This window comes from Amblyomma maculatum, chromosome 4 (genome assembly GCF_055883805.1).
Source record: "Amblyomma maculatum isolate TAMU_Amacu chromosome 4, ASM5588380v1, whole genome shotgun sequence".
Lineage (NCBI taxonomy): Eukaryota > Metazoa > Arthropoda > Arachnida > Ixodida > Ixodidae > Amblyomma > Amblyomma maculatum.
In genome coordinates, this window is record NC_139347.1 from 157,838,291 (window position 1) to 157,982,469 (window position 144,179).

The window sequence follows — 144,179 nt, forward strand, 5'->3', positions numbered from 1 at the left end:
ACATGGAGGTTCTGTATCGACTATCGTCGCCTCAACTCCATCACTAAAAAGGATGTGTATCCTCTCCCACGCATTGACGATGCCATAGATTGCCTTTTCTCCGCATCTAATTTCTCTTCAGTTGATTTGTGATCGGGGTATTGGCAGATTCCGATGGACCTTACTGACAAGGAAAAAACTGCATTTGTTACACCGGACGGCCTATTTGAATTTAACGTGATGCCCTTCGGCCTATGTAATGCGCCGGCTACGTTTGAAAGATTTATGGACACAAAACTTGGTGGCCTTAAATGGGAAATCGGCATGTGCTATTTATACGATGTTGTTAGTTTTGGCCGGACTTTTACTGAACGTAACACGCGACTCGCTATTGTTTTAGATTGCCCGCAGAAGGCTGGCCTTGTCCTGAATTCCAAAAAGTGCCGTTTTGGCGAATGTCAAGCGCTGGTACTCGGGCATCACGCTGACCGCGATGGAGTTCAGCCAGATCCACAGAAGACTGCAGCAGTTGCAGCATTCTAACGACCACAGACTCAAAAGGAACTCCGCAGTTTTCCTACTTTCCTACTTTCGACGAGTCATCATAAGGTTTGCCGACGTCGCCTACCCTCTGACATCCTTTCTACAAAGGACGTCCCTTTCGAATGGACCTCAGATTGTGAAGCGTCTTTCCGCCAACGAAAGTTTCGCTTACGTCACATACCATGCTACGGCACTTCAACCCCTCCGCTCCGACTGAAGTCCACACTGATGCAAGTGGGATTGGTGTTGCGTTGTGCTTGTGCAACGTTCGGCAACAGGCGAGCATGTAATTGCGTATGCAAGCCGTTCCCTCAGAAAACCTGACCGTAAATACACTGTTACGGAGCAGGACTGTCTCGCTGTAGTTTTCGCTGTTCAGCGGTTTCGGTGCTACCTATATGGACGTCATTTCACGGTTGTGACGGACCATCACGCCCTGTGTTGGCTCGTCAACCTTCGTGATCCATCTGGTCGTCTGGCACGCTGGGCCCTTCGTCTGAAGGAATACGATTTCACTGTTTCGTACAAAAGTGGCCGTAAACACGCCGATGCAGACTGTCTTTCACGTCTTCCTCTTCCTACGACCGAATGTGACTCTGCTGATTTCGATCATTACATCACCTCCGTCGTGCCCGAGTTTCCCGACGCCTCGGCTCTGCGGACTGCGCAAGCAACCGGCATAAGTCTCGAGCCACTGCTTGCGGAGGCGCGGGATTCCACTGCTTCCAGCCCATTTTGTCTCCTTGATGGCCTTTTGTACAAAAAGGCTTACTCAAGCACCGGCATGAATTTTCTGCTTGTGGTTCCCGAGAGCTACCGCTCGTGCATCTTATGTGCCATGCACGACGACCCCACTACCGGTCACCTGGGCTCTGCACGAACGCTCCATCGTGCCCGCGACCGGTTTTATTGGCCGAAGATGCGCCCGACTGAGCGATATGTGGCGAGCTGCACTGAGTGCCAACGACACTAACATCCTACGTCCACGCCACAGGGCCTGCTGCATCCTGTGACTCTGCCACGTGGCGCACTTGAGAAAATCGGAATCGACCTTATGGGTCCCTTCCCGAAGTCATCCGACGGAAATCGTTGTATTGTGGTCTCTGCCGACTATCTCACTCGCTACTGCGAAACGGCAGCTCTTCCTTCAGCCACCGCTCACCACGTGTCGCTGTTCTAGCTCCGTTCTGTGATCCTCCGACATGGACCTCCGCGAGTGAACATCAGTGATGGAGGTCGCGAGTTCATGGCAGATGTTGTGGAAGAGCTTCTCCGTTTGTGTTCGTCGCATTTTCGGCATTCCACATCATATCACCCTCAAACCAACGGCTTGACGGAGCGCACAAACCGCACACCCACAGATATGCTATCTATGTACATCGCATCAGACCAAAAGAATTGGGATATTATACGGCCGTTTATAACGTTTGCATTCAAAACCGCAACACATGAGACGACCGGCTACAGCCCGTTCTTCCTGCTATATGCCCGTCCTCCTCGGTACTGTCTAGACACCATTCTTCCTTTCTCCGTCCATGACGAACCGTGCATCGCGGAAACTCTTTGTCGAGCCGAAGAAGCTCACTGTCTCGCCTGTTTGCGAATTCTCGTTTCGCAAGAGCGTTCAATAGCTCGGTACGACAGCCGGCATAACCATGTGTCTTACACCCCTGGAGGCTTAGTGTGGCTTTGGCGACCTCTCCGAAAGCGTGTTTTAGCCCAGAAAATGTTGGCGCATTACGCTGGCCTTACGTTGTGCTTAAGCGCATCAGGGAAGTGAACTACCTAATAGTACTTATGACAGCCAGTAGTCGTCGCTCAGTCAGAACCGAAGTTGCCCATGTCACCCGGATGAAGCCGTGTCGCTCTCGTGGAAACGAATAACTACCTTGCCCGCGGGGCTTCGTCTGCCCAGGGAGAAAATATAACAGTACAGAAGAAGATGAAGCTCACAACACAAGTGAAGGAGAAAGACGTTGGAAAAAAGCGGACGCGCTGCCGTTGACCAGCTGAGCTCCCTGCCCTATCGTCTTGTTCAGCGCTCCGACGTCTTCCCCCCGTCGTAACAATATTAAGGCAGCATATGAATACCGGCTGTACGAAAAATTAGCGGACGACAGAAAGGAAGCTCGGCGGCTGCAGCGATGCTGTGAATTCGTTTTATTGACATTCGCCTCAAACGCCTTTGTCGCAAATGACATGAAATGGCTTCTAGATGCGTGTTAAAATAGAAAAATGTGGAACCCGGTTTTAAGTTGATTATTTATTGCATTATATTTATTCTGCAACCAATTATAGCCTTAAATAATGTAGAAATTTGGGCTTGTTGGTTCATACTTCCAAGCTGTAGCACACACAAGACTAGGGACTAAGTGTGCGTCCTCTCGTTCTCAGTCCCTCATCTTGTGTGGGCTATAGCTTGGATGCAGTTATAGCCAGGTGTTTGAAGTAGCACTTACAATATTGAGGGATAACTTGATCAATCGTTGGCAGTGTTTTTAAAACGGCATGACCAGTATAAAACGAACACGAGACGAAGTGTGCCAATGTAGCCCGTTTTCCAGAAATGGCATTTCCGATATCGGGCAGACACGATAAGCTGGTTCCACACAGCCCGTTCTCAGAAACGGCATGGCCGATATCGATACAACACGAGAGAAGTTGGTGCAAAGTCGTCAATTTCAAATGTCATCAACGGACAAATCTTATTAGTTTCTAAATAAGCTTTGTCTAATATGGGAGGACACCGGACACGCAGGTTCAATGTTGCCAGTTTCTAAACGTGGCTACTCCAATATGGGGAGAACACAGAGCAAACTTGTCCCATGTTGCAAGTATTAGACATTAGCGGTACCATCACAATCTCATGTATTTCCAATATTGGGGCATAGTCTTCTGCTGCCTGGGTTTCTACAGACTAGCCGTTCATAGAAAAAGAGACAGATACTGTGCTTCTCCATTCCTATAATAATATTGACAGTGGTTTAGCTCCAGTTAAACCTAGTTGAGTTGCGAAAGAAGCAGCATGGCTACGCTTACGATATAGCTTAGGCTACGCGCTGAGCAGCAGCCGGGCTCTCCTCCATATTTGGTCGATTCTGGCCGCGCGCCTAGCTAAATATACACCCCACACACCTGTTCTCCGCACAACCAACGGAGAGAGTGATGCGCAGCTGGCGCCGGCTGTGGTTATGATGTCGCTTCTCTAGACCAGCGGAGCGCGCAGAAAAGCGCGGCCGCAACGGAAGCTCCGACACTAGCTGCTGCCTCTGACGTCACGCGGCTTCTCGCGCAAGCGCAGCTTGGCCCACACTGTTCAAAGTGAAATGGCTCGACGACTAGCGTAGTGTTGCTTTCGCAACGAAACAGCGCATTGAAAGCTAGTATTATTGGGGATATCGCGCATACTTTCTCCGCTTTCGCTCGTATCACTAGGTGTTGGTGGTAGAAACGTTTATTGCGATATAGACAAATAGTGGGGGCGAAGCACCCTCACGGCACGTGGGTGCTCGCACACAACACAGGAGAGGCCCTTACATGGCAAATGAAATTATTTGGAGTGCAATTTGCCCTATGGTAATTGAGATGATCCTGCGCTGGTCTTGCTTTGAAGTGCTGTTCACAAAAGACGACCAGTGAGACTGCGACGTTCGGTGATGGGGGATGAGGAAAGGTGAGGTATGTAAGAAGGATGTGTAGGAAGTCTCCTGGTTTGGCGCAAAGTCTGCAGAGAATTGGTCTGGGTATTTGGAATGTACTGGTATAAGGTATGAGGAAGTCCTAGTTTTTCAACTGTCGCCAGTGTTCGGCGTGCGCTATGGTGACAGATGGTGCTGAGGGGTGTATGCTCCCTTTGTTTGTCCCGGTAGTAAGAGAGAACAGCGCGGAAGGAGTGCAGGCGCTTCTCGGCCTCTAGAGGGAGATTGCTTTTTCTAGCCAAGAATCTAAGACCTCTAGCTAGGGAATTAACCCTCTAGTTTCCAGGCAGGCCGGCATGCGCTGGAGTCGGGATCAGCCTTCTGGGATGCCGGGGTTGCCATACGTGTTATAAGAGACAGCAGTGAGGGATATATAGCCATTGGCGTAATTTAGAATTCCAGATTTGGAATCAGATATAATAATTTTTGTTCCAGATGTGGAGATTAGAGCAAGCGCGATAGCTCTCTCTTCTGCCTCTGTGGTAGAATTGGAGATTATTGAGCTAGAAGAGGCTTTACTTGATTGTCAGCTACAGCCAGGGTCGTACGGGAGCCTTATGCATATTCCGCTGCGTCCACGTAGACTACATATATGTCCTCGCTGTACTATTTGCGAAGGGCATGAGCCCTGGTGGTCTCCGTCTCGCTCTGGGTGCATGTGTTTAGGAATGGGAGGTATGTTGATGTTAAAGCGGAGGTTAGAAGAAAGGGGGCGCCGTCAATAGTGTGTGCAGGTGGGGTTTGACTTAACGGAGATAATTTAGTACGGCCCAGCCGCTGAGGAGGATTGACTGGGATGTGCCATAAATGTAGCTTCTCTAAGTTCCTCGAAATTGTTGTGTATACCGAGGTTGAGGAGTCGGGCGTTGGAGGGGCTGGAAGGAAATCGTGAAGCTGTTGCCGTGCAACTACGTAGGAGCGCGTTCACTCGGTCTACTTAATTTTGTTTGAGGAGAAGGTATGGGAGGGCATATGTGGTGCGGCTTATAATGTAAGAATGCGTGAAACGAAGTGTGTTTCGTTCGTGTAAGCCAGCCTGGCGGTTGGCTATGAGACAAATCAGTCGAGTACTCTGTTAACATTGTGTTTGGAGAGTCCATGACTTCTCGTAGCACACCATGGGAGTGAAGAACTAGACCCAGCACATGAATTTTCAGTATCAGTGGGATTGCATGGATATCTAGCTTGAGGAAAATCGGCGGACTGCCCGAGTCGTACTGCTTGGGGCGGTACAGAAAGAGTTCTGATTTTGAAGGGGAACAGGTTAAGACACGTTCCCGTAAAATATCACGATGGTGGTTAGTGCCAACTGTAGGAGTCCTTCTATTTCGGCATCTCTGCCGCGGTTAGCCAACACAGTGATGTCGTCAGCGTAGAGGCTGAAATGAATGTCGGGGATTTGAGCTAGGCTTTGGGGCCGGTGAAGAAGTGCTATTTTGAATAGTTAGGGGAGAAGGCGGCTCTCTTGGGCCTACCTTGTGCACCCAGCATAATCTCTGGAAGGCCGTGGTCGCGAAAGGTAAGTATGGCTGTGAGCTACCTGAGGAAGTCTCGGGTGTAGTTATACAACGGTGTGCTGACTCCAAGAGTTGTAAGGTTCTGAAAGATTGCTGAGTGCCTAACGTTATTGAACGCCTTCGTAAGACCCGCACCTAGGATAGCCTTGATGTCATATGTTTGACAATCGATAATGTGATGTTCTAGCTGTAGGAAGACGTCCTGTGCAGAAAGGCCAAAACTAAATCCAAACATGAAGGTGGGCATGAGATTTTTGCCTTCTAGGTAATGACAAAGCCTGGTCTGGAGTACATGCTCCCTTATTTTGCCTACCGAGGAGGTTAGAAAGATAGGCCTGAGTTTGAAATGAGCAGATGTTTCCCATGTTTCGGTATAATTATAACTTAGGCCTCTCTACATTGCGGCGGGAGGGCGCCCCTCTGACCGCGCTCCTTAAAGTATTCGGTAAGGACGGCGACAGATTCGGCATCGAGATTCCGGAGTGCCTATCATGTATACCCCATCTGGACCAAAAACGACCTAGGCTACGAGGGACGCACAACGAGAAGATACAGGAGACTGCACCTAGGCTAACGTTCTAGGGTACTGAACTTCCATTAAAAATATACAAGGAACTGCTGATTTTGTAAAAAGATTACCAAAGGCTACCTTGACTCTACCCCCAGAGAGCACGAGAATATCAAAGGTAATCTTACAAGTTTGTTGTGTAGTTTTACTTTAGTAAGAAGAGCGCAAATTTGTAATAGAAAAACTAGTGAATAGCTTAGCCTCAAAAATGAAACCCGACGGCGTTAATCGAAATTACCGCTTTTCCTGCTTATGGTTTGATACCCCTTGCTTATCACGCTATTAGCTCAGTCAACTACGTGGTTTGCTCTTTACAATCTTTTGTTTTATGTTTTTTTTATTCACAACCTCAATTGCGCTTGATGGTAATGCCAGAGGTAGAAAATTTTAGCTTGTCTCGGTTGCAACTGCCCCAGCGCACCTGATGTCTAGAAGGAAACATGTTTGAAAAGGAATCACTTCCTATGCACGCATGCTGCACGGTAAGTCGTGGCGGCGGCCTATCAGTCCAAGGCGCTGGTATCCGAAGTACTCCGTTTTCATTGGCACTGATTCGGATCGCGCTCAACGATGACGTTTTTAAGTGGAGCTTCACTACGCGACTTCGGATCAAGGTCAGCATGGTCTTTCATTTGACTTTCAATAGGGGGGGGGGGGGGGGCAACGTGAGCGGATGCCTGCAACGACAGCGCCTGTGAATGGTACCTGCTGTTGCTACCGTTTCTCTTCTACGGCCACTAATCGGCTCGAAAAGAGACATAATCACCCAATGAATGCAGGTAAGCCGTCCATTCTGGGCGACAATCGGCCCTTTAAGCGATTATTGGATTGAGAAGCTCAACCACCGAGCTAAGCCTAACCCGAACTCCGATCCCTGGCCGACACTGCCGGCGACACCCGCCGTTACCATAGCAGTAACGGTTGAAGGTCACACCGAAACCGCAGAAGAGCTCCAATCAGGCGACTGGACGCCAGTTATGTATAAGGTCTGTCATCGCCCCTTTAGGCATAGAGTTTCTTACTCTTACCTAGAGGGAAAGCTGTGCTGCCGTCTATGGGAGTTTACATGGAGTTTCCAGACGGCCAGTTCAGCCACCATGGGCGCTCAAAGCATCATGGGCCGGAGAGCTACCGAGTGCAGAACTACAACTTTTGGCCAAAATGAATGCAAAGATAAACGTTGCTCTACCGTAAATAATGCCCTAAGATTGAATATTGTGACTATAAATTGCAAAAAGAGAGAGAAACAGCATGTCAGTGTGATATTTATCCAATATAAGCGATGGCTCTTTCTCCCATTGGCTTAGTTTTGAGCAGCACAAATACCAATATTTCGCTCTTAATAGGCAAAATTTGAAATTAAAAAATGCTATGACAATATTTATGGTTGCGCAATCACTTAAGGAAGTTTTTAGTGGCATTTCGGGAAACAAAAACCATTTATTGGCGACGTCTGTTTTTGCGCCTTCGCTGCTATGGCTTTCGTGGTCTATGTACGCACCTTCAAATGATGATGATGATGATGACGAAAAAGAAACACCGCAGTAACGCCACTTCACGTACCCGAGAAAGACCGACTGCCCCGCAACAAGTAGCACACCGGCCCATGATTCTTAGCGCGCCCATGGTGGCTGAAGTGCAGCGCCCTCAGCTTTCCCTCTAGTTAGTGTAAGGAACTTTATGCCTTTAGGAAACGGGAAGCGCGCAAATGGCTCGAGTTAATGTCGTTTGAATCGAAATCGAGGAGAAGCAATAGGTATGAGTAGAACATGTAGTGCGAACAGAGGATAACCGATGGTCTCTGAAGGTTACCAACTAGGTTCCAAGTAAAGTAAAACAGAGCAGGGTGAGGCAGGAAGTCAGATTGGTGGATGAGGTTAATAAATTCCCAGGGGTAAAGTGGATTCAGCTACCACAGGACAAGGTTAATTGGAGGAATACGGGAGAGGCCGTCGCCTTGGCGAAGGCATCTGGTGATTATGAATATAGTCAAAATATTGTATTCTGCCGCTGTATCAACAACTGAGCTTTATCCAAGTGTCTTCTTGACTGATGTTCTCAACTGTAGGTTCAACCCTGTACCCCATCCTCTCGCCCCCCTTCCTGTCTCCCTGCCTCCTTCCTGCGATGCGAGAACAACCACGTGCATGCTGCAGTTCGGCCACGAAAAGTCTTCCTCACGCCCCCAAGCCGTGGTCGCAGTGAGAGAAGCGGCGAAGTTGCACTTGTCTTTTTTTTTTTTTCAAAAGGGCAAAGGGCTGGACTTGTCGCTGACGCTGTGGCTGCCTGGCAGTTCTGTTGCCACTCTGTAAAACGACCAGCACGGGCAGTCGAGCCACGCCGCAATTCTATTTTTGTGAAGGGCTCTTAGTTCTTGCTGATAGAAAGAGGCGAGGATAGAAAGCAAAGCCGCCGTCCCTCCCCCAGCCTTGATCGGTAGTCCTTACCACTCCACATATTTGAGAGAAAAATTCTAATCAGCTCACGCAGATTGATGCGTTCAGCAGATAAGCTTAGCTGTGCCAGCTTGTTTGTCTGCCTTTCAGGCAAGGTGACCTTGGTTTAGTCTGCAAGCATGAGACATTGAATTTGTGTTCTTCTGAGACTAGCGTTATTGGAGTCCATTTATTCTTTGTTTTGAAGATTGCAATTGCCTTATCCGATAATAATCATCATCCACGAGGTGCATTTTCCGTCTAGTTCTTTGCTGGTTCATATTTTTGATAAGTTCTTTGGACGGTGTGAGTAAAATGTGGTTCATACTTAATGCAAAAGCGTTACTTCGCTATGTTCACAGATTACTGTTCGCAGACTGCGTCCGCAGACCATGTCCGCAGAACATGTCCCCAAAATCGTGTCTATACAGCAAGTGTGGGCAATTGAGAAATGGTAGAGGTTAATGAGTAGCGTGAATCGATAGAGGTTAACGTAATGTTGTGTCCGAAAAAATAATTAGGCCAATAGGTTAATTAGGTGACTAATTAAAATAACTGGTTCACAGGAAATAAAAGACGCTGTATCTGCCACACTTGTTTTGTGGACACCTGAACCACACCATAAGGAAGGGAGGAAGAGGGGAGTGAAAGCAGAAAGAAAGAGGTACCTTAGTGGATAAGGCGTCATGCAACCGGAAGTAGAGCCGAGAAAAAAGGCATAGGAAGGGATTGGCGCACAATTTTAAAGTACCAAAGACTAAAATGGGCAAACAAGAAGTGTATTAAGCAACTAGAAGCAACCAACATTAGCTTCCGTGCTTTAGCTTTACTCGAATGCAGATTCTGCGGTGCTCTTTAATTTATTTTATTATGTGTAAGCATTAAGCGGGTATGCTTTAGAGGTTCTGTCACCAGTAGTTTGTAACCAGTATTACGTTTGAACGAAATGAGTGATAGGAAAACGAATAGTTGGGCTAGATAAAGGATGAAAAATTCTTCCCAGTGAGAACATTTGTCGCGTAGACAATAATTAGTAAATAATTAAAGCCAATTAGGTCAGCCAGGCATTGCGCATGTTTTCAAGGTCGTGTCATGACAGTTTTTGGGCAGGATTACGTTCTAAGAAAACCAGGTATAATAAAATTAATGGTTGCACTAGAGAGAGGATGAAAAAATCTCGCTGGGACGAGTTTGGCGCATGCAGAACGATCAATTAATTAATTAGAGGGAATTAAGTCGATATCGGAATAGCCAAAGAGGGTAAATGGAGGTCCACGGGGACTCACCTTGTACCCAACTTCCATGGGATGGTACAACATACTGTCACGTAGTGGTGACGAGGTCGACGACACAAATGAAGGATCGATGATTGCACTGAAGGAACTCTTTATTTGGGCTGACTTGCGCCCGCAAAAGAACTAAGCAACTCGGCGGCGGCGATAGCAACAAACGCGCTCGTCGGTCGTCGGACAAAGAATGCCCGCCACACTCGTCAACGCTCAATTTAAAGGGTGCACAGAACAATCTAGATAACGTCGCAAACAGCTACCAGCACGGGCTGGAACATTGTGGAAAGACACCCGAGTGGCCGGAACCTTCGAGACAGATCTCGTTGCATCTTGCGCTACAACGAAACTGATAAAGGTGTGACTCGCGACATCGAGCAATAAGAAACAAAGAATACAGAACTGATACGCGATCCGGAATCAGAGTGATAAGCCTGTATGCCGGCGGCTGTTAAAAAACAACAAATACTGTTTGAAGGTTTCGCGGCAATACTGTAACGTCGCAAATCCGAAGCCTTTCGCGTCTCTTCTTTCTTCCACAAAAAATGCTTAAGCATTCCCCAATGCTGCTGCCAAGGTGATCTCAAACGTTTTAAGGCGAAAGCCTTTTTAGGCACATGCAACCAAATTCTGTGCACTGGCGATGTGCGCGGAATTAGTGCGTCGGATCTGTGCGCTGATGTGTCACTTGTCAATCATCTCGATGACGTCATCAGAAAAATAAGAATCCGGTCTACACCAGGAATCGATCGAACCTCCATCTTTGGGATTCCCAGTCGAGCGCTTCAACCAACTGCGTCACGCTTTTTTTTTTCTTTATTATCGTCATGCTTTGGAACGTGAAACGCACATCAGAATTCTCATTTTCTACCGTGAGGATGTAACGACGCTGCAATTAGTAATAATGACAATGATCACGGCACCAATGAGAATGACGGTGCATTTAGTTGATAACGATAATGAAAGCAACCGTGATGCATCGTGTGCAGCAGCAACGCTCCCGCTTTCGCTTTTCTGCAGTGTAGATTCCACAGTGCCCTCGGAAGTATTTGCTGTGCTCTCCTCCTATGCACCGTCGAATTTGCTATACTTCGGTATGCTTGAAAATGCACTTTCAAGTTTCAAGAGAGCGCAAAATAGATTTCCTGCCATGTACAAAAACGTTTTTGCGTAAAGAAAATATGGGGGATTTGATTGTTGTGACATGTTTCCAGAAAAAGAGTATTTCTGTGTAGGCATTAAGTTGATATTCCCGTGGCATTGCTGATGGAGACCAACACTGTTCATCATTTGTAAAAACGACCTATTAAATTGTGGGGTGTACTACAGCTTCCGCTCAAAAGCAAATTAGTTTTCCCACCGTTAGTGTTCGCTGCCTTATTCCAATCCATTACGTTGATGAAAATCAAGATACGGTATTTCCTGTCAAATGGCACCGTTGTGAGGTATGGGCTAGCCTGTAGGAAAATCACATAATCGACGTGTGTTGTGAACCTTTTCTTCCTGGAATATAAAATTTGATCCAAATGATTGTTTCCCTCACAGCAATATCAGTTCAGTTCAGTCGTTCAGTCATGTCCGACTCTTCGTGACCCTATGGACCATGTCACGCCACGCTTTCCGGTCTCTCACTATCTTCTTAACATCACATAACTTCATCTGCAGCGCCTCGAGGATGCCTACTAACCTTCGCGTTCGCTGCCTACCCCTTCTCTGGTGACCCTCAACCTTTCCCAACTTCAAATCTTTCTCCAGCGACTCCTCTCTTCTCATCAGATGACCAAAGTAGATGAGCTTTAACTTTCGTCCCGCCCAACCACCTTGGACGATGGATAAACCTTTGGGGCACCTTCGTGTTCCCGGAATACTAAAGAAATCAGTGGTACCAATTAGTGGACTGAAACAACTTTCTCTGGCGCACATCTGGTCAGAATATCCTCATTATATTCACGTATACACCGATGGATCTGTGTCAGAACAGGCATCCGCTGCAGCTGTGTTCATACCAACTCAGAAAACGACTGCATTTCCTTTTGGGACATACCTCTACATCAACCGCTGCTGAACTTGTAGCCATTCGGGAAGCTATTTGCTACATATGTGGGGAACCACCTCAAAAATGGTGTATATTCACGGACTGAAAACAGCATTACAAATTTTGGAAAACTTGTTACGCCACATTGCCTATCAGTCCCTGGCACTTAACATTATGGAGCTCCTCACATCTGTCATGCTGCAAGGCCGCAGGATAATATGTTTCAATGGATCCCTGCCCACTTCGGGCTCCATGGGAATGAACAGGCCGATGTTGAAGCGAAAAGCGCACTCATCAACGACCTCCAAACAGCTGTGCCTTTTTCGAGAGGTGACACGACGTGCCCTATTACGAGTTGTATGAATAATGCTATAGCAGATTACTGGGCCCAGCCAGACGCCCGACACATTCGTCTAAGAAGGCTCGATCAAACATTAAAATTTTATGTTCCGCGTGATATTCTGCGTCATCAGGCATGCTTACTACATAGACTTCGTTTAAACGTGGATTTCACGCAAAAGTACTTACATTTAATTGGACAGATGGACTCGCCGGAATGTTCAACGTGTGGCATCCGAGATACTGTGGACCATATATTATTGCTGTGCCTAGCGTATTCGCGCGAAAGAAGTGTGCTAGCGGCTTCCTTGAAGCGTTTAGACAAGAGGCCTCTGTCGGAAGAACTGCTGCTGGGCGCTTGGCAGGACAAGGGGAAGGGTGTCCAGGCAGTGCGTGCTCTTTGCCGTTTTTTGTGCGCCAGCAGACTTGATTCGTGCTTGTAAAACAAGCTACTGTGTCTGTATATGTATTTCATATGCATCCTCCACATCGTCACCCATCATGACCCTCTTTCTTCTCTCCTTCCCCTTCCCCAGTGCAGAGTAGCAGGCCAGATTTGAATTATTCCGGCCAACCTCTCTGCCTTTTCCTTTCAATAAATACATCTATCTATCTTTAACTTTAGAATTTGACCCTCCAATGAGCAGTCAGGGTTTATGGTCAACAATATCAACTGATTTGATCTTGTGGTGTCCAAGGAACTCTCAAGAGTCTGCGCCAGCACCGCAATTCAAACGCGTCAATTCTTCGGCGGTCAGCCTTTTTCAAAGTCCAACTCTCGCATCCATACAACACAACTGGAAAGACCATAGCACGAGTTATACGGATTTTGGTTGGCAGACTAATGTCTCTCCTCTTTACTAGGCGGTCAAGGCTAACCATGGCTTTCTTTCCCAGAAGCAGGCGTCTCCTAATTTCATGGCTGCAGTCTCCTTCCGGTGTAATCTTGGAGCCCAAGAAGAGACAATCTGTCACAGCTTCCACTTCTTGTCCCTTGATGCTCCAGGACTTGATAGGGCAAGACGCAATATACTACTAGACAAACTTAATGTCGAGGTAACACTTGATCTTGGTGGTGTACGGTAAGCTGCAGCCTTCATTTCAATGTATTGTAAAAGATTGAATGTATTGTACTGAAATCTTGATGCTATGTTGAAATCATATGCATATAACTTAACGTTTCAATGAATTATGAACGGAAAAGAATGGCGATGGTAACCGAGTGGTACGATACGTACAGTAGCGAGGATACAAAGTATATGCACCGGCAGTGGCTCGAATTCTGTTCGGCTCAAGACATACTGCTCGAAGCCATTCAAGGTCTCAATTCGCCTTTGGACATTTTGTTGCTACTGGCTCAGCTTTCGATGTGATTTCTGACCGCCATTGACTAGAGTGGTCTGACAATCGGAACGTTAAGCGCACCACAGTCAGAACGCAGTAATATAGAGCCACGTGGAGAGGCACCTGCAACGATATGGCAAACCTCAGCATAGCTAGGTGTGTTGTCTGTCACCCAAAGATGTGTCTCTTGTCTTAGCTGCGAGGCTCAGGGGGCGAAATAATGGTCGATGTTCACAGCAGAGGAAAAATACTAATTTATTTCGTAGTATGTCACAGATTTAGATTGTTGAAATGCGAGAAGCAATTTGAGCGTCCACGCTCTAAGCATCCATGAATTGTCCGCAAGAATCCTTGTCGTATACAATCATTTGCATGTCACAGTTCTCTAAGTATTGGTCCGTGCATATCTGCGGGATATTATCGACGGCCTCTATCGACACCCACATCATACATTCTGAAAACAATAAAATGTATATTTTTGCAGCATGTTAATAACGAGAAAGGTATGCCGAGCGTGAATAATGCAGTGGAATGTGGAGCACGATTTTCAAATAATAATCTTAGTCTTAGATCAGTTTGCATCATCTCGAATGCGTAAACAACGTGCCCACCATCAGCGCGTTGTTATTCCTTCCGCTTTACATTTAATATTCCTGATCCCGGTGGTCCCCATAATACTAATTCTTGTCAAATACCAACAGCAAAACATAAAAAAAAATCGCAACGTTTGCTTTGGACTCGTAGACCATCGACTCCCTTAAACTATATAATAACGAGCCCCTCATTCTCCTTTTAATTGTCTACATATATATATATATATATATATATATATATATATATATATATATATATATATATATATATATATATATATATATATATATATATATATATATATATATAGATAGATAGATAGAATGCCACACATCTTTCTCGATTATCTATTTTATTCCAACAGTTTCGGACGGTGGCCCGCCCAAACCTCTTGGAATGAAATAGATAATCGGGAATTTTGTGTGACATCCTGTTTGAATTTAACTCTGGCCAATTAGTAACAAGCAAACCATGTCTATATGATATATATACAAAACCAAACGATCAAAATATGCGCTGATCGGGCAGGTTTGCTGGTGCCAACTTATTCATGATTGTTTGGTGTTACTAAATTTTCAAACACACACACACAGATATATATGTGCACAACTTTCCTGATTATCCTGTTTTATTTCACTGACGGTTGACCGTATTTCTTAAGTGTAACATTCTCCTACTTTTGCGCTGAAAAAGAATGGACAGTCTTGAACAGTCTGTAAAATACATTAGCAGAATCGAGAAAGCTGTTTGACATCCTTATTGAACTTCCCGGCCCATTACTCAAGAGCAAACTATGGCTATATGTGTGCGTGTGCGTGGTTGTGTGTGTGAAATGACAGCAACAGAAAAGAGTCATGAATATAATGGCACAGGTGTGCATACCTGATAGGGACATTCTTTGATTTTTTATACAGGAGCATATCTTTGAGACTTCGTTTTGCATTTACGAATCGTGCTCGATATCATGCTATAATTCCTCTGCATATATATTCTACATTGCTGCCTTACCTATTTTATCTTTGTGAGGAAAATCATGAATGACGCAGTTCTCGTAGTCAGAGAAGAAGAAATTGGCATTGTATTCATGTTCATAATCTGGAATAAATTCACAAAAATGGACACGAGGCAGTGCTCCGATATTAAACAACTCTGTCATTCTTCAGGATGTACGAATATGATTTATATTTCGAATATTTTTATTGAAATAATATTTTGTATTTATCCTGCGCCACGCATATATCTAACTTGGTGTAGCTTCCTGGTCTCAGAGCTCTTGTCCGGAATATTTTTGTTCCAGTTACAAGGAGTAGCCTCAAGAGCATTCATTTCCCGAGGTCCTTTGCAGCGATATATATAGCAGTAATAATTTATTTAATATACATGAAGTCAATGTTGCTCAAGCCTATTACCGTTATTACTAATGAGCGTTTCATCGAGTCGCAGCACGCTAATATGGCGCAGCTGACAATTGCGTGGAATGGGGGGATATAGCAATTCTTTTCCGAAATGAACTATTAGTCTGCGACACACAGTGTTCCTTCCTTCATGAAGTTACATATTTCCGCACTTGCCTAGAGTTTGAAATAATATATTTTTGTTTGTTCCGTTCTTTTCTATAGTATCTATATCACTCCTTGCTTTCTGGTTGAACTGGGTTCAGTGTGTTATACACTATACTTATCCCCGCGTCAAGTAATGCCTTCTGGCCCTCGAAACCTCGACAAACAAAATGCTAACTCTGCAAAATAAGCTTGTTATTACTAACTGGAATACAGTCATATTTACCTTCATCCATTGTGTATGAACTCGAATCAGGAGTAGGCCCAGGCTTAATGTGAAAAGTAATGTTCCTCCTGAAAGAAAAAGCGAAAATTGTTCAGTTAGTATGATGTGAATTGTGCCACTTAATTTATTATTAGCTGTAGAAGAACGGCTGATTGGTCGAGTTGGTGAACCATGATGGACAGTAATATACGTGGGCAACAAAGACGAGACAAAGAGGAGAAATGGACAACGACGGCGCAGAACTGACAACGGATTTAATGGAAGAACGGAAGAGCATATACCGGCCGACGCACTGTCGATTGTGCAGCATGGTCATCTCTTTTTTCTTTCAATGCGACGAACGTTTTACTGACTGCGTTTTGCTGTCACAAGTAAAACGTCCGTCGCATTGACATAAAAAGAGATGACCATGCTGCACAATCGATAGTGCGTCGGCCGGTTTCACCACGTGCGCGCGAGGGGGGGGGGGGGGGGGCGTTTTACATGTGCTGATACATTTTTATAAATTTTGACTATGCGCATGTGGGTACACCAAGTGTGTGTATATATATGCTCTTCCGTTCTTCCATTAAATCAGTTGTCAGTTCTTCGCCGTCGTTGTCCATTTCTCCTCTTTGTCTCGTCTTTGTTGCGCACTTATATTGCTGTCCATTATTATTAGCGGCCTGCGGAACTCTTGCCGATAGTTAATTTGTTATAGTTATCTCAGTGTTGATCTAAGCCGAGTGCACTCCATCAAATACGTCAGGGTGAAGGCTAGATGGCTTTGAAACCACGAGAGGTACGAGTAATCTACCTACCTGAAAAAGTGCGGAACCTGTCTCCAGTTAACCAATTTTGTCATGAAAGAGGTGTGAAAACTCATGTAAACGTTCTTGTCGCTTAACAAAGGACTCCTAATGAAAGGGGTGACTAGGTAATAAACTTTTAGGTGTAGTAAGGTTGTAATCATCAATACGCACATAATTTATATAGCGCCGATAGTTAACTCAATAGTGATAATATACTATATATGTTAAAAATACTGACTCCTGTATTATGAAATCAACGAAGCAACCGTATCTACTTCGTTTTAAGTTTTCTTACCTATAAAAGAAAGTACACCTGCACATTTTCTGACATTCCTCTTACTTACGTAAGTTACATCGTGAATTCCTGAAGCTGGACACGGGATCGATTTTGTTCCATTGACCGGAGTTCTGAAGACAGGTTGTGATTTTTAAATTCGTCACAAATATTTGTGCAAATCGATCATCGCACATTGACATCGAGTTCCCAACTACATTTACAGAAATATCTGGCCATTGTTTTTTCACTTCCGTACAAAATATGGCGTTTGTTTTTAAATAGCGCTGCAGAACACGCAGGATTGTTTACCATTTATTTCTCCATTGGACATATTTTGATTCTTTTACACTTAGGAAGCCTGGGTGGTTGAGTGAAAGAGCACGATGGCTAACGCCATTTTAATGGGGACAAGTTAGGCCAAGGATTTTATCATTATTCAATATATTTCGCCTTGCCAATGATCATAAACAACTCGGCAAAGCATGTCAATGTAGGCGTTGGAAAGACGACGGCATTGAAAATCCAAGATGGGGTCTCGGGCACTGAGGACGATGCTCATACATCTAGGCCACAGCTTTCTCTTTGAGTTCAGTAACACGGCATCTTAAAAGGCGTGTTCAGTGTACTTTCTCAAACATCATGTACACACGAGCAGCCCCCAGCGTAACCATTTGAGAAAGAGGAGTGCTCAGCTGAATAGAGCTGTCGGAGCTCGTGATGTGCACAATATTTCAAGAGAAAAGGGGTTATTGCGCACTGGGGTTGTTTTACGTGAACTTTTTTCACGGTGTCATCCTACGTGGCTTGAACGGTTATTCATGCAGATTCGCGACAAAACGGGTATTCACCAAAATGTTTGTTGAAATGCTGACTTAGGCGCTAGTCAGCACATTGGAATATGATCAAAATCACATGATTAATTCGTTTTTGATTGCGAAAAATTCGCATTCTTCTGGTGACTTCATGTCCCCCCCCCCCAAAAAAAAAAAAAATAGAACACTCATTTAATAGTGGTCATCGCGCACTAACTAAAAAATAAACTGTTTAAAAACCGTTTAAATATAGTTTTATATGCATTTTTTTTTCAAATACCTGCTCGGAACGGGATTATGCAGAAATATAAGCCAGAGTCGAACATAGTGCAACTATCTTGACCTCACCAGGCAACGTAATGCTACTGACACAAAAGGCCGGTGCTCAGGATCCAGGCAGCACCTCAACACCCACACGCTTCTTCTTCGTGCTTGCGCACTGCTTCCCTCATCATCATCCATCTGATCTGTAACATTCGGCCTACTTCGGAATCCAAGCATCCTGGGCGAGTCAAGTATTGTCACGAGGATGATGTTGCTTGAGGCGGGCGACATGCGTGACTAGCTCAGTTTTCGCCTAAAGCCGTTCACTGGCTGTAAGGCGCGCAAACCGTTAGTTTAGTTAGCCGAGTCGTTCGAGAGTCCCGCATGGACCGAAGTAATGAGCTAGCATTTTCTGGTGTAAGCCGCGCTTTCTCATGTTTCCAAAGCCAGACTTGCTGACCGGGGATGTATACTGCGTTTCACAAGCTATTTGCAGCACTACGACCTATGCCTACGACCTAGGTGACCTATACTCGGGGACAACTTTCTGTGGCAATGTGCAAGCTACGGAGCCGAAACGCACCAGCTCACTCCGCACAAAGCATATAGTGCCTCCAGAAAATTCGCAGTGGATGCTCTGGATTGTTAAACCATTCAGTTCAGTTCAGTCGTTCAGTCATGTCCGACTCTTCGTGACTCTATGGACGATGTCACGCCACGCTTTCCGGTCTCTCACTATCTTCCTAACATCACATAACTTCATCTGCAGTGACTCGGGGATGCCATCTAACCATCGCGTTCGGTGCCTACCCCTTCACCGGTGACCCTCAACCTTTCCCAACATCAAATCTTTCTCCAGCGACTCCTCTCTTCTCATCGGATGACCAAAGTAGCTGAGCTTTAACATTAGAATTTGACCTTCCAATGAGCAGTCAGGGTTTATTGTCGACAATATCGACTGATTTGATCTTCTGGCAGTCCAAGGAACTCTCAAGAGTCTTCGCCAGCACCACAATTCAAACGCGTCAATTCTTCGGCGGTCAGCCTTTTTCAAAGTCCAACTCTCGCATCCATACATCACAACTGGAAAGACCATAGCACAAGTTATACGGATCTTGGTCGGCAGACTAATGTCTCTGCTTTTTACTAGGCGATCAAGGCTAACCATTGCTCTCTTTCCCAGAAGCAGGCGTCTCCTAATTTCATGGCTGCAGTCTCCTTCTGAGGTAATCTTGGAGCCCAAAAAGAGAAATTCTGTCACCGCTTCCACTTCTTGTCCATTGATGCTCCAGGACTTGATACGGCAAGACGCCATGATCTTTGTCTTTTTAATGTTCAGTTTAAGCCCAAACTTCTCACTCTCTTCTTGTACGCGCATCAGAAGTCTCTTGAGTTCCACTTCACTTTCTGCCATTAAAGTGGTATCATCCGCATATCTAAGGTTGTTGAGACGTTTTCCAGCAATCTTTACTCCAGCTGAAGACTCGTCCAGACCGGCCTTCCTCATGATGCACTCTGCATGTAGGTTAAATAGGCAGGGCGACAGTATGCAGCCTTGCCTCACTCCTTTCTCAATCGGAAACCAATCAGTAAGACCATACCCAGTTCTGACTGTGCCCTCTTGTCCATCATACAGGTTCCTGAGGAGACAGATGAGGTGAATTGGAACTCCCATCTCTTGGAGAGCTTGGCACAGTCTGCTGTGATCTGCGCAGTCAAACGCTTTCGCATAATCAATAAAGCAGAAGTAGATGGGTTTCTGGAACTCTCTTGCTTTTTCCATGATCCAGCGAAGGTTGGCAACCTGGTCTCTAGTTCCTCTGCCCTTGCGAAACCCAGCTTGCACGTCCGGAAGCTCCCGATCCACATACTGCTGCAGCCTACCTTGTAGGATTTTCAACATCACCTTGCTAGCATACGAAATAGGCGCGATGGTGCGGTAGTTGGAACAATATTTGGCACTGCCTTTCTTTGGAATGGGGATGTAAACTGACCTCCTCCAATTCTGTGACCGCTGCAGGGTTGTCGAAATCTTCTGACATAAAGTATGCAGAATGTTAACAGCGTCATGGCTGAGGTTTTGAAGCAACTCAGCTGGAATGGCATCAAATCCGCTAGCTTTGTTCTTAGCAAGGCTGGCTAAGGCCCATTCAACTTCACTCTTCAGGATGCCCGGTTCGAGATCAGTAATCACAGCCGTCTTATGTTGAGTTCGCACATCCGGGTCCTTCTTGTACAGTTCTTCTGTGTATTCCTGCCACCTCTTCTTTATCTCTGAGGCTTCAGTGAGGTCCTTGCCTCGTTTTGTCCTTTATCACGCCCAGCTTAGCACAGAAGCTTCCTTTGATATATTTGATTGTCTTATACAGAGCTTTTGTGTTCCTTAATTGGCTGTTGTCCTCAACTGCTTGGCACTGTATGTTTAGGAAGGCATTCTTATCTCTCCTTGCTATTTTCTGAAAATCCGCATTGAGAACCTTGTATATTTCTCTTTCCGCCATAACTTTTGTCATCCTCTTTTCCTTAGCTATTTGCAAAGCCTCTTCAGATAACAAGTTTGCTTTCTTGCCTTTCTTTTGCTTTGGAACTACCTTAGTAGCAACTTGTATTATATCACGAACATCAGTCCACATCTCTTTGGGCTCTCTGTCTTCTAGATCTAATTCTTGAAATCGATTCCTCACTTCCACAGCATATTCTAATGGAATTTGATCCAGATCATACCTGAAAGGCCTTCTAGTTTTCTGCGTTTTCCTATATCGAAGCTTAATTTTATCAACAAGAAGCTGATGATCGGTGGCACAATCGGCCCCAGGCCTTGTTTTTACTGCTTGTATAGCGCTTCTCCATCTCTGCCGGCAAAGAATATAATCGATCTGATTCCTGTACAGACCGTCCGGTGAAGTCAATATGTGCAGGCGCCTCTTGTGCTGTTGAAAATGAGTATTCGCTATGGTCAGGTTGTTAAACTATTACGGAACTATTAAGCTTATTATTGTATCAGGCTTAAACTACAGTACTAGCCAGTACAGTGGGAGTTTAATAGACAGCGTTCCTGTCGATGGCTGCGCGGCCTGTCGACTATCTCGTAAAGCGCAAGAGCGTAGGCGGGGCCGGGTGGGATGCGTCGACCGCTTTTCTCCGACCATTTCTGCGCGCGTTCGTATCACTCGTCTGCTTTTGACAGCGTACGTCGTGCGCGTTGCCGAAACCGCAGCCGAATCCAGGTACTTGGAACTAACTGGCGTAGTAACACAGTTTGAAAGCCCCGCCCTTGTAGCTTTGGCTCCATTGCCACAGAAAGTTGTCCCCGAGTATAAGCCAATGAGGGTGGTGCGCACAGAATGGCTACACTCGTAATATTCTGTGCCGCCGTCAGTGATAGGCACGTAGGCACAGGGTCATGCAATGCGTGCTATCCTTATTGGCCCAGATACCTCTTACCTTTCGTAGTGCTGCGAAACAGCTTGTGAAAAGGAGTATAGGTGATTTCACGATGTTGGTCGTCGCAGCGAGCTTTCAATCAGTCTTGTGATGCCAAAGTCCTCAGTCGGGCAATTCGCCACGCTTCTTCAGCCAGGCAAAGAGTTTCTGTTAAGCTAGGGTCATAATCTGAAAAATGGGAGGATGGTGCCGTGGGTGCGTCGATGGTAGCGGGCGTACAGCCGGAAAAGCGGACTGTATCCTGTCGGTCCATGCCTGGCAGCGTTGAACGTACGCGATGAACAGAAGAACTGTACGAGTGTTAATAGTTTGAAGTGATGTAAATTACAAGCACATTGGTGAGAGTTACGCTAATGCGTTCTTCTAAATAATTTGTCTGAGTGCGGTACAGATTTGTCCAGATTTCGGGTGTCACAAACTGCATCGTCGTGCATGACGCGTGAAAGAGGACAGAAACTTTCAGGTACTACCAGCAGAAATCGAAAGCCGGTGTCTGAGTGCGCCTTCTTGTGTGGAAGGTCATCACGTAGACAAAACTAGCTGCTCGAGGTAAGGCCCCGAGTAGCATTCAAGAACGGCTCCCGGTGCTGGTCGTTGTGTTGTTCTGTTCGCAAGCCGCCAGTATCGGGAACCTCGGAGATAAAGAGCACAGTAACGAGCGAAGTTGTGCGCGTCATATTCCGTCTTGGCAGGCGGCAACTGTGAGAAGCAGCCAGAGTTCGTGTGCCGTCGGCCACTCTTGCACAAAACAGTATAGTCACATTCTTGCAAGCGAAGCATCCAGCGGGCAAGGTTTCTGGATGGAAACAGCAGGGTGAGTGAATAACACGATTAGGAAATGATATGTCTCCGCTAACAAAAGTTGTCCGTACGGGTAACAACAAAACCGCTGCACTGCGAAAGCAACTCCTGCTCGGTAATGATGTAGTTGTGCTCAGTCTTGCTTACAGACTGAGTAGCAGAAGCACTCACATGTTGGCGGTAATCGTAACGCCGAATGAGGACACTACCAATCCTTGTACCACATACATCAGTATGCTCCTCCGTTGGAACAGAATCGTTGACTTGCTGTAAAATATGATGAGGATTAGGAGGAATTTCAGTTCTTGGAAAGACGAGTCGCACTCAGATGTCTCCTGGAATGTCTTTGTTTAGAAGGGGCTTGAGCGGGTAGGCGATATTTTCAACACTAGGACCGAAGCGTCAGAAATATGAGCAAAGTCCCAAAACACAGCGGAGATCTTTCACCTTCAGAAGCTGCTGAAACGCGGAAACGGCTATGGTTTTCTTAGGATCATGCAGGCCAGACACCGTCACCATGAACGAGGAGACCAATACCAACATCTGACTGTTACCAAAAAGGTACTTCTCTGAATTCAGATGCCAGCTTGGCGCAAGCTTCAGCACAAGCATTTCAAGCGGTGGTCGTACTCTTTGAACGTCGGCTAGAAATCACATCATTGAAATAGCACGAACAGATCTCCCATTTCAATCCACGTAATATACAATCCATGAATATTTAAAATGTCGTAGGTGCACTACGCTAACCAAAGGGCATAACATGAAATTCGAACGGTTTATAGGGCACGATAAGGCTGGCTTCTGCTCATTGCTGGGCGCAATGGGCTCTACAGCACCGGAGGGGTACGGGGGGAGGGGGAGCGTTCCTTGCAAATAATCGCGTCTTGTTGCCTTTTGATGCCGGTCTTGTGTCCTTTGTTTCGCGAGCGGCGTGCCCACATGTGCAGTAGTAATGTAAAAACCAAATCATAGTGTCATTCATATGGAAGCTATTTTTCTCCATCGTCAAGATTCCAGCGATCTTCCCACCAGCATATGGTTTAAACATCTCATTCGGCTTTGAAGCCCGTTGTACGCTCTGAATTGACATACAATATCTCGTGCTGATGTGCTGCCCGCTTTTAGTAAATGAGAGGCAATTGGGACGCAAATGTTCTCTTGTCGTCCGCGTTGCATGGAAAACGCCTCTCTGAAGTATTCGAGTTCTTTATTGCTGACAATACGCATATCAGTGGTGTGGAGTGTATCACTTCGAAAAGAGGGCAGAATGGATCAGATTGGCTTACACAGAATTTGCAATGCATCTAGTCATTGATTGCACAATCTTAGCGAAATGTGTGTAAGATAGAGTAAGCAGAAGACAGCCTGCATAATGTAGAGACCACAGCAATGCCGCGTGAACGTTAATGACACCGGCTTCTGCCATATCAAAAATGTTAATGGTGGTTCAGTAAGCCTTCAACACTCCATCCACAGAAGTATTCATCTACGCATTTTGCACCTCACAGTTTCTGCACTACAGCAGGAATGAAAACCAAATAGTGCTAATTATAAGCAAGCTCTAAAGCATCAACACATTTTGCGGGTGTAAGGCTATAAATATTAACAGGTCACGGTGAGCTCATTGCCAATATTTTAGGCATCAAATGAATCTGTAAAGAGGGAAATGGGGTGTCACGTTTATAATATCATGCGTACAAAAGAGACAAGTGCAGTAGCTTCAGCGATAATTTACTGCAAATAAGGCTGGTAGGTTAAGTTTTGTTGCATTGTATCAGTATTTAAGTGTTTCCAATTTGGTTGCACCAGGCATGCACCTGCGGCAACTGGACCTTCACCTGCCAAAAGAAAACTAGATTCCAAAATTGTCACATAACCAATCATTCTGCCAGTGTAGTCTGGCACACTTTTATTACAAATTTACCTATTATACACCTCATCAAAAGTTCAATACCATCCCTAATATGGACAAACTAACTCGTCTTTCCTAGAGCGCCAAATGAAATTCCACTAAGAGTAGATGAGGAGGTTTCCAGAGTATCGGAAGTACCATGACAATGTGCCCTATCAATTCCACAACTGGCCACCACAAGTGTTAGAATGCAATATGGAACGACTCGACACGTGCCAGCTGTACAGGGAAACTGCTATATAACTATTCGAATGAAAATGACATGTTTAAAGATCAGTTAAAGAATAACTGTTCAGTATGAGGATAAGAACTTCAATGTACCAAGCTGCCCATGCGCAGATTTCGAAAAGTACAAAGTGACATGCAAACACAAGGCCCGGTTTTTCAATTCACTGAAGATTGATGTTTTGAGAGACTGCCTGAGAATACGCTAGCAGTATTAGCCACAGCCCCGAGACGAGCCTAGAGCAGTCGGATGAGACTCTACAGCCCGCTCCATCACAAACGTTAGGCAGAAAAATACTACTCGTTATTCCTATAAAACATCCAAAGCAAGGCCTCGGAGACTCTTGAGCAAGGCTACAAGTTGAGGGACATGGTTACGCGTGCCATGACCTTCCTGGGAAGCACTTGATGTTTCTTATGGCCAAATCTTAGGAGCCCTTGATGCATTGTCAGTAGGAGAAGTCCACTAGCAGCATGCTAGTCACAGGATCACCGACAAAAGGGCGCTCTGGCCAGGCAAGAAAAGCAAATTCAGATGCGAAACTCAAAACAGCAGTGGAATGCGACAGCGTTTAATGATCCGAAATTGTGCTATTTTATTTTTTTTTGTACCTTCAAGATCGCCACTGATGGTGTTACATGAAGGATGCGGTAATGTGAGGTGGAGGGTATAGATTCTAAGATTAGCAGCAGCTCGTTTAGAGAGTATAGAATGAAATGCGTTCACTGCGCTGCGACGGAAATTGTCGTTCCAGTTGGCCGCTGTCGTACTAAATAACATAGAAAATGCGGCCACATGCACGCATCAGCATGACCTGCAGAGCGTGCGTCCATGCGTGCACTTAAGAAGCCTGTAGATTAGGCTGGGTTTCGCGACTATGTAATAGGTACATTTGTGATGAGATTAGGCTGATCATGCAGTGGCCGAATGAGAAACAAATAATGTGGAAGTATGGGAACCTAGTGCTCTTTGCGAATAAAGTGACGTGTGCCAGATGCATGTGCCGAGCTTGGCCGAATTGAAAACTCCAAAGAATTGACATGATTCAACAAAACTTACAACTTATCGGCATTCTTTGCAAAACAATTTCGCTACGTTACTGCATTTGGATTCCTATAAGCGTCATTTTATACACGAACATTGTGCAGTTCCTTCCTCTAACTTCATGCCTAAAACATTTGGCAGTGCCATTTAAGCTTACCAGTTACTATGCCATGTTATTTTTACAGACTTACACCTGAAAAATATATGCTTAGATTCGAGCTCTCATTCAAGTGCAACTGTATTTGATTTTTACTCCTGCTGTAGTCCTCAAAAATGTGAAATGAAAAATGGGCAGATGAATACTTTTGCTAAACAAATGTGCAAAGGCTACTGAACCGCCAGCAAACGTTTGGCATGATCGAACGTGCTGCCAGTGACGTTCACACACATTGCTCTTGTTTATCATGTTTCTTATATATCTTTTGACAAGTACGTATAATACAATTAAGGGATGCGGTGTAAATGCTGTGTAAGCCAATATCTGGCCAACTCTGCCTTCTTTTCGAAGTGATACGCTTTTGACCTTTAATATGTGAGTCTTCAGCAATAAAGTACTGAAATATTTCAGAGATGCGAACAACATTCGGGTTACCGCTCATTTGTGATATGCGCGCGGCGAATCAGCACGCGATATCGCTTGTCGATTCACAACGTGAAACGAATTGCAAAGACGAATGAAGTGTTTAGTTCACGGCATACTGGCGAGAGGATCGCTGCCATCTTGATCACAAAGAAAATACAGCTGGGAAGCAGCTTCATTGCGGAGAAAGCTTCAACGACACTATGAATGACAGTCTAATTTGGCGCTGCAGTTGACAAGCTGCTGTGAAACAATGAAAGCAAGACCGCCATCAAATGGAAACAAAACGCGATTATTTTCACAATCGCCATTTCACTACGCTCCAAGGGATGAAAGAAAGCCAAGGAACTGGTGAGGAGAGAGAGACGAGACGGAAAGACTGTTTCAAATGCATGTGGCCACACTAGTGGCCATACCGTTATCGCCCTTATTACTGCGAACATGTTTCATTCAACGCCCAGTCCAGCTTTGGCCTTAGGCAATAATGCTGAAGATTGACAGAAAACCAAGCCCAATATCTGCGGTAAGCTGTCTCATGCTTAGAAAATAAAATCAAACAAAACATTTCAAGCAAACGTTTTAGCACGGCACAATGTGCTTCCAACCGCTAATAAAAAGAAACAAAAAATAATACATCAGCAACTAGGGCACGTAAAGGGCACGAATCGAACCTAAGAAAAAAAAAATCACGGTTGTAGAACGGCGACCGCGGACTGCAGCGCCGGCCATAACTGCGAAATTTGCCGCTCTCTCATTTGCTGCAGCTGTGCTGCAGCTCCACCTCCTCAGCTAAGCCACTTGACGCGCGCGTTGATACCCATTCTTTCGCTCTTCACGTTCACGGAGAGAGATAGGCCGCTAACAAGCATTGTCGAAATCAGTAATTGCGACTGTAGTAGGATACAAGCTAAAAAGCAACAGCTGGCAAATAAAGCCCACAGTAGGCGGCATCTTTCAATTCCGCTCAACAGTAAGAAATAAAATTCGGAAAGTTCATCCTGCAAATATGCCAAAGCTACTGATATTATTCAGGTTATATTTTCGTTCCATGCTTAGCTTTGTGGGCGACGGTTAGTGCAGGCTTGAGTTATATCCATTGTATAAGTGCTATGCCCTAATAAAAGGAAAACGCACAAGCCTGGCGACTCGCTCCAACCCACCCACTGTATACGTGTACTGCCAACAATAAAAATAGAAACAGAATGAGGGATCTCCCAAGCCCCGCGTAGAGATAAATAAGGACCAAACAGTATCAGCACTCCATCTGTGAATCTATTTAAGGAAGAGATATCGCCCTTACGTGGCATCCCCACTGCGCACGTATGATTGTCAGCATTTTAAGAAGATTTATACTGCATGTTTTTTTTTTCAGTAAACGGCATTTGAAGTCTAGCATCTTTCCTTGTCGTTTGTGTTCTTTCGGTCCTCTGTATCCTAATAAGATCAGGAAATATGATTTTGTCCTAACAGGGGAATGAAGAACTGTGAGAAATAAAAAGCACCCTCCCACGGAGACTTTTATTGAAAATGTTTGGGTGTGCCGTCAAAGATTACCGTCTCGTACCTTTATTATAAAACATTGCAAGAATTTAGTTCTCATTTATTTGTGTGTCGGTGAAACATATGCTGCCATTTTGTTGCTCATTCCTTCCACAATATGTGTTGCGAAAGCAAATGTCCTAAGCCAAAGCTCGCGATTGAATCATACTTATCACAAATTATTCTTCTACGACTTTGTTGTGATAAGCTAGAGAGTCATTGTTTATATTCCAGGATACAAGAACGCAGAGAAAGGGTTTTAGAACCTATGTTTTACACGGCGTAAACTTTAAACGCCAATCTAAATCCCTAATTATAAAGCTATATATTCGGATGGTCTCTTTTCATACAAATGAAAAAAATGGGATAACAAAACCGATTTAAATCATGTTGATACGGGGATGTACTTAATGTAACGGCACTGCGATGGGCTGAACTCGACGCTAAGACTTCAGTAGCCGTGCAGTATTCACACTGTCAGCGTCGTCCACTTTCTCAACGCTTCGTCGTGCCCGCGTTCCTCGGTTGTCGTCGTCTTTGTCAGTGAGCACATCACTTTGGTCCCGCGTTTCACGGTAACAATATGATCGAGAGCTGCCCACAGTACCTACCCGCGAGCCACTTCATACGCAATTCCGATCTTTGCTCAGCCCCCACCCGCAGACGCAGATCAAGCTCCTCTAGCTGGCTGAAACTTCCTCTGTATGTGCTGGTAATAAAGTTCCGCTACCACTGTCGCCACAACGTTCAACATATCGATAACAAATAGCATACCTGCAGATCTTAGCGTGGTAGGCTTATCGTTGTTTGCGATCAATCTTCAGAAACGGGCTAGACTGACTTATTTTTGAAGCGCAGGGAAAATTTCCAAAGTAAAATTTTGTTACTCATCGGAAAGTTAGACCATTTCTAACAGTATAATATTCAGCGAATCTTATAAAATTCCGCTGGTCCTCAAAAATATTTCAGAAACAAAGCGTATTGATGTTCTATGAAGTGCTCGCTGCAAACATCTTAAAAGGAAATTTGTGCCAGTCATCGGAAGCTTACAGCGTGTCTATTAACATGTCCGCAGGAATATCATAACATCCCACAGCTGGACGGCTGTGAAGTGTCCCACAATCATGGACCTGGGTGACGTGGCTACAACGCCCCAATTTGCACGTTTTTTTTCTCTCTCTGTTGAGAGCAACGGTCACCGTATCTATAGGTATTAAGGTCCTACCTTTCTCATGCTGTTGATATCTTAATGAAGTGCGTGTTACAATCTTGAGGTAACAGCGCGGAACGTGGACGGGAGCACAAGATTAGGAGACGACACAACAAGCGCTGACTTTCAACGTTGTTGAAAGTCAGCGCTCGTTGTGTCGTCTCCTAATCTTGTGCTCCCGTCCACGTTCCGCACTGTTTCCTCAAGATGCATAACCAACATGTCCAAGCTGCTATTCTAGTATTACTGTCATAGAAAGTACTTTTTGACTGGCTAACAATACATTCCAACCAAATGAGAAAATAATATTAATAATTAATCATGGGTTAAATAATAATAATAATAATAATAATAATAATAATAATAATAATAATAATAATAATAATAATAATAATAATAATAATAATAATAATAATCAATCAATCTTTATTTAATGTGCGCAGGAACAACCATGTGGTCTTTGTGCTGCAGCACAAATAAAAAAAAAAAGAAACAAAAATGAAAAAGCACAAACATGTTTACACACACAGAGAGAACACAAAAAAAGAAATAAATAATACATGAAATGACAGACGAAAAGTATCACGGAAAGTAAGCAAACAATGAGTAGCATCACTTATATACACAGTGAGAGAATATTTTAGCACACCAGGAAATAAAGAAAAAAAAAAAAAAAAGAACGGTAGATAGAAGAAAAAAACAACAACAAATAACTGACATTGATTATAGTAATATAGAAATATACATAAAATAAACAACAACCCTTCCAGGCGCAACAAGTGCATGGTACTTAAAACACAGGCTAGAAATACAGAATAATACAATAAAGAAGTAAAAGTGAACAAGGGGCAGTAAGATTCGAATATAATAATAATAATAATAATAATAATAATAATAATAATAATAATAATAATAATAATAATAATAATAATAATAATAATAATAATAATAATAATAATAATAATAATAATAATAATAATAATATTAATAATAATAATAATAATAATACCTATCATAATATTACGAGATAGAGGCAAAACGCTAGAGGTGTTGTGTGCTCTAAGATGTTAACAGTGGAGACACCCAGTTGTCGAAATTACCCTGGAATCCTTTACTAAGGTATCATTCATAGCCTTTGTCGCTTTCGCGCAGTGCAGTTACTATACCAAAACTATGCCATACATACCATACTACACCAAACTAGCGCCCCGCCGCGGTTGTTCAGTGGCTAGGGCGGTCCGCTGGCAAAGGATGCGAGATCGAATACCTGCCGTGCATGGCTGCTGCTTTCGATGGAAGCGAAAAGCTGGGCGCCCGTGTGATGTGCGATATCAGTGCACGTTAAAGAAAACCAGGTCGTCAAACATTCCAGAACTCTCAACTATGGCGTCTCATAGCCTGAGTCACTTTCAGACGTTACGACCTATCAACCAAACAAAAACAAAACACCATGTACACTGCCGTAGCATACCATGCTTTCTTTGCTATTTACCTCTGTAACATTATTATATTTACTAGTGGGTTCTACTGGAGTTGGGGACAGTGCAGAGAGCCGTGTAACGAAAAATAGTAGGCGTACAATTAAGAGATAAGAAGCATGCACAGTTGCTCAGAGAAATAAATCGAGCTACTCACATTCTAGTGGAAAACAAGAAGAAATGAAAATGGGCAGGGCATGTGCGGAGAGAGGGTAACCGATGGTCGAAGGGGTACCAAATTAGATACCATGGAAAGAAAATTGTAGCAGGAGAATTCAGGGAAAAAAAATTCAGATGAGGTTGAGAAGTTCGTAGGGGTCAACAGGATACAGCTAGCACAGGACCAGGCTAATGGGAGGAATATGGGAGAGGCCTTCGCCCTGCAGTAGGTACAGTCCAAGTCTGGCTTTTGATGACGATGAATGAGTATAAGTGCGTGACTACCTAGACTGACAAATTCTTCCTGCACTCGAGAAAAGTTTGATCATTGTCACGCGTACGGGAGAAAAGGCACATACGCAAGGTATCCAGGCTACAGAAATGCTCATTAGCCCGAAAGCCACCGTGTCCTGAAGGCGGATAGCTCGCACGCGAATGCCATCACGCAATGCAAATGATAATTATGATTATAGGTGCCATTATTGTGAAGAATGTTTGCTTACGGGCTGTCACCTTGAATAAGCCATATGTAGGTAGCGCTAGGAGCATCCTTGTCGAACTGCATACGCTTCGCTCTTACGCAGTCTAGATCTCCATCTTGGTCTTCATCAAATATAGCGATGGCGTAGGAAAACAACTCAAAAATCTGAAAAAAGAAAAAAGTAATAAGGCCGCGCCAAAAGAGCAATACATTTCAATCCTTCATGTCATTTTCAATGAGAAGCGGTTTTTTCCACATGGAAACTCCTCCATGTCCGCATTTAGGAGGTAACGGGAAAGGAGACAAAGACGGGGGGAAGCTGTCTCACCATGTGATTTTTCCTTCCAAGGAACGTCACCTGAAGCAACTAAGGCACCAAGGGGCCAAGGAAAGCCATACCGTCATTAGAAAATAAATGGGTACCCACAGGCACTGGCGGTCGCTATTACACTACAGCCAGGTAGTTGGCGGGTTCGATTCACAGGCGCCAAGGGCGACGAATCTCACTTGCGAAACGTAGTTTTGTATCTCCACATTTCTTAACGTGTTCTAAATTGACCGAAATCAAATCACAGGGTTCGTTAACAGTATGTTATTTATTTCTTTATTTAACAAATATCGCAGGCCTTCAGCGTGCCCTCGCAGGAGGGCGTAATGAATACCGTATTGCCACATGCACTGTGCAACTATTCTGGCCTCTCGTGGGACGACAAAGAAACCAAAGTGCGCTCGAGATCGCAAGCTGTCTAACGGGCTGTTAATGCTCCGCTATTTTCCCCGGGAAAATTGGTGGAGGATACATATATGCCCTTTGTCCCCGACTGAAGCTACCAGCGTTGTAAAGACATCACCGCGCCCCCCAGCCTTTGGTCAAGCCGCCGCACACAATGCCTTCCACCCAAATCGGGTGTCCACCTGAGCCCCCCGCTGACAGAATTCTTCTCACAACAGCCATTCAAACTACTGGCCTACCGTACGATGCATGCTTCCCATTGGTCGTCCATTCGTCAGGCAAGATGCTTTCATGGCGACCCATTTGAATATGTTCAAGATTGGCTCGACCACTATGATCGCGTCGCCGTCTACAATGACTGAAATGACCATCATAAGTTGCAGCATGTTTGCTTCGCTTCTGAGGACTCCACCAAGACGTCGTTTGAGAATGGTGAGTCAGCCCTTACTCTTTAGCCCGAGTTTTGTAGTCAGCTTACGCGTAAATCCGGAAGCCCCGTGCGGAAAGGGCTGACCAGGCTCTCCAGTGTCGAATACAGAGGCCGAATGAAATCGTCGCAATCTTCGTTAAAAACCTATCCCGACATTTCGGTGCGCTGAACAGAAGATGGGTGAATTCAGAAAGGTACGTTTTTAGAGTGCACCGTAAAGGAGCAGCTGTTTGCTTGTCTCACTCGTAGCCTCCCGGCTAACGTGGATCAATTTGCCCGTGAAGCTACCACCATTGAACGGTAGCTGTAGCAACCTGCCATCCAGTATGACCGCACGCTCCAACTCTAAGCCGTCCATTTTCCTAGCTTACCACGAGATACCAATGATCATGCACTCCTGGAGCTTGTGCGCTAGATTTTTCTGGAGGTGTTTCAGCACTTCCAGACTGAGCGCCTTCAGCCCCCTTCATTTACAACATAAGCGATAAGGTACAACAAGCAATGTAGTGACGCGTACAACGGCCTGCCAGTTCTTCATTCCTCTCTTATGCAGATATTCTACCCTTATTTCTGTCTACCGCGACCCAAATTTCTCCAGAGCCCGAACCACACCAGCAGCGATTCTGGTCTTCTACACACCATGACCAGGCCTGGCAGCCTACATGGAAGGCGGCCGTTTGGCGGACCTCCGACAGACGTCCCCCCCTTCGTTATTATTGCAGTGAGCCAGGCCATTTATATTGCAACAGCTCTTACCGTCAGATGGGCCTGCAAGGTTTCACACCTGACACACGTCGTCCTTGTTACGGCGAACAACTGCACGGAATGGAAGAGTACCTCACCGGCCCAGTTCATACCCCCCCTCCCTGGGTTCACCTAGCCGCCAATTCCGGTCGCCTTCTCCACGCAGATTTTCCCTGAGCCATCCTGTATCCTCCGAGTCTGCCAGACGCAGGTCTCCCAGTCCACATCGGGGAAACTGGAAACAGTGACCTCCTGGGGTGCGGCCGCTGTTAAGGAGGAGGACGAGGGGGAAAACTTTTATTCTTTATTTTATTATGTTCCTGAGTGGAGCCCTCAGTCCAGAACCCCATGTGCCGCCTCAATCCTGCAGGTCCGCCAGAACACCTTGATGCACTTCCGAACATCCTCCACCAACACTCAGTGCTATACCGCTGCCACCCTGCCCAGGTTAATCGCCGATACCGAAATCGTTTCCGTCGACCTGCCAGTATGTGTTGCCGGCCATGCGGGGTTCGCCCTCGTGAACAATGGCGCCGCTTACTCACTTATGAGTCGGGCACTGGCATTGAACTGAAAAAAACGTATGATGCCTTCGCAGGGGCCACATGGGCCACAAAAGGTGGTTATTCAGTCACGGAAGTTGGAAAATTCGCTGCTCGAGTTGGAATATACGAGGCAGTTTTTCCGGCATGATTCGTTGTTTTTAGTGGGAGCCTCTGGGAACCTATCCTAGGGTTCGACTTTCTTCGCGAGCATAGGGCAGTTTTAAACTCAGCGAGCTTAAATTTTCATTTTTTACTGCTCGAGCGCTCCAGGTGGAACATGATGAACGATGTGTTATGGCAATATATGTATCTGGAATAACAATGATTGCCTAATCCCTCGAGCCAGCAATGTATTCGCAGTTGGATGTGACGACAAACATACTGCTCAGGGAATCGCTTGAAGAAACGTGTGCTTACTCCTTGGGAGGCAAACCTGCATATATCATGGTATGGCAACGCTTCGTTCTGGGGCTACTCACCTTCGTGCTACAAACTTCAGTTCGGAGGATCATACACTGCCTATAGACACAGGGAAATTTCTGCCGACGACCAGCATCAGTCGTCTCCTCCTCTCATTGCCAAGCGCAATATCAACAACAAGTTGTCGACATCAGACAAGTCGAGCCGTCTGGCCCTTCTGCATTCGTTTTCAAACTGTTTGATGTCTCGTCTTTATATTACTTAAGACATCGAGAGACCAGTGAGACAGACGCCCTACCGAGTGTTTCAACGGAACGAGATGCGATTCGCTACCAGCTCCAGGAGATGCTTGACGATGATATTATATATGCAGACCTCAGAAGTCCTTGGACATCTCGAGGTCGAGAAAAATAATGGCATTTTACGCTTCTGCGTCGACTGCAGAAAGCTGGGCAACGTGAAGAACGTCCACGCCTTTCCCAGAATTGATGATTCTTTGGATCGCTTACGCCATGCATGTTATTTTTCGTCTATGCATTTGAGAAGCGGCTACTGACAAATTGAGGTACGCGAGCGGAATCGGCAAAAAAAACCGCCTTTATAACACCAGATGGCTTATATAAATTTACGGTGCACCTATTCGGCCTCTGTTCAGCACCGGCCACATTCCAAAGAATGATAGATACTCTAATCTCGGGCCTCAAGTGGCAAACTTGCCTCGTTTACTACATGGTGTAGTTGGCTTTAGGACATGTTTCCGGAGCCTATCAAACGCTTTCATGCCTTCCTCAATGCAATCCGTTCTGCGGGCTTGTCCCTTAAAAAGTGTCAATTTGCTTTCAACGAGCTCAAATTTTTAGGACACCTTGTCAGCTCCTATGGTATCCGCCCTGACCCTGAGAAGACGACCATGGTGATGGCGTTTCGGACACCAACCGTCCAGCTCTCTATGCACCAATCTTCAGTCCTCAAACGCTTTCATGCCTTCCTCTATGTAATCCGTTCTGCTGGCTTGTCCCTTCAAAAGTGTCAATTTGCTTTCGATGAGCTCAAATTTCTCTTCCACCTTGTCAGCTCCGATGGCATCTGCCCTGACCCTGAGAAGACGACCTTGGTAGCGACTTTTCGGACACCAACTGCCCAGCTCTCTATGGGCCAATTTTCGGCCCTCTGTGCATACAACCGTTGTTTTGTCGCCGATATTTCTAAAATCGCTGAGCCCTTAACTCCCCTCATCAAAGATGCCATTCCTTTTGTCTGGAGCCAAGAAGAAGTAGATTTATTCGCCGACTTTCAAAGGCGTCTCCTGTCATCACCGATATTCGGCCACATCGACGAGAACACCGCTAGGGAGGTGAACACGGACGTGAGAAATGCGGACTTGGCTCCGTACTAGTACAGTGGCCGGGCGAAAATGATCGCGTCAGCACCTACGCCCAGCCGTACCACTGTCTTTTCCGAAAAGAAAAACAATTGGACAACAGAAAAAGAATGTTTCACGGTGGTGTGGGTGCTTGCTAAATTCAAATTGTATATTTGTGCACAGGCACATTATTTTTTTTTACTTTTGGCCTGCCTCACCATAGTATATGCACAATTGTGGACGACCGTTCGAGGTAGCCAGTGGCCATCATTCTGGTTGGCGAACCTCAATGACCCTTCTGGACGCCTTGCCTGGTTGAGTTTGCGGCTCTAAGAATTCGACTAGTATGTAAGTCTGGCCAAAGCCCACCGATACACATTGTCTCTCGCGCGCATCATTACCACTCCACATGGCTGACACTGACCTGGATGATGATGTCTTCCTTGGAACAGTCACAAATTCAACCCTTGCTCAAGTATAGAGCGAAGACCCTGAGCTTTGTCCGCTTATTGATATCTTGAAGACCACACGCCACTACCTCGCCGACTCTCACATGCGCTGTCCTCGTTTTCCCGATGCAACGGCGTCTTGTACAAACGCAAATTTGCAGCCTCTCGGCCCATGTATCTGTTAGTAATTCCTGTTATACTTCGTGACAAATTTCTGCCGCCTGTCACGATTAACCATTCTCTGATAATGATGACTTCAGTCGCCCATTAACACGAATAGGTCAAAGGTATTACTCTTTCAAACGTGTGGACAGAGTGAGACAGTATGCGAAATCTTGTCGTGACTGCCAGCGCCGTAGGACACCCCTTTTGAAGCCTGTTGGTTTGCTCCAATCTGTTCCTCTGCCGAAGTCTCATTTTCACCAAGTCAGTATCGACTTATTGGGGCGGTTTCCTACGTCACCTCAGGGCATAGGGGGATTGTGGTTGCCATCAATTATTTATTATGTTATTAATGCGTAGACATTAAGTGGGTATGTCGTAGGCTCGTGTCATCAGAACGTTGTCCGAACAATTACGTTCGAACAAAACAATCGAGTTATAAAAAGAATAGTTGGATTTGAGGATGAAGAATTAGGTAATTAATTAGAGTCAATTATTCCAACCAGACGTCGAATTAGCTGAGAGGGGTAATGTCGATGTCCGAATGGAGTCACGTGGTACTCGACATCCGGTGACATAGGCCTAACCTTCAATGGCAGGAAATTTGAAAACTTTGAACGTGAACGAGCTGGAAAGGGCATGATTTGCGTGCACAAATAGGTTGAAGTGGTTAGAGAATGTGTAAAGAGAGGTAATCAATCAGCCGCGGTCTGAAAAATTCCTAAAGCACTGCAGAATCTGCTGTGAAGAAATCTGAAAGCCTGAGCGCCGTTGCTGCGCACTGTAAATCACGTCCCCCTTGTCGGACACAACCAACATTAATTTGACCGTATCAAGGTCTACCGGCATTCTATACTTGCGTTACAGGGAAGGAAAGGCGCAGTTTCTGTCACTCGCGAAATCCCGCTGACAGATTTCGCTGAGAACGCTCAGGCTTAAGCATTTCTCCTGTGCAGATTCTGCGGTGTTTTATTTATTTTACGATACTGCCAGCCTTGGTAGGTCCAGGCAGGATGGGCATACAATACGATAAAAAACAAGGTAACATTAAGCCCACAACTTAAACGACAAATAAACAAAAACGAGACCGTGCATCATTCGAACACACACCAAAAAATAAGCAAATTGAACAGAGTTTATTGCCAGAACTGAACGCAGAACATTGAAAAGTATTTACGAATAACTAATAATGCTCTCAGTGGTTAACAGAGCACTCAAAGGAAGCTGGTTGCACTCCGTTATTGTACGTGAAAAATCAGAATATTTAAACAAGTTGGTTTTGGCACGATAATGTGTTAAGGACTGGGCATGACGATGTCTTGTTAATCGCGTCACTAGTGGTTTTATGCAAGGGTCCGGGTTCATTGATAACTTTTTATTTAAAATAAATAAAAATTTTACTCGCAATAGCTTTCTTTGAGTTTTTAGTTTTTGTATACTACTAACATTCATTAAAGTTGTAGGGGAACCGGTAGTGCGGAATATAGGAAAAATAAAGCGAACTGTTTTCTGCTGAATCATTTATAAGGCACGTATATTTGTTTTAGTGAAATGATTCCACACTGCACGGGCATATTATGATTTCGGTCTAATGATTGATGCATAAGCTAGGGGTTTGATTGCGAAAGGGGCTCGTTTTAATTTATATCTTAGAAACTACAATTTACGGAAGGAATATGCTCAAATGTTTGAAATGGGAGCATTCCAACTTAAGGTATTAGTTATTGTTACACCGAGGTACTTGTACTGCGTTACTTCTGATAGTCACTGTGATGATAGGCGGTACTGGAGAGATATTGTTCTTTAGTAGTTATTCTAACAAACTTTTTCAGCTCCAAGTTTCATATCATGTCTGTACCATCAATACTTAATGCTGTTGAAGTTATAGTTAACCACTACTTGGTCCTCCGGAGTTTTAATTTCAGTGAATAAAACCCAGTCATCAGCGAAAAGCCTGATTTGAGCTTGATCTATTGTAACGTCAAAATATCGTTTATATAGATAACAATAACGGGCTAAGGACGCTTCCCTGAGGGACTCCAGATGTTACCGGGAGGGAGCATGAAAAGTGACCACCAACACAAACTTGTTTCTGTTACTGAGGTATGCGGTAATCCATTTGGTAAAGAAAGAAGAGAGAACGGCGAATTTGAGTTTACAAATTTGTTTGCTATGTGAACTGAGGTCAAACGCTTTAGTAAAATCTAAAACAATTACATCTATTTGGCCCGATGTATCGAAGATTTCTGCGAATCTGTGCACAACTGAAGTAATTTGAATTACAGTTGAGTAACCTAGTTTCTAAAGTCATGCTGAAGTGAAGTTAGAAAACCACTGTTATATGGAAATTCAGTAACGCAATTGGCGATGATGTGTTCTAACATTTTACAATATTGTCACCAACACACGTAGCAAGCAGCACAACAACCGAGCTGGCCCTTTTTAATCAAGCGAAAAACTCGAGAGCGACGAGGATGAAGCTTAGCCACGTGCCAAGCCATTCGGCCACTTGGTGGCGCCAGAAGATGGTCAGCGGTGTGGCATTGCCCCCCTTCCAAGGGGCATCGACCCGATGCCGCAAGCGTAGGGGAATAGTCGAAAAGCGGGGCAAGTAATACGGGAAAGTCTCTGGCTCTGGTTTGGATCCTGAATTGGTTTACCGATTGTAATAGGGCTTCATTCTGGCAACGTGAACTATTTCAGATTTCGGCTGCCGAGAGGAGCGTACAGTGCCTTGTGGTAGCACCTCGTAGTTCACCGCGCTGAGGCGGCGGTGCACCTCGTAAGGTCCAAAGTATCGCCGCAGAAGCTTTTCAGAGCGCCCTCGCAACCGTATTGGGCTCCATACCCAGACTTGGTCGCCGGGCGTGTAAGTCACCTCTCGGTGTCGCAGGTTGTAGCGCTGGGCGTCGTGTACTTGTTGGTGCCGAATTCGCTGTCGGGCAAGCTGGCGTGCAGCTTCTGCGTCACGAATAAATTGGTCAGCCCCCACGACAGTGGAGGGAGCAGAATCTGGAAGAAGCATGGCATCCAGCATAGTCAAGGGTTCGCGTCCATGGACCAAATGAAATGGAGTGAAGCGTGTTGTTTCCTGGAGTGCAGTGTTGTATGCGAACGTGATGTACGGCAGAATCCGGTCCCAGTTCCCATGATCATCGTCTACATACATAGAAATCATATCGGCAATTGTCTTGTTAAGCCGCTCAGTCAGTCCATTAGTTTGAGGATGATAGGCTGTTGTCTTGCGGTGGGTGGTGCCACTGAGTCGAAGTATCTCACTCGTGAGTGCCGACGTAAACGAGGTTCCTCTGTCAGTTAAGACGACTGTTGGCGCACCATGACGGAGTACAATGCTGTGAATGAAGAAATGCGCAACTTCATCTGCGGTACCACGTGGAATGGCCTTGGTCTCACAGTAGCGGCTAAGGTAGTCAGTGGCAACCGCTATATACCTGTTACCCATGGAGGACTTCGGAAATGGGCCCAGTAAGTCCATGCCGACCTGTTGAAATGGGAATTTCGGGGGATCGATAGGCTGTAAGAGCCCAGCTGGTTTAATGGGTGGTGTTTTCCGCCGCTGGCACTCACGGCAGGTACGGACGTAGCGGTGCACAATGGCAGCTAGCCTGGGCCAGTAGTACTTTCGGCGTATCCGTGCCAATGTGCGAGAAAACCCGAGATGGCCGGAAGAAAGGTCATCGTGGCACGCACGAAGAACTTCGTCATGTAGCGTTGCGGGTACTACAAGCAGATAAGCAGTTTCTGTTGGACCGTAGTTCTTCTTGTAGAGCACACCATCACGCAGGCAAAATGACGACAGTCCGCGCCTGAAGAGCTGAGGAGGAGATGACACGGTTCCTTCGAGGTATTCAATGAGGGGTAAAAGTTCAGAGTCAGCCCGCTGCTTTCGGGATAAGGTGGACGTCGCGATAACACCAAGGAAAACGGAATCGTCGTCAGAGCCGTCCGCGTGGCAGGGAGTAGGGGCGCGGGACAGACAGTCAGCATCACTGTGTTTTTTGCCGGACTTGTGCACGATTGTAACGTCAAATTCTTGCAACCGAAGGCTCCATCGAGCAAGCCGACCCGATGGATCTTTCAGGTTTGCCAGCCAACACAGAGAGTGATGGTCGCTCACGACACGAAACGGACGACCGTACAAATACGGACGAAATTTCATGACTGCCCACACAACAGCGAGGCACTCCTTTTCGGTAGTTGAATAATTAACTTCGGAACGGGACAAAGTGCGACTGGCGTAAGCGATGACACGTTCTGCACCGTCCTGCCACTGAACAAGGACCGCACCGAGGCCAACGTTACTGGCATCCGTGTGCAGTTCCGTGTCGGCCTCTTCGTCGAAGTGGCCAAGTATTGGCGTACATTGGAGACGGGACTTGAGTTCCGTGAAAGCGTTTTCCTGGTCGGGGCCCCAAAAGAACGGCTCGGCGTCTTTTGTCAGGCGGGTCAGAGGCTCAGCGATCTTGGAGAAATTGTTAACAAAGCGACGATAGTACGCGCAGAGGCCGAGAAATCGACGCAAGCTTCGTTTATCCGCTGGTCTGGGGAATGAAGAGACAGCGGCCGTCTTCTCTGGGTCTGGGCTAACACCTCGAGCACTGACAATGTGGCCGAGAAATTTCAGCTCGTTAAAAGCAAAGTGGCATTTTTCGGGTTTTAGAGAGAGACCGGCAGATCGGATGGCCTCGAAGACAGCGCGCAAACGTTTCAGGTGCTCGTCGAACGTGTCCGAGAAAATCACAACGTCGTCGAGATATACGAGGCATGACTGCCACTTCAGACCAGAGAGTACAGTGTCCATCATTCGCTGAAATGTGGCAGGGGCCGAACACAGGCCAAACGGGAGCACTTTAAATTCATACAAACCGTCTGGCGTAATAAAAGCGGTCTTCTCACGGTCTCGCTCGTCAACCTCTATTTGCCAATATCCACTGCGGAGGTCAAGGGACGAAAAGTAAGTGGCATGGCGAAGGCGATCGAGGGAATCGTCTATGCGTGGTAGGGGGTACACATCCTTTTTCGTGACGTTGTTGAGGCGTCTGTAATCCACGCAAAACCTCAAGGTTCCATCCTTCTTTGCCACGAGGACAACAGGCGAAGACCAGGGGCTCGTCGACGGTTGGATAACGTCATCCTGGAGCATTTCTGTTACTTGGCGGCGGATGGCATCACGTTCTTTTGAAGACACCCGGTAAGGACGCTGACATAGCGGACGTTGGTCATCGGCAACTATAATTCGGTGCTTCGTTAGTGGCGTCTGTCGGACCTTGGAGGTTGTTTAATCTGAAACGTAGCGGCGGCCCCACCCCCGGAGGTCGCCGTGTTTAGTTTTCCCGGTGAGGGGACGTGCCTCTGAATTGCCCAGAGGAAGAGTACCGACTGGGCGAAGCAAAACGCTTCGGAGATGTCGATCGCGACCGCCGTTGTGGTGACGTTGGCTGCATCTCGTTAGCAGCCAGGTACTCCTCAATCTCCTGTGGTCTTTCGCCATAGCGGGGTCGAGGCGCGTTTGGTGGAAATCCTCTCAAGCCTATTCTCCGGTATGGGCAATTGCGAAGAATATGACCAGGTTCGCCGCAGTGATAACAGAGTGGCCGTCTGTTGGGCGTGCGCCACAAGTGCGCCTTGCTGATAGCGGGACGCTGGTATTGCTGTGGCTCGACGGGGCGCAGATCTTGTTGCTGCTCGACAGGGCGCATGTAGCGAGGTGGTGGTCCGACAACGGGACGGAATGGATTTGGCTCGGGAGCAGGTCGACGTAAGACATCACTATAAGTCATGATGCATGGCTCCGGTTGTGGTGCTGGTGGTGGTGGTGGCTGCACCGCTCGCCGAATTTCATCACGGATGACGTCCACGGTAGGATAATTATTTGCAGAGGGAGCATTCAAGTGGAGGTTTTTTAACTCTTCGCGGACAATGCTCCTCACAAGCTCCCGCAATGCCTCGTCGCTGGCTGCTGGCACGGACGCACAGCAGGGTGTGGCCGCTACGCTTGCTTGGCGGCCGTATTGGGTACTCCGTTCCTGCAGGGAACGTTCCATGCTGGTAGCTTCTCTCGCGAAATCTGCGACAGTTCTTGGGGGGTCGCGAATGAGGCCAGCGAACAACTGCTCCTTCACCCCGCGCATGAGGTGCCGTACCTTCGTTGCCTCAGGCATGGTAGGGTCGGCCCGATTGAAAAGCCTCATCATGTCCTCGACAAACATGGCCACACTCTCATTTGACTGTTGGGACCTTGAACGAATTGCAATCTCTGCATTTTCTTTGCGTGCACTCGAGCTGAATGTTGTAAGTAACTCACGGCGAAAGGCTGCCCAGTTGACAAAGGATGCCTCGTGGTTCTCGAACCACGTCTTGGCCGAGTCTTGCAGCGCGAAGTACACATTCATTAGCTTCCGCTCGTCGTCCCATTGGTTAAATGCAGCCACACGGTCAAAACTGGCCAACCAGTCTTCCACATCCTCTAACCGGTCTCCATGAAATGATGGCGGTGATCGCGGTGCGAGAAGGACGAACGGTGGGGCGTTGCTGGAAGGCTGGCTTGTCTGGCTGCTCATCGTGGATGTCATGGTTCGTAGCGGGGTGGACAGCGGTTCAAACTCAGGTTGTAGGCCTCGCAGGCGACGGCTGGCTTTATGGACAGGAGTCGCGTCCACGCGTTGATGAGCAGCGTCAGTGACGTCTTCGGGGGCAACGTACATGGGATCTTATCCTGCACAATCCACCAAATGTCACCAACACACGTAGCAAGCAGCACAACAACCGAGCTGGCCCTTTTTAATCAAACGAAAAACTCGAGAGCGACGAGGATGAAGCTTAGCCACGTGCCAAGCCATTCGGCCACTTGGTGGCGCCAGAAGATGGTCAGCGGTGTGGCAATATCATACTAGCAAGAAAATGGGGTGATAATTCTGGAGTAGAATGGAGTTGCTTTTTTTGAGCTTTTTGAGCAGAAGGACTATACGAGTCGCTCGCCAGTCATCAGGCCGGTCCCGCGGCCGAAACGCTAATACATTCTATATTTTCACCACGTCTGACGTTTTTGCCACGTGTTCTGAACCAAGCCCAAAGAATATGCTTCTTTGTCCTCTCTCTTTCTCGCTCTCTCTCTCTCTCTCTCTCTCTCTCTATATATATATATATATATATTGTGAGCACTCTGTGGCGCTTCTTGTAAATACTCATCGTCATCGCGGAGTGTGGTTGGCTGCAGTGTGCGACCAAGGCTTCAGGTCTTCAATAAAACCTGATCCCCGAAGTCCGACCTTCGCGTTGGTGGAGGTGCGCCTTGAGTTCCCGGCTGCTTCGTCACCTGCATCCACCTGGAGCTCCATTCTGGCCGCCGTTTGATCCCGACCACCATCGTCATGACTCAAGAGGGCCACTCCGCTATTCCAGCTTCTACCGGCTCGACCCCAGCTCCCCTTGCCTCTTGGACTGTCAGTAGCCGTGAACGCGACCCGCAGATGTTCGCCGGTTTCCGCGGTGACGATGCTGATGACTGGCTCGACAGCTACGACCGGGTCAGTGCTTTCAACCGGTGGGACGATTCTCTTAAACTAATTAATGTGTCCTTTTTATTTGACGGATGTGGCCAAAACCCGGTTCCTAAATCATGAATCGACGACTCCGGACTGGGCTACCTTTAAACAAAAGTTACGCCAGATTTTCTGCGCTCCTACTGTTCGCACGGAGTCCGCCAAGAAGCTAGAAGCCCGACTTCAGCGGTCCAATGAGACGTATACCTCTTATATAGAAGATGTTCTTGCACATTGTCGGCGCATAAATGACACCATGCCAGAGGCCGAGCGGGTTTGGCACGTCCTTAAAGGTATTGGGCCACTCGCCTATAACGCTCTGGCCGTGCAGAACCCTACCACGATCGACGCCATCATATCGACTTGTCAACGCCTTGGCGAACTACAGTCAATACGCCTGCAGCCTGATCCCATTTCCTTCGCTTTCACTGCCGATGCTGACCTCCGTGCGCTTATTCGCGGGTTAATTCGTGAAGAGCTGTCGGCTCAAGGTAATTTGTGCCGCCCTCCATCTGATCCACATCCTTTAAGTGCCGGCCTGCGTAGCATTGTCATAGAAGAGCTGGCCTCAATAACCTGCGGGTACCGAGGCCATATTTCCCGCTTCTGTCGTCGCAGGATCCAGAATGAACGCCGCGGCTACGACTTATTTGAAGCAGGCTACCCTCCTCGCTTCTCCGGCTCTAACCAATGTTCATTTCCTGATTATCCCCGACGTTCATCACCCCTGCCAGAAAGCCCCGCCCCGCCTGGTGGTGACAGGCCTTCAAAACGCCGTTCTCCTTCGCCTTTTCGCTGCTCAACTTTGCCTCTCCGTCAAGCTTCTCTGACGACCCCCCGCCTATCGGAAAACTGATCACTGCAGTTTTAGGAGGGAAAACAGCACTCTTCGGCCATCGCAAAAATCCTCCGGAACGTCCTTGGAATATTATTTTAGTTGGGTTGAAGGTTTATCTGTTGAGGCTTTGGTTGACACGGGCGCCGCTGTTTCTGTGATACACACTGACTTGTGCTCCCACTTGCGAAAAGTGAAAACGCCTTACGATGGACCTGAACTCCGTGGAGCTAATGGTGTAATAATTCGGCCTTTTGTTAAGTGTACTGTGCGAGTTTTTGTTGACGGTGTCCGCTACCATGCACAATTTGCCGTGATGTCACCGAGCGCTCACCCAATTATTTTAGGCTGGGATTTTCTGTCTGCCGCATCAGCCAGCATTTCGTGTCGTGACAGGGTCATTTACATGAACGAGAGCAATCCGTCTTCTGAACCTCCCGAGCCCCGTCATCGCCTGCTTGCCGCTACTGAATCAGTGTTGCCCCCTGGATGCGAACAACTTGTCGCGCTTACTTCTACTGACGTTGATAACGGAGATGTGCTAATCGTGCCTTCTGATCGCCATCTAACCCGTGGAATCGCGCTACCACCAAGGCTTGATCAATTTGAGCATGGCACAGGGCTTGTCGCTGCTTCGAACAGTTCCCCAGAGCCCATTGTGCTGACTAAAGGGACATGTTTTCCTTGTGCCCTGGATATTCACCCGGTGTCCCTCACCACCCTTACCGCCCCTTCTTCCTCAACAGCAGTTTCTTCCGATGCTTCCCTCTGTGTTCTCTTTGGCACCATCAATCCTGACCTTCCTCGACTCACCGCCAAGCTTTGCAGAAATTACTTCGAAAACACCAACCCTCCTTTGATGTCACTTCTCCGACCTTGGGCCGAACTTATTCTGCACAGAACCGCATTATTACAGAAGGTACTTCTATTGTTAGCCGCCGCCCTTTCCGTGTTTCCTTATCAGAACGTAAAATCATAGAAGATAATGTGAATGATATGATCCGACGAGACATTATTCGGCCATCAGCTAGCCCCTGGTCATCTCCGGTAGTCTTGATCAAAAAAAGGATGGGTCCGTGCGTTTTTGCGTTGATTACCGTGCACTTAACAAAGCACTCGCAAAGATGTTTACCCTATGCCACGAATTGACGACTCCGTCGACTGTCTTGAGGGCACCGAATATTTCTCCAGTTTGGATTTGCGTTCCGGTTACTGGCAGATTCCGATGCACGAAGCCGACAAAGAAAAAAAAAACCGCATTCACTACTCCCGATGGGCTTTACGAATTCAAAGCCTTGCCTTTTGGACTTTATAATGCCCCCGCTACGTTTGAGCGCATGATTGACACTGTTCTTAGAGCACTTAAGGGGAAAACATGCTTGTGCTAGCTGGACGACATAGTTATTTTCTCTGCGACTTTTTCTGGTCATTTCTGCCGTCTTGATCAAGTATTAACGTTCCTTGCAACCGCCGGTCTCCAGCTGAACACCAAAAAGTGTAATTTCGCCGAGAAAGAAATCAATCTCCTGGGCCACTTCGTCAGCCGCGGTGGCATTCGACCCGACCCTGACAAGCTTGCTGCAGTTTTGAACTTTGCACGCCCTCAGCGGACTATGGATCCACGCAGTTTACTTGGTCTATCTTCATACTTTCGCCACTTCATTCGCAATTTCGCTACCATTGCTGCACCGCTCCATCACCTCCTTACCAACCGTACTACTTTCAATTGGTCCGAAGAATGCGAAAAAGCTTTCCAAACCCTAAAGAATGCCCTCACTTCGGACCCTGTTCTCGCTCACCTCGACGACACTGCTGCCACCATTCTCCACTATCGGCGCCGTACTTCTGCAACGTGATACCGCTTCTCGGGAAAAGGTAATTGCGTTTGCCAGTCCAACTCTAACACTAGTGGAACGCAACTACACCATCACTGAGCAAGAGTGCCTCGCCGTCGTTTGGGCAGTTCAGAAATTCCGCCCCTACCTCTACGGCCGCCATTTCACGATCGTTACCGATCACCACGCCCTGTGTTGGTTGTCAACCCTCAAACATTTGACTGGATTCCTGGGCCGTTGGATTCTGCGTTTACAGGAATACCACTTCGATGTCACATACAAATCAGGTCGCAAACATCGCGATGCCGATGCTCTTTCCCGTTGCCCCCTCCCAGAATCACCACCTATTGCTTCTTCGCGCCTTTCTGCGTGCCCCCTCGACGTCCCAATGTCGTCCAGAGCTCCAAACATAGCCTGTGCTACTTCTGAAGCTGCTCCAGATCGCTACGCCATTATTTCACACCAGCGAGCAGATCCCTGTCTTTCTCTAATCGACCTTACACCGGTGCTTCTCACCCTCCTACCACAAGGATGCGCAGGCAACTCCAAAAGTTCAAACTTAACAACGGCGTGCTCTCCCGTTATATTTATTGCTCTGAAGGCACCCGTTGGGTCCCCGTTATTCCGAAAGCGCTTCGCACCCGTATCCTGGCGGCCTTCCACGATGATGCTACAGCCGGTCACATAGGCTTTGATAAAACTTACCACCGCGTGAAAACCAGTTTCTTCTGGCCAGGCCTCGCCTCAAGCGTGGAAAAATACGTCGCCTCTTGACTGCCATGCCAGCGCCACAAACGGCCGACTTCTCCTCCTGCTGGCCTACTACAGCCGCTACATTGCCCTGCTACTCCTTTCGCCGTTGTTGGCATAGACTTATACGGGCCACTTCCATTGTCCGCACGAGGTAATTGCTGGATTGTCACAACCATCGACCACCGCTGAGACCGCTGCCCTGCCTAATAACTCAGCACATGAGGTCACGACCTTCCTTTTGGAATCGCTCGTACTGCGCCATGGGGCCCCTCAAGTGCTTATCAGCGATCGTGGTCGGGCATTTCTGTCGACGATTGTAGCCGAAGTTCTTGAGGCCTCAACCACGCATCACAAATTGGCCTTAGCTATCACCCGCAGACCAATGGGTTGACTGAGCGGTTCCACCACACGCTTTCTGACATGTTGTCTATGTACGTCGACCAGGACCACCGAAACTGGGATGCAATACTTCCTTTTGTTACGTTCGCCTACAATACGGCTGTGTAGTGGACCACAGGTTACACCCCGTTTACGGTTGTTCTCCCGCTACCTTTCTTGATGCCTCTTTCCTTTCTACACATGCCAGTTCCTCATCCTCTCTTCCTGACCAGTTCCTTTCCCGAGTGGCCAAATCTCGCTGGCTTGCTCGCGTCAACACGGAAGCTAGCCAGGAAGACCACAAGTGCCGCTATGATGCAACCCATCCCCAAGTTTTGTTAAGTCCCGGCGACGAGGGGTTACTTTGGAACCCATTACGCACTCCTGGCCTTTGTGACAAGTTCCAGCACCGTTACATTGGTCCTACACAGTTCTTGCAAAAACATCCCCGGTCAACTATCGCGTCTCCCCTGTTTACCTTCCTCCGAAAAGTCGTTACCGTGGCACTGAAGTTGTCCACGTTTCACGCATGAAGCCTTTTATTCGGCGCAATCCTGCAGACTAATTGCGGCCAGGCTGGCCGCTTCAACTGCGCTGACGAAATAGTGTGAGCACTGTGTGGCGCTTCATCTTCCACATGGCTGAACGTGCTTCTTCATCTTCACCCTGCTCCCTCTTGTAAATACCCATCGTCATCGCGGAGTGTGGTTGGCTGCAGTGTGCGACCAAGGCTTCAGGTCTTCAATAAAACCTGATCCCCCAAGTCCGGCCTTCGCGTTACCTTACAATATATATATATATATATATAATCTGAAGCACGCCCTCACATCAGACCCTGTTCTTGGCCACTTCAGTGACAGCGCTCCAACCATCCTGCACACTGATACTAGTGGTCTCAGTCTTGGAGCTGTACTCCTGCAGCGCGATGCAACTTCGCGTGAGAAAGTGATTGCCTTCGCCAGTCGGACTATGACTCCAGCTAAGAAAAACTACACCATTACCGAGCAGGAGTGCCTTGCCGTCGCCTAGGCTGTCCAAAAATTTCGCCCTTACCTATATGGTCGGCATTTCACAGTTGCGACCGATCACCATGCACTTTGCTGGTTGTCTTCACTCAAAAATTTGACAGGCCGACTTGACCGTTGGATTCTACGCCTGCAAGAATACAAATTCGACGTCACTTATAAATCGGGTCGCCAACACCAAGACGCCGACGCTCTTTCTCGCTGTCCACTTTCGGAATCGGCTTGCTGTTTTTCTTTCCAATGCATTTCCACCTATGACCACAGGCGACCATCTCTTTCCCCGACGTATATCACAACACTTTCATTTGATCACTCTGAAAAAAAAACACGCTCTCCACTCACAGCAATTAGCCGATGCCTACTGCCGACCTATCATCGACCGCCTTATTGGTGCTTCGGACCCACCCAATGCTCGGCTTCGCCGACAACTTCGCAATTTTAAACTCGAAGATGGCATGCTACTCCGCTTCGTGTATTGCCCTGATGGAACTCGCTGGATCCCAGTCGTGCCGCGTGTGCTTCGTCCACGTATACTGGCAGCTCTCCACGATGACGCTACTGCAGGTCACCTTGGTGTTGACAAAACCTACGACCGAGCGAAAAAACGATTCTTTTGGCCAGGCCTATCTTCCTGCGTTGCCAAATACGTCGCATCCTGCCCTCTGTGCCAACGTCGCAAACGGCCGACGTCTTCGCCCGCTGGCCTTCTACAACCTGTTCCCTGTCCCGTCACGCCATTCGACGTAGTCGGTATCGACTTATATGGTCCCCTACCTCTCTCCGATGGGGGTAATCATTGGATTATAACAGCTGTCGACCACCTTACACGCTACGCTGAGACAGCACCTGTACCGACCGGTTCCGCTCAAGAAGTAGCAAATTTCTTTTTGCGATCAATTGTATTGCGTCATGGCGCTCCTCGGGTGCTCCTAAGTGACCGCGGAACGGCCTTCTTATCGACAGTCGTTGCCAAAGTTCTTCACGCGTCATCCACCCTTCATAAGACAACCTCAAACTACCATCCCCAGACTAACGGGCTGACTGAGCGATTTCACCGCACCTTATCGGATATGATCTCCATGTACATCACACCGGATCATCGAAATTGGGACACTATTCTACCATTCGTCACTTTCGCCTATAACACAGCAGTACAACGGACTACCGGTTATTCTCCATTTTTCCTCGTTTATGGCCGTCCTCCCACTACAATTCTCGACGCTTCCTTCTTCTCTACGCCCGACTACTCCACATCGGTACCTACCCAGTTCTTATCTCGTGTGACCAGATGCCGTCATCTTTCCCGCCTCAACACAGGAGCGTGCCAGGAAGACCGCAAGAATCGCTACGATTCTACGCATCGCGTGGACTCTTATCGTCCCGGTGACGAAGTACTGCTGTATACACCACTGCGCACCCCTGGTCTTAGTGACAAATTCCACCACCGCTACCTTGGTCGCTACGAGATTATCAGCCAAACTTCTCCAGTTAACTACAAAGTCACGCCTGTTGATCCCCCAGCAGATCGACGCCACCGTGGAACTGAAATTGTTCATGTTTCTCGCTTGAAACCGTTTGTGCGCCGCGATACATCGGTTAATTAGGCGCGACCAGGCTGGCCGCTTCCGACCCCCCGGGCAGATTGTGTGAGCCTTCTGTGGACCTTCTTTCATTTGTACATGCCATGATCTTCCTCTTTCATTTGTACATACCATCATCATCGTCCCGCGGCGCCGGCTCCGGCGCGCGCCTGGGTTCGTGATCGGATTAAAACGCTAGACAAGGCTTCGCTGTCCTTGCCGTCACGACCTCGCCGTCTCGACCTAAACTTCTTTTACAAGATATATATATATATATATATATATATATATATATATATATATATATATATATATATATATATATAAACTTGAAGTAGGTGACACACGGTGGAAAAAATAACAGTTGTGTGTTGTTTTTTCCACCGTGTGTCACCTACTTCAAGTTTATGACCTACCGGACCCATTCGAGCTTCAACCCCTCCCTATATATATATATATATATATATATATATATATATATATATATATATATATATATATATATATGGCTTGCTTGTTACTAATGGGCCAGAGTTAAATCCAAACAGGAAGTCTCACAACTTTCCCGATTATCTATTTTATTCCAACAGTTTCGGATGGTGGACCGTCCTTCTTCAAGGTAGAATTGAGAATCAGTCCGCACATTACGCCACTGTTAGGAGAGGGAGAAGGAATTCTCGCTCTCCGTCTTTGGAGAAGCAAACATTCAGTGTCGTCTTCGTAGGAGCACATGGGATCGAATCCCGGCCTCAGCGGCAACTTTTCGACGGAGGCGAAAAGTAAGCGCTCGTGTGCTGTGCGATGTCAGTGCACGTTAAAGAACCCCAGGTGGTCGAATTTCCGGAGTCCTCCACACACTACGGCGTTTCTCATAGCCTGAGTTGCTTTGGGAAGTTAAACCCGACAAACCAATCCAATAGATATATATAGGACAAAGAAGGGGACGCTTTGGGCTTGGTTGAGAACACGTTCAAAAAAATGCATGCATGCAATACATGCGGTGCTTACCTGAAAGGCGTTTGCACTGCCGTGCCTCTCCTTAGACAATGTGAGCCGGACAGAAGAAGACAAAACGAAGAAGCCCACCAGTGCCAGCAGAAGCGGATGCATTTTTGCACGCATGCTGTTGTCCGAGGTGCGTACCTGCAAATACTGCGGTATTTCTAGAGCACGGCGCTATGAGCTGTCAATACTAAAATCAATCTGGAGGCCTGATGGGCCGCTCCATATTTCGAGGAACTGTCATTCAGCCTATAGTGCGTTAAGGGAATTGTCTTGCTTTGAAATGTTTTTTGTATATATATATATATATATATATAGAACGGTCATCGCATCAGCAATGACGCCCTCTGTTTCCAGTGCTTTGCTTTTTCACTCAGGTCAATATGACTGGAATCGATGGCGTTCTCGCTCGTCAAGCCAGCGCAGGCATAAACAATTCTACATTTGACAGTTTCATTGTAGCAACACAGAATCTCATACAGCAGGTGTGGAAATTGAAACGCCTTGTTTACCCGCTCATCAGACAAGTCAATTAGAGAAGAACATGTCTTAATGTCCCTCTAAAGGGACTTTGACGTACCGTGTTAATTAAATCGTTATTACTAGATGATTCAAAAATTCTCCAAAATTAGTGCCCTGTATCTCACTGATGTGCTTACATTCATGCGTTCGTCACGATTATTACCATCCGGAAAAAAGATTCAATACTCTTGCTAAACAAACGTCCCTTACAGTGTCAGTCCGCCGATTTATTCCAGATTCAGGGATTTTTATCGCTGCATTGAAAATAGGCATGGCAGATATTGTAACGATTTCGGACGGTCTGCATATTTAATCACCGGCACTGTCAAAACAACAAGAGAACATTAGTTAACCACTAAAATCAAGACTGGTTCCGCGGTCCAAGATTCTAGCAAAAAAGGACTCGAAAAAAAAAGCTATGTGCAAATTTGGATCAAAATTGAAGACAGAAGCGACTGCTTGCGTCGAAATTAAGGCTCTGTCATTTGTTACCGAGCTGCCTTCTTGATGCATATTGCAATCGCATTTCAAGAGCATCGTTTGAGACCATGAATGAACAGCGGATCTTCTATGGCACCTAAAAATTTAATTTGAGGCAGACACTAACAGCTAATTAATTGGAGCGAATGAGAAAAATTAGCAGACAGGCGGGTTTTGTTTTTTCAATTCGAGACGTTGCCATTGGGCATAATGAAAATGGGGGTGGGTGGGTGGGTGTTGATATGGGAAAGAGAGCAATGGTTAGCAATGGTTAGCCTTGACCGCCTAGTAAAGAGCAGAGACATTAGTCTGCCAACCAAGATCCGTATAACTCGTGCTATGGTCTTTCCAGTTGTGATGTATGGATGCGAGAGTTGGACTGTGAAAAAGGCTGACCACCGAAGAATTGACGCATTTGAAATGTGGTGCTGGCGAAGACTCTTGAGAGTTCCTTGGACTGCCAGAAGATCAAATCAGTCGATATTGTCGACCATAAACCCTGACTGCTCATTGGAGGGTCAAATTCTAAAGTTTAGGCTCAGCTACTTTGGTCATCTGATGAGAAGAGAGGAGTCGCTGGAGAAAGATTTGATGTTGGGAAAGGTTGAGGGTCGCCGGAGAAGGGGTAGGCAGCGAACGCGATGGTTAGATGGCATCCTCGAGGCACTGCAGATGAAGTTATGCGATGTTAGGAAGATGGTGAGAGACCGGAAAGCGTGGCGTTACATTGTCCATAGGGTCACGAAGAGTCGGACACGACTGAACGACTGAACTGAACTGGGTGTTGATATGGGATTAAAAAGGAGTGTAGGCATGGCCATGCTTAAAAGTTCTCAGAAGTTCCTGATACAGCGATTATCCAGTGTCTACTTGCGATAGTCGCATTCGAGGTCCAGCCGCAGGCCTACTTCCCTAGGGAAGCGTTAATAGTCTCCCAGAAGCTGTACCTGGGCAAGTCCACAAGTGTTTCAGATCACATAGTTCTGATGAAGAATCACAACGAGGACACGTTGCACTTGCAATCATTTGTCACGCCACCGATGACCCAGAGAAAGCCAAAATGTGGGTCGTAATTACGCACCGAAGCTGCAATTCGCAGTGAAACGAACTCTTACCCATTGATCGCGACGTTGGTTTCGACATGCCAAGAGTAAAAGCACATCATGATGAAAAAAGCTCATCGACAGCAACACCCCCCCCCCCCCGCGCATGCACAGCTAGCAAGTGACACTGCTCAATGCGTTCCAAGCAAATATGCATGAACAAACGTCAATATGACAGGTGACCCAAAGCAAGGGCAAGCTTGCTGTTGCACTAAGCACCTAGGGGTCTTGAATCAGGCAGCGTGATATCAAGCGAAAGCTATTTTGTACTATAAAAGACGTTTACTACAGACTTTGTACAAGGCTGGTAGCGAAGGCTGCTTTGACACCGGATTTTAATATTATTGGCTAACGTGACGTCGTTGTATTTCCCATGACTGACGTTGTTGCCCATTTTTCAGGCACGTACTAGCAATGCGGTGAAACATTCTGTATGCTCGATGACGATCATAAATGCACTATTAAATAATAACTGCAATACAGCAATCGAAGAACGGCAGAAGAACCATGTTATTCCCTCATTAGAAACTCCATTGGAGCCGCTCCATGGACGTTAAATTCCGCATATATTTTTTTAAAGAGTTTAACATGCATTTAGGGTGGAATGCCTTTTTTTCCTACTCATAATCCGAAACCTACGGCGGGGGAGACTACTGGGTCGTATTTGTGGCTCTTTACAAATAAAAGCAGAAAATAATTGAATTGAAAGAACGTAGAAAATAACGCAGTTCAACAGGAGCCTTCTCAAACTAAATGATTTCAATTGGTGAAAAATGTGACCGGTTGCATAAGGGTTGTGAGAAGTTGGGCTTCTCGGTATGTACTTATATTGAACAAGGAGAGAAATGATGAACATGGCAAATAAAACGACAACACGAACCAAGGTGTGGACACAATAAAGGTGTCGAATCGGAGCTCTGTCTTGTTCGGTTCAGGTTTGGTTTCACGTATTTAGGGAGTTTCCGGGTTTGGTCCGGAGCAACGTTTTCTCGAACTGGTTCGGCCATTTCGAACAGGCTCAAACGGGAACTGGATGAAAAAGGAATTGATATGTAGATGAATTTTTAGTCGCTTCTGTCGATGCTGCTTCTATGAATTCTTTACGATGAGTAAAGCTGAGAAACGATTACGATCCTCGGTTATGCAAAGTTTGAGCGTAGTTCTTCGAATACTTGGTTCCACGATATGCTGAGCTGAAGAATTTTAGAAACACATGCATACACCATTTCCACGCACAGACATCATTGAACTGGCATGTCTTTTCCAGTTCTTGATTGTTGATAACACAAGCGTTGTCTGAGCAGTGCCAACATATTCTTTCCAAGTACTTAACAAAACCTGGGCCCACTTGCACGAAACAATCTTAAGACTGCCTTAGCTAAATTCAGACTTCATTGAGTCTAAAGGATAGGCCGCTAGCATGGCCGTTTAAGGCAGGAGTCGAGACTGGGCTTCAGTCTTGATTTGAATAAGTTGTTTGCATGATTACACTCTGTCGTCTTAGGTAAGACACAAGGACGCCAAGTGCCTTCATAGAGAAATTAGGGATGTACAGGGATGCGCTAGCCCTGTCACCGCACACTCTGTCGTCTTAGGTAATACACAAGGACGCCAAGTGCCTACATAGTGAAATTAGAGAAATACAGTGATGCGCTGCCCCGTCCCCGCTGTAAGATGTAAACATTCCGTCAGCTTTGCGCTGCGTAAAATCTGTGCCATTGCTTTTTGCGGCTTAAGACTGTGTACGAGGTAAAATGCCCAAGTTGTTGCTGAGGGCGTTCAGGGAAGCCACTCTGGTGACCACGAGCCAAACCGAAGCGTTCGGAACTCGAGCAGTCTTAAAGACGTCTGGTCTTACTGAAGACATCGTTTAGATCTGGACTTAGCTCGGCTAGGAAAAGCCGGCTCTGGTTCCGGAAGACTATGGCTCATTTCATACATAGCGGTCAACGCAGCCAAAGGCACTGAAGTAGTCCGCGGCGAACAACAAACAAGATGTGTCACTCTGCCTCGCGTCGGGGCTCTTTTTTTTTCTTTACTGCCTGGCTTCGACACACAATATTCCACAAAAAGAAACCCCAGTCAAAACATGAAGAGCACATGGCAATGTACATATAGGGACATCATGATCAACCAGTGTTAGCCTGGCTTCGTGACATCAAAATATCCTGCAACGACAACAAATGCTATAACCTTGAGAGCCAGTCGGGAGGTTATGCAGCCGCTTTTTTGTATGACGACAAACCAGTGCATGCTGTCTCGAAAATAAATTCTTGCAGGTCTTGCATTGCTATCACAGTGATAGTCAGCCATTCTAGAGCGCCATATAGAGTTGAGGAACATGATTAGATCAAGAAGGATGGAGGATTGGGCGAGTTCGCAATAGTTCATTATGGGTTGTACAGCGCGAAGACACGAAGGACGAACAAGAGAAACACAACAGAGAAGACCTGTCCCAAGGGTTTCATTCTTTTTAACATCATGTAATAGTTTTGTACAAAAATCTATTTCTTCTTAATTAAAAAAATTGTTGCTAGTTAGCGCTCGCCTGTTGTGTTTCATTTCATTCTTCGTGCCTTCGCCCTGTATCACCCACAATGAATAATTACATAAAACAGAACCCCAAAGTGAATGTCTATGCTTAAATCCCGAATGACGTGCGAGTTTAGTGGAAATTCCTTCTTTATTATCCGTCGCAATACATCAGAAAATGAACCCCTTCCCAGCAATGTAAAAAAGAGCATGGTTCATTTTTTTTTTTGTTTCTTGCAGATTGGACAATTCAGGAAGAGATGGCACGGAGAAAAGTACTGTTGTGAAGCTTTTCGAAGTCAGGTTCGTGGAGAGAACCATGCTGCTAACATGCAAAGCCATTTTGACTGGGGAGCTAATCCAGGTGTTTAGTATGACTATGGGACAGAAGGAAGAAGGCGTGAGCATGACGGCACCAGTCCACAGCAGAAATGAGGTACAGATGCTCTTTCAAGACAGCAGGGAAAGATAGGACCACCTTTTTCCCCAGGCATACTTCACTTTTGCTTTTACCACAATTTTTAATTTTCATACTTTTTTATATTGTTACGGGCGAAGAAGAAGCGGGCAATGGCATTGGCAGGCGCGCTCGCGCTTAGTCCGCCATCATTCATTAAACGTAATCTACAATACCAGTTGTTGGGCGAGTTGGTGTGCACGGTGATCCATAACAACGACGCAACAGACGGGACGTGGAAGAAAGGACGACAACACGGAGCGCTGACTCACAACGGAAACTTTTATTAGCCACCAGCCAGTATAAATACTGCCCTGGTGCCAGAAAGGAAACAGGCACGCTTGACTTGCGTGAGATTAAAACGCCAGTACATTAGGCACGTGTCAATTACAGGCAGTTGTCATACCTGGGAAAAAAAACTGTCAGCATAATAGCAGGCACACTTAATATTCACAATCTAAATAACGATTTTCTTTGTGTGACAGCGATACAGAGGGAGCACTGATACATTGTTCCGATGTGTTAGCTATCAAGTGGGCTTCTATTATTTCCCTCGTTAGCGTGTCGCGGTTCTTTTCTATCACGGAGCATTCTTTATGCACGGGAAAACAAACATTAGTACCTTCGTCTTCTTCATCGTCATCTTTGCAGTGTCTGCAGTGTTCGGCTACGTGGCCTGTGATAGCTGCACGAGAAACATTGTACTCGTGCTCCTTTAACCTTTCGTTAACACATCGGCCAGTTTGTCCGATGTAGCACTTGCCGCATGACATTGGCAGAGAATAAATTACTTTCTCTTGGCAGGGCACAAATTGTTTCGCGTGCTTTATCGAGCACCTGAATCTTATTCCACTGAATTAACTTTTTTCACCAGGCCAGACAGTCGCTTGGGCGCCGAAAAGACGACTTCGACGACGCCAGCACGTCAACCAATTCTTTTTAAGTTGTGCGAACCTTGATGCAGATACGGTACCACGGCGATCTTCCTTTTGCTCTCCTCTTTCCTTGCCTCACCCGCGCCATCAAGCCCTAACTTTTTCTGCAGTTTTTCTGTAACGGAACCTAAAACATCTGGAGGGTAGCCAGCCATTGTCAGACGATTTACTTGGTTGCAGAGGCTGTGCTTCAACATGTGTACACAAGATTTCTTAAGAGCGTTAAAAAGTACAGAATGAACAATTGCTTTTTGCACCAGCTTTGAGTGGGCTGATGAAAAAGGCAAGATTGGCTTAGCACTACGGGGCTAGAAAGCCCAACAAACATGAGATCAGGTGAAATGAAGCAAGAGATCTAAAAACTTAATAAAATCATTCTCTGGTACGTCGTGTGTTAAAATAACAGGGCACTCTGAGAATACCGAAAACAGGTCATAAAATTGCTGCTCGAAATCAAGGTTGTCACAGTCTAAAAACACGAAGTAGTCGTCCACAAATCTGAAAATGCGACGTACACTGGATTTTTGAAAATGCTCTTTCAAAATTCTATCGCATGCAGCCAAGAACACATCACCAAGGAAAGGTGCTAAACACGAACCAATACAGCCTCAACCTTTTTGAATGAAAACCTCTCCTTTCCATTCGGCAAATGTCGAGGCAAGATAAAGTGACATCAATTCGAGGAATCCGCCTGTGGAAATACTGCATTGACAATGACAATGAAGCTACAATTAGTGATAATGACAATGATGGCATCACCAATGATAATGACGGTACATTTACCTAATAATGAGAGCAAACTTAATGCACAGTGTACACCAGCATCGCTTAGGCTTTCGGATTTCTGCAGTGTAAATTCCACAGTGCTCTTGGAATTTTTCGAGTACTCGTTGGTTGCGATTACTAAAATAGACAACAGGCAAATAGAAGAAGACAGACAAGAGGTTTTGCATTCGTGAACTGGGCTAAGGGTCACTTGTCACATACTTTGAATATTCGACAGGATATACGCGGCGGAGTTCAAAACTGAAATGCACGCATGGTTTTTTTTTTTTTACAACACAGGTAACTAAGTGCGCAGGAGCAAAGTATTTCGCCATGACAAGGTTTTTAATGTGAAAAATATCCTCAACCATCCTCAAAAAACAGGCAGGACAGGCGACTGGAAAACGTAGGTCGTGATTTTAGGCGCCAGACACATAAAGTTAGCCGTACACAGGCGGTGAGCAATGGGGTCGGAGATTTCAGGCAAAACAGGCAGATCTAGCTGGACATGTTAGGCGCAGTGGATAACGGCGAAGTGGTTGAAGAGGATCTAAATCTAAATAACAGTGCTCGAACAAGATGAAACACGAACGAAGGACCACAGACATGGGCGCGCGCTGTGTCTGTGGCTCTCCTTCGTTCGTGTTTCGCCTTGTTCCAGTGCTGCTAGATATGCCGTACCAACTTGCCCGACACCTCACTCTCGAGAATCTCAACCCTGAGGATTCTGTCTTCAGGGCTGGGCTAGGATTAAATAAAACTTAAATATATCGACCCCATATGGGCATACGCGCAGTGTACACTCCAACGACGGCGGATGTTACTTCATCGGTCAGGTGTTCCTTCATGGGGCAGCCATGAGCACATTGCGCGAGCGACGCCGAAGTATTAAGGCCGTCACCGACACCTGGCCTTCCCCACCGATTAGGTGGTGACAGGCACATTATACTCATATAACTGATTAGGTTCCTTTGGTGCAGACTGTCAAGGGGGCATTTTGGACGGGATCTTTTTTTGTTTGTTACACTCATCTACTTTCCTTTACTAAGAGCTTGCACTTCTATTTGGAGTGCGCCTTTTCAACGGATTGAATACCGGCCGCGGAGGCCTCTTTTCAGTGCAGACGAAAGCAAGACGCCTCTGCGCTGTATGACGTCTGTGCGCGTTAAAAAACCCCAGATAGTCGAAATTGCCTCTGCTTTAATGACGCTACATCCTCCACTGTACACATGAGGTAGCTCTGGGATACCTCAAACATGCGTACTTGACCTCTGCCATTTGTTATTTGAACAAATGACTTACCTATTAATTTATCTCAAGCATTTGTTTATTTACGAGTGAATGTGTGATTATTCCCTCTCCCGATTTGATCTAAATAACATACATTTTTGATGGCATATTTGGAAAATTCAACTAAACATAAAAAATGCAAGTGAGAACGAAGCATCTTACCGGTATCTTGGCGTCCACATTGTCTTGAATATTACTTGCTGAATATACAGTACACAAAGCAAACAAAACGCTGGTGAAGAAACTTATTTCTTGATCCAACATCTCTAAGATTATTATTATCCGCACCTATATATGACCACAAATGGAGTATGTTGCAGCTGTATGGCATTTTGAAGGGATCACACAGGCACACGTTTAAACCTGTGCAGGACTGGGCAGATAACTTAATATTGTCTAACTATCAGTTTAGTGTCACCCAAACAAAACTGTCTTTAAAGCTCATGCCACCAGGTACCCGCCGAAAGCACACCCGCACTTCTTTGTTCGTAAAATTGTCACGACTCACGTCACAGGGAGCCGTGAAGGTACACATAGCCGAAGACCCGAGAATAAGGTCGGCTTCTAGTTCCGATCACAGAGTCCAGCACCAGCGCGCCTCTCGAGCCAACAAAACACTTCGTCGTCGTCGGCACCAAGCACGGCAGTCGCGCGGCGCTAGGCACGTAGCATTATACCCCCCCCCCCCCCACGTGAAAGAAAAACATCGTCCCGATGACAAGGTGAGAGGAGAAAAAAATTAGGTGTGAGGTCAACTGTACAGTAGCTCAAGGTTTCCCTTGCAGGAAGCGCTCAGTCACGCGAAAAGTACGGCTTTAAGCGCACCACATGCACAATTTCAAGCCGCTGACGCCGAACACTAACGGTCACAGTTCCATCTGAAATAACTTCATAATTAAAGCTGTTTAAGCGGCGCAGGACTTTATAGGGTCCAAAATACCAGTGGAGCAGTTTTTCGCACAAGCCTTTGTGGCGCACGGGGGTCCATACCCACATTTGGTCCCTGGTTCGTAGTGGACTTCCCTGTGCCGAAGGTTATAGTGTCGACCGTCGGTGGCATGCTGCTCCTTGATGTGAAAGCGGGCTAGTTGACGGGCTTGCACGGCCTGTTCTGCGAAATGGATGGCATGGGGTTCGACCGCTTCATCCCGCACGGGAGCATCGCGTCCAACATCGTGCGGGCCTCTCTGCCATATACGAGAAGGAACGGCGTAAACTTCGTGGTTTCCTACGGCGCCGTATTGTAGGCGAACGTGACATACGGCAGGTTCTCGTCCCACATTTTAAGTTCGACGTCGATGTACATTGAGATCATGTTCGCCAAGGTTTTGTTGAGTCGTTCCGTTCGGCCATTTGTCTGAGGGTGATACGCTGTTGTTGTGCGATGCTCGGTATGGCTGAGAGTTAAGGTGTTCCGCAGTAGCCGTGCTGTAAACGCCTTTCCTCGGTCAGTAATGATGGTCGACGGTGCACCGTGTCTGAGCACAATGTCGTTCATAAAATTTCGCCGGCAGTACCTCGGGCAAGGGCCTTCGTTTCAGCGTAGCGTGTTAAGTAGTCTGTGGCGACTACGATCCACTTGTGTCCGTTATAGGAAAAAGGAAATGGGCCTAAAAGGTCCATGCCCACTTGCTCAAAGGGTATGAGGGATGGTTCGATAGATTGTAACATGCCGGATGGCTTGAGCGCGGGTTTTTTTTTTCGCCGCTGGCATTGTCGACAAGTCTGTACGTAACGTATCAGGCTCAGTGAAAGATGTGGTCGGTAATAGTCCTGCCGGACTCGGTTTAGGGTGCGCGTAAAGCCAAGTTGACCTGAAGTTGGTTCGTCGTGGCAGGCCAAGAGGATTTCATGCCTTAGATCAACCGGTATGACTAGCAGGTATTTTTTGCACTCGACGTAAAATTCTCATAAAGCACCCCATTGCGGAGGCAATACGACGACAACCCCCGGGCAAGATACCGGGGTATTGTGGGATGCCCACCTTCAAGATGGTCAATAATCAGTCGCAGCTCGGCGTCGGCACGCTGTTTGGAAACGAGGTCGGACGTAGCGACTGCTCCGAGGAAGCTATCGTCGTCGGTGGCATCTGATGAAGGAGGGCCAACGGGCGCGCTCGACAGGCTATCAGCATCGGTGTGCTTTCGGCCAGACTTACAAATAACATCGAAATCGAACTCCTGCAGGCGAAATGCACAACGTGCTAAGCGGCCACAAGGATCCTTCAAGTTCTTCAGCCAACACAACGAGTGATGGTCAGTGATGACGCGAAACGGTCGGCCATAAAGGTACGGGCGGAACTTGGCAGCAGCCCATACTACCACCAAGCATTCTTTTTCAGTGGTGGAATAGTTGCACTCAGCACGGGAAAGTGCACGCCTGACGTAGGCAATTACTTTCTCGACCCCGTCTTTGTGCTGAACTAGAACGGCACCAAGGCCGATGTTGCTCGCATCCGTGTGTAATTGTGTCGGCATCATCGTCCAAATGTGCCAGGATCGGGGGTGGCTGGAGCCGGTGTCGTAACTCGTCGAAAGCCATCTGCTGCTCGCCGCCCCAGGAAAATGATGCGTCATCTCGAGTCAGAAGAGTCAGAGGGCTGGCCATCTGTGCAAAGTTTTTGATAAAGTGACGATAATAGGAGCACAGCCCCAAAAACCGTCGGACTGCCTTTTTGTGGGCGGGGACGGGAAAGACAGCAACGGCAGCATGTTTCTCAGGGTGAGCTCGAATGCCATCAGTACTCACGATGTGCCCAAGAAACTTGTATTCGGTGAACCCGAAGTGGCACTTTTGAGGCTTGAGAGAAAGGTTGGCAGACCGGACGGCTTCGAGAACAGTTCTCAGGCGGCGCAGGTGTTCCGTGAACGTCGGTGAAAAAATTATCACGTCGTCGAGATGAACAAAGCATGTCTGCCACTTAAGACCTGTGATCACAGTGTCCATCATTCGCTGGAAGGTGGCAGGAGCACAGCAGAGCCCGAATGGGAGGACGCGGAATTCACAGAGCCCATCTGGTGTTACGAAGGCCGCTTTCTCACGGTCCGTCTCATCAACTTCAATTTGACAATAACTACTCCTGAGGTCAATGGAGGAGAAGTACTTGGCTCGACGAAGTCGGTCGATAGAGTCGTCAATCCGTGGCAGCGGATAGACGTCCTTCTTTGTCATACTGCTAAGTTTCCGATAGTCAGCACAGAAACGAAGTGTTCCGTCTTTCTTTTTAACAAGGACTACAGGCGACGACCATGGGCTGCTTGAAGGTTGAATGACGCCATCGGCGAGCATTTCCTTGACTTGCTGTTGGATAGCGTCTCTCTCCCGAGGAGACACACGATAGGGCTGCTGATGGATGGGTCGAGCGCCTTCATGCGTGATAATCTGGTGTTTAACGACCGACGTTTGCTGCACTTTAGATGAAGACTTGAAGCACACACAAAACTCCAGCAATAGATCCTGGAGTTGCCTCTTTTCAGCGGAGGAAAGGCTAGAATCGAGGTCGACAGCGTGTACGGCGTCATCCGGTTCAGTGCTAGGCATAGCTTCCTCGGAAGCAAAACATTCGACGACTTCCTAGGGATGGTCGACGTAAGCAATGACAGTGCCTCGGAACAGATGTCGATGCTCATTGGAGAAATTGGTTACAAGCACCTCCGTCTCTGCCACGAAGGAAACAAAGCCCTCTTGCCACAGAAACTTCCAAGTCGAGTGAGAGGGAGACATTAGGCTCAACAACCCGGAGGCCGTGATGTGGCTCGTCACAGCTAAATCTGGCTAGGATGCTGGAGCGTGGTGGCACTGTGAGGCTATCATCGGCGACTCGCAGCGTGGATTTGGACCCACGGTACACATGCTTTTCAGTGGCCAGTTTGGCGGAAAATGTCACCAAGCGGTTAGGTAGATTTATAGTAGGACCGTGCTCACGAAGGAAGTCGATGCCAAGAATAACATCGCGAGAGCAATCGCGTAAAACAAGAAAAGTCGCCACAAATTGCAGCCTCGCACCGGAACACGGGCTGTACACATACCCAGTGGTGCAACCACATGTCCCCCTGCCGTACGTATGTCTGGTCCGTTCCATGGCGCATCACTTTTTTCAGTGTCCTTGTAAGCCGCCCGCTAAGGATAGAATAATCGGCTCCCGTATCAACTAAAGTGATGACCTCCTTCGTGTCGGCGATAACAGGGATGTCCAGGGAGACCCGGCCAAGACCAAGGCCTGTTGACGTCGGTCCACAGTGAAGTGAGCGGTGTGACGGCGGAAGCTGGACGGCAGTTGGGTGGTCGGCGTCGGGACAATTCAATATTCGACGGCAGGTCGGAGTGAAGCGAGCGGTGCGATGGCGGAAGCTAGACGGCAGTTGTGTGGTCTGCGTCGGGGCGATTTAAGCGACACGGCGGTGATAACTGGTCGGCGATGCGGACGACGTCGGGGCGATCTGGTCTGTGCGGCGAAAACTGGACAGGAATTCGGCGTTGGACGTCGGGGCGAATCGAGCGGTGCAGCGGTGGAAGCTTTGCGGCGAATCGGTGTGCGGCGGCCTCGCCCCCAAAGGTCGCCGAAGCTAGTTTTCCCGATGAGGGCTCAAGGAACCATGGCGTCCAGCGGTGTACCGTGGCCCAGAGGGCGAAGAGCGACGAGGCGAAGGCGAGCGCGACTCGCGACGAGGAGAATGTAGTAGACTACGCTGGCGGGTGACGTACTCGATGTCCTGTGGCCGCTGACCAGGCCATGGACGAGGGCTGTCGGGGAAAATCCTCTAAGGCCCATCTAGCGATAAGGGCACTGCCGGTAGAGGTGACCTGCCTCACCACAGTGGTAGCAGAGAGGGCGGCTATCTGGAGCACGCCAGAGATCAGTCTTCCGGGGCTCCTGGCGCCTATCTGCCCAAAGGGCCGTGGTTCCGCAGCGTGCACAGCGACCTGAGGTGGCGTGTAAGGCGAAGGGGTTGGTAGCAGGGCTGGGCGGCGTGTGACATCAGCATAAGTCATCCGCTGGGCGAGGCCCGCCGGTGATGGGGGAGTGACTGTACTTATCGGTGGCGTGAGTGCGTTCTGGACCTACTCATGGATGACGCTGGCCAGGGAAGCCGCGCCAGGAGTAAGTGACCCATGAAGTTGCTGGAGCTCCTCGCGAACCACGGTGCGAATGGGGTCGCGCAGGGAGCTCAGACCTGCCCCGGTATTGTAGTCGGTGCGGTCAGACGGCGGTAGTGTGGAGATGGAATTCAGTGGCCGAGCGTACTGGCTGCATCGCTGCTGTAACAGTTTCTCCATGATCACAGCTTCTCAGCCAGAAACGCCGCGACGGTGGTGGGCGGATTCCGCACGAGGCCGGAAAAAAGCTGGTCTTTAACACCGTGCATTAGGTGCCGCACCTTCTTCTCGCTCATGGACGGGTCGGCGCAATGGCAAAGACGCATGACGTCTTCAACGTACATTGCGACCCCTTCGTTCGGACGCTGAACTCGAGAGGTCAGGGCACGCTCGCCGTTTTCTCGGCGGTCACTGTTGGCGTACGTACCGAGGAGCTGGCTTCGGAAAGCCGGCCACGTAGAGAATGTGTCCTCGTGGTTCACGAATTATCTCCGAGCAGCGTCTTCAAGACTGAAGTAGCCGTTCTGCATTTTCGCACCATCATCCCAGCCATTAAATGTCGCGACCCTTTCGTAGTGGGCTAGCAGTCATCGGCGTCTTCGAACTGCTCACCGTGAAATGGCTTAGCGGTACGTGGGGTCTGAAGAATGAGACAGGACGAAGGGGTGGAAGGGACAATTATGGTACGGGCGGGCGGTGTCGTTGCCACAGCTAGGGTCTCTTCGTCAAGAGGGAAGGCCTCGGGGGGCAAGCCTCGAAGCCGTCGGCTGGTATGATAAACAGGAGTGATCACGAGAGGCGGCCGCGTAGGGTCGTCCGCAGGAAAAGGGATCATCGATGGCACCAGTGTCACGACTCAAGTCACAGGGAGCCGTGAAGGTACACGTAGCCGAGGACCCGAGAATAAGGTCGGCTTCTAGTTCCGATCACAGAGTCCAGCACCAGCGCGCCTCTCGAGCCAACAAAACACTTCATCGTCGTCGACACCAAGCACGGCAGTCGCGCGGCGCTAGGCAAGATTTTCTATCATAAAGCTAAACTTCGCTCCCGGTACATTCAACCGGCACCCTTCATTTCTCATTGCCGGAATCACCAACAAATATGTCACAGTGCCCCATTGCAATACAGTGACATGGCGCAGTCATATTTTACAAGAACCTGTGAAGAATGGAATTCCGGCTGCATTATTAACTAGCATCAGTGATGCCGTTCAGTTTAAAAAAACCCTTAAAATGTTAATTAACTAATTAATGAGATCGGTCTTATAACTGCATTATTATGAGATTTATTTGCACCACTTCATATTATTGCTCATCGAATATTTTATGTTCTACGCAAATTTTTAACCATAATAACTTTGCCTCTACTGTTTTTTATTATTTTACAAATTGTGCTTCGGGTCCTTTTTTATGGTTGTGAATAGACATTCTCCTCTATAAAATACTATGTCCCTGAGGGTGCATTAAACAATTATATTACTTCCAGATGGCGGCAGTCATTAGTTTCCCGTCAGGATCATGCATTTGCGACAGAAAATGACGGCCTAATCTAAACTGTACTTTCTCCCTGTCGCTCCCCTCCTTGATTTCTCCTACCTGTCTCCTTGCTATCCCTTTAGTTCCACCGCCCCAGTTCAGGTGCTTCAGCTCATTTCGATAGCACATACCGGGGCAGGCAAGAAATCTTGTTTCTTCCTTTATTATTTTTTCTATTCTATAATAACAAAACCACTTACTGCCACTACCCTTAAGGTTTGCCATATCGACGAGCCGTACGTGAAAGGGCTGGAAGATATATAGTAGCTGCACAGCAACCATAATTCTGCATAAAGAAAGTAACAAAATTCTCATAAAGAAAGGTGTTAGGCAAAGAGACACAGTTTTCCGCAGTACTATTCACAACTTCCTTAGAGGAAGTATTCAGAGACTTGGAATGGGAGCAGTTAGGGATAAGAGTAGATGGAGAATACCTCAGTAATCTGTGATTTGCTGATGACATTGCCTTGCTAAGCAAAACAGGGGGATGAGCTGCAAATAATGATTGATGACCTAGACAGAGAAAGTAGAAAGGTAGGCTTGAAAATCAATATGCAGAAGACTAAGGTAATGTTCAACAGCCTCGGGAAGGAACAGCAGTTTACATTAGGTAGCGAAGTACTGGAAGTAGTAGGCGATTATGTCTACTTAGGACAGGTAGTAACCGCAGATCCGGACCATGAAAGGGAAATAACAAGAAGAATAAGATTGGGATGGAGCGCATTTGGCAAACACTCGCAGATTATGACTAGCAGCGTACCGGTATTGCTCAAGAGGAAAGTATACAACAGTTGCATCTTACCTGTACTCACCTATGAGGCCGAAACGTGGGGGCTAACCAAGAGAGTTCTACTTAAGTTGTGGACAACCCAGAGGGCTATGGAACGAAAAATGGTAGGGGTAACATTAGGAGATAGGAAGCGTGCAGAGTGGGTCAGAGAAATAACTCAAGTTACCGACATTTCAGTGGAAATTAAGAAGAAATGGGCATGGGTAGGACATCTAGTACGAAGAGAGAATACCCGATGGTCGCTTAGGGTAACAAACTGGATTCCAAGGGAAGGAAAGCGTAGCAGGGGGCGGCAGAAAGTTAGCGGGCGGCAGAAAGTTAGGGGGCGGATGAGGTTAAGAAGTTCGCGGGTTTCAAGTGGAAGCAGCTAGCACAAAACCGAGTTAACTGGAGAAATATGGGAGAGGCCTTCGGCCTGCAGTGGGTATAGTTAGGCTGATGATGATGATGATATCGACGGCGCTAGGCTGACGGCGAGCGGTTCGTGACAGCGTCTGAGCGTCGGTGCGAGAGAAATGCTGTTCAGCGGGAACATAAAAGCGGCGAGTTAAACCTCAATCCGGATGGCGGTGGTAGGCTGTGGTCGACAGCCTTCACAGCGTAAAGATGTGGCCAACTCGAAAGCAGTTCAAGCATATCGGCCTATCATCGGATCTTCTCCATTCTTTTGGGATGTGGTTTCGCCGAAGAAAGTATGAATTGTAATGATTGAAGAGCTGAGTAAGGGGTGCAACATGGCATCTAGGGGAGCGGGTGGCGCATCGTGACCGTGAAGATGTCCAATGGCGGTGCAACATCGCGTTCGAGTGGAGTGATGGAACAACTTAGAAGAACAAGTACGCTGAGAAGTTCCGTCTTGGTTGCTGAAATATTCACCGCTTCCAGAAATAATTCAAGGGGAATAAAAAAAATGTCAGGGATGCAGATAACCTCCTACGCACGGAGAATGCAAAAGTGTGCCAGAATTCCATCGGCAAAATACGACGCCCAACATCTATGCTCAGTATTTTCCTCACAAAACGCTGACACCTCCAACAGCGGCTACGTCGACACCGATATGCTTTCGTGATATTATGTCAGTTTCTTTTTCAGTTCAGGAGAAATATGTAGATCTCTTTCCGGCTGAGGTACCCAATCGACGCCCTATTCAAAATAGGAAGTGAAAGAAGACAGCAAGCTAGAGTGGATAACGAGATTTCAACAGTAAGCGGTCAACTCGAATACGTATGCTAAATAACATGGCTCATTTCAGTACACCAAGCATCTAAACATAGCAATTCTAGAGGTAACTTTGGATCACTAAACTGCGCTTAGACTGAAGCCTTTATTGCGTGGTGGTCCGAAGCCCTCCTCTACGGCGCTTCTTTCTCTCTGTTTTCGCTCCCATCTTCCTCCTTTATTTTAAGGTTTGGTTCAGGTGTTCGCGGAGATTTGTTAAGATATTGCTCCTTTTGTTTTTGCTGTAAATCAATTTGAAACGCCGCTTATTATTATTACCTTGCTGTACTATGTCTGCTTCTGTGTGCTGTAGCGTTCGAGGAAGCGCCGAATGAAAGGTACTGCACGGACGCCTGGATCGGTATGACGTGATAGCGTAAGATCCCAGCCAAGACATAAAGCCCCGCTTTTCCCAAGCCGTATGAACGTGCCTGCGTGGCTTGGGGATAACGTGAATTCAAGGGTCTTGGTAGGCTTGTTCTGATATCACCCTTCCATATGAAAGGGACCGACTTTACAGCTGCTGCCAAACGTAATATGAGGAGGCCCTATGTGCAGTTAGTGCTCGGTCATGTCGGCTGCCAGCTACCACCTCCCGCGTAACGAATGCTTTACGGACTGACAGACAGACACGATCGTGTCCGTGAGCATGAAAGTGCTGTCGCCTTAGTATGTAGCCTAGCTTGAACGTTAAAAATCTTTAAAATGGTAAAAAAATGCTTCCGCGTTTTCAGCCGTGAAATGAAACAAAATTGCCCAAGATTACATTCTGCATGGCGGCGACGGTGTTCTACGAAGTCACGTTGTCTTGACTCGCTAGCGGCGGCATCAGTCATCGCTGCTAGCGCTGCCTCCTGTGAGGAAAAAGAACTGCGCATTACGTGGAAACGATGGAGGGAGGAAAGCAGATTCTATTCTTAAACCTGCAATCCCCGACCTTCGACTGTGGGTATGTGCCATATGCACCGAGGAAGAAGAAGAAGAAGTGGAAGATGAAGTAGAGGAAGCAGAAGAATATGAAGAAGAAGAGAAAAAACAAGAGGAGGAAGAGGAAGAGACGGAAAAGGAAAAAGGAGAGACGTGATCGAATTGACTTTAGAAGGCAGTGGGCACTTTGCTAAGACGACGCGTAATGGATGCGACCGCAGATGCATATGACGGCTGGTTATTGGTGAAGGCGAAGATTTCGCGGTTGTTGGGAAGAAGCACTTCGAGCGGCTTGAAGTCCGACGTTGGTTCACGAACGCGCTCGATGAATATGCAATGGACCGACCGGGCGCTGTATACTACCTTAACCTAAGTGGACAATAGGAGCCTTGTCATAAGGTATTTGACTACGTTTCGGCAGTGGACTTTGAGCTAAGGGAACATTGCCCTAATTGATATTCGATGAGTTTCTAATATGCCGTCAACAAGTCTATATTTTTCTAGTATTTTCTACCGTACCTTGTTTATCTGTATAAAATGGCCTACGTGTGTTATCAGTGATTTTTCACTCGCCAGAGCAGGTGGAGACCTACTACTCTGCTTTACAACTGTAACATACTTGTTCTAACTTACATGCTTGAGCTGATACCATTGAGTTCGACTATAGTAATCCTACCTCCTTGCGATGACGGTGAGAATGAAAAATAGCTACAGAAAATGCAAGCGGCGAAGGCCAGTCCTTTTTCCCGACGCGCTGTCAGAGCTCAATTACTTGGAATGGTCCGATATCTATCGCCAGATATATATGCTACCTTACTTTTCTAAAGGCCTTAAGAAAGTCATTCTTAACCACTTAACATCTTTCAGCAGAAAACACCACCTCATCAAAGAAGTTCAATGCGCTTTTCAGCAAGGTTAATTGACACAACTAGCGCTTATAGAAATTAAAGAGTACGTAATAAGAACCTTTAAAGCAAGTCACTTGTAAGTGGTCTCCTGATAGATTTCACAAAAGCGTTCGACAGAATTAGTCATGACCACTTAATTATTAAGCTTGAAAGATATGGCATCAGTGGCCCTCCACGGCAGCTACTAACATCCTACCTTAAAATTAGACAGCATTATGTGTCCGTAAACGCATACATATCATCCACACAACAGGTAAAAGCAGATCTCCCTCTAGGATGTATTTTCATTCCTTTTCATTCTGAGTCATGCATTAATGACATTGTTCGCATCCAGCAATACGCGAAATTCATGAACTTTCCAGATGATACCAACGTTTTTCCATCGTAAAAGTCTTATACAGGCCTTATTAACACAGCGAATAATTTCCTAACCCATCTCTCAAAAGGGAGCCCGGATAAAGCTTTGAAGACAAACTCCAAAAAGACGGAAACTGTCACCTTCTGAACAAGAATTACGTGTATCCCATTGACACAAAATATATTATATAACTTAGAGGACATAGAAATGGTCAACTGAGTAAAAGGACTTGGCGTATACTTCAGAAACACATTACAATGGGACAGTCATGTGGATTGTAAACTTCAGAAACGAAGTCAGATAACAGGCATGCTAAACCGAAACCGCTACATCTTACCAACGTCAGATACACTTATCATTTACGATTCACTCAATTTGCATCACATGTATACTACTCCCATCTTCTTTGGGGAACAACATCAGCCTGCAATCTATTCCAAATACTATCGATGCACAAAAAAATAATACGCGCGATTGCAAACGTGCCTTACACCTCACACATCGAGTGGCTTTTCATCAAGTACAATATTGTGAATAGCCATCACATGTACAATCGAAACTCCTTACGTACTACCTACTATTTTTCTCTAAAGCGACATAAAAATAATGTATTAACAAATATAGCAAGCCATGAAAAATGGTTCTTATCTGTCTCGAGGACCAATGACGGTCATCAAATGATCGCAAACACCTTACCATGGCGACTAAATTCTTATCTAGAGACCGGAATTGGCGTTCATACATTAACACCATCGGAGCTCATCTTCCTTGTGAAATCTATTGCTCAATTTGTAATGTTGTCTAATGCGTTTCTCTGCGATCTGTCCGCCAATTTGTAAAGAAAGCCAAGGACCCCTCAAACTGTGAACAAGCAGCTTTTACCTTGACCAGTGTATTTACTTGCAAATGGGACCAAATAAACGAAATGAAAATAAAATAAATGATCCATCTGATTATTAGAGAATGTACCTCACTGACGTAAAGAATTTCTACAGGTGAACGAGTAGATTGCAGAAATGTCGGGCTGGAGCGATGCATACTGAATAGGGATGAAAGCAGTGAAGCGGGCGTTTGACCTCCAAATCAGAGGTACCACGAACCGATGTTTCTTCCGTGGTGCTTAAATCGTACCTTCCAGGAATTGTTGAAGGCCCTCACCAACATTAGAAAATATATGTGCTCGCAGCTGACGGTGATAGGACAACGTCTGTTGTTGCAACTCAAAATCACGCCACCCTCTGTCCCAGTGAACAAATCTATTCTTATCCTGATGGGCCCTGTGCCATGCAGTATGAGTCCGGATCTCTACGAGGTCGTCGCGCCGCTTGAGCGCGGGCGCTTCACTCAAACGGGAGTCTCTACTGCGCCTATATAGTTGGTCCGACCCGTTCGGGGCTATGACGCCCTGAAACGTGAACGTCGGTATTTTTCTAAGACAAGAGGGTGCTATTGGGCTGAGGAAATATCAATGACCTTCGCGGTTTCTGATCGCAAATCTCGAACTGCCATCAACAATTAAAGGCTCGTCCGTTAAAGCTAGATGCGCAGTGTGCTAGGCACTGTGGCCTGCCACGTGCTACACAGTGCGGTCGACAATGCATAACTGCAGCCTAAGAGCATTGTGTGAGCGCTAGACCAACAGAGACTCCTAGGAAACTCAGTGGCCAGCGCCGCTGCCAGCGCGGTTATTCTCCGGAGATCGAGCCACTGATGAAAGCCCCCTCCGGCAAAGCGGTTTTCGAATCCTGACGAGCGCGTTCTGTGGCCCCTCGAGATCAAACCTCCTGGTGTCCGACTTACGCTACTCGCTGCCACTCGACCGTGAAGCCCTAGTGAAGAGAGCCGTCTCTATCAAAAAATGGCTGTGGCTAAACTTGGTTAAGCCTGGAGAATTGCGAAAGCAATAATTGCCTGGCTACGCTTCCGTAGAGGTAGAACGCTTGCGTCGAGCTGCATCTCGTGCCCGTCGTTTTGAAAGCCATTCTTCCTTTTCTTGGACGGTTTCTGTGGCTCTTTATCTCTTCCGGACTTCACATTGGCGATCAGCTCTCTCCTTAGCCTTACTAGTCGACGACATAGTGAAATATCTTGGCTAGAGCAGTCAACGCCCGCATATCTAGCAGCTGGTGTGACGTCACAGCGACAGTAGCTCCGCAGGTGAGCGGCGCAGCACCCACGCGCCGTAACTGCGGCTGGGCAATTTGAAGGAGCGAGCTGATCCCCCATATCTAGCACATCTAGCACCTAGTGTGACGTCACCCCTCTTAAGGTAAAACGTAACTGCGGCCGGGTTGCGCGAAGGCTTGAAAGTGCAAATAGTATTGATTTCGCAATAATAATATGTTGGCATGCTAATTCACTCGCTACTTTTTCTCGCCTTTTTACTCCCACTAAAGAAGCTTGGGAGGCCTTCCTTCTTGAGTGCTTAATGGTCGGGACCCAAACGACCTTTGATCGCCGTGCTCGCTAAGCGGCTGGCACTTGCAGCCCAGCGGTCTGGACAAATGCTGCTGACGAATTGATGCTGGCATTGACTATATTCTATGGGCCGCCTTCTCTTTCACTCTGCGCAGCAACGTTGTCTCACTAGAAAAAAGCGTGTCATAAGGACTTTGACTACGTTTCACGAGTGGAGTTTAAAGTTTAATCTAGCTGGGCGAGAAGGAGGGGGGGGGGGGCGGATATGTGCTATGTGACATGAAATGAGTGTCTAACCGACTCTGTAGTGAATGTCAAATTTTGTGTTTTCAGTCATGTGTGGTTTGTGTCTATAAAATTCCCCATCCACGTTGTGATCCGTGATTTCGCTCTCACCACGGTCATTGGGTGCCAACCTAGGGATAATTTTAAGCACGGTAAGCTCACACTCTTAATGTCGCTTCGGTTGGCAAAAGGAGGGTCGGTGCATCCTAGCACAAGCGCTGCGTGGTCGATGGATACAAGAGGGTTATAATAACCACGACACAGCGACAACTACAAGGCAACGCTTGGCCGGTGTTCGCCGTCTCTTCCACCGTCGTTGTCAAGGATATATGAAACTTACTATACGCTGATTTCGCGCTGAGATGAATAATTTTAGGTACTGTTAAGATAAAATGATAAGGGAAGTCGCAACAGCGTTAATGAGTCCAGTCAGTCGATTGCCCATGTAATGGGGGCTGTGTTCGCTTTTTAATAAATCTTTTTTTGGTACACAATTCTGTTGCGGAAGCAACACCATACGCTAGTCGGTGAGCCGTTTTGCGGAGCCCCCGATGAGCCAAGCTGCGCATGCGCATGCGCGAGGGGCAAGTGAAGTCACACGGAGCACAGCTGGAGAGCCGCGTCGGAGTCACCGCCGACTCCTCCGCTGCGCGGGTGACTCAGAGGTGCCGTCGCCGCCGCATTCTCCGCGCCGCGCATGCCCAGTGACGTCATTGCTCTTCGAATACGCCGGAGCCAATGTGTATGCGCGGGGTGTATATACGTGTCACCTCGCCGATGCCGGAGTAGTCAGCCATGGAGAAGTTGAGCTGAGAGCAAATCTTAATTCGTAGCTTCCACACTTCTACTCGGGATAGCCATTGGTCCAACCACAGCCAAGTTCTCATATCCTGGTCGACCTAAGCGTGCAATGCATGTTTGTTGTCCAGGCAACTCGGTGAATCATTAAATGTCTACAAAATTTCGCCACAAAATAATGATTTATTTTATTTACTTCGTACTGCGGATCATGTTACAGATCCAAGAAGAACGAATACATAAGTATATATTACAGGTAGGAGAGCAGAAAGTAAAATGAAAAATAAAATTAAACATGCAGTGTCACTATGCACTGCCAATCATTGTGCCAGTGATTTTCACTCTGTTCAGGTGCGAGACAGAAACGACATTTTAAATGTGTCAGTTCGAGCAAAGTATGGAGTAAAGGCATCGGAATGGGGGTGGCGCGTAAGGCGTGTAGTTAAAAAAAAATCACACTAGATGCAGGACCAAGCGCCAATTCAGTTATGAGCAGGTAAGGGAATTTTTGATGGATATATTTTTTTTTTGGTCTCAAGTGGTTGTATATTATTAATATTCATAAGCGCAGACTGAGAATCGAATGGCGAACATTTTGAGTAACTAAATCTTACTGCTTTCCTTTGTATTGTTTGAAGATTCTTATATAGGTTTTAGTAGAAGGATTCCCCACCACGCATGCATACTCGAGCTTAGGCCCGGTTACTGATTTATAGGGGAATAATTTATCTTTAGCAGGGACTTTCGAAAGTTTGTTCCGCGGAAAACATATCTTCCGAAAGGCGGCAAAGCAGATGTTTTAAACATGTGAAGTCCAGGACTGATTGTTAATTTATATATGCTACAACTAGGTATTTAAAATTGAATAGTTATGTAATCGTGATTCCCCAAGGTGATTACCTGTGATCAAAGATACTTTTTACGTGTCACGCAACGGTAACTGGTCTTTTCCTTGTTTAAAACCATGCCCCGAAATGCAAGGATGTTAGAAAGATATCAAGATCAATATGATGATATGAATATATAATATCACGATACAGCACGCAATCATCTGCAAACAAATGAATCGCCGCGCCAGGTACAATTGTCTAAACGGCATCATTAATGTAGACAAGAAATAACAGAGGCCCGAGTACACTTTCTGTAGGTACTCCACAAGTTACTGCAAGACCGCCTGGTTTCTTTCCGTTAATTGAATGATACTGTTTGCGTTACGTTAAATAGTCTGAAATCCAGATAACGAACATGTCAGGAAGACCAATTGTTTTAAGGTTTAAACTTAATTTTTTATGAGGGACTTCGTGAAACGCTTTTCTGAAGTCTAGGAATATTAGATCAACTTGGCCATTACTCCTATAGGGCAAATCCAAGCGAATGAACGAATGTTATTAGCTCGGTTACTGCACGATATCATTTGCCTAAACCCTGCTGAAGTTTCGATAGAATAGAGTCAAGATTTAAGAATTCATTTATGCGGTTTGCAATAACGTGCTCAATTCACAATACGAAGAAATCAGGGAAATAGTGCGATAGTTAGTGGAGAGCAAACGATCGCCTTTCTTAGGTCCAGGGACGACTCAGTCTTCCAGTCAACTGAAAATTTTCCATCTTGCAAGGATGTTTAAACAGTACACAGGAATTTTGCCAATGATTCTGCATATCGCCATAAAGATCTTTGGAATGTTGTCGGGGCTACATGTTACTTTTTTTTTTTCAATTCGGTGGCATAGAAAATACGCCAGTGTTAAAAGCAAAATTTACTTTTGCGTCGTATAAAACTAGGTGGGTGAAGGGGTACATGAACTAGATTTTGAAAAACGCTTTAAAACTAGGTTCAAAAATGCTGCGGAATAGATCTGTGGTCAACAATTATGGAATTGTTGAAAAATATCTTAAATACTATGGTTTTTCTTCCGCTTATGTAATTCCACAACTTTTCTGGTGCATTCCTTATGAATTCGGCAAAGACGTCATGAAATATTCATTTTTCAAAACACGGACTGCATGTGCAAGCGTCTTTTGTAATTTTGTGATCACAACAGGTTGCGATCGCACTTCTTCAATCCCTTTATTATGCTCTTCTGGTGCATGGCACCGCGTGCCATTCAGAGTTAATGTGCTTTTCTTTCCTCGGCGCAAAGGTATCAGGGTAGTAGCGGCACATGCTCTTAAAGCAGTCCCACAGGAAGCAGACGTGAGTGTCATCCTATTCAGCAGACTACGGTGCATATATTCTACTATGCAGGCGTTATTGGCACGGGAGGAATCTTTAAAATATTTTGTCGAATAATTTTGACATTTCTTAAGCGCTAAAACAGAATAGGAAATACCTGCAAGATAATGAGCAGATAGCCACAGCTCGACATGTGAAAATATTCAGTGATATCACGTTTTACGAGTACCATTTATAAAACAAAACAGCTCAAACTATGTACATGTGTTGTCTTATCCACCATCTGAAAAATCATGCACATAGCATTATAAAAACATGACATCGATACTTCGGTTGTGATGCGATCATGTTTACAGTACAGCCTAGTTAACGCTAGCTAAATTAAGATCCCCAATTTTCAAATCGTAACATATGCACCTGCAGTTTCCTAAAGTCAGCCAGGAGGCAATCAGTAGGCCTGTAGACAGCCCACAAAATAAAAGTATAATCCCAGCATTCAAATTTTTTCCACATTCAACATCATCAACAAAGTATAGCATCCAAGCATCTATTTGATTCTTAACCTGATGGGATAATTCTTGATATGAGGATGTAAAAATTGCATTATCGCGTATTTCATTGCGAATATATGTTTCGATTATTACAGCGATTGAGGGTGGCGTTGGAGTAATACTACTACAAGGGAGTCTGTTTTATTTGCGGCGCTACGAGCATTAATGTTCAGAAAGCGTAGGTGCTTCTTATAAATTTCAGAGTGACGTCATGTCTCATATTGCCCACATTGTACCCTTCGAGATTTCGTAACATTATTTGTAATATTACCGTGCCTTTTTCGTGTTTCATTCAAACAAAAACGTTTTTTTTCGACCTTTAGCCTATCATACACGATAAGAGCAATATTTTTAGCAACGCTCTCTGCCTTTGCAATTTCCTATTACAGCTTGAGTTTCTCCGGTTTAAATGGGAAAAGTCATTTTGAAGGCAAATACCAGATCCTTTAAGTTTCCCTCCGTTTTCTTGTATTGCTTTTTCAGCAAACTTCTGCAGATATATGACGACTGGTCTTTTCCCAGTTTGCTTTCCAAGCCTTTGAATGCGACCGACAGACTCGATTTTAACATTAAGTTCATTGCTGAAGACTTCTTTATTGAGCTTTTTTTAAAGACGGTTCTGTCTCATCATGGCTTTCAGCAATGCCGTAAATAACAAGATTCTATCGCCGAATGCGTTCCTCTAAATCTGTCAGTTTCCTAGATTGCAAGGTCATGACTTTTTCAGTCAACTTTCCGAAAACTGTGTAGTGTCACCAAGCCATTTTTCCAATTGCGTTATTGACAGTTGGATGCTGCTGAATAATTTTTCCATCCTCTTTACTTAATCTTTAAATGAACCATCTCGCTTTCCAGTGCAGTCTCTCCTGTAAGTAAGCGCTCATATAAATCTGTTTGCGTTAGAGTAATATTGAATTCAGTGTCTCCAATAATCAACAACAGCGCCATTGTATTCTAGTTGTCAGGAATAAGAACACGAAGTGCAGTGTTGAAAGCGTATCAGCAACTATTTACAGGTGAACAAAATTATAAACAATGGACACATTGACCGACAATGTATAAATTGCAAAAGGAAGGAAAGAGGCAAGATAATTGCTTTTTATGAGCAATATCAAAACCTAGTGAAGCTTTATACTGAAGGCTTTAAGTGATACATTAAATGCGACAGCATAGCTGCTCCGTTCTGCTCCCGGCTTAATTTGAACATTGATCTTCTCACGCCAGCACACAGCCGAGCCCAGCTACTGACTGCCTCCTCGCCAGCAGCAGAGGCAACACGCTGCGCATGACGTCAGTTCCTCCATTCCCCCTCCCTTCCCTCAGCAATTTCTCAAAACGCTGTACTGTTGCACCAGGAAAGAATTTTTCACTGACGCCGCCAATGCCGACGACCCCGAGTTTTCTGCGACACTGGAGCATTAACAGTGCTATCGCCCGATAAAGCCTCGAGCTCACCACTCATTATCACCACCGCGGCCGTGCCATTCACTACCCCCCCCCCCCTTTTATGAGTGGTGGAGGCGCTATAGGCAAATGTACTGTCAAGGGGAGGCCCGAAAACTTCCCTTGTGCTACATGGGTTTTGTCATGCAAAACATCATTATTCTATACAGTCACCGTAGTCACCTAAGTTGTTCTCGGTTAAAATGACAGCTGTTGAATGCGGAGAAAAATAGCTCCAAAACCGTGACGGCGTGTAATGAAAATAGAGCGGAGAGCTCCTTCACTCAGGGCCGCGATGATCGAAATCCGAATTAGGCGTGCGCTACTTAGGTAACAGCGATGACAATGTTTAAATGAGGTTCAAGCTCAGGCGAACTGCGTGCTAGATTCCTTTCGTAGCCGTCCGGCAAGATTTTTATACAGGGTATAGTGACCCAGTAACAAAAAATAATGCATATTTTTTACTGGTTCTGCATGCAATTTCAGTGATTTCGCCGTATACCTTTGCAATTGCATATAGGTATGCGCTTTGCATCCACTGTTATTGTCTAATTAAGCGTATGACCGAAACAATTGCCATTGTATTCCTGCTTATGCGCCTGGACTGTGCAAACGCCTTGCGAAGGGTAAGCGTAAACTGCGACTTCGAGACTGTTTTCCATGGTTAGAAAGCATGTTGCGTTCAAATGTGTTCACATACCGTGCTAATAGAGGACTTTATCTTGAAAAATAGTAGTATTTTTCGCAACGTGCCACACTGCTAATATCATAAAGGTGTTGGAAACGCATCTCAAGCAGCGCACTACGTGTAGAGCAGCGAAGTGGGTCTGTCTGCCCATTCAAGTGGGAGAGTAAAATACCGGACGCCGTGCAGCGGAAATGCCAAGCAGCCGTATTCTGTAGTGAGATTTCCTTACACGTTATACGTTTGCTTTGCATGAAATAGCCTCAAGTGGTTGCCAAACAGTGACTTCTGTATCCGATGTTAAGGCCATAAAAATGGTATTTTTTGTGAGTTATACAAATACAATAAGACTAATAGGTTTCATCCTGCTGCTACTGCGGCAGCATGTTTTCTTTTTTAAATTTATGTGCATAAGAGTAATATCACTGAGGTGCACGAAGCGTCCATGTTTTCGGATTTGCAGTTCTGAGGACTCCGTGCATGATTAGACACTCTTAAGGGAGTTCCACAATTAATCCTGGGGCCGTCGAGAAGTCCCGTTTAACAGAAAAAGAATGAGAAGCTTTGACCAGGATAATGCAACTACACTATTTAATCTACTCCTTTTTGAGGCCATTCCGTTTCATTCAGATGCTTCCTAGCGGCCGGCATCAGCATAGACAATTAGATAGTTGTCTGATTTCATAAAAGTAGAGCAAATGGCGTCGTAGTGACTCATGCCATAGAAGACGACGAAGATTGACACGCGTGATCGGGGACGGCGGCGAAAAAGTGAAGCTGTGCTCCGGCTTGCGCTCGCCCGACTGGCCGCTGTAGTTGATTGGTTCCAGAATACCTTTTTGTAACGGTTCGTTACAAATAGGGTGAAGGCAATACCGGGTAGGTACTATTCTAGTCCTGCGTAGCCCACCTGTCATAACGGAGCCTACTCCGGTCCACCAGCGCCACGACCGCCGCCTGGGGGATGTCTCCTGAATTAGGACCTCTCCAGGCCACTACCGGGACGAAGCCACCTCGGCGTCCGTGGAACCAGGGGCTACGTCACCTCAGCTCACATCCTGCGTCATCAGGCGAGAACATCACCGTCTTTTTTGTGACGCGTTCAAGGATACTGAGGACTGACTTGAGACCTCTGAGCATGTCACTCTTTACATTGTGTGGAAAGATGAGCGTAGGCACTACAACGCTCACTTCTCTTGACTAGTCGGCGGGGACATGGCTTGAAAACCCCGACGGTTCGCTGCCATCCTGGGGAGCCTGTTGCAGCAATCTTAAGGCCACGTTTCAGGTTGGCGACCACCTGGAGCGAGCCGAAGGTGTACTATTCTCGCACAGCCAACTCCAGAACGAGTGTGCGCATGGTCTTCGAGGACATGACGCGTCTTTGCAAGCGCGCAGACCTAAACCCAATGAAAGAGAAGACGCTTCGCCAAATAATGAGGTGTAAACAAGACCTTTTCGTGGGACTGGTACGCAGTGAGCACGCACTGTAGCCAAGGTCCTCAGCGATGCTGGCACTGTAGAGACGACTTGCAACAACGAGTCCACCAGTACTGTTGTGACGCCAACATCATAAGCCTGACGTACTCTGTCTCTAGGTAGCGAACCGGAAGCGTTGCGCAATACCATCCATCATCATAGCGAAGTCTCAAGCCCTCGGGATGCCTCGCAACATGCCATCTTTTTCCTCACTGATTGAAGTCGTTCTGGCCGAGGTGCGCATCTGACAGCTCAAGAAGTACTTGACGTTCCCTACCAGTTCGACGCGAGGCTCACGTACGCGCCTGTCCTATGTTAAGCTTCCATTGCGGTCTGCGATATAAATACCACAGCTCCATCAATGCCGCCGCAGCATCTCCCTCATGACTCGTGACTCCACTCCGCCAACTTACCAGCGATCCCCCCTATTATCATTCTGGTGATGCGGGTCAGCTCCACAGGGCGTGCCTTTACCGCCGCGTGGGCCTAAGGGGTGTTGCACTCGTAGGCCCCAGCCCCAGGAATGCTGAACGGCCATCTGAGATTTCCTCTCATCTCTCAGTGCGACAGCCTCCCATCACTTCAGGCTACTAAGAGCGTCGGTCTCCGTCCTGGACCATTCCGTCTCTGTATCCTTCTATTCTCCAAGAGCCAGATATCCCTTACGCCGCTTTCCCAGCCTTCACAGAGAAATCTAATACCTGCGACCTCTGGAGGTAGGGCCGCACATGTCAGGAATGTAAAAGATCCAGCCTAACTGTCACGCTGTTACGCCGAGATTTCGATGAGGCCAGGTAGCGACAGCATCCGGTGTGCTACCTCCCATTTGTATACAACGAATGAAGGAGTTGTCTTCGCCTACCTCGACACCGGGGCCAATTATTCAGTAATGAAGCATGCCCTCGCCCAAGAATTGAAAGTCGTGGTGCGATTGTCTGGCCGGACAATTCACACGATAGGGAGTCTTGATTGCACCTATGGACAAGTCCACAGCGCAGGTCGGCATCTGTGGTTTTCTGTAGGTGGTGTTGTCGTGTTGTCCTAGTGTCTTAGAGATTTGATTCTGGGCCCTGACCTCCTGCAGAGGAATGGCACTGTCATTGACCATGAAGAAGCATGGGTTATTCTCTCGACAAAACGGGCAGGGACGCGCAGTGAAGGTCCGGGACTGACGTCATCGTCGATAATGACGTGAAGATGCTACAACGGTCCAGTGTTCAGGCACGATATATTTAACGAGTACAAGGGTATCGCGGATGGCCTTCTGCCGATGCTTAAGAAGCAGATAGCCGTTAGTAGAGGACCCCCTAGTGAAAAATCTCGTATCGTGTCAAACCGGTTTTTGCCGGTCATGTATTATCTTGTGTAAACCTTATACTGGCGTGACCAGTCGTGTATGAAGCTTACACAGGTTTATACCGGACCGTTATAACGCTCGAACTGGACAGACAAGAACGGTATGGAGCTTATACCGGACAGGCCAAGCCCGATATGAAGGTTATACAGGACAGAACATGTCTATAACGGATTCCAATCCTGTCGGACCCATCCGGTATAGAGCTAATACCGGAGAGACAATTTCGGATACATCTCAAACCAGACATGCCGGTCCGGTATGGACCTGAAAGCGGGCGGAACGGCCCGATTTGGAGCTCATATGCCGGACAGACCATGTCTGGTTTACTCAAACCGGAAGACACCATCATTTATGCAACTGATACCGGACAGAGTATTTCCTCTCCTTAACTGAAGCCAGACCGATCGATGAATAGCGACCAGAATGACCGTGTCGGAGCATGCCAGCAAGCTAAATGAGCATGAAAATATACACATTATAGGTTAAAACTTTTCAGCATATGGGATAAGCGTTGCTTCATAAATATCTCGAAGATATGTAGCCATCGAAATGTAGGCATCCGCGCATCGCACTGATTTTGTGCTTGCAACAGTCGCTACAGCTCGTCCGATCTTACGGTGTATCTTTATATCTGCTACTGAAGAGCAGCCTTCAACTCAGTGGTTACGGTGGCGCAGTGGCGCAGTGGCGCAGTGGTTACGGTGCCCGACTACTGCTCCCAAAGATGCGGGATCTAATCCCGACCTCGGCGGCCGATTTTCGATAAAGGCGAAAAGCATGCGCTCGTGCACTGTGCGATGTCAGTGCACTTTAGAGAACCTCAGTTGGTCGAAATTTCCGGAGCCCTCCACTACGGCGCCTGTCATAGTCTGAGTCACATTGGGACGTTAAACCCGACCAAACCAAACCAAACCATCAACTCGAAAGTGCACAAAAGCAGAGTTCGCTAAAGATGACAAAAATATGTTCCAGCGTAATTGAAACACTCCACTGATCACTGAAATATACACAGATAGCCGCATATCGGGCGGCGGTTCCTTTACGTTTACATGTACAAAACACTTAGTCGGAAGTGTATATTTCACGTTTCTTGTCCGCTGGCAGCATGCGAAGTTAGACATGCAATACGAAAAGCAATATTGCGCCGGATATCTCTGTAGTCAGCAAAAATTGCATGCATTGGAAAACGATGGCAAAACATTTAGCACTAGTAGATTAGGATATTCTGAGATTAGCCTGTAAGAAAGCGGTGCATTATAAAGATGCAAGACATTGATGGCACCTCATGATAGCCAGGAGCAATATTAAGCGTGTTTAAGGGGTGCTCGGTAAATTATTGCCCCAATTTCTACACTCATGGAAATATAGCCAGTTGCACTCGTGATAACCTGTTTCTTCCAATAGAGCTTGGCAGATTAGGTCTTCTTCCCTTGTTTGTGCTCCAACTAGTTTCGCGTTTTTTGTTTTATTTTTCAAATTAGCAAACGATCCCTTTTTAGTACCTGTGTTCATTAGGCGTCTTAGATCTGACTTGCCTTATCTATTCGCACCGACTGGACACGCGCATAAAGGGACTCTATAGCATTATTTAAGGAGCTTGCTTGCACATTAAATTTCATCATTGCGCGCTTTTGTTTATGTTACATGTATACCCTACCAGAAAGCGGATGACGAAATTTCTTACTGAGTATTTGTTCCCCATATCTTTGCATTGGCAACCTAATGAAGAGTTTCTTGACACTATCGTTTTAAAGCGTGTTAAGCGCATGTGCATTCCATCTGCTGCAAAACATTATTTTTTTTAACTGCACACATCAGCCCTCTTTGTTAAGGGTTTGTGCCATGGTCAGTGAATTGCCGCCTTTGTAACACGCCAGAGATTGTTGGCCAGTGCTTTATTCAATGCCGTGATGCTGTGCTTTTATAGGGCATATTGCAGCGGACGCAAAAGAAGGACATTGAAATCACCCTGATAGTATTACTTTTTGTGCACGCTGGGAAAAACTGTGATGTGCCTTATAATTTCAAAATAACGGCTTGAGGTGATATTTGCTTGTCCAGCGTGGAATGAGTTACTGGGCAAAGCAGAGGTGTGGAGTAAAAAGACAGTGTAGAATTTGTGACTGCCATGCTTGGACGATGTTTATGGTCTGCGAGGAAGAAAGTGCCACTATCCCCTTGGCAAAGAAGAGGAAGAAGGAAAGGAAGATGAGATATGCCTGAGTGTAGAAGAGGGGGAGTGGTGAAGAGGAAGTGTTTTCAGATTCTTATTACAGATGGTAGTGTGCGCGTGTGCTGTGTATCTTCTCTTGTGTTTGTGTTTGTTGCGCCACATTTCTGAATACGATGCCTTATAATTTATGCATGTTTGTCATGCTATTTAGATTATTAGCAAAGCCAAATGATGGACCGTCATGCTGAACCACCGCGATCATTGAAGCATTGATTCCGAGAGCTGTGCACTTTGGTGCAGGGCGTGTATGCTGCCCTGGAAGAGCCACCTAGTTCGCTACCGCATCTCGATGCTTGTGTATGCTTTTTATGAATTTTACCATCTGTTATGGTGGGGAATTACTTGATTATAGCGTGCTTGCTTATATGCTTTTCGGTCATTTGAGGCATGAGCTGCTTTAGTTTCTATCTCTGGCAAGCTTCCCTGCAGTTAAAACAAGCGATCGTGGAGTAATGGCTAGAGTGCATGGACGTGGTGTGTGAGGACGCAGTTCGAATCATGTGCTGCTATCAGAATATTTTTCGTTTTTCACACGTCTTGTTATTTTATACCTCTACATGCTTCCTTTAGCCTGGCGCTGCTCTTTTCTCTATAAACGAGGGCCACCGACCATACTGAAAATACCAGAATCAACTCCTCCCGGTTTCATACCGGTTCAGCTTGTACAATAAACCGGTATACCGAATCCGGCATGAAATACATACAGCATTTTTCAATAGGGCAGTGCAAAAGCATAACGGCTCTGCTACTGTCCTCCTGCCGGATTTCGTTAACGAGAGGCAGCACCTCGCTAACCGCAGACTGACTAGTGCAATGCAGGAAGACCGCGAAGCACTGAAGCTTTGTTCTGGCGTGTGCTCGCTTACTGGCTGCTGCAGTGCATCATTTCCAAATTACCTCTTGCGTAACGTTTCGCTACAACATTTTACTTGCGCCAGGATCACGTCTGTGAACGATTTTACAGCTATAGCTTTCAGCAAATTTTAATTGTTTTCGGTTTGGTTCGCTGAGCCTATCAAAAACAGGCTGTCTGAGTATAAATGTATTACAGTTCATATGAATATATGAAGTCGTAAACGCTGCCACGCCTGTCCTCTTACCATACGACCTTGGAAGAAAATGGAAAAGTGCACAGGCTGACCAGTGCAGGCACAATTGAACGCGTTTAGTTGCCTAGGCGGCTGTTTGAGATGCCGAATTGCAGCAGGGGTCGAATATATATAGGACCACAGCGCTATAATCTGCCGATATTAAACCGGTTTAGACGCCTCGTAGGCCAGTCAGCATTTAGCCAAACTATCTTTACATCTCAAGTGCGATAGGAAACGTTTTTTACAACTTGTTTTTCCTGATAGCATATACCCAAAACATTGACACCCTTGTACTTTCCCTAAACTGTTCGTACAGATTTGTAAACAGCCCAATCCGGCCGGTATCTATCGCATTCTCCCAGCCAAGGCCGGCGTAGGTGTGAAAGCGTCTGCGTCTGACAGTTCAATTAAAAGAACTCAAAACCTGATATCCCAGGTCGAAAATTGAGAAGCCTTGTGTACACACGCATACGACAAATTGACAAAAGTGAAAAAGAAAAAACAAAACCCATGCCTTGATTGTTTTAAAGGACATATATACACTGCATGCTGAAGAAAACGTTTTTATTTATCCGATTGTGGACGTTACGTGCCAAAATAGCGCTTTGAATCTAACTAAACTCGGATTGCATATATAGTCTCTTGACGACTCCTAACTTGCGGTAAAATCATGGTACACTACAGGAAGTAGGCGATTATTTGGAAATATCGAATAGGGACTCGAATATCCTCCTAGTCGATTGTGCAAATGGATAAAATAGCGCAACTTCAAAATTATTCGTAACGATTCAGATATATAGAGTGAACTTTTCGAATGCATTTATTAGGAAGGGCGCTAGGTTTAAATAAGGCCCGCCCTAGCATATTTCTTCGAGGACTGTACGAAAAATAGGGCCAATATCAACGCCTTATGCTATTCTGTAGCGATCGTTATGAGCGGGATGAACTCTTCCGTCCATTGACTTGATAGCGTTCATAATGCTCACGCATGAAGACTAAGGCTGGACGACATGTTAGAGCTGAGGCAGGTTCAGTAAGTCCTGCCTTCAAAGCCGGTTCTCGAGGATCATTACCTAAAGTTCTGCCTATTCTTCCCGATACGTTATTGTGGCGTTGTGATGTAGTGAGATGTGGTTGCACTTTATTCTTTTTTTTCATACAAATGGGAAGCGATACTTTTGCTTCTGCATATAACTTGATTGTCCTAGATTTAAGAGTACACTTTGCAGCTTCGCATCATGGGTCGTAGCAAGGAGGAGGCTCAAAATCGACGGGATGTCTCGTGCATCCTGAGATATGGAACGCAGTTGTGTAAACCACGCACGTGATAATAACTTCTGAGAGTATAAGAGTTCTGAGTGTCCATACTGCTCTTGCATGATGTCGATGACGGATACGTCACAGCTGGCAGGAAAGTGCGGACACGCGCATAAGACAGACAGAACAGAGAAGAAAAAATGATTGATTAAAGGAACGAAGTGTGTAAAGGTACGTCCGAACATGTCCGACGTACTCATTTTATTCTCGTAAAGATACGGCGGACGTCGACATACAGGCTCATGGATATATGCACGTCGAACGCGTATGTCCGCATTCCGCTTACTACGCTATAATATCAGCGGTAAGGTCGCTGCGACTCACGAAGAGATGCTACAAAAAAGTTCGCCCATTCTAACATAGATCACGGTCTTCACTCAGGATTGTGTACGGCAAGTATCGCTTGTCACGCTCATAGCCGCAGGTGATGCTCCGTACTGCACCAGCTCTACCAGCTGGCGTCGAAACACGTACATTCTGGAGTACCTTTTGCTTCGCATTAAACTATCACCTTGATCTGCCTGTAATGCAAGCGAGCTATTCCTAGCATTTACGCTATCTTAGATCCCGCATTAACCTCCAAAGATCGAGCGCCGGTACAACACACACACCTCGCCGTGCAGAACACTGCGGCCGTCCAAAGTATGTATATACATTGTATGTGAAATGCCATGTGCTCGTTCCTCACATGCAGACTGAGGAAACAGGATGTTTCTAGTTAAATCCTTCCTTTATATTCAACTTCAGAACCGCGGCAAAAGACATGCCGAATCTACTAGAGGGCTACGCTGCTACTGCGGCGAGCTGCACGTCGACTCGTCGAGGCGACAACCCGCTGCACCAGAATACACGAGTGCACAACCAGAAAGCCGGAAGCGCGAATGATCTGCTTCCCTGCGAACAGCAATGTTCTTTGGTATTTAGGAGAAGACCAGAAGAGTGGTCAGCCTGCACCTTTTTTTCGTCGTTGAATTGTTGAATTTTGCGTACATGTAGTTTAAATTCCCGCCAGCTTGTGGTTAGCGTGATCCGACTGAACGGCCGCAGCTCTGAAACGAGCGGGAGATATGCATGCGTCGCAGGGCTTCGGTACGTAGTTCGTTGCAGAAGCTGACTCCTAGAAGTTTGCAAAGGGTGCCATGCAAGCGATCGCTGCTACAATCACGCGTCAGTGTTACCATGGCTGGCCTACCCTGAGACGCATAAATGTTCCACCGTGGACGTATCAATGATCGGAGAGAGGACGGATTTTCATAATATTTGGTGAGAAATTGATAGCTACTTGCTGCAGTGCACAGTGTTAGAGAAATTCTGTCTTGACCATGCACAACTCAGTGATTCAGGTTTGGTCAATAGCTATAAGTTCGAACAGTCCGCCTTTCAATCCGCTGCCAGTGCTGGACCGGTGGAGTGATTTTTCATGCTACACCACTGTCTTGCTAAAAACCTTACCTAGGTGGCATTTGACATTCAGCTGCTTTTTGTGGGCCCCGTAATGGAAATCAGCGTCTTCAGAAACACACTAAATGTTCAAAAATGTCTTCTCTTTAACACTTTTACTACAGGATGTCTTCAACAAACATAGCAGGCGGGCGCTGATAAAACATTTAAGCACTCCAGTCAAAACCAAATACCCGCACGTCTTTTGAGATCTGTAGAATCACCTTCACGGTTTTTAAATTTATGCTATAATTTGAAAAAGGTCACTTTCCGATCCCTGGGACATTACACCCACTTGACAGTGCCCTGACGTGAATAAGGACCACACCAGATCGAAAGCTTATCTCATATAACATAGCTTACAACATTGTGTTGATGTTTATGGTGCACAAGCGACTAATAATGCCATGCACCAAGAACGAGGTTCAATGTATTTCTTTTGTGTGTTATGACTAAAGTGTTTTTAGGATATAGCTTGTTTAGGAACATTGCTTCATTTTAGGAAACCAAACACGGAGAGAATTCAGACTAGTGCAGTCTCTCCTAGGATCATGCTGGGATGGAAAGGGATCTGTGATAAAATTGTATAAAATGTTTTCCTCTTATTTTCTCGAGTCTGGCCCACACGTGAGATATGTTTGATTGTTAGTTCGTATCCACACTCCTTGCATATTGGTCTTTACTCTTTCATAAGTATGAAGCTTTGTGTCAGGTGTGGGTGTGTTTTTTGTGAAGATGACCTAAAATGTAATCCATGATGTGTTTTTGATGACTGCATGATTTTCATTTCTCAATGACAGGTTTGGCAAAGTGTATTTTGTTGTTTATTACAACGTTTAAAAAATCCAGTCATTTATCTCTCAATTGTATTTGTGCAAGCTTCTTGGCATCTTCATGCAGCATATTCACTCTGTAATTTAGCGTTATGGCAAGGTAACCTGGTAATTTCTTTTCATCACCTTTCAAGACAGCTGTCCCGCTTTCATAAAGTGTAAGGCTTCTGACGAAAGGTGCTCCATAGAAGTCATAGAAATAAATGAGACCAACAATGATGAGCTATTTAAGGTATGCATATATGTGTCTATCACTGAGTGGAATTTTGTCAGCACGCTTTTAGAACAGGTCTTGCCGTAACAAAAACCATTGTCTGAGGTGGTCCTTTAATGGTCATGAAGTGCCATGCAACTGCAGGTACTGACAGAACGCTTGATCATGTTATGTGATGATGCTGCCCTTGAATGCATATAGGTGTACGTTTCAGAATCTGCAGTGCACCACTTGACCATTTGCCAGCAGTGCTTGAGCGAGAATCTTTTTTCTGCATTTTAACCACCGTGCTTAACAAATGGACCCTGTGCACAAGCCAAAAGTGCCATGAGCCAAATTTCACAAGGCCACGATATGGCAGGGGCTGCTAACTCGAGCTTATAAAGTTAGATTTTGAAATATGTTCCGGGACGTTTCAGCTTCGAGTTAGAAAAGTTATTCCTAGGCTATGGAGGCATGTTTGTACAGTTTAGTAATGCGAGGCTTACAGAGCTCTACTCCAGGTTGTCTATCACATAACAGGGCAGCCTACGACCGTATGCTAATAAGTGTGTGTGACATAACAGAGACATAAATTGAGGAATTAATAATTAATTTTTCAGCAAAAGGTATGTAAATGAATACATGTATGAAGGAATTAGTAATTAGGTTGCAGCAAAGGGCATGTAAATTAATGGGAACCCACATTGGGATCCAGAGACAAGAGCCATTAACGCTGACGCAATTATCCTTACAGGTGCAGATTAGGTGCCTCCCTAATTTTTCTTCTGGTCAAGGCTTGTCATTTTCTTCGCTCATCCCGGTGACGAAGATGTGAAAATGATAGCATCGAAAATGCTTTGACCATCGTTAACAAGGATGCTGATCTGAACAGCATAAAAAAAATTTCACAAAAGATGAGTGACTAGTAATGCTGGCAATGGTTGAAGCTAAGTAAAAAGGCATGAAATTGAAATGCAATGAATGCAGAGATATGTTGCGAGACGACCAGTCTGTGGTGTGCGACATCTGTCTCTGTTAGTTTCAACAAGTGATTGGCCAATGCAGATGGCGCTTGTGGTTTTTTTTATTTGTGAGAAGTGCAGTGTAGTAGCATAGATGCAATCTTGCATATAGACAATTGGAGGGCAATAAGTGCACTGTTGTGTTAATGTAAGATGTCCATGGTTTCCATGCAAACATAATGAGAAATTTATTCCTAAAGAATGTTTACTGAAATATGAATATAATGTGCAATAAAACTAATGTTTTTTGCTATTTACTTATTCTTGTATACATTAGTTCTATGAAGGAAACCACAGGCTAGAAAGAAATGTAGTAGTATGCATTTTGTTACTGAACTCCGTTGTGCTGGCTCGGTAGTTAAAGTGCATGGCTGCTGAAACCATGGGTGTAGATTTGATTCCAACCACAGCAGAGGCATTCTGATAGAGTCAACACAATAGGCTGCCATGCACCGTGCGGTGTCAGTGCATGTAAAAGAACCCCTGTTGGTTTAAATATGTAATGTAATGCCTTATGTAATGCCCTCGGGCCTTAGGCTTCAATAAATGAATGAAATGAATGAATTATACCGGAGCCTTCAACTGTTGTGTCCCTCATAGCCGCAGTTGTTTTGGGATGCTAAACCAGACATTATATACAAAGCGGAAATGAAGGCAAACACGCAGTCGGGATCACGCACACTGCTGTACCCGCTCTTCGCACCCTTTGCCATCCGCACCCCGTCTCTGCGGCGTTCAATTCTCGTCAAGCAGTTCCGTCAGTGTGCTGTCAGACACAGTTACTTACGCACAACTCAAAATCCCTTGTGCGCCACGTGCGAGCTTTTCTTGGCGGCAAGAACACAAGCTTCTGAAGCCTCAGCCCACCACGCAGTCGGCTAACCACGTTCTTGTAGTTGCGGAAAATCCATCCTTTGTAACTGCGCAGGGAACAGGCTTTTACTAGACTTTCTTCCTGGAAAAAATATTGCGTCCAAAAGTTTATGAAATTCACGACATAAAAGCTATGAATGCAATTTTCCAGCACAGTTCAAATAACAAATTATGCGAATTGTCAAACATTTTTTTTTTTTGCAAAAACTTCAGAGCAAACCTTGAATACTACTTGTAAAGATATTTATCTTAAAAAACAAGATCTGCAATATTTGAAATATGCGAATTGATTAAAACCATATTAGTCACTTTCTCGTAAAAAAAGATACGTCTATCTTTTACCTCCAGCGACGTTTTAGTCAACGTGGCTATGGTTCACCCTTATACGCTAAATAAAGGGATCTTCATCTAATAGTGTGCTCGTGTGCGTATATAGAGTGACTTTTCTCATTTTCTTCTCTTTTAGCCTGCCAAAATCGCGCTTTTTCCGGACGAAAAAACGTTCAGTCATTTTATTTTTGTTGTTTTCCTTTTAGCTTTTAACAATATGCAGAGCTTCACAAGTTTGTTATCGCACTACTGGCAATATAACTGCTCTGTTCTCCAAACGCACACAGGTTGAACCATGTATTTGTATGTATAGCCAAGTGCTCACAGTCGGTTCGCATGAAGAGCATTTGTTTAAAGAAATATTTCCCTAGGCTGCTTGTGGAAGCAATCGCTTAGCTGTAACCAGGGCTTCAATTCAATGTGAAGTTCTGCTAGGGACAGCTGCCCAAGTAATAACTCCGTGCTATCGTATTCGTTAAGATATTTTAGAACAATTACGCTATAGGAATGCTCTAAAGATTCCAGAAAGCAAGGCAAAATTTCTTAATGCCGCTAATCGTATTACCAACTTTATTATGTAAGGATTTGAGTGGTGTATCGAAGTATCAAAGATACATTAACGAGTATCTGTTTCGTAACTCGATATTGATCCTGTATCTTGTATCGGCATCGGAAGTACAATTTTTCAGGGTATCGAGTATCGGTATCAAAGATACCTTTTCGAAGTATCTTGCCCAGTCCTGGCTGCAGTGCAGCGCGACAATCACTGAAGATATCCCATGCTGCGGGGGTTGCTGTAGAATGTATATAATAGCTTCTCTCAGAGCTGTTACCTTAGTGGCCATAGCTGAAGTGCGGTGACTGAGTGTTGTCGAGATTGTGATGTGCATTCATGGTATACAACTGCCGATGGATGAAGAAACAGCTGTAACAGAGCCATCCGTATAGATTTGGCAATGTTGACTGACGTATGCACAGACGGGCTCAAGGGCGAAGCATTTAAGTGCGGGTCATGGGGTGCGGGCTTTACTTTTAATGCCAGGTATAGTTGTCCAGTTTTGCCATGAAGCAAACCTCCATGGGGGGAAAGATGACGGGACTGCGCGTTATATTGCGCAGGACGTAGATGGGAGAGTGATGTCATATTTTGCTGTGAAATGGATGGGTAAATTCACATGCAAAGCGCAGCAGGGCACGAAGCAGCTCCTGTGGTATCCGCACGATTACAAGGTCCGCGGGGGAGCTAAAGATACAGCCGGCGGCCGCGTAAACCGGTCAAATCGTGAAAAGGAGGCGCAACATTGGAGCGAAATGGCTTAAAAGAGGAGGCGAGCGAGAGAGCGAGGGAAAGAATCACAGTTAGCGGTCTAGACGGTGAAGCAAAGACGAGCAGGGAAGAAGACGGGCTGCGCCACGACCTAGCCGCCGTTCAAATTTGGTACCTCTCATGTCGCCTCCACTCCTGCGAGCTCATCGCAATGCCAGCTGAACGAAGGCAACAGCGGCAGCATTCAGCATTTCACCACCTGGAGTTGGTAACAGCCCAGCCCTTCGGAACCCATGCCTTACCACGTCGACATAGCCTAGTGACGGCGAGCTGTAAGCTTAAATTGTTAAAAAGTCTGTGCCTCCATCTCCTCATGCCCCCCCCCCCCTATTTGGGCACAGGACCACTTTGACTTGAGGCATCATAATACTGTGTATCCAAAACTGAGATGGTGACAAGCTACTTTACAGACCACTAATCGGCCTTCGTGTCTATGAAGCCTAACGTTGAATAAACATTCGCTTTGCACACATCTAAAATCGAAATTTCTCAATTTCACAGTGGCCCCTTTCTACTTTCGATACCAGCTTCTTTCCTTCTCTTACAGCACGTGTAATGACGCGGTGGCCTATTTTATAATGTTTGGACGCGCACACCGCAGAAAGCGGGCCTGATTGAAAGGTCGATTGGCTTCCAGACGGTGACGTGGCCGACTGTGCAATCATGGCCAACGCGCTGTACCTCCTCGCCACCGCAGACATGGGCGGAAAGGCACGCTGACTCAGGCGTGCATCCCACCGCGCGGACCTGGCCCTCCTTACGCCGTGTCCTTGAGGAGGCCAAGCGTCGAGCCCATGACTTCGCGAAATTTCAGGACTTCTCTAGCGAAATGGAGGGGGTAGCAAAGCCTTGGCAGCGCTATGCTGTTAGCAAAGGGGAAGCATAGCCCTCCAGTTTGCTAGAGAACCCCAGACATTACTCGAAGCCATGGGCTGCACGCTTGGCCTCCTCAAGGACATGGAGTGAGGAGAGCCAGGTCCGCGCAGTGGGATGCACGCGTGAGTCAGCGCGCCTTTTTTTTTCGCCAATGCGACGGTGGCGAGGACGTTTAGCGCGGTGGGCAGGATTGTGCAATCGGTCACGCCGCCGTCGGAAAGCCGCTAGATCTCCATCTGTGCCGCTTCCTCCGGCTTGCGTACCGAAACATTAGAAAACGGAACACAACGGCCTTACACGCCCCACCATAAGATGATTGCTGGGCGATTTTGCCCAGCCATGCCGAACACAGAATAACCATCCACTGGAACAGATCTATATGCACAGTTTCTGCGTGCAGTAGTTTCGTGACATGCATGACATTCGCGGCAGGCTAGAATTCTTGTCACACAAAGTTCACAAGCACCTTTCTCCTGCGCAGTTACAGCACGGCATGCAAACCTTTCGCGGCAAGCCCCAGTTCCCAAAGACGGCACGCATCACATGTCACAATGGTATTGTCCGGAAAGTGTTCTTGGTATATTTCAACGTCACTCTTTGCTCACAAGCGCATACCCTTTCATGCACAGACGAGCGGGACAGCCCATGCCCATTGCCGCAACGTGGCTCAGGCTTTCCCGGAGGTTTCTTTTCCTCCTGTTCTCTAGAGCCAGGGGGCTTTTTGTTTTCACTTATGTTACCTGCTGCAAGCTTATCCTCGCGCGGGAAGCTCGCTGCATCCCGGAGCGTCTCGGATTAATAATTGAGAGCAGGGGCAAATTCCATGCCTATCATGGGCCCGACACTGGTATTTCCCACCACTATTGAGGCCGCTATCCTGCAAACTGCATCTGCTACAGTCAATGCATTATCTCTGATCTCAGCGATCGCGAGCGATGCGATCGCTGTCAGTGAATCATCAACTGTGGCGATTTGCTCTTGATCAGCGATCGCGGCCGGTGCCGCTGTTCCACCCACATTTTTTCATTGCAGCTGTCGGGATCGGTTTGTACACATGCTGCAGCTTTATGCTCGGCGATTGATTTGTCTCCAGTGAGTTTATTCTCATCTCCTGCCGCCTCGCGCCTTTCGGTGCATCTGACGCAACGCTGACGCCCTCAGTAATCTGAGCGCACGTGGGCGCTTCTATTGCTGAAGCTTCCGCAGTTGCTTTGGCGCTGTTTATTTTTCTGATTGGCACCGCATCGCGCAAGCCGACAGTATCGCTTGATCCGGCGAAGGTCGTGCAGTAGAGTGGAGAGCTGGGCCAGTTGGTACAAATTGGTAAGGAATAAAACCAGCGAAAAGACTCAGACAAAGAGAGAAGCACACAACACAACAAAGACGTCTCCGCTGGCTCAGTGCTCTCGTTAGCGTCCAACGCCGAGGCTGCTGCGTTATCTGGCACGTAGCTTGAAAACTCTGGTCCGGACCGCTCTTTCGGATTCTTGTTAGTTAATTCTGGTTTCGCATCTGTTTCAATTTGCCGTCCACGGGGCCTTTGTTTTATTTCTAATAATTTAATTTCTGCCTCCGCTAATGCTTTTCGAGTAATGAGTTCGTAGTTTCTGAATTCGGCCTCGATTTTTTTTAATTTATACCTCAGCTGCTATCTCCATCTTTTTAATTTCTACTTTGATTTCTTCCTTTCGCTTCTGCATTTCTTGCCTCCGACCCTCTCTTTCAGCCTCTGTCTCTAGAAGCTTCACTGTGGGCCAGCTCCGCTTGGCTGAGTGCTCGAGCTTTATATTACTCTAATTGCTCTTTGGAGTTCCATATCACGTGAAGGATATCCGAGACTTCACCGCATACAGTGCATGTGTTAATGTTGAACTTTTCGGGCCAGATTTTGTGGTACTTTGCTAGGTTTGAGGGTGTCCTAGCCTGTAGGTTCCTCCAGGCTACTGCCTCCTGTCTGCTGAGGTCTTTGTGTGGTTCCGCGTATCGTTTTCTTTCTAATTTGAAGTAATGTATTAGTTCCCCATTCTCACATGCGGGGAACTAATACCGTAGACAGAGAGGCGACTACACTACACGAGTCTTCGCCTGAATGACAACTACACGCAAATCCACGAGCTGACACGCTAACAGCAACATGAGCGAATAGTTATTTTTACGACTTCTAAGTCGGGGCCGGCCTGCTAGCGCTAGTTCGTCGGCGACCAGAACCGCCGATGACCACGCGGCGCGCCCTCAAATAACTGATATTGAATTCAACCAAGAGGCTGACAGGATAGCTCGAGCATACACTACTTTCCGAGCATCCGACGGGTCCGCGGAAATTTTGCCAGCACCCAAGGCATACTCGCCCATACTAGAAAACTATAGAGGAAGAAGAATGCGATATCCCCCACCGCACAGTTCTCTCACCAGAGAGGAAACTGTCATATGGAGACAATTACAGACGGGTTCATACCCAAACCTACACATACTAAACAAAATGCACCCTACCATATACGCTGACAGATGTCCGTGGTGCGATGAAACACCAACACTATATCACATCACATGGGCATGTCAAAACATAGATGTGCTCCCCAAAATTCGAAACCCGAGTGCGGAGCAATGGGAGACTCTGCTGTCCAGCGACCGCTGCGAAGACCAGCAAGGTCTGGTACAGCGAGCCCAACGGGCGGCAGCAGCCAGCGGAGCCCTGGACTGAGGGCAACCGACCATTATGAAAAAGTGGACGAAGTCGACGGAGAAGACTTGTGGATACAACAAGCAGACATCTCTGAAGATGTCCAAAAACCGCCAAATAATATAGGGCTCAATAAAGTTTTTCCTCCTCCTCCTCCTCCAGAAGCTGAGGAAAAGCGGAAACAGCATAGCGTTGCCAAGGTTTTGCTCCTCCCCTCCCGTTTGCCACAGAAGCCCAGACGTTACGTGAAGTCATATGGGCTGCACGCTTGGCCTTCTCAATGACACAGAGTGAGTAGGACCAGATCCGCGCGGTGGGATGTACACGTGTGTCAACGTGCCTTTCCGCCTATGTTACGGTGGGTGCAGCGCAGCCCGCCGGTGTGGTGCAAGACGCCCGACTAATGTGCCGGACTACCCGGGTTCGAACCCGACCTCGGCGGCTGCGTTTCGATGGAGGCGAAACGAAGAGGCGTCCGTGTGCTGTGTAATGTCAGCGCACGTTAAAGATTCCCAGGTGGTCGAAATTACTCCGTAGCCCTCCACTACGACTCCTCTTTCTGTCTTTCCACTTTCACTCCCACCTTCCTGCCTTCTCTTACGGCGCGGTTGAGGTGTCCACAGAAAACAACTGAGACAGTTACCGCGCCTTTCCCTTCCTATAAATAAATCAATCAGTTAGGTGCAGCGCGTGGGCCCGGATTGCACAATCGGCCGCGTTGCCGTCTAGAAGCTACTCGATCTTTCCATCTGCGCCGCCTTCTGCGGCGCGCGCCTCGAAACATTGGAAAATGGCCACCGCCGCCTTACAAGGTTGTGCTCATGGTTTTGCTCTAGTGGACGGAAAGTCGCGGCCTTTTGTATGTGTTCGGCTTGGCTTGGCAAAAACGCCCAGCAATCCTATTGTGGTGGGGCATGTGGGGCTGCAGTGGCCTATTTCCAAATATTTCGACGTGCACGCTTCAGAAAGCGGTGGAGATGGAAAGTCGAACGGTTTCCAGACGACGACGTGGCCGATTGCGCGATCCCGGTCAACGCGCTGCACCTACTCGCCATCGTAGACATAGGCGAAAAGGCACGCTGACTCTCGCGCACATCCCATCACGCGGATCTGGCCCTTCTCACTCCGTGTCCTTGCAGAGGTCAGCGTGCAGTCTATGGCTTCGCGAAATTTCTTGCCTTATCTAGCGACCCGGAGGGGGGGAGCAAAGCCTTGGCAGCGCTATGCTGTTTCCGCTCCTCCTCCGCTTCTGCAGAATTCGGCGGCAATTTTTTGAGCCCGCGCCGCGCGGCCATCGGCGGTTCTGGTCGTCGACGAAGCTAGCGGTAGCAGGCAGGCCCCACCTTCGAAGTGGTAAAAAGAGCCATGCGCTCTTGTTGCTGCTAGCGTGTCAGCTCATGGAGCTGCGCGCAGTTTTCATTCAGCCAACCTCCCTTGTAGTGTGGTCTTCGCTGTCTACTGTAGATAACATTTCTGTACTTTGTTTTTGTTATATAAGTTGGTTTTCGTCGTGCTACTTCAAGTTCGTCGTCCTACATCTCATTGTGTGTGTGTGTGTGTGTGTGTGTGTGTGTGTGTGTGTGTGTGTGTGTGTGTGTGTGTGTGTGTGTGTGTGTGTGTGTGTGTGTGTGTGTGTGTGTGTGTGTGTGTGTGTGTGTGTGTGTGTGTGTGTGTGTGTGTGTGTGTGTGTGTGTGTGTGTGTGTGTGTGTGTGTGTGTGTGTGTGTGTGTGTGTGTGTGTGTGTGTGTGTGTGTGTGTGTGTGTGTGTGTGTGTGTGTGTGTGTGTGTGTGTGTGTGTGTGTGTGTGTGTGTGTGTGTGTGTGTGTGTGTGTGTGTGTGTGTGTGTGTGTGTGTGTGTGTGTGTGTGTGTGTGTGTGTGTGTGTGTGTGTGTGTGTGTGTGTGTGTGTGTGTGTGTGTGTGTGTGTGTGTGTGTGTGTGTGTGTGTGTGTGTGTGTGTGTGTGTGTGTGTGTGTGTGTGTGTGTGTGTGTGTGTGTGTGTGTGTGTGTGTGTGTGTGTGTGTGTGTGTGTGTGTGTGTGTGTGTGTGTGTGTGTGTGTGTGTGTGTGTGCATGTGCGTGCGTGTGTGTGTGCGCGCGCGCGTGCGTGCGTGCGTGTGTCGACGTGATGAGCACCTCGAAGAGGTGCAGAAGAATTGAAGACGATAACGAACCTAACCTTTACTGCATGGAGAAGGAGGAAACACTTTATTTAGCGCTATATTGGCGGATTTTTGGGACGTTAAGGCGTCCACGGAGGTGTGTGCCCCGCCGGGGTGGTGCAGTGGTTAGACGCCCGACTACTGCGCTGGAGTACCCGGGTTCGAACCGGACCTCGGCGGCTGCGTTTCGATGGAGGCGAAACGAAGAGGCGTCCGTGTGCTGTGCGATGTCAGCGCACGTTAAAGATCCCCAGGTGGTCGAAATTACCCCGTAGCCCTTCACTACGGCTCCTATTTCTCTCTTTCTACTTGAACTCCCATCTTCCACCCTTCCCTTATGGCGCGGTTAAGGTGTCCACAGAAAACAAGTGAGACAGTTACCGCGCCTTTCCCTTTCTATAAATCAGTTTTATAAATCAATCAGTCATTACTCCTTCCGTGCCTTGTTAAAAATTTACATTTACATATTGCATTGCCTATTAAGGCGAAACACTTTAATGCCTTATTGTCCGTCATGTGCTGAGTGAGTCTCGCCAGCACGACGCGTCCGAAAAGTTTTCCCAGACACGAAGTGAGGGAGATGGGTCGGAGGTTTGCTAGTATAGAACATGACGAACAATGACCTCTACCCCCACAGCATGGTAAGCTTCCGCCCCCGTTTGTCCGCGCAGGATGCCATGCTGGAGCTCACCACCGACATCTTTGACCCGGCTATTCCGGGTCATACAAAGGCCGTCCTGGCTTTCGATTTATCTAAAGCATTTCATTGATTTGATCACACCGCGGTCATGATAGCCCTCTCCTGTCTTGATGTGGGTGTGCGTACGCAAACCTATATCGGAGATTTCCTTAACAACCGCACGGCTGACGTCCACTTTGGCCCACACACATCACCTCCTTACTCCCTTAAGGGGTCGGTACTCCCCAGGGCGCCGTCCTCTCCCCTTTCCTGTTCAACGCGACAATGATCTCACTCGCCCGCAAACTCAGAACGATACCACACCTCCGGCACACCCTCTATGCCGACGACATGGTGGTGGTGAAAAACTTTATTTGGTGGAGCCGCGAAATACTCGTTACAAGGGCTGGGCCGGCTCCTGATCACGGGTGGTGTCCAGCAGGCAGTGCCTGACGGCAACCGCTTCAGCCCAGTCGACCAGTCTCCTTTGTGGAGCCGGTTCTGAGCTGGAGACCGCGATCTCCCAAGCCTTGTTGCCCGTAAGGCGCCATTCGGCCAGTGGTTAAAACTCCGGGCATCTGAACATAATATTGCCGCGAAACCTTCAAAACAGTATTTGTTGTTTTTTAACAGCCGCCGGCATACAGGCTTATCACTCTGATTCTGGACCGCGTATCAGTTGCGTAATCTTTGTTAATGCTCGATGTCGCGAGTCACACCTTCATCAGTTTTGTTGTAGCGCAAGATGCACCGAGATCTGTCTCGAAGGTTCCGGCCACTCGGGTGTCTTTCCACAATGTTCCAGCCCGTGCTGGTAGCTGTTTGCGACGTTATCTAGATTGTTCTGTGCAGCCTTTAAATTGAGTGTTGACGAGTGTGACGGCATTCTCTGTTCGACGACCGACGAGCACGTTTGCTTCTATCGCCGCCGCCGAGTTGCTTAGTTCTTTTGCGGGCGCAACTCAGCCCCCAATAAAGAGTTATTTCAGTACCATCACGCCTGTGTTTTTTTTGGCGTGTACGGCATTGTCACAACTACGTCACATCTGGTGGAGGTGCTGCCTTTGATCCTTCAAGCGAAGACCCAAGCCGTGTTCCTGTCGCCCTGGAAGACCAGCGTACAGGTCACTGAGCCAGCCGCCGACTTCAAGGCCTACAACCCGAACACGGTCTGCTGCCTGACCCCATTCGATCTCGGAAGGCATCGACGCTGACAATGGCCCAGCCTACAGCACCGGTTGTTTTCGTCCAACCCCGTGAGCGCCCCTGCTTCCATGGACGACCGGATGAAGATGCTGGAGATTGGATGGACCTTTTCGACCGTGTGGCAGGATTCGACAGCTGGATTGACGCCGCAAAACTTAGGCAAGTCTACGTTGTTCTTCAAGGACATGCCCGAGTTTGGTTTGAAAATCATGAGGCAACTATGAAGGATTGGGAGACTCAAGGAAGCGTTTCTGACTGCCTTTTCAAGCGCCGTCCGAAAGGAAAGAGCCCAGGCCCTCCTTCATTTAAGACTTCAACTGCCTAACGAGCCTGTCTTGGCGTATGTCGAGGAGATGAAGCGCCTCTTTCGCCGCGCCGACCCTAATATGACCGAAGGTGAGCAAGTCAAACTTCTATTGCGAGGCTTTAAAGAGCCGCTCTTTGCGGGTCTTGTGCGAAATCCGCCAAGAACTGTGGCGTAATTAGAAACGGAAGCGTCTGCCATTGAGAAGACGTTGTACACCCGGATGCGCCACTACGAGCGACCACTTCAGCCAGACTACTCAAGCCACTACCCCAGCGCATCTGCAAGTGGAGAGAACCTTCGGGACCTCATCCGGGAGATCGTGAGAGAGGAGCTCCGCCGATTGATGCCATCATCGCAACAACCACAGGTGGCGACGCTCTCGGACGTCGTCCGTGAAGAAGTCCAGCAGGCGCTGGGCGTTCCTCAAGCGACGGCTGCGACTGTTCCAGCACAAGAGGCAACAGCGATGAACTACGCTGGTGCATTACGTCGCCCTCCGCCTCGACGTGATGACTTTCTGAGCCCTCGCCGCTACCGTCCTGTTCCTGAAAACCGCCCCTTGGCCCCCCCGCCAAGCCTACTAACGACCCCCAAACCCCAGGAAGTGTGACGCCTGCAGGACTGCAAACAACCGGCCATTATGCTTCCACTGCGGTGAGGCCGGCCACATTCTGCGCCACTGCCCGTACCGACGAATCGGTCTCCGCGGATTTGCAGTCGACGCTCCACGACCACGCCCAGGTGAACGACCACCAGAAATTGACAACTATCTGCGTAGCTGTGAGATTGCGCCACCAAGCCGTCGGTTCAGATCTCCAACGCCGTACAAGGCCCGCTTTGCGTCGCCAGGCCGTACCTATGATGAGAGTATGCACGGAAGGTCCCCAAGCCCGCGCAGGGGAAGCTAAACAGAGCAACCTTTGGAGGTGACGTTCCTCAACGGCGAAAACACGAAGATCCTCCGCCGCCGACGACCACTAACGACGACGCAACCATTTCATCGCCGCTCCACACGGCGACATCGACGACAACACGACCAGAGTGCAAGCAGGCACTGCCGCCCAGCGAAGTAACAACGGTATGCCCCGGCCATGACCTGAAGAAACGACGGAGCCGAGATCAGACACTAAGGCCCACGAGCAATGCGAGGACGCGAACAAGTGACCTTGAAGTTGATATCGACCGTTGGAGAGTCACTGCCCTTGTAGACACCGGAGCTGGCTATTCAGTCATCAGTGGACAGTTAGCCTCCCATCTCAGGAAAGTTACAACCGCTTGGGATGGACCGCTTATTCGCACCGCAGGTGGCAACCTGATTACTCCATCGGACGATGTACTGCAAGAATAACCGTAAATGGGCGTACTTACCCCACCAGCTTTGTGGTCTTGCAGCCGTGTTCCCGTGACGTGATTTTAGGCATGGACTTCCTAAATGAACATAGGGCTATCATTGACCTGCGATCCAAGCTCATCAAGCTCTCTGCAGGCAAAGCCATTCCTGCTACGACGACGTCGACGCAACACATCGCTCTAAACGTCCTCGATGGAGAATTGACCATGCCGCCCCGATCAAGCATCGCAGTCTGCGTAGGTAGCGCAAACATCGAAACTGCTGAAGGCATCGTCGAAGGAAATATCGAATTGCTCTTAGAACGAGGTGTCGGCATCGCAAGAGGCATCATGAAATTCCGGAGAGGTCAAGCTCTGGTTCTGGTAACAAACTTCACCGAAGAATACCGGCATCTCAACAAGGGCACGACGATCGCTTTTCTCGACGAATTAGCGGACCTCAAAGATGTATTCGCCCTCCACGACCAAACGCTGGGAGACGCGCCGGACCTATTCCGTCAGCCCACATTTGACATCAACCCGGCATTGACACACAACAGGAATGACCAGATTCTCAGTCTGCTTCGAAGCTACGGGGAGCGCTTCTCATCGTCATCGAAGGTACGACAAACACCACTGGCCAAACACCGCATACTAACGGACGAACACGCGCGACCTCTGCGCCAAAGCCCTTATCGTGTATCGCCGCGAGAACGCCAGGCTATTCGCGATCAAGTTGAGGAAATACTGCGTGATGACGTAATCTAGCCATCAAACAGCCCCTGGGCGGCACCATTCGTTTTGGTGAAGAAGAAAGACGGCACACTTCGCTTCTGCGTTGACTACAGCCGCTTGAATAGCATAACGAAGAAGGATGTCTACCCGCTTCCCGGCATCGACGACACTCTCGACCGGCTCTGCAATGCAAGGTACTTCTCATCGATGGACCTGAAAAGCGGATATTGGCAAATAGAAGTCGACGAAAGAGATCGCGAGAAGACCGCATTCATCACACCGGACGGTCTTTTTGAGTTCAAGGTGATCCCATTTGGCCTCTGCTCCGCACCAGCCACATTTCAACGAGTAATGGACACAGTCCTGGAAGGCTTGAAGTGGCAAATTTGTTTGGTATATATGGACGACGTTGTTGTCTTTTCTTCAAACTTTGAAGACCACCTAAAACGACTACAGATAGTGCTAGAAGCCATCCAGTCATCACGACTAACGCTAAAAGCAGAGAAGTGTCACTTCGCCTTCGAAGAACACCGGTTCCTAGGTCACATCGTTAGCAAGGACGGTATTCGCCCAGACCCGGAGAAAACAGCTGCAATCGCACAATTTCCACCGCCTGGCGACAAGAAAGCTGTGCGCCGATTCCTTGGGCTGTGCGCTTATTATCGACGGTTTGTCAGAAACTTTTCGCGGATCGCCAAACCGTTGACGCAGATTACAAAGGCTGACGTACCTTTTAAATGGGAAGCGCCGCAAGGAGAAGCCTTTGACCAACTTAAGCGCCGCCTGCAATGCCCTCCTGTACTTGGCCACTTTGATGAAAAAGCCGAGACCGAAATTCACACCGACGCGAACAGTGTGGGCCTAGGAGCCGTTCTCGTCCAAAAGAGCGCCGGACAGGAGAAACTAATCGGCTACGCTAGCAGGTCCCTCGCAAAAGCCGAAGTCAATTACTCGACGACCGATAAGGACTGCCTTGCAATCATATGGGCCACTTCTAAGTTTCGTCCATACCTATACGGCCGACCATTCAAGGTGGTAAGCGACCATCACGCGCTCTGCTGGCTGGCTAATTTGAAAGATCCTTCCGGCCGCCTTGCCAGATGGAGCCTACGACTTCAAGAATTTGACATGACTGTAGTCTATAAGTCGGGCCGAAAGCATTCCGACGCAGACTGCTTATCCCGCGCTCCCGTCGATGCTCCCTCGAAGGACGATGACGACGACGCCTTTTTAGGACCGGTAAGAGCCAGCAGTTTCGCAGAACAGCGATCAGACCCTGAGCTGAAAGCGCTAGCCGAGAACTTGGAAGGAAAGACCGCTTCCCCACCTGGTGTGTTCAGGCGACATTTATATACCTTCACGTTAAGCAATGGCCTCCTCGTGAAGAAGAACTTCGCACCCAAGAAGACCGCGCAGCTTCTCGTACCTTCGGCAAGAAATTCTGCAGGCGTCACGATGAGCCCACAGAAGGCCACCTCGGATTTGCGCGCACGTTGCGTCGAATCCAGGGGAAGTATTACTGGCCGCGATTGCCTGCCGAAGTTGCCCACTACGTGAAGACGCGTCGTGAGTGCTGATGACGCAATAAGGCGCCGATCAGACCAGCAGGACTACTAAACCCGATTCCGCCCCCAATCCTGCCCTTTCAGCAAATTGGGATGGGTCTCTTCGGCCCCTTTCCATCTTCGTCTATGGGTAACAAGTGGATCATTGTGGCCACTGACTACCTTACATATTACGCCCAAGCAAGAGCACTACCAAATGGTACCGCGGCAGATGTCGCCAAATTTTTTGTCGAGCAAATTCTCTTGCGACACAGCGCCACAGAAGTGCTCATCACAGACAGGGGAACGGCGTTTACGGCAGAGTTGACGCAAGCCATCCTGGAATACAGTCACACAAGCCATCGACGAACTGCGTACCATCCCCAGACCAATGGCCTTACGGAGCGCCTGAACAAAACGATTGCGGACATGATCGCTATGTACGTCGACGCTGAACACAAGACCTGGGACGCCATCTTGCCGTACGTGATCTTCGCGTATAACACGGCAGTCCAGGAAACGACCAGAGCGACCCCGTTTAAGCTTGTGTACGGCAGGGAGCCCACGACGACGCTCGACGCAATGCTGCCGCACGTAACCAACGAATACAACCTTGACGTCGCCGCCTACCTGCAGCGTGCAGAGGAAGCCCGACGACTCGCACGGCTGCGTATTAAAGACCAACAGCGCACCGACAGCCGACGATACAATTTACGGCGACGCCACGCAGAGTACAATCCAAGGCGGATGTAAACCTTGTACAATCCAGGAGGCCAAGTATGGGTTTGGACACCAACTCGCCGTTGCGGATTAAGTGAAAAGTTGTTGCGTCGATACTTTAAGTCATACAAAATCCTTCGCCGCGTCGGACCACTGGATTATGAAGTCATTCCCTACGGAACGTCAGCATCACAACGGCGATGCGCACGCCCAGAAATTGTACATGTTGTACGACTGAAGCCATATTACGCGCGTTAAAGAATCTGTGGTGTTTAAACTTCGCAGTGTTTATGTTTACGTTTCTTTGTTTTGGAACATCGAGGCGATGTTTTTTAAGGGGAGAGTAATGCCGCGAAACCTTCAAAACAGTATTTGTTGTTTTTTAACTGCCGCCGGCATACAGGCTTATCACTCTGATTCTGGACCGCGTATCAGTTCCGTAATCTTTGTTTGTTAATGCTCGATGTCGCGAGTCACACCTTTATCAGTTTTGTTGTAGCGCAAGATGCACCGAGATCTGTCTCGAAGGTTCCGGCCACTCGGGTGTCTTTCCACAATGTTCCAGCCCGTGCGGGTAGCTGTTTGCGACGTTATCTAGATTGTTCTGTGCAGCCTTTAAATTGAGCGTTGACGAGTGTGACGGGCATTCTTTGTTCGACGACCGACGAGCACGTTTGTTTCTATCGCCGCCGCCGAGTTGCTTAGTTCTTTTGCGGGCGCAAGTCAGCCCCCATTAAAGAGTTATTTCAGTACCATCACGCCTGTGTTTTCTTTTGGCGTGTACGGCCTTGTCACCACTACGTGACAATATGTTCGAATGTAGCTCTCGGGGCCTCGCAGAGGGAACATTCGGACTGATGAGTAGAGGGGGAGGGGTTCGTTCGCGTGTGCTCTGTGTAGGGCACGTGCTCTCGCTTTCCGTCTGGCCTGGTTATGAAGGGGATGCATCTTTTTCGGAAGTGGGTGGACAGTGAGGTGATCGCGGACTGTCTTTGGAACTGCATAAGTTCCTACTGGAGGGGCACCTAACGGTCTAAGTTGGAGAAAGGAAAGAATGTGGCGACCAGTTGGGGTAGTGGAGAGCCGTCCTAGTTGGGCGATGCGGTGGGCTTCCACCAATTCGCTGAGGGTGTTATGAACTCCCATGCCTAAGAGTCGATAGGTTGGGGTGCGCTTAGGTAAGCCGAGAGCTGCCTTATAAGCCTGTCTGATGAGAGTATCCACCTTGTCTGTCTCTGCTCTTGTTAGATATAAATACGGAATCGAGTAAAGAATGCGGCTTATAATAAATGCCTGTACTCAGCATCTGAGGTCTTGCTCGCGCATTCCACAGTGCTTGTTGGCTATACGTTTGATTAGGCGGGTGATGTGTTGTGTTAATCAGTCTGGAGAGTGTATCCGTGTTAAGGCCATTGTCTTGTATGAACATACCTAGTATTCGAAGTTTGTGAACTTGTGGCACTGGCTGACCATCTACGGGGATGAGCATAGAGGGTTGGTGGTGTTTCCGCGGGCTTGGGTGGAGTATCAGGAGCTCGGATTTGGTGGAGGAACGTGCGAGGCCAATTGAAGCTGCGCATCTTGACACCATGTCTGCCCCCTCCTGAAGAGTTTCTTCCATGCTACCTACATTCCCAGTGGTGGTCCACAGGGTGATATCATCTGCATATAGAGAATGAGAGATGTTTGGGATCTGTGACAGCTTTTTAGCCATGGGGATGAGTGTGATGTTAAATAAAAAAGGGGAAAGGACTGATCCCTGCGGGATGCCTCTATTACCGAGGGTAAAAGTGGGGGATTTTAGGGGACCGAACCGAATTTCTGCTGTGCGATCCCGGAGAAATGCTGAAATGTAAGCATGTGTTCGGTTTCCCACATTCAGAGTGGATAGTGCACCCAATATAGAGGAGTGATAGACATTGTCAAATGCCTTTTGCAAGTCTAGAGCCAGCAATGTTCTTGTGCGTTTGCAGTGTCGGGGATGGAGAATTTCTTCTGATATCTGTAGCATGGCATCTTGGGTGCATAGGTGGCTGCGGAAACCCAGCATTGTGTGAGAAAAAAGGTAGCAGCTTTGCATGTGTTGTATGTAGCCGATTCAAGACGTGTTCAAAAAGTTTACCAAGACATGAAGTTAGCGAAATGGGCCTAAGGTTTGAAAGAGTGAGCGGTTTGCCGGGTTTAGGTATAAAGGTAACCTGAGCGTGCGTCCACTCTGAGGGAAGCGTTCCCTCTTGCCAGTGTTTTTTAAAAAGTTCCGTTATTGCCTGGATGGAGTTTTCATCGAGGTTTCTAAGTGTTTTGTTCGTGACCTGACCGGCTCCTGGAGCAGACGTAGTGCGGAGTTGGAGCATGGCTGCTCTGACTTCATACTTTGTGATGTCTTCGTCTAGCTCATGGTTTTGGGTTCCAAGGTACTGTGGTAAGGGTGTCTTCGGTGGGGTTGTGAGGTATGTACCTTTTAAGGATTGAACAATGTCGTTATCCATGTCTATGCCATGGATAAGACGCGTCACATTTTTCTGCTGTACATATTTGGCGTGATCGGGTTCAAGAAGGCATCGTAGCAACCGCCACGTGTCCTTAAGTCCTAAGTTTCCAGCAAGGCGGTCGCATACTTGACCCCATTGCTGGCGACTGAGCTGTGCCGCGTTCGTCTCCATTTCCCTTATGAGAGCGGGGATGCGTAGCTTCAGGGGGTGATTGTGTTTGTTTTTAAGCCATCGCTTCTGTAAGCTCGAGTGAGCTTCCCACATGTGGAGTAATTGGCTGTCAATCACCTCCGAGGTTTGTGTGCACGGCATTTCCGATGTGGCCATGTTCACGTCCTTGTTGAGGTTAGCCAGCCAATTTGTAAGGTGGTCTATCTGCTTCGGGGCCGCGGTACGAAGATCGCGAATGCGATCCCAGTTGGTGATTTCGAGTTTCCTCTTTACACGGGGGGTTATGGAGGATAGTGAGAAAGAGGTCTCAATTATATAGTGATCGCTATCAAGAGAGGTTTGCGTGTTTGTCCAATAGCATTGTGTTATGTTTTTCGTGAGTGTAAGATGGGGGGTGGTGTTGTTCTGTACACTGTTGCCGATGCGCGTGTACTGTTTCGTATCATTGACAAGGGTTATGCCCTCATTTTGGAGAAGTGTCCAGAGTCGGGCGCCTTTACTGCAAGTCGTTTTGTATCCCCATGTGATATGGCGAGCATTAAATTCTCCTGCAACTATCAATGGTTGGTTAGCGCTGATTTGAAGGGTTTTTTTCATGGCCGCCATTAGAGGAGCAGTATTTCCTTTCGGGGGGCTGTAGATATTCATAATTAATAGACTCGTTCCTTTCCGCTCTTTGGGAAGCAGCTCTATCAAATGGAAGTCGATATCTGCAACGTCCATGTTGTGATCAGTTACTGTGTAGTTGCGGTGAACCAGCGTCGCCACTCTGTACTGAGGACAGTTTGTGTATGAGGAGTGTAATTGAGCAGTTTTACAGGGGAGTTTGTTTCTTGGAGTGCGATTACCGCTGGTGTTTCATCGGCCGGAAGGGATTGAATGTAGAGCTGCAGATTACTACGCTTGGAACGAAAGCCTCTGCAGTTCCACTGCCACACCTTAATGTCCTGTCGACGTCCTGCCATCTTGGGGCTGAGATTCGGGTGGGATCATTTGAGATACTGTAGTAGAGAGTAGCTTTTCTAGAGTAGTTTGAATCTAGATCTGTTGCTGCTGCATCTGCTGCTCGAGCATCGCTATCCGCGCGTCTACACCAGCTGCCCATGCGTTCGTCGTGCTGGTGGTGATAGATTCAAATATTTCCGCAAGCTTCTCTTCGAGTAAAGCTATGGAGGCGGCCAGATCAGGCTTTTGGGAGTCGACCACTGTAGGAATGTCTTGGTGAGGTGCCTTCCGTCTGGCGGGTATATGAGTTTTAGTAGTAGATGCTGTGTTGTTGCATGCGGGAGGAGGAGGCGGAAGTGGGGTGGAACGACCTGGGAGGGGAGTGGAAGAACTTTCCATTCCCTCTGCGGGGGAGATCCTGTGAATTAGCGTTTGCATTTGCTGAGTGAGCTTTGCAATATAATCATTGAGTTTTTTTATTTGTTCATTCTGTTGCTGAATTTGCTTGCCCTGAGTTTCTAGCTTTTCTTGAAGTTGCTTATTAACGCGGTAGCGTTAAGGAGCTCGTGTAGCTGAAAAGCCGGTGTCGTCGGTGGCGTTGGTCGTGAGTGATAAATCCCGACATGCACTTCATAAATAAAAAGCAACTTCCAAGATGGGCTGGGTGGGAATCGAACCAGGGTCTCCGCAGTGTGAGACGGAGATGCTACCACTCAGCCACGAGTTTTTTTTTTCATTATTGCCTGTTTTGAGTTCACATCAATTCAAAAAAGATCCACGATAATGGTAAAACTCGCAACAACCAGACTTCGGCTGTCACGAAAGGTTTAAAATTTTTTGAGGACAGCCAGTTCATCGAGCACACTGATCCAGTCAGGTGGATCAGAAAGCACCCGATACGTTTCTCTAAGGAGCAGCACACTCTCAATAAAGTTCTCGCGTACAGAACGCGTGTTGACATCTGCATGTTGCACTTGCATCCTTGTTTTCCACAGGCTGTGGAGGCTCAGGACCCTGACTAAATCCAAAGGAATACCCTCACTCTCGACTGGAAGGAACCGTATGCCATACGGATCTAACGGAAGGTCTTTCTTTAGTGTTCTCTGGAGAACATCCCAGTGAAAGACTGGGTCCCAGCAATCCAGAAAGACGTGCTCGATTGTCTCTGGTTTTTTGCAAAGGAGACAGTCTGTTGTCCAGGGAACGAATAAGCCTCTTTCATGTAACCAGGTTTTAACAGGTAATGTGTTGGAATGTAGCTTAAAGAAGAACGTTTTAACTGAAGGCCTAACTGGCATCTTTTTCACACGCTTTAAGACATCCTGCCCGGGGCCTCCACGGTGTGGTGCACGGTAAATCGGCAACGGTATCATCACATCCAGAAGATCTTTGTACAGCTTCTTCTTACACACTTTGCTCAAGTATTCCATTGAAAAACGCGCATGCAACATTCTGAAAGACAAGACAACTTCGCGCATGTACCCTTTTAAAGCGCCACTCATATTCTCACCAGAACAGACAACGTATTCTGGAAGCATTTTACACAGTCGTACTTGCATGACCGTCCTCAAGAATTTGTCGTTTTGATCACGAAGGAAAAAAAAACGCGAGACAACCTGTCGCAAAAAGAGATGCACAAGGCCCAAGCCCCCCGCCTTAACAGGCAGAAAGAGGTTGGTTCTGCTGCACTTTTCCCATGTTGATGCCCACATGAAAACGGCAAAGACACGATGAACTTTTTTAATGCTAACACGCGTCGCCGAAAGCACATTCATTACGTACCATATCTTTGCCACAAGGAAAACATTGCACGCATAAGCGCGTGAGAACATTGACAACGGCTTGCCCTGCCATGAATCAGCTTTCTCTCTCGCTCTCTCTGCTTGGCCAGCCCAGAATGGGGTGGGATCTTGGTACGATTCAAGCGGCACGCCTAAATACTGGGTCGGCAATTTTGACCATTGCAAACGAGAAAAGTATTCAGGCGTAACATCCCAGTCTCCATGCCAGAAACCGGCACTTTTTTCCCAATTTACTTCACAGCCTGTCTGTCGGCAGAATTTTTCAACAAGGGCAGTAACTTCTTGAATGCTTTCTCTGCTTGAACAGAATACAGCGATGTCATCTGCATATGCCAGCATTTTGACCTGTGCTGACTGCAGCATAAAACCAGTTATACGTTCATTGTTTATGATAGACCGGTAGAGAGGCTCGAGGTAGGCCGCAAACAGTAGGGGTGACAGGGGGCAGCCTTGCCTCACTGACGACAGCACACGAATGCTGTCAGTGAGCTCTCCATTCACAATTATCCGTGTCGTGCAGTTCGCATACACCATTCGAACACCTTCCTCAATCACTCGCCCTATGTTTGAGTGTGTCAATACTTCGAACAAGGCATCGTGCGAAACGCGATCGAATGCTTTGGCGAGATCTAGCTGTATCATTGCCACTCGAGATCCAATCGCGTCACAACACTCCAAAACAGTTCGTACCACGTGCACATTAGTTGCGATGCTTCGACCTTTAATGCCGCACGTCTGGTGTGGCCCAACCAGACTCGGTATTACACTTTGAAGCCTTTTCGCCAGCACTTTCATGTATATTTTGTAATCCACGTTGGTGAGGCTTATCGGCCGATAAGAACCCACCAACAGGCGTTTTCCTGGCTCATCATACTTCGGAATCAAAACAATGTGCGAGGTAGAAAACGAAGGTAGGACCTGCTTACGTTCGTATGACTCATCTAGCACTTTAAGCAAAATCTGGGCTGTGTAATCTTTAAATGCTTTGTAGAAAGCAGCGCCAAGCCCGTCAGGTCCTGGCGACTTTCCCATTGGAAGGTCGTCTATCGCACTTTCTATTTCTGTCAAACTTATGGGTCGTTCTAGACGCGTTTTAACATCCTCATCGAGCTTTGGCATTTGGCGCAAAAATTCTGCCTGAAAGCCATTTTTGACTTCGCGTTTACGGCCAAGCAATTCATTGTAGTGTTCTATAAAGGTATTTTTGGTAGTAGCAGGGTCACTAGTTACAGCACCTCGGTTGTCAATTTGCCGTATTTCCTTTTGATACGCGTGCCGTTTCTCATCTGACAGCGCTCGCTTAGTTGGCGTCTCCCCCGCCCAAAATTTTTCCGACCTTGCTCTTATCACTGCTGCCTTATACTTTTCAGTGTCAATGTTTTCAAGTTGTCGTTTCAAGGCTTTTATTTCTTCTGCATATCTTCCCGGCTGGATGCTATCCATGCTAAGCAAAAACTCAAGCTCCTCGTGCATTTCTTTCTCTTTTCTTTTTTCCTCATATCGAATTGCGCTTGCAGTTTTGATAGCTAAAAGCTTTACTCTCTGCTTTAGCTCCTCCCACTCAACTATATAGCTTGCGGCCTGCGTCGAAAGTAATTTATCGAGTTCTTTCGTTGTCTCTCTTACAAAACTGTCGTCCTCTAAAAGCTTCACGTTAAATTTCCACAGGTGCCAGTTAAATCGTGACCTCCGCTGTTTCCTGCTAAATGTTCCAATTACTAAGCAATGGTCACTGAAGCTTACGGGCTTAACGTCATACTCTGTGCACAATGAAGCCAGTTCAACAGAGACATAAATTCGATCTAATCTGGCGTGGCTATCCCTTTGAAAATGCGTGTATTTAGGGTGTGCGTCGCAAGAGAACAAATAGCCAACGTCTTCGAGATTACACTCATTAATTAAAGAGTGCAGCAGCTGAGCACTCTTATCCCTCACTGGCAAATTTTTTGCGCGGTCCTGAGCGAAACAAACACAGTTGAAGTCTCCTATCAATATTACTACCTTGTCGCACCTAAGATGCATTTCGAGACTTTCGAAAAATGTTCTGCGCTCGCTCACCGCGTTCGGAGCATAAACACAGACAACACGATAACTATAATTTGAAAACGAAAAGTCAACAACAAGAAGGCGACCGCATTGGGAAGCCACAACGGAAGCAACGTTGATGCCTAAACTTTTACGAATAAATAAAACGCAGCCACCCGACGCGCCGACGGAATGGCAGACGCATACGTCATACAAAGAAGAAAAGGACGACGCCATACGATCAGTTAGCTCTTCGCTTTCAATCTTAGTTTCTTGGATAGCGATTAGGTCAAGGTCATTTTCAAGAATTAGGCGTCGCAGCTGACTTTGTCGTCTTCTTGCTCCCAAACCCCGGACATATAAAGATGCTAGACGAAGTGTTACATCGAGATTAACCGCCATGTTTAGTAACAAAAGCCCGCTAATAAGAGATCGTGGCGGGCAACAAAACACTAAACTCACAGTGCATAAAGCCTCCATGCAGCGTTCCCCAATCCAGTCTTTCGCAGGCGCCGTACAGATCACAGCCAGCACCGTCTTTACTGAGTCCACCTGGCCACACAGGCCAAAGGATTATGGAGGCGGTTTCACCGCCTGCCTTGACTCGGATGGGACGTTCGGGTTCGGCCGCGATTTGACGGCCGGCCGTCTCCTCCCGGTTGTTTTTGGTGGCGGCTCCCCGCTGCCACTGCCGTCCAGTTGCTCACTCTCGGTATCTTTCTGGTCACGCGGCCGCTTTCCGGGAAGTATACCGGCACCGACGCCAGCTGCTCCCTGAGTAACGTCCATTGCGGGTGCTTCGGCGCCCTCGATGTTCGATTCGTCGTCGTTCGTCGCGTTATCCAACGCAGAATCCTCTTGGTCGGTAACTATTGGTTTGCTCGGTGGGCTAGCGTGAACACTAGACTTCTGCGGCACAAGGACTTGAAGATTAGGCTGCAATACTTCCTTGTCCGCTGGTCCTTTTCCTGCTTTCGAAGTCTCCTCAGCGTCCGCCTCATCCATGTACAGCTCGAACGCTTCATCGCTTTTGCCGGGACCGGTGACGCTTGCGTATGTGCGAGTGCACTGACTCTCTTCGTGTCCGAACCGACGGCAAGAGCTGCATCGCGGAATGCGGCACTCACGCCGTATGTGACCTGTACCTTGGCAGCGCAGGCAAAGCGGGGCCCTGCCAGGCACTACCACTAGAGCCAATTCGCCACTGACGCTCACCTGATGCGGTAGGTCGTCGAGCTTGACACCTGGATTCAACTTGAGTGTCACAAGTCCTGTTGTTGAATCCTTATCCGACACGCCCTGTGCTCTCCACTTCTCCTTTGCAACATCTGTCACCCTCCCGAAAGCACCAAAGGCGAGCCGCACGTCTTCGTCTGGTACACTGTGCAGCAACCAGTGTACCTTCATTCGGACGTCTCGGTTAGCAGGATCGATGACGAGACACCGAGCACCTTTAACCTGCAGGTCTGCAAAGCGAAGTATCCCCTTCATCGAGTCGGCGTCCTTGAAGGTCACGGCCCAGACGTGGTTCATGCGGTACGCCCCCAGGGCGATAACATCCGGCATGAGCGAAAGCGGAGCAAGCGCATCACGAAAGTCTTCCACCCGGTATGGGCGGGCCCTGATGTCACCGTGCAAAAAAAACAGTATTTTCAACAAATCGACCTGTAGGCAAACTTGGCAGTACAACCTGATAATCACTGTCCGAAACAAAAAGCCTGTTTCCGCGGCCAGACATGACCGCTGTACCCGCTCCAACGGAGCCCAACATAACACGTCCGTTCGCTACGGCGGCCGGAAGTGGAGTCCCACTCAGCCACGAGTTTGATGCTTGAAAGCGGTACAAAAGCGCTTCTAGTGAAGGCGGTGTTGCCTTAGAAACGTGCCGTAGAACGTTATACTGCGGTGTATATCGGTAATTATGAGCATGTTACTTACAGAAGTCGCAGTTACACGAGCAGCGAAGTACGTTTCCGCTACATTTCTTCTGCGCTCTGCGCACATGCAGAGCCATCTTGCGGCAAACACAGAAGAACCCCTCCTCGCAATGTGCGGCGCGGCCCCGACACGCGGCGCGCCACTCGCCCCTGACCTTTCGCCGTGCACACTCACGGGTTGTAGAATCAAGCGGCTTTCCTTTATTTAGATCACTCAAGAGCATACCGAGCGAATGAGTGGGCGGTGCGAACGAGGTGCAATAACGCTATCGCGTTCCACTCTTGACGGCGAAGCTTAAGCGTCCTCCAAATTTGTTTCTCGGACAAGGGAGGAAGATCGTGGGCCCCAGCTCACCTTATTTTCCGGCGGAGGCTGGTCGGTCAGGAGCGGGAAAGAATGCGAGCGGTTGCTGGCGTTGGTCGAAGTGGCGGACGCGGCGGACCGGGAGCGGACGCGGTTAGTGGAACTCGTCCGGTGCTTGCTTCGGGATTGCCGGGTTGTTTGCTCGGCGTCTGCACCAGCTGTCGAGGGTGTCAGTCTCTTGCTGCCCGGTCTGTTGAATCGCTCCGAGCAATCGCGGGAGCCCGTAAAATGGGGGCCGCCGCATAGAATCCACTGGGGTGGACACGTTGGAGGGTCGGTCGGTACATGGGTCTCCCCACATCGTTGGCATAAGTCCTTTTTGGGTGCCATGCACACGTCGCTGCGATGTCCCGGACGACGGCAGTTGTGCAGGGTCCTGCTTTGGCGATGGGTGGATGGCAGTGGTAGACCGCTCCATAGAAGCGCAGCTGTTTAGGTACTGATTTGGTATTTATGAAGGTTACCAGAATTGATTTCGTGTGGCCGAGTCGGCGTGCATCGGTGATGAGATAGGAGGGGCTTTGGTTGAACGTTTTTAGTTCTGTAAAAATTTCTTCAGATGTCTGGTCGTAGATAGCATTATAAATGATGCCTCGAATGGCATTGTCCGGAGGAGCGATATATACGTTTTCATTGGGTAGACTTGGTCGATTATCTTTATACATTCTAGTTGTACAAGGTCGTCCACTTCTAGCTATAACACTGACACTGCTTTCAAATCAACATTGCGTACGAAACAGCCACATATCGATGCAAATCGATGCAAGCCTACAGGTACCCGGATGTGCTGCTTCACATGGCCTGCCACTTACCTTTATTGTGCGGCCGGGTCGAACGCAATAGCGCTTTGAAAGCGGTGAGCGTGTTACAGCTAGATGTGGACGAGGCTGTACATATCTGCGGGCGCGGTCTTCGGCTGGCGAGCTGATAGTGAATGAATTGTGCCTGGGGTTGATTCGGATGGCGTCTTGTGTTCGCACTGCGTCTATCGGTAGCTGCAGAGCGCTGGTGACTAGAGACAGTATATAGCCCCCGTTGTGTTTACTTAGGTGGAGGCCTCCACCGGGGCGGAACACGATTTTAAGGTCTCGTGTCGGGAGCTTGGGCAACGGTGGCAGACGCTTTAGAACGGTGGAAGACTTGCCTTGCGTAGGCTGCGTTGGTGTGGCTGTGCCGGCCGCGGGCTGGTGAGTCGAGCTCGTGGGGACTTGCTGGGCAGAGAGGACATCGGGGTGAGCCATACGTCGAGCCTCCATGGCCCGGTCCCATCTTGATGCAGTATCAGTAGTCCCATCTTCAGTGCGCACCATGCCGCTGTTGGTGGGCCGTGAAGTTGGGGGAGTGAAGGGTAAGGCCTAGGCCTATTGTGGCGGTGGCCGGCTCCCAGAGCAATCTCAAAGTTTATCCGCAAACTCGGGAAGACGGACCCGAAGAGGGGGTGGACAGGTGCTTAACACCTTCATGCGTCGATTGCGGCTATTCGAAACATGAACAGTCAAGAATTCCGCCCTCACGGTGGAAAATTGGAGGAGCTTATGCGAACACCAAGCGTCCGTGTCAAGCTCCAAGCCAAGAATCCATGCCGACGACATAACGTTGTGGACCACCCACGGCAGTGATGGCGACATAGAGGCACACTTTAAAGCACCGCCACATTAACACAAGAACACGCACGAAGCATCGGACTCTCATGCTCCCCAGAGAAGTCCGAGCACCTCATCCTCCGCCCCACCACGCGTAACCCTCCCAGCGCCCCCATACCCGTTGCTTTGGATGATCGCCCTATTACGGAGGTGGACACTCTCTGGGTCCTGGGGCTTCATATCCAAAGCAACGGTAGAACAGCCTCACAATAAAGAAACTCAAGCGGGTGACGGGTGCAATCTCGCATCTCATCCGCGGAGTTTCGAGCAACCATAGCGGCATGAGGGAGCATGATCTATGTTGCCTCATTCATGCCTTTATTCTCTGCTGATTCTTATACACGCTCCCTTACCTCAGACTTAAAGGTAACGATATCTTCACCTTGGACGCGATGCTTCGTACCGCGTTCAAAACAGCCCTCCACCTACCGTTCAACACTTCAACAGAGACATTACTTCAGCTGGGTCTTCACAATACTGTTGGGGAGCTTGTGGAGGCCCACAGACAGACCCAGTATATCCGATTGATACAGACTGGCACCGGACGTCACATCCTCAGAACTCTCGATCTTCACATCCCAGCTAACGACCCCACACTCCTCTCCATACCACGCCCTATGCACTCCAACCTTCTTGTCAAACCCCTTCCCCGAAACTCCCATCCACAACACCACGAGCCCCGCTGCCGAAGTCGGGCAAAGGCGCTCCACAAATATTACAGCTACGAGACGGATGCCGTATGGGTGGATGCCGCATGCTCGGGCGATGAGGCGGCGGCAGCCGCGGTGAACAATACCCTTCAGTCCACGCAACGCCGCTGTGTGTAGTGTGAAAAATAACGTTTTTGTGGCTACTTGAATGCAATTTGCTTAACACGCTTTAGAACAGGGGTGTCCAAATCCCCAGATATGGCTGCCGATACAGTGGAGTAGGGAACAAGGACTCCAGTTTGCTAGAGATCCCCAGAAATTACTTGAAGCCATGGGCTGCACGCTTGGCCGCCTCAAGGACATAGAGTGAGGAGAGCCAGGGCAGCGCAGTAGGATGCACGCGTGAGTCAGCGTGCCTTTTTTTTTCGCCCATGCCGACGGTGGCGAGGACGTTTAGCGCGGTGGGCAGGATTGCGCAGTCGGCCACGCCGCCGTCGGCAAGCCGCTAGATCTCCATCTGTGCCGCTTCTCCGACTTGCGTACCGAAACATTAGAAAACGGAACACAACAGCCTTACACGCCCCACCATAAGATGATTGCTGGGCGTTTTTGCCCAGCCATGCCGAACACAGAATAACCATCCACTGGAACACATCTATATGCACAGTTTCTGCTTGCAGTAGTTTCGTGACATGCATGACATTCGCGGCAGGCTAGAGTTCTTGTCACACAAAATTCACAAGCACCTTTCTCGTGCCCAGTTACAGTACGGCATGCAAACCTTTCGCGGTAAGCCCCAGTTCCCAAAGACGGCACACATCACATGTCACGATGGTCTTGTCGGGAAACTGTTCTTGGTATATTTCAACGTCACTCTTTTCTCACAAGCGCATATTCTTTCATGCACAGACGAGCGGGACAGCCCATGCCCATTGCCGCAACGTGGCTCAGGCTTTCCCGGCGGTTTCTTTTCCTCCTGTTCTCTAGAGCCAGGGGGCTTTTTGTTTTCACTTATGTTACCCGCTGCAAGCTTATCCTCGCGCGGGAAGCTTGCTGCATCCCGGAGTGTCTCGGATTCAAAATTGAGAGCAGGGGCAAATTCCATGCCTATCATGGGCCCGACATTGGTATTTCCCACCGCTATTGAGGCCGCTATCCTGCAAAGTGCATCTGCTACGGTCAATGCATTATCTCTGATCTCAGCGATCGCATCGCTCGAGATCGCTGTCTGTGAATAATCAACTGTTGCGCTGTAGTCTTGATCAGCGATCGCGGCCGGTGCCGCTGTTCCACCCACATTTTTTCATTGCAGCTGTCGGGATCGGTTTGTACACATGCTGCAGCTTTATGCTCGGCGATTGATTTGTCTCCAGTGAGTTTTATTCTCATCTCCTGCCGCCTCGCGCCTTTCGGTGCATCTGACGCAACGCTGACGCCCTCAGTAATCTGAGCGCACGTGGGCGCTTCTATTGCTGAAGCTTCCGCAGTTGCTTTGGCGCTGTTTATTTCTCTGATTGGCACGCTTGGCGCAAGCCGACAGCATCGCTCGATCCGGCGAAGGTCATGCAGTAGAGTGGAGAGCTGGGCCAGCTAGTACATATTGGTAAGGAATAAAACCAGCGGAAAGACGCAGACAAAGAGAGAAGCACACAACGCAACAAGGTCGTCTTCGCTGGCTCGGTGCTCTTGTTGGCGTCCGACGCCGAGGCTGTTGCGTTATCTGGCAAGCACTGGTCCGGACCGCTCTTTCGGATTCTTGTTAGTTAATTCTAGTTTCGCATCTGTTTCAATTTGCCGTCCACAGGGCCTTTGTTTTATTTCTAATGATTTATTTTCTGCCTCCGCTAATGCTTTTCGAGTGATGAGTTCGTAATTTCTGAATTCAGCCTCGATTTTTTTAGTTTCTATCTCAGCTGCTATCTCCATCTTTCTAATTTCTTCTTTGATTTTTTCATTTCGTTTCTGTATTTCTTGCCTCCGACCCTCTCTTTCAGCCTCTGTCTCTAGAAGCTTCACTGTGGGCCAGCTCTGCCTCTCACTCCGCTTTGCTGAGCGCTCGAGCTTTATATTTCTTTAATTGCTTTTTGGAGTTACATACCATGTGAAAGATATCCGAGACTTCACCATATTCAGTGCGTGTGTTAATTTTTAATTTTTCGGGCCAGAGTTTGTGGTACTTTGCTAGGTTTGAGAGTGTCCCAACCTGTATGTTCCTCCAGGCTACTGCCTCCTGTCTGCTGAGGTCTTTGTGTGGTTCTGCGTATCGTTTTCTTTCTAATTTGAAGTAATGTATTAGTTTTCCATTCTCATATGCGGGGAACTAATACAGTAGACAGAGAGGCGACTACACTACAAGAGTGTTTGCCTTAATGACAACTACACGCAGCTCCACGAGCTGACACGCTAACAGCAACATGAACGCATAGTTCTTTTTACGACTTCTAACTCGGGGCCGGCCTGCTACCGCTAGCTTCGTCGACGACCAGAACCACCGTTGACCACGCGACGCGCCCTCAAATAACTGCCACTGAATTCTCCAGAGGCTGAGGAAAAGCGGAAACAGCATAGCATTGCCAAGGCTTTACTCCTCCCCTCCGGTTCGCCAGAGAAGCCCAGACATTTCATGAAGTGATATGGGCTGCACGCTTGGCCTTCTCAATGACACAGAATGAGTAGGGCCAGATCAGCGCGGTAGGATGTACGCGTGTGTCAGCGTGCCTTTCCGCCTATGTTACGGTGGGTGTAGCGCATCCCGCCGGGGTGGTGCAGTGGTAAGACGCCCGACTAATGTGGAGGAGTACCCGGGTTCTAACCCGACCTCGGCGGCTGCGTTTCGATGGAGGCGAAACGAAGAGGAGGAGGAAAAACTTTATTTAGCCCTAAATTTCTTGACGGTTTTTGGGACGTCTTCAGAGACGTCTGCTTGTTGAATCCACAAGTCTTCTCCGTCGACTTCGCCCACTTTTGCACAATGGTCGGTTGCCCTCAGTCCAGTGCTCCGCTGGCTACTGCCGCCCGTTGGGCTCGCTGTACCAGACCTTGCTGGTCTTCGCAGCGGTCGCTGGACTCCCATTGCTCCGCACTCGGATTTTGAATTTTGGGAATCGCATCTATGTTTTGACAGGCCCATGTGATGTGATATAGTTTTGGTTTTTCATCGCACCACGGACATCTGTCAGCGTATATGGTAGGGTGCATTTTGTGTAGTATGTATAGATTTGAGTATGAACCCGTCTGTAATTGTCTCCATATGACAGCTTCCTCTCTGGTGAGAGAACTGTGTGGTGGGGGATATCGCATTCTTCTTCCTCTAGTTTTCTAGTATGGCCGAGTATGCCTTGGGTGCTGGCAAAAGTTCCGCGGACTTGTCGGATGCTCGGAAAGTAGTGTATGCTCGAGCTATCCTGTCAGCCTCTTTTTTCCCTGCCACCCCCATGTGCACCGGTACCCAGATAATTTTGTGTCTGGTCTTGTTTTCTTCGTGGGTTTTAATTCTGTCGCTCGCTTCGAGGAGTATACGAAGCGCGTGACGACCAATGCTACCATTCATGAAATTTCGACAGGCTGTTTGAGAGTCCGTTAATATCGTTAGGGACCGCCCAGCTCTATAGCCCTCCGCCACCGCTAGAGCAATGGCTACTTGCTCGGCCTCTGCTACTGTGCAGTGTCGGAGACGAATCGACCACCGTGGCCACTGCAATTTTGTTGTGTCCTCCTCTCGAGGACGCGTCGGCATACACGGTCGTGTCTTGATGAGCGTATGTTTTTTGAATAAAATTGGCCCTTGTTTTCTTCTACCTTGGTGGAGGTTAGGGTCCATATTTCTCGGGATTGGAGCTACCTTGAGGGACTTGCGAAGTTCGTCGGGGATCATTACCGTCCTCGCTATTTCTCGCATCTGCCCACGCTATCCGAGTCTCTGTAAGAGCGCTCTTCCAGTCGTTGTCCGCAGCAGCCTGAGTTTTTGCGACTCAAGCTGCGCCTCGCGTAGTTCTTCGAATTTGTTTTGCAATCCAAGCGCCATGAGCTTTTCTGTAGACGTGTTGCCTGGTAAGTGGAGCGCCGTCTTAAACGCTTTGCGTAGCAGGGCATCCGCTTGTTGTATTTCACTTTTGTTGAGGCACTGGTAGGGCAGGCTGTACATAATTCGGCTCACTACCAGGTTTCTATCTAGTTTTAGTGTGTCCTCTTCGCGCATGCCATGCCGCCTGTTGGTAATGCGGGCGATCATGTGTATATCTTGTATCGTTGTTGTTTTGAGCATGGTAAAAGCGTGACTACTGCGTTGGCTCGATTGAACCCACATACATAATATTCTTATTGTTGTCTTTTCCGGGATCAGCATTCCTTCTAGGTAGATTGTGGGTTTCAGGTTCTCACTGGTTGGGACGGCCCGGTATTGTGTGCCTCTCCACACACGAAGCAGTTCCGATTTCTTGGTCGAACATGCGAGTCCTCTTTCTCCGAGATATTTCTGTACACAGGAGGCCGCTTCCCGTAGTTTTTCTTCCTACTCCCCGAGGCAACCGGTGTTCCTCCAGACTGCTATGTCGTCTTCATACATGGCGTGCCTGATGCCTTCGATCTTCTATAGTTTTCGTGCTAGACCTATCATAGCCATATTGAAGAGGATAGGTGAGATGACAGATCCTTGGGGTGTTCCTTTGTTTGGAGCCTGAATTTTGTTCGATCGAAGGTCTCCCATGCCGATGGTGGCAGTTTTATCTGACAGGAAGGCTTTGTCAGTGCACGGTCAAGATCCCCAGGTGGTCCAAATTACTCGTAGCCCTTCACTACGGCTCCTCTTTCTCTCTTTCCACTTTCACTCCCACCTTCCTTCTCTCACGGCGCGGTTGAGGTGTCCACAGAAAACAAGCGAGACAGTTACCGCACCTTTCCCTTCCTATAAATAAATCAATCAATTAGGTGCAGCGCGTGGGCCGGGATTGCACAATCGGCCGCGTCGCCGTCTATAAGCTGCTCGATCTTTCCATCTGTGCCGCTTTCTGCGGCGCGCGCCTCGAAACATTGGAAAATGGCCACCGCCGCCTTACAAGGTTGTGCTCATGGTTGTGCTCTAGTGGACGGAAAGCCGCGGCCTTTTGTATGTGTTTGACTTGGCTTGGCAAAAACGCCAAGCAATCCTCTTATGGTGGGGCATGTGGGGCCCCAGTGGCCTATTTCCAAATATTTCGACGTGTACGCTTCAGAAAACGGTGGGGATGGAAAGTCGAATGCCTTCCAGACGACGACGTGGCCGATTGCGCGATCCCGGCGGACGCGCTGCACCTACTCGCCATCGTAGACATAGGCGAAAAGGCACGCTGACTCTCGCGCACATCCCATCACGCGGATCTGGCCCTTGTTAGGTTTGGGTCGCGTGCGCCTGGGTAGCGTACCGCTGCCACCAGTTATTACGTTTGTGGCTCGCGTGCTCTGCTCACCGCTGACGCCAGTTGTTACGTGCGGCGCGCGGCCCCTCGGTAGCGTTGGCCTGGCGGCTCCGCGGACGGCGGACGGCATCAACGGTGCCAGTAAAGACGAGGCGTCTTCTAACGAAACAACCTTTACTGCAGCATCATGAATAAACGGGCAGTGAAGTTGACCCGGGGAGATTACAGACACTCTCACACAGCTGGTGTCTAGCGTCGTGCCAACGGCGCGTCAAAGTAGTCTCTGTCTCAGCGGAGTCGGCCGCTGCTTTTTATAGGTTTTCCAGTTCACAGGGAACGGGAGAAAGCCCTGCATGATCAGACACGGCGATGACTCAATCACAGGTAGTCCGAACGCATCTCCTCCACTTCCTGCAGACGGGCGAGGGCGGCCCACTCTCTCACGAGCTCCAGACTTGGCCGGCCTTTGCACACGCACGCACGCACACACATTTGGCGCGTGGCAGGATCACGTTGAGACTCGCCCGCGGGAGGAAGCGTTACGCGGCCGATGAACGGCGCCGAAATGGCCGATCCGCTCGCGGTTCTGCCTGTTGCTATGCGGTGGCCGCGTCAGCTGTCCCACTTTTCGGTCGAGAAACGTAACAGACTGCCCCGCCGGTGAAGGGAGATCCCGAAGGGCAGGGGACTGCATCCGCTGTCCGGAGGGATCGGGATGTTGCTGCTAGCCGGGGTCATCCGACTTTGTTTATCTTGAGCCAGTCAGCCTGAAGAATTCCTTGGCAAGTCCGGGTTTCCAAGGCACTCTGCAACTTGTCTTCAGGAGAGATTTCTGAGAACCCACAACGTCACAACCACGTTAAAAACTCAACCGCTCAGCCAGCAAGCACGGAACAAACTTCACTAAGTTCTGCCAGACTATTTCCCTCTTATGCCCCCATCAATATTAAAGGGCAGCTCAGCAGCACTTGGAACGAGTCCACAAATTTGAAAATTGCGCTTTCAAAAACATCATTCTCAAACAAAAATAATACAATGCAATATGTTCAAAATCCTATGCCAGGAAGAAAAACACCAACAAGTGAAAACTGAGGCTTCTTCTCACGTTACGGGCTCCGACTTAAGCCATCGGCATTACCGTTGAGACTACCGTTTTCATTAAAGCTTCGTTTGTCCGTTTCACGGAACAACCTTACCTTCCTGTTTCTGGGCAAAGACCCCCATGAGGATGAATCACTCACTTTTCGGAACAACCTATCCCTCTCCTTAAGGGTTGCGCACCAGTCACGCATTTTCTCGGCACGGGCGCATTTGTGCCTTTGGGATAGTCGCTTTCTCGTTCGCGATAGCCTCAACTTGCTCCATTCTTTCTCGCGCCTGCCTTTCCTTTTTGTTCTGCGGCAGCACAGGAACACATGCTTTCAGCTTTCTTTTTGCAATCGTTTGAGTTTGCTCTCCTTACGATGGCAGCATTCTTTCTCGCGCCTGCCCTTCCGCGTTTTTTGGTGGCAGCACTTGAATACTCTAGTAGTACTTTCTGTATGCGCGAGCTCCGGCAAGCTAGCGGTTAACATTCTAGCGGTAACCGGAGCTAGTAGGACACCGGTGTCGTCTGAGTGGTCAAAGTGCGGCGCCGCGTATGCATCGCGGCCAGCAGCGCAGGACTCACTTTCAATCAATTCCGAACCACAACGGCTGACGTCAGGCGTGTCAGTCCTCCTTCTAGGCATTTGCTCTGGCGGCTCGCCACTCAGTGCGTCGCCTCGCTCAGAGCTAACCGGCGCACGATCAAGCTCTTTGGACAGCTGGGGCGCTTCGTATTGCGTGAGGGTCATGTGTGCTACGTCCCCGTTCGAACTGGGGTTGCTTTCGTGAATACAACCTCGCGTGGTATTAGGGCACGAACGATTCTGACTCTGCTTTGGTCGCTCGCTGTCGCCTTCGCAAGTCTCGCTCTTTACAGCGTACGCGCACTCCTCGTCGGTCTCCCCTGGCTGATGATAACTCGCGGGCTGCGCAGTTTCCCTGATCGGAAATTCGCTTTTCTGTGTGCCCTGCTCTACGACACAGCTGATTTCAGAAACTGAAAGTTTCTCCTCTCCTAGCTCATTTTCATCTCCGTCGCGCTCTACACAAGCTTCTGCTTTTGTCTCGAGAAGCGGTTCAGTTATTGATAGTTCCCACACTTGTTTGATGGAACTGTATCTCCTACAGCTACTTGGGTCGGCATGCAGTTCACCTCGTTTAACGGCGTCACTTCGGACTTCTCGGCGATTAAGCATGTGCTAACAGTCTCAGCTAGTGGCTCGACCAAGGTAACAAGATCCTCTTCTGTTCGAGGCTCGGTCGGCTCGCTACTGTGGTCACATTGCTCGGCCGCTTCCCCAAGCTGTTTCTCACACTCCGGTGCAAGTTCGATTTGCTCCGAAACTTCCGCACTGTCTAAACATTCGCTTACAGCGGCTTTCAACTGATACGCCAAATCAAAGTACGTCGTGTTACAATGTTTCTCGCTCTCATATCTTTTCCGAAGATCCTGAGGCATTATTCGATATCGTATCAGCAATGACTCTTTTAGTGCATCGTAATTTTTCAAGCGGTCGCCAACCAATCGCTTGATTTCTTGCGACGCTTCAGCAGACAGAAGAGCTACCAACATCGGCGCCCAACTACCTCGCTCGAAACGTTTACTTCTGCAGACATTCTCGAGGTCTGCCAAATACTCGGCCACATCCTCGGCAATGAGGAACGGTGGCGGACCATCTCGCGGTATTGAACCGTTATACTGAATGGCATTGCAAGCTTTAATCCTTTCCACGCTCCTTCTAGGTGCTGAAATCTCCAGCTGCATCAGTTTCCTTACGCGGGCGTCCTCTTTCTCGTAACGTTCCCTACGTCCACGTTCACGCTCCTCTTTCTCTAGCCTTTCCTTACGTTCTTCAATGATCTCAAGGCATTCCGAAAGCTCGTCATCTTCAGCTTCCAACGCAAGAATAGCCTTTAACACTTCTGGTTTTCTGAGTTTGTCTGACAAATCCAGACCAAACTCCTCCGCAAGCTCCAGCAATTTCGGTTTGCGCAACGATTTCAAATCCAAACCCATGGCTGTTCCGAGTGCTGCCTTCTCTACTGCCCACTATTGCCTTGCTGCAATTAACCCAGCAACAACGACAACACAATTACCATCTCTCTTCTCTACTTAACAAAAGCCTGGTAAAACTCAGTAGAAGAAAGTCCCGCACTCACAAAACCTCGCAGCCAAGAATCCAACGCAGTCGTTCCGCTGCAGGCAACCAGTCATCACACAGGGCTCGTTGCACTGCTCCCGACTTTCCGCTGAGCTGCTTTGATTCACGGGTCACGCCTCGGACATCTCCGCTCTTCCCACTAGATGTTGCAGCTCGGTCAGGCCTGGCTCGTTTCACCGACCACGGTCACTGCTTGGTCATTCTCGTTCCTCCGCTGTTGACCAGTTGTTGGACGACGGTATCGCCTAGCTCGTCCCTCCGACCACGGTTACGGCTTGGTCGTCGTCGTCCCACCGCTGTTCACAAATTGTTAGGTTCGGGTCGCGTGCTCCTGGGTAGCGTACCGCTGCAACCAGTTATTACGTTCGTGGCTCGCGTGCTCTGCTCACCGCTGACGCCAGTTGTTACGTGCGGTGCGCGGCCCCTCAGGAGCATTGGCTTGGCGGCTCCGGGGACGGCGGACGGCATCAACGGTGCTAGCAAAGACAAGGCGTCTTCTAACGAAACAACCTTTACTGTAACATCATGAAGAAACGGGCAGTGAAGTTGACCCGGAGAGATTACAGACACTCTCGCACAGCTGGTGTCTAGCGTCGTGCCAACGGCGCGTCAAAGTAGTCTCTATCTCAGCGGAGTCGGCCGCTGCTTTTTATAGGTTTTCCAGTTCACAGGGAACGGGGAAAGCCCTGCATGATCAGACACGGCGATGACTCAATCACAGGTAGTCCGAACGCATCTCCTCCACTTCCTGCAGACGGGCGAGGGCGGCCCACTCTCTCACGAGCTCCAGACTTGGCCGGCCTTTGCACACACACGTACGCACACACATTTGGCGCGTGGCAGGATCACGTTGAGACTCGCCCGCGGGAGGAAGCGTTGCGCGGCCGATGAACGGCGCCGAAATGGCCGATCCGCTCGCGGTTCTGCCTGTTGCTATGCGGTTTCCGCGTCAGCTGTCCCACTTGTCGGTGGAGAAACGTAACACCGTAACACCCTTCTCACTCCGTGTCCTTGCAGAGGTCAGCGTGCAGGCTATGGCTTCGCGAAATTTCTTGGCTTATCTAGCGACCCGGAGGGGGGGAGCACAGCCTTGGCAGCGCTATGCTGTTTCCGCTCCTCCTCCGCTTCTGCAGAATTTGGCGGAAGTTTTTTGAGCCCGCGCCGCGCTGCTATCGGCGGTTCTGGTCGTCGACGAAGCTAGCGGTAGCAGGCAGGCCCCGCCTTTGAAGTGGTAAAAAGAGCGAGCGCTCATGTAGCTTCTAGCGTGTCATTTCATGGAGCTGCGCGCAGTTTTCCTTCAGCCAACCTCCCTTGTAGTGTAGTCTTCTCTGTCTACTGTAAATAATATTTCTGTACTTTATTTTTGTTATATGAAGTTGGTTTTCGTCGTGCGACTTCAAGTTCGTCGTCCAACATTTCATTGTGTGTGTGTTTGTGTGCGTGTGCGCGCGCGCGCGCGCGCGTGTGTGTGTGTGTGTGTGCGCGCGTGCGCGCGTGCGTGCATGTGTCGACTTGATGAGCACCTCGAAGAGGTGCAGAAGAATTGAAGACGACAACGAACCTAACCTTCACTGCATGGAGGAGGAGGAAAAGCTTTATTTAGCGCTATATTACTTGGCGGTTTTTTGAGACGTTAAGGCGTCCACGCAGGTGTGTGACCCGCCGGGGTGGTGCAGTGGTTAGACGCCCGACTACTGCGCCGGAGTACCCGGGTTCGAACCTGACCTCGGCGGCTGCGTTTCGATGAAGGCGAAATGAAGAGGCGTCCGTGTGCTGTGCGATGTCAGCGCGCGTAAAAGATCCCCAGGTGGTCGAAATTACCCCGTAGCCCTTCACTACGGCTCCTATTTCTCTCTTTTTACTTTCATTCCCATCTTCCTCCCTTCCCTTACGGCGAGGTTGCGGTGTCCACAGAAAACAACTGAGACAGTTACCGCGCCTTTCCCTCTCTATAAATCAATCAGTTTTTTAAATCAATCAGTTATTACGCCTTCCGTTCTTTGTAAAAAAATTTACATTTACATATTGCATTGCCTATTAAGGCGAAAGCCTTTAATGCCTTATTGTCCGTCATGTTCTGAGTGAGTCTCGCCAGCACGACGCGTCCGAAAAGTTTTCCCAGACACGAAGTGAGGGAGATGGGTCGGAGGTTTGCTAGTATAGAACATGACGAACAATGACCTCTACCCCCACAGCATGGTAAGCTTCCGCCCCCGTTTGTCCGCGCAGGATGCCATGCTGGAGCTCACCACCGACATCTTTGACCCGGCTATTCCGGGTCATACAAAGGCCGTCCTGGCTTAGGATTTATCTAAAGGATTTGATCGAGTTGATCACACCGCGGTCATGACAGCCCTCTCCTGTCTTGATGTGGGTTTGCGTACTCAAACCTATATCGGAGCTTTCCTTAACAACCGCACGGCTGAGGTCCACTTTGGCCCACACACATCACCTCCTTACTTCCTTAAGGGGTCGGTACTCCCCAGGGCTCCGTCCTCTCCCCTTTCCTGCTCAACGCTACAATGATCTCACTCGCCCGCAAACTCACCACGATACCACACCTCCGGCACACCCTCTATGCCGACGACATAACGTTGTGGGCCACCCACGGCAGTGATGGAAACAGAGGCACACTTCAAAGCGCCGCCACATTAACACAAGACCACGCACGAAGCATCGGACTCTCATGCTCCCCAGAGAAGTCCGAGCTCCTCATCCTCCGCCCCACCACCCGTAACCCTCCCAGCGCCCCCATAACCATTGTTTTGGATGGTTGGTTGGTTGTACAACTTTTATTTCCATCGGAAACTGGGAGTCGTGCGCCCGCGGATTAGAGGCTGGCAGGTAGCCCTTGGCTTCTTGCGGCCTCTTCCGCCAGATGGACGGTGCGGTGCTGGATCGCAGGGTCCGCGCTTCGCAGCAGGGTATCCCAGGCTTCTCTACTTGTAATATTTTGCCCTATCCCTGGAGATTGTGGGCACTCCCAAATTATGTGGTCGAGGGTCCCTCTCGCCCCACAGTGTTTGCAGAGATAATTGTCCCTAAAGTCTGGTAGCGCGTGAAACGCCCAGACCGGGTTCATGAACGTATTAGTTTGTAGCCGCCTCCACGCGACAGCTTCTCTATTATTTAGTCTAACATCTGGCGGGGGTACCAGTCTACGTCCCAATTTATAATGGTCGATGATTTCCCCATAATTTTGCAGACGCTCGTCGTATGCCCAGTGTTCGGGGGGCTCGACGGCTACCCGGAAGTAGAGAGCTCGGGCTAGCTCGTGAGCCGCCTCGTTACCAGGGACGGCAGCGTGAGCGGGTGTCCAAATTAACTGAATTTTCCTATTTATTGTTCTTTGGGTGAGGATTTTGGCCGCCTCCGGCGATATCCTCCCCTTCCCAAAATTTTGAATGGCAGTTTTGCTGTCGCTAATTATGAACTTGGCTTCTGTTCCTACGCAAGCTAGCGCTATCGCAACTTCCTCCGCAGTCTCTATGTTGCGGCCTCTGATGGCTGCCGCGGATACCGGTGCCCCTCGGCCATCGACTACCGAAGCTACCGCCGCACCTGTTCTGCCACTTGCCGCATCAACATAGACTACTTCCTTTGTTCCCATGTTCTTGAACCGTCGCTCTAGAGCTTCAGCTCGTTTGGCCTTTCTTTCGACATTAAATTCTGGATGCATATTCCTAGGGAAGGGGGGGACTACCAAGGCATTCCTGATTTCACTATTAATTGTGACTTTTTTTTGAACTCCCCTGTCTGGGTTGAGGCCTACTTTTACAAGGATTACCCTGCCCGTCTCGGTCATGCTTAGTCTCTCTAATTGGGAGACTCGCACTGCCTCCGCCAATTCTGCCCACGTGTTATGCACCCCGAGTTCAAGCAGTCGTTCGCTCGAGGTACCCATGGGCAGTCCTAGCGCCTTCTTAACGCATCTTCGAGTCAGGCAGTCTAACTTCTCTTTTTCGCCGGCCTTGATGTCCAGGTAGGGCGTGGCGTAACTGATTCTGCTTATTACATATGCCTGGATTAGTTTTAGCAAATTTCTCTCCTTGAGGCCTCTTCCTTTAGTGCCGACCCTCCTCAAGAGCCCGAGGGTTTGCATCGCGTAACTTTCTAATTTTTTCAGGACCTCTCCGTTGTGACCGTGGGATTGAATGACCATCCCCAAAATCCTGATCTGATCTACTTTTGGCACCGGTTTGCCCTCCACCTGAATATGAAACTCCCCGCTATTCTTGCAGCGGAGGTACCTCGGGTTATAAACGAACAACTCAGATTTATGCGGGGAGCACGAAAGTCCCCTTTTAGCCGCGTAATCGACAATGATGTCGGTCGCTGCTTGCAGGCGTTCCTCCGTACTCGCATCGCTCCCATGGTTAATTCAGAGGTTAATATCGTCCGCATACATGCTAAAATTTAGCCCCTTGATTTGGTTAAGTTTACCCGGGAGGCCTCTCATTGCCACGTTGAATAGAAAAGGTGATAGCACTGAGCCCTGCGGTGTGCCTTTGCTTCCTAACTCTATCGTAGGAGATTCTAAATTTTGAAATATCATGCAGGCTTTTCTGCCCGATAAGAAGTCTTTTATGTAGTTGTACGTTCTCTCCCCTACTCCGAGCACTTCGAGCCCTTCGAGAATAGCCTCGTGCCTGACATTGTCGAAGGCCTTGGTGAGGTCTAGGCCCAGGATCACTTTGGCGTCTCTCGATCGCGAGTCTATGATATCATGCTTTAGTCGGAGCATTACGTCCTGCGTGCACAAGTGTGGTCGGAAACCGACCATTTCATGCGGCCACAGGTTGTTTTGCTCCATGAAGCACGTTAATCTCGTCTGTATTACGTGCTCCAGCAACTTCCCTACGCATGAGGTTAGGGAAATCGGTCTCAAATTTTCCAATTGCGGGGGTTTTCCCGGTTTGGGTATTAGTATTATGTTTGCCGTTTTCCACTGATCTGGCAACTGGCTCGTTTCCCAAACTTTTCCAATGAATTCCGTTAGTAGACTAATAGAGTCATCGTCTAGATTCCTTAGCATTTTATTGGTGATCCCATCGGGGCCCGGGGCTGATTTAGTTTTTAGTCTTACAATTTCCGCCCTTACCTCTGCCTCCGTGATGGGGGCGTCAAGCGCCTCATTGGGCGTGCCACCGTAGCTCGGGAGTGGGGAACGCTGGTTGTCTGCAACGTACGTTTTTACTAACTTATTCATAAACGCCGCATCGTCACCTTCAAAGGCGTGCCTGACTTTTGCCAATCTTATTCCCGATTGAGTTTTTGAATTTGTTGGGTCCAGCAGATGCCGGAGCATGCCCCACGTTTTGGAGAGATTCATGCCTCCCTCCATTTCGTCGCATCTGCTGAGCCAGTTTTGTTCGCACAATTTGATCGCGTAGCTTTCAATTTCCTTGTTATGCCTCGCGATTCGTCTTCTAAGATTCTTGTTCCACTTTTGTTTCTTCAGCCTGCGTTCCATGCTTTGTTTAGCGTCCCACATGTGGAGCAGTCGGCTATCTGCTATACCAGGAGCGTCCTCTCCTACCAGCGTCTTTGTCGCCTCACCAACGTGGCGTTTGAGTGCCTCCGTCCATTCCTCAATGTTCTCAATTCGTTCTAATTGCGCGGTTGCCCTGATTTCTCTAAATTGATCCCATTCTGTAACGGCTGGTTGGCACGCCCTGCGCGTCTTGACGCCCTCTTTGAGGACCGAAACGATAATGAAATGGTCACTGCCAAAATTTTGCTCAGAATTTTGCCAGTCTAAACCCTGTAAGTTTTTTGAAAATGTCAGGTCTGGGGATGTGTCCGCACATACGCTGTTACCCGTCCTCGTTGGATGATCGGGATCCGTATGGAGGGTGAGACCTAGCTCGTGCGTGTCCTCCCATAGCTGCCTACCTTTGGTGTCCTGTAAAGCATAGCCCCATTCTTGATGTCTGGCGTTAAAGTCACCAACAATCAGCAAGGGATTATTCCCGGCCGCCTTGATGGCTTTGCGCATAAGGGCCCTAAATCTAATTTTCTTTTGCTTGGGTGAGCTATAAAGGTTAAGAAGGAATAGACTGGGATCCTTCTTTCGTCCCGTTAATATCTCGAGAAATACGTTCTCGATATCTCTCGAATTCAAATCGTGTTCTATCACCGCTACATTGCGCTTGACAAAGGTCGCCACCGTCGATTTCACGCCTCTATCGCTGTTGAACACCTGGTATCCCATTAGTTTGGCTCCCTTCCCTGTTTCCTGAAGGGCGATTGCGAGGGGGGTCTCAGTTATGAGTGGAAGGTATTGCTGCAGTAGCGCTCTCTTGCGCTGGAAGCCGCGACAGTTCCACTGCCAAATTTGGTTTTCATTTACGCGCCTGGCCATTTTGCAGCTGGGTTAGCGTTTGCTCGACATTCTGCTGCCACGTGTTGACGGCTACGAGTTCAGTTCGAACTCTTTGCACTTCCCCTGCAAGTGCCTGTACCTGGCTCTGAATTTGGTTCATGAATTGGGTCATTTGGCTCATGAATGAATTCAATTTTTCGTCAAGCCTATTTTCGAGGGCTTGAAACGGGTCGGTTTCATTAATTTTGCGCTTCACCGGGGGCGGGCGAGACGCCTCAGTCGCCATTTGCTCATCCCCTTTCGCCGGTGGCGCCGCTTGTGGCGGGGCGACTGGCTGAGCAGGTGGCAGCTGCTTCGCGGGAGTGGGAGGCCCTTGCTTTTCCGCATGCTGTTTCGAATTTTGATTTTGCGTTAGCTTTTTAATCACCCCCTTAAGCTCCTCAATTTCTTTTTTAAGAATTTCGACTTCCTCGCCTTTCTTATCATCTTTCCTAGGTTTAGCCTGGGAGGCCCCGCTGTTGAAGCTTACATTTTTCTGGTCTCCGCTGGCGTTCCGCTTGGTCCATGGGTTGGCCGCGTCCCTCGAACTCGACCGTCTCCTGGACCCAGACCTGGAGCGTCCCATGGACCGAGAACTGGAACGCCCTCGCTGCTGCGGTGGCGTCTCGTTAGCGGTGGATTCCAAACTTGGGAAGGAGTCTTCTCTAACACGGAAGTCTCCTCCTCCTTCCTGCTTGACTTTCGGTCGCCCTCTGTTGTCGTCGTGCGCTGGCTTATCCTTGACTTTTCGCTCCCATTGCTTCTTCTTCACCTCGTACGGAGTCCTGAACATTTCCTTACATTTTCGGTCACCAAGCAGGTGGCCCTTGCCGCATAGCTGGCATTTTGTCTCGCATTGGTGACCTTGCGGTGGCCTCTCCATTCCGCAGCTTCTGCACTTGAGGTTGCTCGGGTCCGGACAGACGTCCTCCCTGTGACCGAGTCTTCCGCAGGCATTGCAAACCTCATATTTTTTGCGGTAAAGTTGACACCGCTGCGCCATCGGATCAGGCGAACCCATCGTGGTACTTCTCTCTCTTCAAAGAGAATTAGTACAGTTCTGGAATTTTTGCCGAGTCTCCGCACACCCAAAACTGGCGGGTTGCCGTGGATTCTCAGCCTCTCCATGATGATCTCGTCAGTATAAGTAAGTGGCACGTCATGTACCACGCCCTTGCCGCAATCTTCCGGCGTCGCCACGTAGGCAGTCAATTCAATCTTCTCCCCCTCGAACACGAGGTGGGTTAGGCTCGCGTAGCGTCTCTTCCTTTCGGCGCTTGTAGTTGCCACGAGGATCGAGTGCTGCTTAATATTCGTCGAAATGACGTCCTCCCCGGCCTCGCCTGGGTGGATACCAGCTGCCACGATTATTGCGTCAGCCAAGATTGCGTTGCCAAACTTGAGCAGACGCACGAGGCCGCCACGTGGCCTCAAAATGATTTTCTCGGCGCCATCGGGTAGGCGAGCATGCTGCTTTTCCACCGATTTCGCAGCCATTTTTCTTCCAGCATTCTTCTCAGCAGCTCGCTGCTTCTCAACTTTTTGCACGGTCTTCTCGAGCGGCACATATTTCTTCTTCTTGGTGGTATACCATTGGCCAGGCACTTGAAATTCCTCCGGATCTACCGGCGCTCCTTCGACAATTTCCATTTTTTTAAGCTTTAGTCAGCTTCACGAGGCTAGGGGTGGGTCCCCGACGGGGCCGCCACGATCCCAGGGCGCCGCGAGACGCTAGGCCACGTTAGGCCTAGCTTCAGCACGTAGTCCACCGAACAAAGTCCGAAAAAATCTCTGGGCCCTGGGGCTTCATATCCAAAGCAACGGCAGAAACAGCCTCACAATGAAGAAACTCAAGCGGGTGACGGGTGCGATCTCGCACCTCATCCGCAGAGTTTCGAGCAACCATAGCGGCATGAGGGAGCGTGATCTATGTCGTCGCATTCATGCCTTTATCCTCAGCTGATTCTTATACACGCTCCCTTATCTCAGACTTAGAGGTAACGAGATCTCCACCTTGGACGCGATGCTTCATACCGCGTTCAAAACAGCCCTCCACCTACCCCTCAACACTTCAACAGAGACATTACTTCAGCTGGGTCTCCACAATACTGTTGGGGAGCCTGTGGAGGCCCACAGACGGACCCAGTATGTCCGATTGACACAAACTGGCAACGGGCGTCACATCCTCAGAACTCTCGATGTTCACATCCCAGCTAACGACCCCACACTCCTCTCCATCCCACGCCCTATCCACTCCAACCTTCTTGTCTAACCCCTTCCCCGAAACTCCCATCCACAACACCACGAGCCCCGCTGCCGACGCTGCGTTTCGATGGAGGCGAAACGAAGTGGCGTCCGTGTGCTGTGTGATGTCAGCGCACGTTAAAGATCCTCAGGTGGTCGAAATTACTCCGTAGCCCTCCACTATGGCTCCCCTTTCTCGCTATCCACTTTCACTCCCACCTTCATTCTTTCCCTTACGGCGCGGTTCAGGTGTCCACAGAGCAAGTGTGACAGATACTGCGCCTTTCCCTTCCTATGAACCAACCAATCCGCTGCCGAGCCCGGGCAAAGGCGCTCCACAAATATTACGGCTCCGAGACGGATGCCGTATGGGTGGACGCCGCATGCTCGAGCGATGAGGCAGCGGCAGCCGCGGTGAACAGTACCCTTCAGTCCATTGCAGCCCTCCCCTTCCCTTTCTTACCTCCTCAGAAGTGGCCGAGGAGGCAGCGATCGCCCTTGAAATTGCCCAAACGGAAGCTACATACATACTAACAGACTCAAAAACTGCACTAATAAATTTCTCACGTGGGCGAGTTCATGTTTCTTCTTTTAGCATACTGACCTCGCCCACTGCCAATCCGCGCCGCCACGTGGAGCTTATCTGTGTGCCTGCGCACTCGGGGAACCCTGGCAACAGGGGCGCCAACAGCTTAGCCCGAGGTCTAATACACCGGGCACAGACGGTCCTCACGTCGGAGTTCTCCCGGGAGCGCATGCACACGTTTAAAGAGATGACTCAGGTCTACTGGGTCGAGAGACAGATCTACCCCCCCCCCTCACTCATCCCTCAGCAATCATCCCCAAACACTATGGTGCCACCTTCAGACGCGAATCCTCCCACCCCTTACATTAGGGCCCGTTACCACCCCACTCTCACCAACCGCTCCGTCACCCTTTGCAACCACCCCACTGCCACCCTCGCCCACATTCTATTCCAATGCCCGGCGGATCCTCCCCCGCCGGGTCTGGAGCACTTCACCACCTGGTAGGAATGGGAGACCCTGCTATGCTCTGAGGACCCGGTCCGGCAAAAGACCGCCACAGACCGAGCTGCCGACGTCATGAACCGTAGCAACATGAATGTTTGAGTGTAGTGGGCCGTCCGGGGGCCCAGGGGCCTGCGCGCCCCGAACTCCTCTGTAAAAATAAATGTTTTTACTACTACTACTACTACTACTACTACTTAATGACTCATAGTTGTTGACAGAAAGGTATCAGCAGAGGTGCCACACTTTCGAGAACGAGTCAAGAATATATTAATAAGCCTTTTCTCTACCAGGCATCGCACCTCCATCCCTTGGATCCCCAGCCCAGTGCTTTACCATCTGCGCTACCCGTTTCATTTTTTCTTCTTTACTGCATGAGAGAACTTCAGTAAAAAAGGAGAAAACGCCACTTGAACTAATCCATGTCTAAAGTTACCGGACTACTTAATACGAACCCGTCATATCACTAGCCCGACAATGCACCATCATCAAAACATCAAAATTCTGGGAGTCAAACACATGCATCTAGATACGGCATCCAGTTCGGAGGTTCTTTACGTGCAGCATATACACTCATAAAAGCACACTGCTCCCGAAACACGGATTTGGACGATCTTGGTAGCTCGGCAAGCCTGTCCATTATGCGGCTTTTCTAAAAACTTAACAGTTTCATCAACGCAAATATATCGTCAGGCACGACAGAGGTTTTGTCAGCAGGCAAACATCTAATAGTATATGGTGAAATTTCAAGGTCCTATTTAAGCGCTCTTTGCAGTATGTCTCAAAAGAGCATATACGGCACAGAATACATGCAGAACACAGGCATGTTTCAGAGACGGCAATGCACCATCCAGTGCACAAAATCCCTTTACCATGAAGAAATGTCTTGACAGGCAACGTCGCTGTGTGTAGTTTGAAAAATAACGTTTTTGTGGCTACTTGAATGGAATTTGCTTAACACACTTTAGAACAGGGGTGTCCAAAATCCCCAGATATGGCTGCCGATACAATGGTGTAGGGAACAAGGACTCAGTGAGAACTTGGGTCATCTGCTTTCTCAAGAGGCTATACAGGTAATCTACAGAGAAACGCACAGTGAGAAATTTGGATGTGTCAGCAACCTCCTTGAGGAATCCCTATAAAGGACCCAGATCAGCCTTCCCAGTCGGTGCGAATAAGTAAGGCAAATGAAGACTAAGGCGCCTAATGAGCACAGCTACAAGAAACGGGTGGTTTGCAGATTTGAAAAAAAGGGAAACAATGTTGATGCACAAACAAGTGAACAAAGCCCACTCCACCAAACTCTAAGGGCCGCTGTGCGGTTGCTTTTTAGACCCGCTCCGCGCGTATGCGGGCGCACATAGACGACCGGTCCGGAGGGGCAGAATATAGCTCCCACCCGCATCCGTCGTCCACAGAAAAGTTTACTCAATCTCAACTTTTCACCCGCACGTGCTACTCAGCAAGGCGACCGGATTGCAGCTATTGGTTGTGCTGTAAGCGACGTCTCCGGCTCCTCCTCCTCGATCTCGTTAGGCCAACATGGCCGCCAGCGGTGCGAAGCGAAGTGACGAGCGAAGCGCAGGTGATGGTTGTTGCTTCGCCGCAAAACCCAATATACTTAGCGCGCATTGCTATTACTAGTGTTCCTATCGACTGTGAACATTTTCCCTCAAGTCGGATTATATGCGCTACTGTTATCTGCGCTGAGCTGAAGAGAATAATCTTCCAACCGACAAAGTGTGCGGGGCACCGGTACCACGATGTGTTTGTGATTATCGCAAGTGTTTCTAATACTCGCGAAGACCTTCACGGCTGAACGCCAGTAACAGTACTTCACGGTGATTTTCATGCGCACGAATCGGCTCCTCAGCGCATCGAAGAGTGCCCGTGCATGTGTTGCGAAAGTGCGATTTGAGCGACCGCCTCCCAGCAAGGAAGATAACTGTCCATGTTTCCAAAGTTCGTCCCACACTGTGTTTTCCTCATGCTGAAATTAACTTGGTGACAGCTAGTCTGGCACCCGTTCCGCAACAGAAACGAACATACGGCCTTGTTTCCGCGACGTATCGATCACATGTGTCAATGGCGTTTCGCCTGTGTGCTGTGCTTGAAGAATACCTTGCGTGAGCCGAGCCCTTCGAAGACGACATTGTACACAAAATGACCTTAGCTGCACGGCTTTCGGGATACTTGCCACTATTCTGCGGTTTGCGCTTTGTGCTGATACTGGTGTTCGACGGTACTGTGTAAACTGTGAAAATGTCTGCGTACTTTTAAGGCAGCTGTCACTTCGAGAGTACCTTCCTGTTTATTTTTATTTCCTGCTAGTTATGTGCACATATGTCTGTAATATGTATCTGTGCGATGAATCGGTCAAATAAACACAACTTCTGTATGTGATGGCCTAAACACTTTATCACCACCATCGGGTCTTTTTCAAAAAAAAAAAATAACCTGTCGCGATGCCCAAAAAAGTACACTATGGTGGGAGGCTATGCTTATGAAAAAAGGCGCCCCATATGCAAATGTGCCCCATGATATAGACCCTTTCGTGTACCTAAGACATGTTGATCATAAAAAACATATTTGGTTAAAAAGAAAGAAAAACGTGTTGGGAAATTATTATGATTACAATCTGCTTTCTTCCTGAATAACTTGGATGAGTCAAGTTCATTGGACAACTGCTTAGATAGATGATGTGATGTAGGCTTTATACTGATATGATGCTGTTATGGAGTTGCACACATAACATCCCAGTACTTGTTGTTGCTCTGACAGCTCTGCTCTCACCATGCTACATGCCAACTCCGTTTTATCGGTATTGAGAAGCTATTCAGCTGCATTTCTTTGCCAAGGTTTCCTAACTGAAATTTTTCCGATGCCACCAAAATCAGAGGTCGTCGATGCACATGTACACCCTTTGTAAAAAGTTTAGAACCCAGCGGGTCTACTTCTGAGGCATACTATGTGGCTCGTAATTAATTCCCAGGTTTCCAAACTTGCTGAAGGTAAGAAGGTAGTTCGTGTTACCCTCTCCAATGGCTAGGACTTCCATGAGTGTTTGAAAAGTAACAAATATGGCTTAAAAGCAATCCCTCTTGGCCCTAGAGTTTTGACAAGGACTGTACGTGCCTATTTGCTACTGTCATTTTGCTGTGATGCCCATGATTACTTGCCTGCTGAGTAATATCGATGGTAGGCGTGCGAAAAGCTTACGTTTTTCGACAATTTAGGATGCATGACAGATTTCTTTAGTCCGTTTTGCATTTGCTGCTCGCCGAATTTTGTTTTCACCTTCCACAGTGATCAACTGCGTTTTCTGGTGCACATATCAGTTCACATCTGCTCTATGGCCACCACTGTACATCATCTCATACCACATTTGCAAAGATTAATTACCTTATTTTTTCATCGTGTTAAGCATTATCACATGGTTATGGTTATTAGTTCTATAATGCTCATATTGATCCATTCTAAAAGCTCTGAGGCATGGATGTAGCATCTGATTTCCTGACGCTGAGGTCACATGTAACTTAATCTGAATTCATTCTTTTTTGCTTGGATTGGATTTGCCGTTCGCATTCACAGATTCACTGCTTTGCTCTGCACCTATGCAGACTGTTACCTAAGCATTGCTTGCTAAGGTTATAACCGAATGGTTACAATCTAAGCGGGCAGCTTATTCAGGGATGGAAGTGCTGCTCCAATTGCTCCATTCTGCTCCAAAATGCTTTCCCTGCTGCATCCTGCTCCAAAATGCAATACTGCTCCAAAACTGCTCCAAACTGGCTGTTTTGATGCAAGTTTAGCAGAACATGAGAAAAATGTCTTTGCACCATTAGCAGAGATATAACGCATCTTGCGCTGGGTTTAAAAGAAATGAAATTTTTGTAAGGGAAGGAAGCATGGAGCATAATAAATATTTGCTCACAAGTAAATTTAGATTAGATTAGAGATAATTGATTAAAAAATGCACTGTGCATGCGATGTAGCACCTCCTCTGTCTTTTGAATCGCCGGTAGAGAGAAGCGAAGTCAGCAAGGAAAGCAGGTAGCACGCACTACTGTGAACCGTTAGGAAGAACACTTGTCCGACTTTAATAACTGCATGCGTAATTTTAATGGTTCTGCTGTGAAAACAAGCAGCCACTTCACCAGCGAGCTTCTTTGTCAGTGACAAGCTTGCCAGGCCTATGGCAGACAAAACTATACTTGAAGCGTTATGGGTTGGTACGCCAAAGCTGTCAATCACTAGGGAGCTTCTCAGTAGTGTTAGAAAGGCATACCGGGCTATGTCACCAAAATATTAAAAATGATCACCAGCATTGCTCAAGCAAAGAATGGACTACTGGCCGGAGGCATTGAAGTAAAAAAGCTGTAGGATGGACAGGCTACCCTTCTGCCATCTATCTATATCCCAAAGCTGCTCCAAAATGCTCGAGCCTGCGTCCACTCCGGTAGACCTCCGCCATATTTACAAACGGACAGGACGATCGAGGTCATGCTGTAGTCGTCTGTGATCCCACAGTAGGCAGAAACCACGGGGGCGGCACTAGCACCGAGCTTGTCAAGGCGCATATTGTGGTCTCAAGTTGCCTTTTTGCCAGACGAAATATCCATGTACTCAAGAATTTATCAGCCCAGGCATAGGATCTAAACGGAGCGTGTAATAACCCATATATCTGGGGGATTTGAGGTGTATTCTAAATAAATAAAATAAAATAGATATTCACAAAATAGGGAGCGGATATGTCATGCCCATTAATCTGAACTCCAAACTAGTATCGCTGCAAGAGTGCATTGAAGTGGTAGACTGGACATTGGAATCTCTCAAATCCAAATAGGTAAACGCATTAGGTCAGACTACATGTTCAATTATGAACTACACCAGCAAGCGTTACGCTTGTTGCTATTCTGTTTCAAGTTTTTGCTTAGGTCGGCCTCTGTAATACTATATATACCTTTACATACATTGACCGTTTGTCATATCTAAGATTAGTGCAAAGTTGGAAAGGCATTGAACCTGCGTAAAAAGGAATTAGATTTCAGATTTTGTATTTCCAAAAAGAAAATTGTAATTATCAAAGGCGTTTGACCTTAGAAACATGCTGCAAAACATCATTGAAATGCTCATTTCATTGCTCCAAAGCTGCTTCAAAATGGGTTTACTACTGCTCCCAAACCTGCTCCAAAATGCTCGAGCCTGCTATCACCCCTGCTTAATTCATTTTGTGCAGTGACTAGCAAATGAGCTGCCAAGCCTTACACTGGTGACTTACTGCTAACTATTTTAATATAATAAAAAGTGATCTGGGAAGCAGAGAGTGGGAACTGAAGGACTCTATGTGCCTCACAGTTCATGGGTTCACACAAATATTGTGCACAGTGTAGTGAACGGTATGATGGCAGTGTCACGGAGTAGCAGCCATGTAATTCAGTCTGTTTCACTTTCCTAAGCAAATACAAATAGCCTTAACAGCCCTCACACACTATAATATATAGCTGTGGCTAAAGGTACGTCGGACGGACCCGATCAATGGTCTTAAAGTTACGTCCGACGGACCCGGTGCGTTTTTCTTCGGGATGCGTCGGACGGATCCCGGAAATATTTTTCAGAGGTACGGCGGACGAACCCAGTCGGTGGGGTTCAAGTTTAACGTCCGATAGACCCTATGCATTTTTCTGGATACGCAAGGTAGATGGATGGGGATGGGCCGTTTGGACTTGGGATACGTCGGAAAAGCCGGATGTGTAGATTGTAGTGGTTACTTGCATAGAGTTAATACAAAGGCTTTGTATTAACTCTATGGTTACTTGGTAGCGATAGCCAAATGTAGCCAAATGGAAGTTGATACTAGGTGTGCGAGGTCCAAGTAGTCCAAGCACGGTGGATCCAAGCATACGTGAAATGTGAAATTACGAAGAACAGTACAGTGGCAAGAATAGTGCTTATAATGGGTGATAGATTTACGTGAGTTGGACAGCGACAAGGTGGAAAGCACGACCAGAGCGCAAGCCCATGTAATAGCGGTGTTGACGGCCAGCCCGCGGCCTGCAAGCCCGCTCATTTGGTCCTCGTTATCATGTGGATGATCGTCTACGACGTTAGTTATGTAGTTTTGATTCCTCAAAGTTTCCTCACTTCAATCTGCGATGAGATGTGTCACGTAACGCGTCGCTTTCTGCTCGTATTGAAGTTTATATGTGCTTTGAGTGCTGCAAGTTCTACATACATACAAGTGGCGCTGAAAAAGCTGGGTACCGCCGATGTGTCTCTAGCCCAATCAACGCGTCATCCTTGTTTGTTGTGCGAATGGAGGTGTAGGCGCCGGTTTGTGCTTTCCGTGAGATGTTATGATGTCCGTGCCACGTCGTAACGAAAGTGCTGTGTGAGACTACGAGAGTGCCGTGATGATGTGATGCGTGCGCCGATGTCCGGACAGACATCAGCGTGTCCATTCATGATCGCCGATGTTCCGAGTGCATGCTAGTATTTATTAGGTGCAGTGGTAATTCCAAAAACGTTGCGTAATGAGATTTACACGCGCTGTGCAACAGTCGACGACTATAAGTCTTCGACAATTTGTTATCAGACTGCACTACAGAGCTAAAAACTCGGAAAATGTGGTGTTTCTACAAAGTACACGCCTATTGCTTACATTAGTGCGTTTTGAAGGTTCGAAAAAAAAATAAATGGCAATACTTTAAAGTGGCCTTGCACAAAGTTGTTGGGAACGCACATGATACAGTTTTTGCATGTTGGAGTAGACATAAAAATAAGTGCTCAGCCCACACTGTCGAGATACGCATTACTACAGGTGAAAGGGTTCAGGCTTCTGGGAAATATCAGAGCTTGGCACAGCATATTCCGAAATGTTCAGGCTTAGTTCTATTGTTGAAAGCCACCTTATCATTAATAAAGGAACGAATATGGTTTGTGTGTTAATAACTTGTGCTTTTTCAATGTATTATGCTCTTTTTTGTTTTTCCCTGAATTTCTTTTTCTTTTTTATGCTAGACAAACTCAAATGGTACACTTTTAAACTTCTCCGTCCAAAGCTGAACATGAATATCTGCCATGTATGTGACAGCTGTAATGCTGGAAAAGTTACACATATCGACATTTCAGCGACAGGTTCAGCTACTTGACTCAAGGTCGTGATATTTCCCAGTGATAGCAGCCGCACTTTGGTGGAGGCTAAATGCAAACGCATTTGTTTCCTGCAAGATGTCAACGCAAAGTACAAAGTCCAGGGAGTCAATTTATCTAGACCTCTCCACTGCAGTATTCTTCATAGCTACATACGTCACTTTAGGATGTGAAACCCTACATGCCACATGTAGGATGTGTTGTTTTTTAGATTTTGGAACCTCTCATCTATATTGCACAACATTTGTCTAATTGTATTTCTCAAACAGTTGTTGAAGATGAAACCAAAGCAGTTATTTCTCCTGTACAATTTCGACCAAGTAGGGTTCTTTCACATGCACTGACACCGCACAGTGCATGACAGCCTATTGTTTTGCCTCTATCGAAATGCCTCTGCTGTGACTGGAATCAAATCTGCATCCATGGGTTCAGCAGCCAAGCGCTTTAACTACCGAGCCAGCACAACGGGGTCAAGTAATAAAATGCACGCCATTACACTTCGTTCACAGAACTAATGTATACAAGAAAAAATACATAGCTAAAAAAACAAAGAAAACGAGTTTTGTTGCACATTATATTCACATGTCAGTAACATCCTCTAGGAGGAAAGTTCTCGTAATATTTGCATGGAAACAATGAACATCTTACAAAAATAAACAAAAAAACAATGCACTTACTGCACTCTAATTGTTAATGGGCAAGGTTTCATCTATGCTAATAGACTGCACTTCTCACAAGAAAAAAACCACAAGCCCCCATCTGCTTTGGGCAATCACTTGATGAAACTAACAGAGACAGATGTCGCACACCAAAGGCTGGTTGTCTCGCAACATATCTGCATTCGTTGCATTTCAATTTCATGCCTTTCCGCTTAGCTTCAACCGTTGCCAGCATTACTAGTCACCCATCTTTTGTGAAATATTTTTTTACGCTGTTCAGATCAGCACCCTTGTTAACGATGGTCTCGGACATTCTCGATGCTATCATTTTCACATCTTCCTCACCTGGAAGAATGAAGAAAATGAAAAGCCTTGAGCATACAAAAAAATTAGGGAAGCGCTTAATCTCCACCTGTAAAGGTATGATCCACCAGCGTTAATGGCTCTTGTCAGCAGATCCCACTGTGGATTCCCATTCATTTACATGCCCTTTGCTACAAACTTAATCACTAATTCCTTAATTCATGTCTCTGTTATGTCACACATACTCATTAGCATATTGTCGTAGGTGGCGCTGTTATGTGATAGACAACCTGGCATAGACCTCTGTAAGCCCGCATTAACTAAGCTGTACAAACATGCCTCCATGGCCTTGGAGTCAGCTTTCTTACTCGAGGCTGAAACGCCCCAGAACATATTTCAAAATATAACTTTGTAACCTCGAGTTAACAGCTCCTGCCATGTTGTGTGGTCTCGTGACAGTTGGCGTGGTACTTTTGGCTTGTGCACAGGGTCTGTCTGTTAATCATGGTGACTAACATGCAAGAAAAAGACATTTTTGCACAAACATTGGTGGCAAATGGTCAAGTGGTGCACTGCAGATTCTGAAATGTAGACCTATATGCATGCAAGGGCGGCATCATCACATAGCATAATCAAGAGTTCTGTCGGTACCTGCACATGGCACTCCAATGCCCATTAAAGGGCCACCTCAGACAATGGTTGTTGTTACAACAAGACCTGTTCTAACAGCGTGCTGGCACCATTCTACTGAGCGATGGGCTTATATATGCATACCTTAGATAGCTCATGATTATGGGTCTCATTATGCCTTCCAAGGAGTTCCTGTCGTCAGAAGCCCTACACTTTATGAAAGCGGGACAACTGTCTTGAAAGGTGATGAAACACATAACCAGGTTACCTTACCACAACGTTAAATTACAGAGGGTGAATATGCTGCACGAAGATACAAAGAAGCTTGTACAAAAAAAATTGAGAGTGAAATGGCAGGATTTTTGAAACATTGAAATAAACAACAAACTAAACTTTTTCAAACCTGTCATCGAGGAATGAAAATCATGCAGTCATCAAAAACACACCATGGAGTACATTTCAGGTCATATTCACAAAAGACACACCCACACCTGACACACAGCTTCATACTTATAAAAGATGCAAACCAATATGCAAGGAGTGTGGATATGAACTAACAATAAACCATGTCTTACTTACATCTGTGCCAGACTCGAAAAAAATGGAGGAGACATTTTGTACAATTTTGCAACATCCCTTTCCATCCCAGCATGATCCTAGGAGAGACTGCACTAGTCCGAATTCCCTGCATTTTTGGTTTCCTGAAATGATTGGCTTGGTTTGCGGGGTTTAACGTCCCATAGCAACTCCGGCTATGAGAGACGTCGTAGTGGAGGACTCCGGAAATTTCGACCACCTGGGGTTCTTTAACGTACACTGACATCGCACAGCACACGGGCGCCTTGCTTTTCACCTCCATCGAAAAGCTGCCGCCGAGGCCGGGATCTTTTCGATGGAGGCGAAAAGCAAAAGCAGCAAAAATGACTCAACGTTCCTGAACAAGCCACATCCTTAAGAACACTAGTCATTACACAAAAAATAAATACATTAAACCTTATTCTTGGTGCATGGCCGCATTAGTCGGGTATGCATCATAAAAACCAACACAACGCATATAAGCTTGCAGTCTGGTGTGGTCCTTATTCACGTGACAGCGCTGTCATGAGGGTCTAATGTCCCAGCGATCGGAAAGTGAACTTTTCTAAATGCTAGCATAAATTTAAAAACTG

At 47.8% G+C, this 144,179-nt stretch overlaps 1 protein-coding gene across 1 annotated transcript; it reads right to left on the reverse strand.

Annotated features, from left to right (window-relative positions):
- Nucleotides 1–14,022: 14,022 nt before the first annotated feature.
- On the reverse strand, nucleotides 14,023–112,928 carry LOC146193351 (uncharacterized). The gene is made up of 5 exons (XM_084600524.1): nucleotides 112,611–112,928; nucleotides 50,964–51,098; nucleotides 31,164–31,306; nucleotides 16,124–16,191; nucleotides 14,023–14,198 (listed from the first exon to the last, which is right to left on the reverse strand). Exons 1-5 carry the CDS (start codon nucleotides 112,926–112,928, stop codon nucleotides 14,065–14,067), a joined length of 798 nt encoding a protein of 265 aa, XP_084456650.1. The 3' UTR covers nucleotides 14,023–14,064.
- Between the last annotated feature and the right edge of the window lie 31,251 nt (nucleotides 112,929–144,179).

Coding starts and splice junctions, on each gene's coding strand:
- LOC146193351 (XM_084600524.1), bottom strand. CDS start 112,928: ATGAACCACGTCTGGGCCGTGACCTTCAAGGACGCCGACTCGATGAAG. Junction 51,099..112,610: donor TCGACGACCTACCGCATCAG/GTGAGCGTCAGT, acceptor CAGTATTTGCAG/GTACGCACCTCGGACAACAG. Junction 14,199..16,123: donor TTCATACACAATGGATGAAG/GTAAATATGACT, acceptor TATTGTTTTCAG/AATGTATGATGTGGGTGTCG.